General features: G+C 41.6%; 4 protein-coding genes and 2 long non-coding RNA genes across 7 annotated transcripts in view; 2 read left to right on the top strand and 4 right to left on the bottom strand.

Annotated features, from left to right (window-relative positions):
• Window positions 1-6,933: 6,933 nt before the first annotated feature.
• Window positions 6,934-12,266, top strand: LOC147253117 (uncharacterized). The gene is made up of 3 exons (XR_015118406.1): window positions 6,934-7,738; window positions 7,952-8,102; window positions 11,039-12,266. It is a non-coding gene; the product is annotated as an uncharacterized LOC147253117 (long non-coding RNA).
• Window positions 12,267-12,303: 37 nt separating this feature from the next.
• On the top strand, window positions 12,304-100,810 carry grik5 (glutamate receptor, ionotropic, kainate 5). Of its 2 annotated transcripts, none has more exons than XM_086218140.1 (20): window positions 12,304-12,883; window positions 63,561-63,722; window positions 65,127-65,291; window positions 69,189-69,286; window positions 69,699-69,864; window positions 75,003-75,181; window positions 75,897-75,950; window positions 76,578-76,736; window positions 77,106-77,258; window positions 79,633-79,737; window positions 82,950-83,057; window positions 83,930-84,133; window positions 85,797-85,910; window positions 86,460-86,569; window positions 86,795-86,968; window positions 88,631-88,796; window positions 89,834-90,059; window positions 93,879-94,007; window positions 95,258-95,379; window positions 96,611-100,810. In XM_086218140.1, exons 2-20 carry the CDS (start codon window positions 63,611-63,613, stop codon window positions 97,247-97,249), a joined length of 3,183 nt encoding a protein of 1,060 aa, XP_086074266.1. In that variant the 5' UTR covers window positions 12,304-12,883; window positions 63,561-63,610; the 3' UTR covers window positions 97,250-100,810. The 2 variants fall into 2 exon arrangements, with proteins under 2 accessions (XP_086074266.1, XP_086074265.1); XM_086218139.1 differs by having other exon boundaries at window positions 95,258-95,424.
• On the bottom strand, window positions 31,314-34,520 carry LOC147253116 (uncharacterized). Its single transcript, XR_015118405.1, has 3 exons — window positions 34,381-34,520; window positions 33,363-33,405; window positions 31,314-32,699 (listed from the first exon to the last, which is right to left on the bottom strand). It is a non-coding gene; the product is annotated as an uncharacterized LOC147253116 (long non-coding RNA).
• A 5,676-nt stretch (window positions 100,811-106,486) lies between the features above and the next one.
• On the bottom strand, window positions 106,487-111,522 carry LOC147253114 (nectin-3-like protein). The gene is made up of 7 exons (XM_086217142.1): window positions 111,089-111,522; window positions 110,850-110,919; window positions 109,891-110,247; window positions 108,723-108,825; window positions 107,462-107,487; window positions 107,314-107,357; window positions 106,487-107,173 (listed from the first exon to the last, which is right to left on the bottom strand). Exons 2-7 carry the CDS (start codon window positions 110,908-110,910, stop codon window positions 107,015-107,017), a joined length of 750 nt encoding a protein of 249 aa, XP_086073268.1. The 5' UTR covers window positions 110,911-110,919; window positions 111,089-111,522; the 3' UTR covers window positions 106,487-107,014.
• Window positions 111,523-112,513: 991 nt separating this feature from the next.
• Window positions 112,514-119,893, bottom strand: LOC147253113 (cell adhesion molecule CEACAM2-like). The gene is made up of 5 exons (XM_086218743.1): window positions 119,884-119,893; window positions 114,216-114,536; window positions 113,218-113,493; window positions 112,828-113,076; window positions 112,514-112,548 (listed from the first exon to the last, which is right to left on the bottom strand). The coding sequence occupies exons 1-5, from the start codon at window positions 119,891-119,893 to the stop codon at window positions 112,514-112,516; spliced, it is 891 nt and encodes a 296-aa protein (XP_086074869.1).
• A 424-nt stretch (window positions 119,894-120,317) lies between these two features.
• LOC147253112 (cell adhesion molecule CEACAM5-like) overlaps window positions 120,318-124,291 on the bottom strand; it is a 7,162-nt gene continuing 3,188 nt past the window's right edge. Inside the window, exons 5-11 of the mRNA XM_086218728.1 lie at window positions 124,252-124,291; window positions 123,871-124,140; window positions 122,651-122,929; window positions 122,227-122,493; window positions 121,827-122,105; window positions 120,995-121,249; window positions 120,318-120,397 (exon numbers count right to left, since the gene is read on the bottom strand). The exon at window positions 124,252-124,291 is cut by the window's right edge and continues 239 nt beyond it. Coding sequence (XP_086074854.1) covers window positions 120,318-120,397; window positions 120,995-121,249; window positions 121,827-122,105; window positions 122,227-122,493; window positions 122,651-122,929; window positions 123,871-124,140; window positions 124,252-124,291 — 1,470 coding nt within the window. The remainder of the gene's footprint in view (window positions 120,398-120,994; window positions 121,250-121,826; window positions 122,106-122,226; window positions 122,494-122,650; window positions 122,930-123,870; window positions 124,141-124,251) is intronic.

The raw sequence follows: 124,291 nt of genomic DNA, 5'->3' as shown, positions 1-124,291 counted from the left end.
GCATGGACAGCAGATGCTTGATGTATAATAAATTCAAAGAGAATAAATGCAGACTGATGAAACTGTCTGGTCATTTTTCATCAACTCAATTGAAGTGTGAAAGCATGACCTCTATTTTATGTCTGTGTAATTTTACCCTCAAAAAAACGGAGAAATAGCGGACGTTTTACTATTACGCTAATGTACTATGAACCCATTTAAATTGAAAATGCTGTCCAGGACCTTTTGATTTTATACAACAAGCCTCTTGTTCCCATGAATCGTCCCCCCATTATTTCACTGAGCGAAACACTTTGATTAAACCAGTATGGGCAGTTTATAATTGCACCCCCTTGATGAAATGACACACACTGACACACTGTTGAGTAAATGATTTATAAAGATGCAGGTACACAGCTGAGATGAATATAAACTACATGCTAGCAGAATTTTGCCATTAAAATATTCATGGAGACATACAGGAAGATGGCAGTCAAAAATGTTTTCACATCAAAATGAACCAAATAAAATGGACAGTTGTCCAGAGACAAGGCCCAAAATAACTACACCACAGGACTGTCCTTCATCACTGAGAAGAAATGAGAAACACACACACACACACACACACACACACGCAGGCGCGTGCGCTCACACACGCAGTGGCTGCTCTCACCCTGGGCATTCCTCTTTTTTTTTTTTTTATCATAAACACTAAAAATACCTAAGTGACCCTGAGGAGAGATTGTGCACATTCTGCTCTCACAGCAGAAAACTTGCTGACATCACATCGTCCCGTGCAGGTGGAGGACACCAGGAGCTGTTTTAGGCACTCTTACCTCCAGCCTGGAGGTCAGCTGGAGGCTACCAAGTGAATGCATGTGTCATAGGAAAGTTTAACCCTAAACTGCATCTTAGCACCCCTAAAGAAATCATTTTTCAGGCACGACTGTGAGAAGTCCAACAGAGTTTTCTAATCCCAATAAATTCAGCATATGTGAAGGATAGAGACGTGTTGGAAATTCACCTGACTGAAGCTCTCATGTCCGAGTGCAAGTGAATGCAACAAAAGCTGACGCTCGCCGTAACTGTCTAGGTTCTATTCTTCACCAGTTAGCCACAACTGTTTAAGGTTTTTTTTTGTCTGCACTGATTTACATCTTTATATTAGACACGCACAATCATTTCCAGTAAACGTTTTAATCACTTCTCATTTTTTGTTGCAATTGCAGCCATTTAGACACATTTTTGACTGACCCTATCAACTCTATAGCCAATGTCTCATTCCACAATAAACAGGAAAAAGCTATTTCAAATGGGTGATTAAATATCATCATGCATTATGCCTATATTTTAAAACCTTTCTCTTTTAATGTTCAACTAGTTTGAAAATGGCTCCTAATCTTGTTTTGTAGAAAATTTTCAATTGCTATTTTAATCTGTGAAATATTTTTGGTATGCGTCTCCACTGAAATACTCCAGTAAGGTTTATGGTCGGCACCAATCAAATAACATGCAGCTGGATGCTGAGAAAAATCACATTAAGTACTGTATTATGTGGTGTGTGGTTCTAATAAAAGGACCGCAGTGATGCTGTAATAATCTGTCTGATACACTACAAATGCATCCTGGAGGTACATTTTAGTACATAATTGGAAAAGAAATACAGGCCTGCAATAAACTTTTACACAGTGACTATAAAGCCGCTAACCACTGAGTCTTCAGAGGAATATTAAAGTCTTGATTTGCTGATGGCATTTTATTGACATCTTCGGAAGTTTGAGATGTTGGGTGAAGCTTTGTTTCCAAGGTAACATGAATGTACAAAATGGGCTTGCTGACATAGATTAGCATAATAATTAAAAAAAAAAAATGGACGTAAAATTAAACCATGGCACCATTTTCTTCAGATATAATTTCAATATTACTCTGTTATCTTCAAAGTGGCACATGCAACGTGTCTACAAGCGCTGAGTGAGCAGTTTGAATGTCTGAGATGTAGCTGAGAGGAAGCTGATCTGATGATATCATAATTGTAGGCCATAGCTGTCAAAGAAATAAAGGACATTGCAACACATGAAGGAGTCACTGTAAATATCAAGCTTTATCATAACGTGGCAATTTACGTTTCATTACATAGAGTTGTAATGCCGCAGGAGAAGGAATAAATCATGTAAATGTCAAAGTGCTGCGTTTGCAACAGTTAGCAATATGTCTGTGTGTTTCATTAACTCTTATGCATCCAAGGATGTCCTGCACGATCACAAAAAAACATGCATCACCATAACCTCCACCGAGGAAGTGAAGTTTGCTGTGGCTTTTGTTCGTCTTTCAGCAGGAATACACAAAAACTATGTTGCAGATTCTCACCAAACTTGGAGGAGCGCTAGAGAACCAGCTGAGGAAGAATCCATTACAACTTGAGGCAGATTAGTCATAGCGCCACCTGGTGGCAGAGGGACATTTTATTTTTAACATTGATGTCATCCTCCCAGCCAGATCTATCTCAAATATGACCAAAAACACCCAAAGAATTTGGTAATGTGTTCACTGCAATGATGGTGAGTCTCTGTTTTTAATTAAATAAATTACCCGGCGCCACGGTAACTGGACTCCTTGTTGTCAGGCGTTTGCTGAGAGTTCTGTGTGGAGGACATCTAAATTCAGGTCACAGTCTGTTCAAAAGTTGAATAAATATGCATATAAAACCGTTTGTATTAAAAGGCAAATATATTGCACCGTCTAATTACTATCTAAAATCTAATGCCACCTAGCAGACACGGGAAGAGATACAGTATTTACATCTCTTTGCACACAGTGGTCTGCTCCTCCATTTAAAAAAAAATAAAAATAAAAATTCAAGTATCATCAGGTTTCACTTCCTTCTCACTCTAAAGAGCAGCCACCCAACCTGATGTACGCAGGGGTGCAGATTTAATTCAGGCTTGAACCATGCAAGCGTCAGGGGCCAAAAGTTTGCTGTGGTCTTTTCTCACTGTGCCTTCTCGCTTCACAATTCTAAGCATAAAGCCGTGAGATTGAAGATTAAGACTGGGAAGTCATTCCTGCATTATTTTGAAGTTGTAGTAGTATTTCATGGACTTCGAGTGCTAAATATAAGCAACATTTATTGAGTTCTCAGGGACATCATAGTACAGTATTTTGAACAAACATCCAGAGTCTCTCATGGAAAACATCCGAATGTGTGTCTCTGATTAAGTGAGCACATGCATGCAAACGTCATCAATCTGCCACAGCTGAATTCCTAACTCTATTATCATAGAGCGGTTATTAATGTGTGATTGACCTATTTAACTAATGGTAAACATTTATCATTTCTATGCTTTGTTGTCCCATTACATACATTTATGACTACTCCTCCACCTTCTGTCCTCTTATTTCCCTCATCACTCCCTTTTCTGTCTCCCCCTCTCTTCCCCCTGCGACATAGTCGCTGTCTCTCTCTGCTGAGGTGGCTGTACCTGCTGTGACTTTGACAAAGTAGTCTCCATGTGTGTGTGTGTGTGTGTGTGTGTGTGTGTGTGTGTGTGTGTGTGTGTGTGTGGACTCAAGGGTGTATGTATGGCTGGTGCTGCTTTGATTTTAGTTAGTAGATGTGTTTGTTTAATGTGTGCATTGAACACATGGGTCAGTGTGCGTGCGTGTGCGTGTGCGTGTGCGTGTGTGTGTGTGTGTGTGTGTGTGTGTGTGTGTGCATACTGCAGCATACTAGCAGCTTATGTCATACTACCCTCCACTGTTTTGTCCTCACTTTTTTCATCCCCTGCTCTCGTGTTCACCTTGTTTCTCCCAATGTGTTCCTCTTGTACCGCTCCCCCCCACCCTGCTCCTCCCCCCTGCTCCTCCCCCCTGCTCCTCCCCCCTGCCTCGCCTTGGCTTGTCTCCTCCCTCATGTTTCCTCCTTCCTCTCTCTCTCCCTCTCTCTCTCATTGATAGTGAAGCATATGTGACTAGAATACTGAGGAGCTAATCATTATTCCACGAGTAGAGCAGAGCGCTCTGGCTGAATGTCAATCCCCCCCACCACCACTCTGTCTTTCTTACCCCCCCCCCCCCCCCCCCACATCCCTTCCAACCAACAGTTAACATGGAAGCCACATTTTTACTTTGAAAAGTAAAGAACCACAAATTCTCACTGATAAATAACAAATACTGTTTTTTAACAAGGAGTGCATAATGAGGTGTGTGTGTGTGTGCGTGCGTGTGTGTGCGTGCGCGTGCATGTGTGTGAGTGTATGTGATGCGTAGTTGTTATGTAAAAGTGCTCCACATCAATTTGTCAAGAGCAAAGAGGTGTGGGATGGAGATGAGAGATAGATAGACAGCTGTTGAATGCATATTTAGGGAGAGGAGGGAGACAGCAGACTTTCAACGGACACAATTAGGCCTGATATTATATTCAAGTGCCTTGTTATATTCTCCAATAATGAACATAAAACGCCCAAGTTACTAGTATCATGACACGAGATTAGAAGGATTTAGAGCAGATTTAGTGTTGTACGTTTGAGATGAAAACCAAGTGAGGGGTAAATTAAACCAGTGGTAAATACACACGCACACACACAGACACCCACCCACACACACACACACAGACAAACACATGCACAGACACACACACAAACAGACACACGGCACTGCAGGGTGTATGTCAGTGTGTGTGATGGAATGGGAGAGACAGCACATGGAGACTCCTCCTGACTTCCTGAAAACTGCAGCTGTGGGTCACAGCCAGGGGTAACGCTGTATACATACCCGGCCCTGACACACACACACACACACACACACACACACACACACACACACACACACACACACACACACACTGAGGGAGAGGTTACCATCTTTGTGGGGACATGTCATTGTCATTCATTCATTCATCATGCATTCCATTGTCCCTAACCCCAAGCTTTACCATCACAGATAAATCCCTAACTTCAACTGAAACCTAATTCCAACCCTAAAAACAATGCTTGGATTTTAAAGTCACGCTGAAAAGAAGGTGCCTTTTTAACCCTTTTCGCTGAGGTGTGTGGACGCATCGTTCACCTCTTCAACAACAAAAACTGCAACAAAATCAAATTCTCCTTTTTATGTTTACATAAGATCGTATCATCTTCATAAACACTGCCATCCCATCAGTGTACACCATCAGGACCTTATCTATGTTACTGACAGGAGGGCGTATCTTACTTGGCTCCAATTAAATCCCCCCAGTGTTATTTCCTGCCTTTCCAGTATGTCAAGCTACAGCAGTTGTAGTATGGATGTAGAAAGAGAATTGAAGGATTTATTCAGCCCTACAAAATCTGCAAACGCAGCTGGCTGAATCCTTGTTAACTTGAATGGTGATAAAAGGATTTAATTCTTTTGGCTCACCAATTTTAATGCACCAAATGGATCGTATGATGATACTTAAATGAGTCATTTCAAGATAAAAAGATAAAAGACTTACCATTTTAGAGCCTCTTCTTTTACAATGTAAATCTATAGGAATATGACTGATATTCGCCATACTCGTGATGGACGCCATACTTGTAAATATAGTCTTTGGCCACTATGGATATCGTACTTCGATGGGGGGCGGGCGCTCTTCTGGTATGAAATTCCCTTTATACATCCATGACGTGGAGCTTAGATCATGAAACAGCCCTTTAGAGTTAAGTTGTGGGGGTCCACCATTTGGCCTTGCAGCAGGTTGACACTCACAACTGTTGTCTCCCAGTTTCCCAGCCTCACAAACATAGTTAAACAAGCCCTTACATGTGCACACACACACACACACACACACACACACACACACACACACACACACACACACACACACACACACACACACACACACATCACCTAATTAAATAATTTTGCCTTTGCAAGTTGCAGAAACAGTCATATCCAAACGTCCTCACGGACACAGAAGAAATGCCATGGCCGCAGGGAACCTGTGGTGTGACACGGCTGCACTCTAATGGGCTCAAGCATGAGTGAGTAATAGGTGCCCCAGCATTGTCTGCCCACTGGACTAAAACATCTTGAGATGCGCATTATTTTGAGATGCAAAGTGAATAGGTGAAAATATGATGAAACAGTGTGTGAGTACACGTGTGTGTTTGGGGGCAACTCACCATTGTCACATTCCATATTTGCTTCCCTGTTTGATGTGAGGACAGTTTAGTGGACGTCTGAGAGTTGATTCATCCAAATGTTTAAATTTGAAACTGGCGTCTTGTAAACTAACAGCTCTTTTAAAACTCCTTTAAGCGTGATTTACAAACATCACTGTGAGGCAACTCGGCGATGTCACAAGCAATTAAAGAGCCACCTCATGAACAGAGTGACAAAATCAATAATTCAACACACTGTGGTGGGTGTAACAGCCTTGGAGGACATGAAAGAAAAAAAAAAAAGATCCATAATGAAAAGACATGCTTGGTCCAACTGGTGCATCAGAGAGCATTATAAGACCAACATCCTCGTCTTGTTAGGCGGCTGAGACAGCATATAGCGTGATAGAAGTTGGGTTTGTGACATCATAGAGTGTAAGCTGCCTCTCTGGGGGACTGCTGTCTGCTTGCAGCGGGCTCATGCTGTTGTGGAGTTGTTGCTTTATATGAGTGAACATTATAAATAGTGAGGAGGATGTCAGCTCCATTCAAGGAAGTCCCACACAAAGTGTCATAGAGCTCTGGTGAGAGGAGCAATGATTTTCAGTAATAAGTGGAGCACGTGTGTGTGTGTGTGTGTGTGTGTGTGTGTGTGTGTGTGTGTGCCTGAGAACATGTTTGATCTCAGGACATGCTCTGATAGGATTTATATTTGTGTGCGTTCACTACTTCCCCCGCTTGTGTTTGTGCATATCGGTGACATTTTGTCAATACGTGCCTTTGAATGATCCAAATTTTGTGTCCATCTGATTCTGTCTTGATATGTGTGTGTTGGTGTGTGCTGTGTGTCACTGAGTGTGTGAGGCAAGTGGCATGGTGATGATAGCGTTTATCACCCTGAGCATGTAGCCATGTCAAACTCTGTCAGGCTAGTTTACCCTGGCTGAGGATGAAACATCCCTGTATTTCTCTCTCTCTCTATCTCTGTGTGTGTGTCTTTTTTTCAGATGGTGTGTGTTTTTTTTTCATGACCAGTTTTTTTTTTTTTTGCTTTTCCTCTTATTTCAAATGCTTATCACACAGACTGACAGAAGAGAGAGAGGGTGGGGGGTGAGTTGATATTCATCTTTGAGAAAAATACCTTAGAGGGAGGGAGAGAGAGAGAGAGAGTGGGTGTTGGGAAGAAGGAGGGGAGAGAGTGGGAGGGTGCAGAGAGAGAGAGAGAGAGAGAGAGAGAGAGAGAGAGCTGATTAGATTGGAGAAAGCCAAGGAGGTATACTATTGAGCAAGGGGAGAGACGGAGAGGAGTGAGGCAGAGAGAGAGAGGGGAGGGTGACTAAGTGAATGCAGTTTGCCATTGCATGTCGCTGAATCACAGCGAAGTCCACTGGCAGGCGGATGGACTGGACCTGAATCAACAAATGGATAAACTGAATGTACTCTGCATATGAGGAGAGAACAAGGGAGGACGAGGAGTCTGCCTTCATAGCCTTTTATCTCTGCATCAGATGCTGCTGAGAGGAATCCACAGGGAGGGAAAGGAAAATAACGGACAACTCATTTCTCTCTAACACCCTTGGAGGAGCTGTGAGCCAAAAAAGAGTCGGCTGTGGGACTCAGCGGGATTGAATATATGCTCAGTAAGTATTTGTACAGGCTGCAAATGCCAGTGTTTGTGTAGATTAATGCCTCTGGCTTGTGCTGATGCCTTCATCATGAAGACAGAGAAAAGAGAGGGAATTAGAGAGGAATGCAAATACAGTTGTGCTGCAATGTCTCTTCTATTGTTTGCAGCTTGAACTAAAAATTAAACAACTACCCCAGACTTCACATTTGTGTCTTTTCCTCCTCAGTGCTGGTGTGTGTATGTGAGTGTGTCTCAGCTGATAATAGCAGCCCCATTGGTATTCAGCGGAGGGAGCTCCAGGATCTCGCTGCGCCTTTCCCCAGGATGGGATCACAGAGCAGGGATTGTGCTAGCCTGTGGAGAACCCGCTAAAATGGGTGAGTGTCCGTCCATCTCTCCCTCCTTCTTCCCTCTCTCCCTCTTCTCTCATTTTCTTTCCCCCCTCCTGCCTCCTTTACTTCAGTCTGCAGTTATGTTCTGAGCATTTTCTCCTCTGATGGGTTTTCCCTCGGTGTCCTCGTGTCTCTGCTCGTACCTCACTCGCTCAGCCTGTCCAACCTTCATCTTCATCACCCTCCTCCTCATCCAGGTTTAAACAGACCTTTCTGGTTCAGTAGAACTGGATGAAATTTGAATGGCTCATTTCAATTGTTGCTTCCCCCCCACTGCCCCTATCTCCCCCGCCTCCTTGGCACTGTCACCCCTCCTGCCTCCTCCTCTCCTCCATCCTTCTCCATCTCTCACTCTTTCCTTTTCTCTTGCCCTCTTCTTGCTCTTCTCTTCATTCTGTTTGAATTCAGACACATTGGAGATGTCAGAGTCTCTTTCCTGACACAGGCAGTGAGTGTGTGTGTGTGTGTGTGCGTGCGTGCGTGCGCATGTGTGTGCCTGTGCACACTTGTGTGTGTGTGAGAAAGGATTTCTTTGTCAATCATTGTATTTCATGCACTTGTGAGACAATGCAGAGAGGGCAGAGGTGTGTGTTCAGCCTCAGAGTGTGTGACTGGTTGAACAGAGGGTTATGAGGTATAGATCAATGTGTGTATTTGCTGCAGGCATGACAGTTGTGACACAAGTACATACAGACACAGACAGACAGACACACACACACACACACACCTCATTATGCACTCCTTGCTGCTATACCTTCTGTGCACCACTTCACACCCACACACATGTATTCACACCTGTGACACAGTAACATGCTAATGGCGATACACTGAACACCAGCTAAGCAGTGAACCAATACACACCGATGCTCTCCTTCTAAATGCTCCTATGAGGATATGGGTGTCACTGGCGGGTCACATCTGTCCACATGCACAGCAGTATTGATCGGCGCTGATACACTGAACATCCGCTAATGTTTCATTTTAAATGGACCATTGCTTCGCTCGACTCTGGGAAAAGGCAAGAGTCACTGAACCTACTTGAGGATTTCATTTAGCTCTGTATAAGAGACAATATTATCACTGTGAGGCAACTTGAAAAGGAATTAATATTTTTCTGACTTCACTCTGAATGAAAACAGCATTCATCAGTTGGATCTGAGCTTTTATTGGAATCTATTACTTTTATACATTCAACAGGTGCAAACTGTTGCGTAGTAACAGAGAGAAAGCAACCTGTGGGGAAGCTAAGATTTGACTTCCTGATGCTGTTTTTAGATTAAAGTGTTCTAGCTGACGAAAGGCTAATTGAATAAAAACAACACTTTCTAGGCAACCAAATCCGTCTGTGCACCGGCCAGCGTTAGTTTCACCATCTGTCATCTGCAAGCAGGTTCAATGTCTTATGGTTTATTTTTAAATTTCAGAACAAATCTGCTTAACGAATCACTTCAGAGGTTGTATTATTTGAGTTGTATTTTTTTACTAAAACTTCAGCTTTATTACAGCAACTTTTAATGCTAAAATATCAAACTGAATCAAGCCATGACCCTTGTGAAGTGTCCTGTAGTGAAGAGCAAGCTGGTGAGTACAAGACAGTACTGCAGTATAGACGTGTATATCACATGAAATCATTTAGTTGGTATAATATTAACAAAACAAAATAAAAATGCTCATCACAGTATCTCAGAGCCACAAGTGATTTGTTGGTTTATTTCTTTTGTCCACCCAACAGATCAAAACTTACTAAAAGAAAAAAGAAAAAAAGCAACAATAAATTCTTGATTTGTTATTCTTGAAACAACAAATGACATTTTTGCTTGAAGAAATATTGACAATTTCTTTTATATTGATTGACAAATTGATCATCTGTTGCATATCTAGTATATGTGGTATATTGCAGTGCTTTTGACCAGAAAGGACAGAAGTAAAGACTAGTTTAGTATAGTAGTATAGAAGAGTACAACGAGTGACTAGTAGCCCCTCCTGTTAATTTGAGCCAAAGGGAAGCCTGTCTATACTAGAGCCGGTATTAATTTGAACTGGCGTGTAATAAGCTTATATTAATTAATTTATTCAGTTTAATCCTAAAACAAATTAGAATTAACTTTGGAAACTTAATTGATTGTGCATCACTTGAGTGACAATAACGTTACTGTAAGACAGTTCCATTTTACAAAGTTAGAAAACTGGCTTACCATTTATCCATGTTTCAACTAGGGTGCCAAATCCAAAATGCCTCCTGCCATTATTTCCCAGATGGTTCAGTGTACATGGCTCAAAATTTTTCTCCTTTTTTTTTCATTAGCAAAGAGGAAAACATTAATTTGAAGGCATCAGGGAATAGAGTGTTGCAGTCACACCCCGGTGCTGGAGTTCTGTCTAGAAATTCTGTCTAGAGAATCTTGACTTTCAAATCCTCATGAATCAAGTTTGAGTCTATATAGTCTAGTGAAGTGTAAGCTATGTGTCTGCAGTCCTTCACCTGCCTCAGGCTCATTCACCCCTCAGAGGTCTTCGTTATTCTTCTTTTTGGATGCGAGGGCCTCGAGATGGACAGCTAACTTGAAATTGAAGAAAAATATAGGAGGAATGATCGGATGAAACCGTAGAGGTGTAAATATAAAAGTGGATAGAGGGAACTGAGGAGAGATGTGACAGGGTGGAGTGTTTGAAGATGAGCTTGTTGTAAGAGAGTGAAAGGATCAAATCATTGAGAGAGTGGACAGGAGGATGGAGCAAACAAGCAGCAAAGTCAGAGAGGAAGAGTGACAAGGACAGAATAGACAGCAGTCCGACAGACTTGGGGGGGGGGGGGTGCGACAGGGAGGAGAATGACGTACGTGATAAGGCAGAGTGACACAAATGTCACCATGCTAACCTTTCATGCACTCTCTCTCTTCTTTACTTTGCCTCTCATCAAGATCTGAAGTCCTGGTAACTCAATGGACAGCAACATACACCCGCCAGCGACGATCTCTCTGCACCTAACCACCCTCTCCAGCCATCACCTGGAAGCATCCCAGTGAGGCCTGAACCTGCAGAGCTGAAGGTGGACTGGGAGACCAGACGTCGTGAAGAGAAGCTGTGGCTGACGAAGCTTAGAGGAGTGCATTTACAATAAACCAATCAGCCTGTTGATCATACCATTTAGCCTGTCAAGCTATATCAGAACTGAAATAGGCTGCAGTGATGCTTGAGCAATGGCATGAAGCTTTTGGACATGTCCGGATTTATCAACCGGATATCCTATCGAGATTACGACATTTTTGTGCACACCTCAAGGCAGCTCCACTCTTCCAGATTGGCTTGTGGGCAAAAGCGAATAATTGAAAATCCCCCCTTGAGACGCTCTCTGTACTGATTCGTTGCGGTGGGAGGAGGGCTTATTTTTACAAGGAACAATTTTGAAAAATCTCTCTCCCACATTTTTTCTATCCCTTTTTCTTTTTGCACCATATTCTCACACATTGCGGAGAAATACATTATGAAGCAGCACCATTCTCCTTCATCCTCCCTCAGTGACGGAGAGAGAGGAGGGACAGACTGTCCAGAATAGATAACGAGCAAGGAGACTGGCACTGAGGTGGAGAGAGAGAGGGTGAAAAAAAAACAGCAGAAAAGAGGGGAACAGGTAGAGAAGGAAGAGGGCAAAGAATAAGAAAAGGAAGAAGGGTAGACAAGAAAAGAGATTTAACAAGGCTTGTTCAAATCCTCTGGGAGACTTCAAGTCTCTTTCTAATTTGTCTGTGCTGTGTTGGAGGCTAGTTAGCGCAATGGGCCAGGGAGGGGGTCAGGATTTATGCCAGAGGGGGTACTAGAACAGGAGAGTAGGGTTATGTCCCCTCCTGAACCTGCCTGGTCTGGATCTTAGCGTTTGGGAGGACGACAGATTGGAAGATGGCTTGGTAGACAGGGACCTATAGTGAATGACAGACTGGTTCTGAGGCTGGGAAGACAGACAGATAGAAAGACAGACTGTCACCAAGACAAGTGCATAGCCCGTTCCAAGCGTCAGGCACAGAGCCAAGCACACAGTAGACTGTGTGTGATTCATTGTCATTCTATGCAGTGTGAGGAGGAAAAGTGAAAGAAAGCATAGACGGAAAGAAAGGAAGAGGAGCTTCTGGAGAAGCATCCAATTCAGTCAGTACTGTGACCAGTCTATGCACTAATAGAACAGGTGGGGAGGGAGGGAGCTGCTACTAGAGGGGGAATACAGGTTGAGGAGAGAGAGGGGGAAGATAGAGAAACAGAGGGAGAGAGCAGGTGTCTGGAATCCTCCCTGTCATCTGCTTGTCATTTACTCTTTTATGTTCTTTCATCATCTGGCGAGGTGATTGGTTTTAGGATGCCGGTGTTCCTCTACTAGAGGTGGACAGGCAAGAAGCAGGAAAAAAAAAGGAAAACGTGGCGCCCTATTTTGACTGACTTCTTTTCACTCCCTCCGTCAAGACGGGATCAACCCCTCATCCTCTTTGAACACAGAATTGAACCTCTCATCTCATTTTTCATGCCTTGTTCTAAAAGGATTATACGCTCCATCAGAATATAAACAGTGGAATCCTCTAGATTTCATCTATATATCCTCCTCCCCCGATGACACAGTGTGAACCCCTCTGACTCCCCCTGAGGCAGACCCCCACTCTCTGCCCCCCTGCTCCCCTCCTTGACTGAAGAGCTCAAACCCTGGGATGTCAATGCTTGCGTCGATTCAATACCACTACTACGAGATGTCACAGAGCTTCTGATACAGTCTGATTCATTCTGTAAGTACCACTCTCTCTCTCTCTCTCTCTCATGCTCTGTCTTTTTTTCACTGTATTCACATGTTCAAAGCATGTCATTATGTTCAGCTCATGTATGCTGAAATATAAAACGTGCCTGTCTTTCTGCAGTGTTGGTTTTATGGTATCTTCACAGTGGATTTGCTTTCCTGTGCTTCCTCTGCTCCAGGCAATTTTTGTGTGTGTGTGTGTGTGTGTGTTCATGTGTGTGTGTGTGCGCGCGTGCGCGCGTGCGTGCGCGCAGACATGTGTGCGAGCATGCGTGTGTGTGCGTGTGTGCCTGCCAAAGAAGGAGATTTTGATCTTACAGCCAAGCTTACAACAGCATCAGGATAGTGTCAGAGAGAGGCGAAGGAGGGGCCTTTCTGTCTGTGTGTGTGTGTGTGTTTGTGCACGCCTACATATTGGTCCTGAGGTTAATTTGAACTAATTAGTGGTGAGTATTTTTGCTTCTCAGAGCAGTTTTTTGGTTCTTTGTCAGTGTACTTGCATTCATTAGGGCGAGATGGAAAGGGGATGGGGGGCTGAAACTGAAAAGGGTGAACCAGCTAATGAGAATGACTGATTCCCTGACTGGTTCTTTGTTGCCTCCATTTCAACTCTAATGCCCTGAGCATTACACCCTGGCTGCATATTATTTCAGCCTCCTTTCATCTCCGTATGTGTTGCTTCGAATGAAATCCTATACTAAGACCCAGCCTCTGCAATGTCCTGCATATTACTTAGCTCATCCATCTCCACAGACACATCCACATCTTTATACACTGGCACAGACGCCAGGCCCTGCACCGGGAGATGCTCAATCAAGATAGTCCCTTCAAACAGACCAATGAACTGTGAATAACGCCATTACACAAACTCCCGGCTCAGAGCATTACACAGACCACAAGATCAGGAGGGTGGGAAAAAAAGGGATGGCTAAAAAGCGCGAGAGAGAGCGAGAGAGAGAGAGAGAGAGAGAGAGAGGGAGAGAGAGAGGGAGAATGAGAAACATTCTGTAGAAAGAAGAACAAGAGCAGAGGGGAATATACGAGGAGGCACAGGAAATGTGTGACAGAAAGCAACAATGAGGAGGACACATGGAGGAGGGAGGGTGAGAATCAGAGAGGGGAAAGGGAGCAAGTGAGTCCAGAGGGGCCACAAAGCAAGAAAAGACCTTTGCTCCATGGAAGTAGTCTGATAGGCTTAGCAAGGCCCTGCTTTGTTCACGCTGTTGGTCAGCCCCTCCGAATTAAGATTACTAAATAATACGATTACTGCAGCTGCACACTGATAACACACTGCTGCTATCCCCTTTGTCAGTGTCAGAGACCCCTGAGAAGAGAGGAGGAGTGGCGTATGATGGCATCAAAGGCATGACTGTGCTGATTACATTAGACTGTCACCACAGCTTCTGTTTCTTCTGCTTCTTCCGCTCAACATGGCTTCTCTGTTTGGAGATGAATGGAAAGAGCTGGTGTCACTTCCCTTTAGACAAGTAGCCAAAGAGTAACTTTGTGTGTGTTTTGCTCCTCCATTGATGGCCGTTCAATAATGACTCATAATCCTGAGATCCTGGGATCTCTTTAAAAAAAAACAACCCTGTTTGATGAAAACACAATCTGCACTGTGTGAATGTGCGTGCTGCTGTAATTTCAGCCTGTTTTGAAAGGGTGGAGGTCAGAAATCTCAACAGGGGTTGCGAGATCATATCGGGGGTCACCAAATAGATGAAAAAAGGTGAAAACAAAATAAACAGGAACTCTGTTTTTACTTTCTACCGCCTGTAACTGACATAATTTGTCTTGGCACGGATTTAAGTGAGTCAAACTGTGCTGGCACTTGAAAACTATGAAAACTAGTATGATAAAAACTTTCCTAAACTAAGGCTTATTAAAGACTATATGACTATACTCTAAAAAAAATTAACAGGCCCAGATACCTTTTTAGTGACAGAACGTATTTCTATGTTCTGTTGGACATCAACAGCGATAGTGCAGCGATTTAAACAAATTAAAAAATTAAAGCCATCTATTTATCTTTTTTGTGTGCACAAAAAAGATAAGAAAAAAAAGGATATGCAGGGAGTGCCAAGCTGATTGGAGGTCATGGCTAAAAAATATTAATGTCACTCCTTAAAAAATAACATCAAGCTAAAAAAAGTTTGTTTTTAAAAAAAAAAACTCAAAACCAAATAGTGAATCTTGGCGAAAACCTCTCACTGATACAGTAATCAAAGTATCAAATGAGTGCTTCGGCACTTACTGAAGAATGGCCCAAGGAGGTTCATGTTTGTGTGACTGCAGGTTTGTATACATAAAACTGGGCCCCTATGGTGAGAAGTCTCCCCCTTATCTCAGTGGTTTACACCGCATCTACTGCGTGGGCTATTTGTTTCATGTTTCCACGCTTGACAGCTTTGACACAGATTCCTGCCAAGTTGACCTTGCAGTTTAAAGTGTAATAAAAGCTGAATTCCCAAGCCATGTTGCACATTGATGCATGTTCTTCTTGCAGCTGATAAATGGTCTTCCACGCCTCTGGAGTGGAGAAAAACAAGCAAGCAACAGAAACTGCTGTCTAGTCGTGTTCAGCGGAAGTAAAGCACAACCATCTGAAACCCACTGCTCCCAGAGTGGTCAGATAATATCAGAGTTGGGCAGCACTACTTTGAGATATGAAGTGTCTCTACTCCCCCGTCAGCATGAACCACCATTTGCCCACAGAGCTAAATATGAACTTGAAGCAGGAAACGGAAAATGCACATTAAGCATGTGATGGCATAGTATGAAATAAGTCACAACAACGCAGAAGAGAATTATGAAACACGGGCTTAAAACAGCCCTAAACCACTGGGAGCCAGCAACCCTTCATTTCAGTTCTTGTTTCTGAGCAAGTAGTCATCTAGTGGAGTGTATTTCCTTCACTGACATCAAATGAACTTTGACCCTCAGGCAAACCCAGCTGGAACCCAGTCGCAGAATAACTGCATGACTCATCCTGTAGAACCTGTACAGCTTCAGTCAGAAAGCATCAATGTTTGGAAAACACACACTCGGCACAACCAGTGCAGACATGCAGAAACAGAAAGACAATATGGAGATGATGTCCTAAATGATCAGTTAAATTTCTGTGTCATTCAGTTTTTTAAAATCTTTTTAAGTGCTCTTCACCGCACCACTATTGGAACAGCAAACTTTTCATTGGCCTCTAAATTGAAGCAGAAATCCGTGTGATTCATAATCTTTCGTGTTGAGTTTGCAGAGCTGCAATTGCTTCTATTCACACCAGTCAGGTCCTTTTAGATCCCATCATCCCTCAGGGTTAGATTTTCTAATCAATAGCTCAGATTTTCATTTCCGCCTTTGATTGTGCTATACAGCATCAGATAAGTCTATCTACTTGCATTATTGTTTAGACACATTTTCATTGTGTTTTCTGCATGAATCATTTTACACTTGTGTGGTAGGAACAGCTGTTCTTTCTTCAAAGGTGGTTGGCAGATGTTTTCTTAAACTCTGCTGTCATGAAAGCAAGAGATGCAGTCCGGACAGACTGTTCAACAGCAAATCAATCATTTTCTTACCCCCATGATACTTCTTGTACGGTGGCAAACCTCTGGAGTGTCTCAAAAGCAAGCTGGGCTAAATTGGGATATGAGTTCTCATCTACTACTGAGGAGCTCTTCAGTCCCCCCCCCCCCCCCCTTTGCCGCCGCCGTTGCCACCACCACCCCCCTTCAATCCTTTGCAGCTTGACCACCAGCGCGAGGCACTGCAGCCTGCACTAAAGCTTTGCTCCTCATTGCCTAATGGAGCACAAAAAACGACCCTGTTTGCTTAGTTGTTTGTCCACTCCTGCTTGCTTCAGGCTAGCAGGCCTCGGGGAAAAAGACTGAGTGAGTGTATGAGTGTGTGAGAGCAGGGTGACAAGAAGTGGACATTAGGACACACACGCCCTTTCCATAATGTGCTCCCGGCTGAGCTGTTTGGCTGGCCATAAAGTGAATGCTGCTAATGGCCTCTCAGTTAATGGAGTCATTAAGATTGAATTGTAAGGAGATAAAAGCAATGTGCATAATGTGTGTGAACCAGATGGAAGTGTGATCGTTTGTGTTTGGATACTGTTACTGTAACCACTTTATGTATTTCTACTTATTTAGTGATACTCCCTGGACATCAGTAAAGGGCATTAGCATTAGTAGAAAAGGTCAGTTTCTATCTGTGTGACCGTAGCAGGGTCTGAGGCTCAGGTGATCAGTCCTGACCCGGCTGGCCCCGATCAGCCAGCTGGTGCAACCCCACAGCTTTAATGCTTCACCACTCACTTGCCGCTGCCTCGTGTGAGTGACAGAGGCTGATAAACTTCATTTGAGGTCATTTAAGGACCAGTTCCAGAGAGAATATGTCAAGGCAGGCAAAAGGCATTCTGGGTAGCATTGCGTGTTGTTTTCATGGTGGCATGACTACTCAAGTCTGTGTCAATTTCTTGATTCTTACCAGAGGGTTTGCTTATGTCACTGTGCTCATCGTGTTTTAGGCTTCAGCTGCAGTTGGTGCAGCTCGCTTCATTCACTTGTTTTAATGCCTTTATTGTACCACAGGGAACGTTCGTTTGCAGGCAGGGTTAACATCGAATCAGCGCTAACATTAAAACAGAATATACAACTCTTCCTAATTAGGGGTCAATAGCTAGATTAGCTGCTCGCTGCAAATCCTCCAACTGATTTACAGACTTTGGCAAATACTAACTTTATTGCAAATTGCAGAAGTGTTTTACTTCACCATTTCCAAAAAAAACGTACTGACAAATCTCAGCCGTGTCATGGGTAATAACTATATTTATCTGTCAAACATGTCAGACCAGGTATCAGGAGATCAGAAAATACATTTCAGAGTGAGCGAGTGCACCTTTTAATCTAATCACTTATTAAGAAGGCAAAGCCTGTAGCTGGAAAATTGAGTCTCAGCAGGGGATGTCACCCCGCAATCACTTATCAAACCTGTCTGCAGACCCCTGGGGAGGTCATGCTGCAAAGTAAGAAAAAGCTGTTTGATTTCACTGTTAGAGACAGGATAGAGGGGGCACATTACAGGAGTGACTGTTGAGGTTCTGTTATCTTTGTTGACATTACAGTATAAACAGTCGGAAATGTGTTTAGCGCTGCCTACTGGACTTATCTTTGTATCTGTTTAGGGAGCCTCTCTGTAAAGATGTTTGGAACAAGTATATTTACTCATTTTGATAGTGATTTATTGGGGTTTTTTTTTGTATTCTTTTCATTTTCTGCCCAGGGACTCTGCTGCTCACCCACTATGAAGTTATTACACTTCCACATGTTAAAAGAAAAATCTGGTCAAAGGTCACTCGGGTGCGATGCTGCTTTGATACTGTGAATCTGTTTTACAGTGACAAGTCTCACTGCAGCTCCTGATGAATGGCATTTCACCTGTAACAAGAGCACGGGCTTGTGATTCCTTCTATGAGAAGTTCCACACAATCCGTTCTCAAAGCAGTTCCTAGCAAACAGTATCAACCATCTCTGTTTACATACATAGAGAAAGATTTTCTAGTTTGTAAATAGCAAAGAATGAAAAGATTCCTTCTCAATTTTTCAGTGAGACACAAAATGTATTAATAGTCTCTATTCACAAGTATAAATGCATGTAAACACATTAGGACGCATTCAACTGAGAGAAAACATATTACAAGGTTGGTGCTTGTGGACCACAGGGAATAGCAGACAGAGAGAGGTTGATCCAAGCACTTAAATAAAGTCAAAGAAAGGAAGAACATGTTTAAAAGCCTGTATCAAGACAAGGCAAAAAAACAACCAAACAAACAACAACTGTAATAATATGGTCATATCCAAGGGAACTCAAATTTCCAGTAACAAGGAATTATTTATACAATTCCTGATCAAAAGTCATAGTTTGACTTGTGGACGCTTTGCAATCTGTACAAGTGCCACACCTTCTACTGTCAGATGCTTGGTTAGAATGAGGAACAACAACAAAAAGTTTTAGAGAAGAAAAAAATAGAAGAAACCTTCGGAAGAGTCCTAGAGGAGGAATCTTCTCCACCGGAATGGACAGACGCGCTGCAAGAAAAGAGCAAATCAACGATGCCACTATATGCACAACATGTGATGGGCAAAGACTCTGCCACATATAAAATATATGACATTGAGCATCTTCAATATGCAGCAAAATGAATTCCTCTCCACCAAGGAGACCAAATATATGCAAAACCCCTCAGGTTCCTCATCTGTGATCCAAGTGGCCCAATAAAAACCATGTAAATTCATATATAAATATTAGAAAACACTCTAAGAAGACAAAACATCCAGTACATACAGAAGAAATGGTGAACAGTGTACGAATGATGCACACTAGAATAAAAAGCTGAATTGGATAGAATTCTTTAAACTGGAGTCATTCATTAGTTTTGGAGTCTTGGAAGGTAGAGAAAACTGTGAAATATCCCCCCAAAACAACTTTATCTCCTAAGCATATCTTTAATCAAATCACATACGTTTATGCTGCTCAACATGATGTCCTTTGATAGCTAATATTCTTTCACAACCGTTCACTGATCCTCCCCTGCAACTGTCTGGAGGCTCGCCTTTAAAACCTCTGATTTAAAGCATCTAGTCAGTAGATCCAGAATCTCTCCCTTTGATCCAGTTTATGGACATGACCACCACCTCCTTATCAAACATTTCATATCATCTCTATACAAGAAAGCATCCCTGATCATCTGGCCATTGAGTAACTTTTATTATCAATCCAATGGCATTAAGTTCCAGAATGCTCTCAAGTAATTAGAGTTTGTTCTGATGGAAAAGACCCGCACAGATACAGGTTAAATGGTGAATTACATAGTAATTCAATGACATTTTAATGTGGAATTCATTGTCGTGATGAGAGGTACATGTCTTGGCTGGTGTCTCCTTCTTTTCAGGAGGAACACATCGAAGGACACCTTTGTCCCTGAGCATCTGTAACATCTCCGTTACTAATATCCCCAAATTTGCTTTGATAAAGATGTGTCCAGGTTCACAAGTGTGTCCCAAAAGTGGATCATCTCACCTGTATTTATGTATGGCTGGAGGCTCCCACCTTATATCACGACTGACAGGTTTTTATTGCAGTAGTGATATTGACAATAAAAAATACAAGACACCTGCATCAATGTTTATGTCGTTGTAGATTGGTGATAAAAATCTCCCACCTAGAGAATTCAATCCCATATATAAATATCAACATTGGCATTAAGTCAAGTTTATTTGGGAAATTATAATCTGTTTAGATGTTAGGACACACATGCCTTTCATTTAAAATCCTTAAATATTGAATTCACTTGAAGAGACACTTCTTTATTGTCTTTTCAGTGAGTCCCCTCGACAGCCCACTTATTTTTACATTAAATGGAAGTGATGCCAGAACGTATTCTGAGGCCAGATGTCATTGCTGCTCGCCTGTTTTGCCCCGTCTCTCTTGTTTTTTCCACAATAGTGGTATTTTGGGACCGTGAGTCAAAAGCCTGTAATCATCCACCAATCACAAGTATTAACATGCAAGTCAGTTCCAGCTCAGCTGCCTGAGTCCAAATGGTGACGCAGCAGTTGATTATGGGCTTGTGCCTGATTTAAACAGAACATTTAGTTGACTGAATGCAACATAATGGTCTAAACAGACTCATGCCATGGCAGCTAATTTGAAAACATGAACCAGTTTTGATTAATCAACTAATATGTGTTTTAAATTTCTGATGCTGGTCTGCTCAAGAAAAAAAATGGCAGCATATTTTCAGCTCAATTGTTGGCAGTCATTAAAGCCCCCTGCTTCTGCCCCCTGCTGCAACCCCATATGCAGACATGCTATGACAGAGAATCCTACCAGCATCATTGCATTTTTAGGTATAACTTTCAGATCAAAGGCAAAAATGTCAAGACTGGATAGGTTACAAACAGAAGCAGGCGAAAACAACCTTTGTTTAAGTTGAAGTCAGAGGTTCACGATAGCAGCTGTGAGCAAAGAAGGAAATCGAGATAACGTTGTTAAGTGAGAAAGTCTGCGCTGGGAGGAAGTCGGGGTGGTGGATGAGTCAACAGAAAAACAGACCCCCGCTGCAGGAGACTGCTACTTGTTTCCTGTACTGTGAGCCAAGACTGTGTTTTCATAAACATGATTTTCCCATAAATTTAACAAAAGTGCTTATTTCAACTCACACCACAATCTTTCCTCAACCTAATGTTTTGTGGTGAAACCCAAACTGACCTTTATCATCGGTATTAACTCATCATAAAAACAGCAGTGATTTGAAACACAGCTACTTCAGAAGCAGCAGTTTCTCTCAGCAAGGAAGAGCGCAAGGCAAACATGCTGAAAATGTCAGAACAAAGACGGGCTGGAGGACTAGTTGAGTTGAGTACAATAGAACGTGCAAGATGTGCACTTAAGGAAGTTGTTGCCCTTTTTCTGTGTCTTCAAAAATGCAATTTCCAAGAAATGGTAAATGTAGCCAAGGTTGTCATGGACATTAAACATCATCAGGCTGACGGATGAATTGCAGGTTGTGGTGAAGTCTGCAATGATCATCCCAAACTAATGTAAAAATCACATCAGCTTTTGGTCCCGGAAGCCCAAGCCAACTCTAACTTCTGGGTTGGCCTACAAAGTTACGTCACCGCTGCTATCCTCTATGAAACCGAATCAGTTTTTTTGTACGAGGGTGCAAACATGTTTATTTCTGCTGCATAGTTGACCATTCTAACATGGGAACTGTAGTATATGGGCATTGACTCACATTTGGAGCATTCATCAAGTAGCCACTTGAAGAACTGCAGTTTTATTTAACTTTAGTGTTGCTTTTGCTTTTTAGCTGCAGAGGTTGCTGATTGTTTAATGCCTCTTGAGATCCATTCTGTTGCTCAGGAATCAGACTGAACCTAATTGTATCTGAAACTGTGACTTTTTAGTTTCGCCATGTCAAAAACATATTTGCCAAGTTAAGATTACCTGCTCTGTGGGTGTATCAACTGCATTTGGGGAAAAAAGACAAGTGTTGAATGCATTACGTCGCCTGAGTGTGTAGTGATAATAAATATGCTTGCATATACATTATGAATGCTGTGTAAGTGTTCTTGCGTCTGTGTCAAGGGGAGTGATCTGTCAACGCTTTACTGTACTGTCTGAGTGTGCGTTTGATTCCTTTGAATTCCATGTAATTTCCACTATAACTCATCATAGGGGAGGCTTTTTCATCTGTGCATTCTGCCGATGTCATGGTTTATGCTGGTGTATGGTAGATCCCTGTATATGTGTATTTCACACAGGTTGAACTATGTATTGCTACCTCTCAGCAGACTGCTCATGAGGCAGCCTTTGATCCAAAGTAAAGCAGACTGAGAGCGCACACACTCCACTGATCCTCACTACCGATCCCAGCCTATTAGCACCTGCAGTCAGGCTCCGCTCTGTTGTTTGCAGGTCAGTGGTAGGAAATAATTTAAGGAAGTCAGCAGGAGAACTGGGAGCACAGCATATTGCTTGTCTTACCTAAAAGCTGCAGCATTCATGCTGTTAAGCATGGGGTATTAGTAGGCAAATTGGGGATTAGGACTAGATTGTAGGTATTAAAAACCAGGTGCTATATTGACTTTTACTCCACTTTATTGTGTTTAAACCAACAGTAACTGATTTACTGGCCAGTTACAACCAGTAGAAATGAACTATAAACACTGTCATTTATTTACTATTAAGGTGGAATGACACACAGTTACATGTTTAAACACAGAGCGTATACAAAGCAACATTAAGATGAATTTGGGTTATTGAGCCACCCGTTGAAGTCCAATACGTCCTCTCAATCCTGCTCTGGTTTGGTCTCCAGGGGGTAATATTTGTCTCTGAAGCAGCTAAGTGCTCCATTGTGGTTGCAAATGTAAAATGAGATTAATTTTTGTGAAGATCTGATTTGAAGATTATTATTTGGGCAATTGGTCGGATGTTTAACTGATCTGATTAATGATTCATCATTCATAATGGCTGTTTTTTTTCACAGAGCTGCTGGTATGCAGGTGTATTTTTGTACTTTGTCAGGGAAGAAGCTGTCTGCTGCATCAGTTTAAAAAGGGAACTGCAGAATCGGGTAAAGATCATGAAGTTTTACGCGGCCCTTTTTTACATTTGTCATTTCATCCATTGCTAATATGACAATTTGATGATAGCACAAACCTGAATGTACCCCTCTTGGGTATCAGCTGATGCATGTAAACAATAATGAATCAAAGAAAATAACCAGCACATCAAGGTACTGTGGTGGCCGGAGGTGGCCGTCCTGTAATTGGAGGGCAACTGGTTCCATCCCATCTCCTCCAGAAATAGATAGTAAACTTGTAATTGCTCTTGATGAGCTGATGGGCACCTTGCATGACAGCCCCCACCATCAGCGTGTGAGAGTGCGTGTCTGCACATTGGCTTGAGGTAACAAAGTGCCTTAGTCCTGTTATGGTATTAATAAAGAGAACACATTCACAAATTTAGAATATGACAGAGTTACATTAAATTCAAAAGGAGTGAATAAAACATTTCAGTCATAGTTTCCTGGTATTCAACATTCGCCCACAGAGCTAGTCTGAGGAAGTCGTGTGTGTCCATCCATCAACCCTGGAGTTTGCTGGAAGGTTTTTATTGATCACAGCTTTAGTTGCAAGGTTAAGACTGATCTGAATAATACATCAGAAAATAATGCAGCCATTTTAAAATGAAACCCAAAAATGTACTGATAAAGTGTATTTTGCCATTAAGTTCTCACAATAGACAACTTGAGCTCACAAAGATGTTTTTGCATGACTTTGTGGGCAGTTACGCCTTTTTATCCCCCCCTGCAGCTGTTGTTAGCCATCAGTCACTGTTAGCATCAAGCTAAATATATGTTGCTGGCTCCCTCTGCATTCTTGAGTCATGAAGAAGTTATACAGGAGGGGAGAACATCTTGGTGGGCTCAAGACACCTTGGTGTGTGTACATAAATGGCAAAATTCACTTTTTAGATGTAGTATTGCTTCAAGACTGACAACACCATCAGACTTTAGCCCACGCTGAAAACCATCACTTGAAGCTCACACAATCTCACCTCCTGATGTCACACTTTTCTGCTTTCACCATCTCATCCCAGTGGAACCTATTGATTGGCTTGCAGTTGGCCAGTGGCTCTGGCTGGTGATGTCCTGGCTAGGATAATAACAACAACCTCTCATAAAGGGGTAACCTGCCTTATCGCTCGGTGGATTTACATACGGGGGCAGTCATCGTGCCCAGGCTATCTGTGACTGATGGTGTGTGTCTGCGCCGTACTTGTAGCCTTTGTTTTCATTTGGCAATCAGGCCTGTCAGGCCCCGCTGCTGCAGCGATCAATGCGCCGTTTGGAAGATTGCAATGTGTTTGATTGTCTTCGTGTTTGTGCAGTTCAACTAGATGTATTTCTGTGGGCCATCGTCCTCACACCCACTGAATCCATCTCACTGGGTGTTGCTGTGAAGAAAATCCAGGGCTCCTCTCTCAGGAGCCCCCACTATTACAATTACACCCTGATATACTCTCCCACAGAGGCTTAGATATTAAAATAATGTTGTACAATATTGTATTTTAAAAGAAAACATAAATTCAGAAATATGGTAATAAAGTACTTGTGTACAACTGCATTCTCCAAGGCTCTTCCAGTGAGGGGATGTGAGAGGGAGAGCGGGTGGATGTGGGGGAGAGGAGATAGGAAGCGATAGCTCAGCAGAAAGTTGTAAAGTCCTTTGGTGACTAGCTAATCTGCCAGGCTTAGGGCAGCTAGTTTTCTCTGTGCTCCCATGGAGGAAGAGGGAAGCTTTGGCGGGGCTCACCATTCAAGCCGCCAGGGCAACAGCCACATGGGGAAACCCAAACACATCGATTAGCCGTCAGGGGGTGGCATACGGATAGCGAAAGATGGACTAACTCTCTTCCAATCCTCTCCTCTGACCACCTCCGCCAGCTAGACCAGTGTTTTCTCACTGGAATCTATGAGTATGGTGGAGAGGAGATTGGGGATGAAAGCAAAACAGTCAGGAATGAGGAGGAGGACAAATGAGGAAAGTGTGGTGCGCGAGAACAATCGACAAACAGAAAGACAGGAATCAAACAAGCAGGCGAGCCCAGAACAGTCATGTTTTGTTTCACTCAGATCACAAGCCAAAAACTGGAAGTGTGCAACTGTGTGTGTCTGCTTGTGTGTGTGTCATGAGTGTGTGAGCGCGGCAGCTGCTGTGTTGCCGTGTTTATGTGTGTGTGACTACAGCTTTACGGTAAATAAAGCTCTAGTCCTGGCAGGGAGACAGGTGCGGCAGGCTGGGCCAAAGGAAAGCTACAGTAAGTCAGGACGAGATAGAAAGAGAGAGAGGAAGAAGGAGCGACTCTCTTGAAAGAGCCAAGCGGACAGTCTTTTGAAGTGGCCCACATTGGCATATCATGAATAAACATGAGGCTGAAGGTGTTTGCCTCATTAGAGATCAAGAGGCCATGTTGATTTACTGCACCAAAAATCCCTGCAAGTTCATCCAGTAGTATTTATTATCTTAGCCCTCATGTTCATCTAATCATGCATGTACTGATGTGAAAGAATGGAAGCACTAATTAAACTGAAGTGCGCCACGTAGACATTAAAATATCTAAGAACATCCACTTTGCTGTATGATCTATTCATGGCTGAGTTCCTCCAAAATATCTCCCAATCATGTTGTCATGCATACTAATTTTTCACATTTATCAAAACAAAAAAAAAAACCCTACCTGATTTCAGGTATTCACTGTAATTTCATTTTTTCCAGTTTCCCAATTTTCATCTGCTATAAACAAAGTTATGTTAATGTCTGTTACTGCTGATAATGATGCCACAAATTGCACAATTTTCTCGGCACCTCAATGACAAATCATAACTCATTTTCATCTCATGACACCTCCAGGCACTTGGAATATTAACCCAGTCTTCCCCGCCTCAAGGCTGAGAATATGAACCAACACCTTATAAGCTCATGCAACCATTCCTATATGTGGCAGTGGTGTGATTAGAAACGCTGCCTGGTGAAGTGCTAATACACTCGCTTGTGTTTGATAGCCTCCAGCGCGGCAAGCTGCTGGTTGTGAATAACCCTCTGCATAACTAACAGTAGTTTTCAGGGTCGTTCCATCAGTGTTTTAGGGCTGTGCACTTTACTAACTGACAGCACAGGGTTCATCTGAAAGCATTAGAGGAATCAGTAAGAGCCCTTAAGTCGTTTCGAGGCGGATTGGGGTGGAGATTAAGCAACGTTGGTTAAAGGAAGACGGGAGGGGAAATGCTTTTTTGGGTCTTACAGGCATCTGACACCTCCTTCATAATAGTCAGCTAATCCTTTTTTATACGGCGTGTGTCTGTCTGTCTTCCTTTCCAAACACATTGGCAACATCTAAACCTACAGACATGCAAGCAAGCACAAATTTACACACACACACACACACACACACACACACACACACACACACACACACACACACACACATACATGCATACACATCTCAAAGGCATTCATAAACACTCATCTTAGTTGGGTAAACTGATGAATGGAGAGAACTGTTAGTAATTCATTGAAATATCTCATCATGTGACTTGATATCAAATATTGTGCATCCATGAAGAAGAACCTGGCCCTGAATTATGAGTTGCAGCTTGCTAAGGTGCTAAAGGAATCAGTGCTGCTATTTCTGGCAGAAGCTTCTTATACCCCAAATTGACTCATTATAATTAATAATGACAGATGTCCCTTCATGTTTGTTTTGCACGATTGAAACAGTTTCCAATTTCTGTCTATGCAAACACTAAGTACTCCTTGAACTCATTAAAAATAAATTGATATGTGACATTTGATATCCATTGCTGAATCTCTTTAATGACACTGATGTGGCAGACTCAGTTTAGGAAGTTAGGCTACAGGAGAGGAAGAAGTCATTTTGTCCCTCTCATCATTATCTTCCTCATCACACACTCTGATTGCACAGACCAATTAAAATGGATCAATCTTCCATTCGGTTTGTGCCACCGGATTGTTGTGTCATTTACAGAGCATTATGGCTGCCCGTGCTCACTCCTTGTTTTTTGTTCCATTCTCTCAGGGGCTGTCGAAAGTAATAAGTGTGTTTCTTGATGTGCGATAATGCGGTCCTCTCTGTTCCTTTTGGGTCTGTATTGAAATCTCGATCCTGTCCCTCCGCAGTGGCTATCTCCCTCTGTATCTGAAGGACTGATGATATCTCCCTCCCCTGTGAATTTTCTCCTCTCCAGCTGAATTAACAATTCTTCCACTAATGCTCTTTTTCTCAACTTCTAATATTTCCTCTCTGGTTTCCCGATCTTTCTCTCTTATCTCTCGTTCACCGCTACATTTTCATTTCGCTGTCCTCTCCCTCTTCCTTTTGCCTCTCTGTGACGTTCTTATTTGTTCACCTCAAACACTCTAGTCTGTCTCCCTGTGGTCTGTATTCTAAAGTCATTTGCATGTCTCTGGCCAGGGAGCATCAGAGTGTAACCTGTTAAATTGGAATGTTATGGCGAGGCAACACACATGCACGAGGAACTGTTGAGTTAATGGACAATTTACCTCACCTCATTGTTATGGCCTTTACATTCATTAAGCCCCCTCTCCTCCACATCGCCTTCTCTATCTCCCTCTCCTTCTCTACAATCTTTCTATCCCTGCTTGTCATCATCATGAAAGCCTAGCGGCATTGTTGTTCCTCTTCTTCTTCATTGTGTCCTGCCTACTCTATGTTTTCTGTGGCCTTTGGTTTTACTCTTTACCCCCCTCCTGGCTTCAGCAGTCCAGCCTGATTCCTCCAGCGGGGCCAGAGTAAATGGTAAAATAATGGTAACAGCCAGCCATAAATCAACCCAATTGAAAAACATCACCATTAGACTCTCTTTCCCTCCCTCATCTGCTCTTTTCTGTGCCCTTCACCTTTGTTCCAGGAGGGAAATGCAGGGAGGGAGAGCTAACTATTAGTAGGTGTTGTGAGGGAAAACAGAGGCTTCCAGAGAAGGTGAAGGATAATGAAAAATATATACGAGTGTGTGTGTGTGTATTCATTTCTTCCTTCACGAGTGTTCGGTTTCGCTGTGTGAAATCTTGTCTTTAAGCTGGTGTATGGCGATGCCATGTGCAGTGTCCTGACCCGAAGCTTAGAGGAGGAGGCTCATGAGGAGGAAGAATGTCCTTGTGTCAGCACATCCGCAATCTGTTTGTATGTGTGTGCGTGTGTGTGTGTGTGTGTCTCACAGGCTTAAGGGAGGGGAAAGAAAAATGCATTTCAGTGAGACAGCTCGAAAATGGCAAAAAGAAAGGAGTGATGGTGAGAGATAGGCACAGGCGGAGTGGATGATGGTATGAGGAAATTTGCAACAATGGGTGGTGAGTGAAGCGAGGCGTTAAATGTGAGATGACACAGACATACATACTGTAGACACACAATCTAATTCAGACAAATGTGTAGATACACACACACACATCTGTGTACGCACACATTTAGTTACAGCAGCTGATTGCAGGCAGCAATGTGTTGTTCAGGCTTTATTGGACAAATAAAGGCAGACGCCAAGCAGGGGCCTGTCTGGGTTTGGTTGCTGTGGTGATGCTTGCAGTGGTTGCAGTACTCAGTATTCAATAAACGTAGCTCTACTACAATGCAAAAATACTCAACAAAGTCCTGCAATTTCAGTTTTGGTTCACCCAAATTACATATTTTCCTCCCTGATGGTATCACTTTGTCGCAAAGATTGCTGCCTCGACCCCAATACAATAGAGGAGAGTGGATTTTTGCTTGTGGTGCAAACACCAATAGAATATTACTTTTGAGAAATTCAGCATCATAATGTTCTTCCAGAAATGTCCACAGACTTCAATAGAGGATTTCAGACCAGACAGTTCTATTAAAGGAGGAAGTATCCACCCTGGATGCTCCCTGAAAACGAAGAACTTGCAAGGGCTTTTTTCTGTTCGCTCTCACACCAACGCTGAAGAGTCATCGGTTAGCATACTGTTGTCATTTCATTGTTTGATAAAACGATGTGTGACATTTTCAAAGGACAATGCAGACAACAGTTGTGTACACAGTTTGTCAGTCCATGGGCTAAATTATCATTCTTTCAATCTCAGCTTCGCCTGAACTTTTCTAAAACTATAATATGGTAAAAAACAAACAGACAAAAAAAAACCCACGTAAATCTCCCAATCGGGATACTTTGTTTTCCCTCTATTGGCCAACATGCACGCTGCCATCGACAGTGTGGAGCATTCTTGGAAGACATGTTTGATGTGTTCCTGTTGATGATGCAGCTCAAGGATGCAGGAGGTGATGACCACACCCTACCATGTCTTTGGCTCTGTGGGTCGACGCCACTCAGCCCCAAACCCATATGAAGCTGCTTAGCCTCACGACTACAGATGTACATCTATGCAGTAGCTTCAATAACGACTCAGAGATCTCTATATATATGCAGCTGTTCATATATTTTCTGTGATTAACTTTTTTCATCTATGCACCACTATGCAGCCCTTCAGGCATATAAATAAAACAAACCACAAAGAACTGTGTTAAAAAACAAGCAGAAAGTGTGTAAATATGATAAAGATGAATACCTGTGTACCAGAGTCAATACAAGGCAGCTGCATAAAGTTATGAGTGTTTTTTCCCCTTTGATGGAAGCCATTAAAATAGATAAATCAAAACAATGCATATCCATGATCATGTAGTAAGAAATGATCAATATACAGGCAATGAAGCGAGTAATGTCTGTGGAAAAATAGAGTCAATGTAAACAGCAGGAAATCTGGTATCCTGTTTAAAGTGGAAAACTTCATGCAACACCAACAGTGCCGGTGTAGCAGGTAAAAAGATCCGCTCCACTGAAGTGATGCGGATGCGCTGTGTATGTATTTGAGAAACAAAATGTGCCAGCATGGACCTGAATGTGTCCTTAATTATTTCATGTGTGCAGGATAAATGGAGATATGAAAATAAATGCAAGGATATTATCGCTAAAGTTCCACCTACCTTAGACCTCATTATATTTGTAGATTATACAGCACAAATTTCATGTGACTAAGTAGATGTCAGGTTGGCTGCTGCTCTCAGCACAGGAGAACTGGAGGAATGAACCAAAAATAATAACCTCTTTATTTATTTTTAAAGCTGGCTATCAAAAGCATAGTGAAGAGTACAGGTGTAGCCTAAATGTTAATAAAGGTGCATATATGTGCACTTTAAATATAATAAAACTAACAGTCCATTTGTTCTTTTACCTAATTTGACTAATTTGTTCATTTAGTCGAACTGCTCAATTTTAATACATCAATAAATGTCCATTTGCATAATTTTACAATTTTATTTTGGCAGTTTGGGGAAGCAGGAAGTAGCTGCTTCAAGATGGAAGCACTGAGCCCTGAACGACTCACCTTTGGTAGTTCATGCATACTTTGGAGTGACACAACAATCATTATTATGTGTTTGAACTTGGTGGTTGGTTCATATATAAGACCAGTCACATAATTCATGATTCCTATTCTGCTCAGAAACACTGACCCCAAAACTGTTCTTAAAAAAGTACTTCCAAGAACTATGATCATTTTTTGTCCTGGCACTGTGTGCACCAACAAGACGGTTAGTTCTATTAGTCTGGCATTTCTTAGAATGATGAGTAAGTGCCTCTTTTCAGAACTGCTTTTATGAACTGCTCTCATTAAAATGTATATTTCTACAAAGATTTAAACACAGTCTATCTGTATGGATAAATTTAGAGTTTTTGAGAACAAGAACAAAAGCTTTTTTTTCAGAATTTCAGTAAGGAATCTTTAACTGTATATGCATAATTGTCATCAGCAAATACAAAAAGGAGAAGTAGGGCACAATCTTCTATTAAGTCATCAAGTATTTATGCATTGCGCCAAAAACTCCAGCTTTTGGGTGAAACACACATAATATGACACATCTTGACAGACACACCCACAAATTCATGCAGACTCACAGCTCAAAGGCCACGCTGCATGAGGTGCTGCTGACGGGCGTCGTGTTAATATGCCAGTTGTGCTGGAGGAGTGGGTTGTTACCAGCTGGATGACTTAGAGAAGGATAGGCCAGAGAGGAGAGGGAGGGTGCTGTGTGTGTGTGTGTGTGTGTGTGTGTGTGTCTGTGTGTGTGCGCAACCTATAGTTATTTATTTGTATACAATGATGTCTGTTCCTGCAGATTGACAGAACACAAAAATCATTTTCCTTCTGAAGTATTTTATGTAATTACAGAATTATTTTTTCCCCACTTTTCTATTGTGGGGATATGAACATCTCTTAAAGAATGAAACCAGTATTGAAATATGTGATATCTAAAGAATTTGGAGAGTAATTAATCATTGTCTAACAGATCAAAGTGTGTGTTCATCTTCTTCTTCTTCTTTAATGTTAGAACCAAACAACCACACAAGTAGGTAAACCCATCTAACCTGCACTATTTGTACTTTGATCCGATACTAAGTAATACCAAGGCTACAAAACAAACATGCTCAAAGCCTCTCCATCAGTACTTACTGAACTCTGAATGATACGCTTGTAAAACACAACAGCAATCAATCAGTGTACATTTAATTATGCTCCTTTTCAGGGGTCGGTTTTAATATTTGTGGGACAAAATCATTCCCTGTAACATTAACAGCTACATTAATTTTTTTCTCTTCTTCAGCCTCAAATAAACATTTAATTCGTACAAATAAAATGACTGGTTGAAGAAAAGGCTTGAAATTGATAATTTTATGTGCAGATCGATTCTCAAAGAAAAGTATGTATCAGTTTTATAGATATTTTGGGATCGATCCGCTCATCCTGGCTCAAAACAGATAAGGTGTTGTTGTGAAGTAACAAGTTAGTTATAATTAGTTTATGATCTGGCACCAGTGCTTTTCTCAGGATATTGTAGATAATGTTAAATATTTTGTGACAGAAACCCTCTATTTTAGTGCACAAACTGTGTATGAAATGTTTTTCCCGGAACTGGCAGAGTTTCCAGAAACACACCAGGCAACTTTTTATTTCCTTGAGAATAAATTCTGATACAAACATTCCATCATGATATCTTGTGAAGGGCTTTTTACAGAGAGTAAAACTTAAGTAAAGGCCAAGGCCAAATTAACTTTATCACAGAAATCCTCATCATTTGTACTGCCTGTACCAAAGATAATAGGACTTTTCCACTTCACCCAAATTGCACATTTGATATCATCTGTGAATCTTTCATATGTGTGAAGAGTTTTGTCAGCTGTGATGCATCAAACAGTGTCTTGCTGAGAAAATCTTCGTCATTCTGGGTGTGATTTCTAAGCATCCATAACACAGTATTGTATGATTGTTATCTGGAGAACTTTTGATATTGATCGGAGTCATTTCCCACTTGCCACTCCCATCTTTGCTCTGATTTATTTCTCTTGAAATAAATAAACAGAGGTATGGAGGAAAGGCCTTGCTATGTAAATGGAACGATAGTGGTTGATGACAGGAAGATGAAGGAACGAGGGAGTTAAGGCGGAGAGATACTCCTGATGAGGGAGAGGAGAGAAGGAGGCTGATGATAGAATGGAGATTGCGGGGGGTGTGTGTTGTGAAGGAGGAGGGAAAAGGATGGAGCGATTACGGGATGTATTTTTTTCCTCCATCTTGAAGGAGTGTGGTCTTCACTGGCCCCCTGCGGCACTGTCCTCCCAATCTCCATCCCTTAATCAAGAAGAAGAACAAAGATATGCATGTTATTAAAAATCAGGCCTGTCAAAGGGAGCAAGGGAGAGAAATAAATAAATAATGGGATAGTAGAGTACAAATATAGTGATATCCTCCAGGCATGTTCTATCTATCGCTCCTTTTCCCTCAAACATGAAAGAATTCTTCTTTCACCTCTTTCTTTGCTGTTGATTTTCATTGTCTGCCTTCCCCACGTCTCCACGTCCTACCTCATTTTGTAGCGCCGGCTGTCCATCTCTTTCATTCTCTCTCACTCATTGCTATGCTTCTCTTCTGTGACTGGCTCTGTCTAACCGTCTTATTAGCTTTGTTCTCGTTCCCTGTCGCTCACCTGTTTTTTTTTTCTTATGCTCTGCTAACGCTCCATCCTCTATCACACTCTTATTTAGAGTGATGTCAAGCTAATCACTCTTCCACTGTTTCTCTCTGCCTCTTCCTCCCTCGGTCACTCTGTGGTGTGAATGATGGATAGTGTATTAGGTGATGTGTGTGTGTGTGTGTGTGTGTGTGTGTGTGTGTGTGTGTGTGTGTGTGTGTGTGTGTGATTATGATGTTGAGTGACGGGTGAAAGGTGAAGCATGGGGCGCGGCTGCAGACGGAGGCATCAGTGTGTCATCTTTTATCACCAGGATGTGTTACCTCGGTGTATGTCCAGTGTTTACAGGTCAGGAGAATTCCAGGGCTGCAGTCAGAAATCACACACTCACTGAGGACTCTTTAATCCACAAGTCACATGTTAAGATTGAGTTTGACTTTTGAAGATTCTCACAGTGGGAAAAAAATGACAGAAATTAAAATTCCCTAAAAACACTGTGCAGGCTCAATATCAGCATGCAGACTGAGAAACACTCAATTTTTAAGTCTGCACTCTATGTAGCCAATTCACAATGGAAATGAGGGAGTTGCTCCCATATTGCATCATATCCTGTTAGCACAAAATGATAAAGTACATTGATTTTTCTATCTTAACTGCAAACAGAATATACTATGACGAGTGTCTAGTACTGTATACAAATGATATCCAGGGCTGTCGCATTTTCCAAAAAATGTTGTAAAACGTTAGTTTGAATTTGAAATTAAAAGTGATCGCCCGAATAAAACTGAAGTAAATGAGGCTGCGGTGCAGTTTATTATCCCCACATGTCCAGCAGATTCAAATCATTATCAGTTCATTAAATGGCTTTTATTAGTAGTAGAGCCCAGCTGATAGTGGCTGTGCCGATATTGGTATTTGAGGGTAAAAATATCTTTTTATATCACGTGTATTCGGTGACATAATGTGAGCTGCATTTTCATATCATTTCATCTAATTTCAGTATATAATATTCAGGTCTAGCCTTGTTTTGTATGTCGAAACCTACCCAGACCGCAACCGTAGGGTTTGATTCTACAAATAAAGTACTTCCAGTGTGCATGATTGTCTGGTGAAACAAGTCTGGCAAACCTTCTCCAAGAGGTTCCAAGTCTTGCCTAAAGATCTTGTGATATATATTCCTTTCTAGTAAGGTTTCAAACAGATGAAGATGATGGTAAAACTAAACATACTGCGTGTTTTATGCTGGAACGATACGTTCCAAATATACGTGGATTTAATTCACCTAATAGTTCCACCCACATTTGTACAATGACCATGTTGAGTTCAAAAGCTTTGCATTACCTTGATGAAGTTAATGATGATCTGAAGAAACTATGTCATGTCCCCTCACAGGGGGCTGTTGCCTCAGGGCTGCATTATTCTTTCTGTTCATGTTCAGGTAATCGTGTTGACCCCTGGATATTCTATAATGTTCAGCCCTCAGCGTCTGTCACTTTCTCTTTATAACTTTCACTTTCTTTCTCTCTCGCTCTCTCTCTCTCTCTGACACACACACACACACACACACACAAATCATTTATTCCCATATATAAATCTACCAATGCTGCTTTTGTCAGGTTTTCTAGCAGCATTCTTGATTTTCTTTCTATGAAAAATTGTGTAGGATAAGAAATAAGAAGGATTCAGGAAAAACAAGTCGGATTTCTTGGGTCCCTCCAAATTTCAACCACCTACAGACCCAGGTGCAGAACATGATTGGTTTTCTAATAAGTAAGCTGGCGTGAGATACATGGAGGATGTGGGACCACCTGGGCGGGTGTGTGCACAAACGTGCTTCATGGAATGTTTAACAGCTGTGTGTGAGTGTGTGTGTGTGCGTGTGTGTGTGTGTGTGTGTGTGTGTGTGTGTGTTTGTGTGGGTGTAGCACATTCGCCCTTGGTGGTGCTCATTAGGCCATTATGAGGATGATGTGGGCTCATTACCCATTGAAGATTCACAAAAGCCACCATCCGATAATGATGAGGAAGGCAACAAAGAATGTTTATGATCTGCCCTCTTGTACCGTCAGTTGTACTATATTGAGATCAAACAACCTTAACTAACTAACACTGAACCGTGAGGATTAGGGGGGGTTTTGTTCCTCTGTCAGAAAGCCTCATCCGCACTCACATATATTTTTATCTCTTGGGCTATTTACAACAACCTTCCCCCTTATTTCCAAGTGCATTGCAGGTGATCCAATGAGGTTCCAATTATGTTATTTTCCAGAACAGGGACTTATAGGCCAATTTAAGGCAGTCAGACCTTTGCGCATCTTCAGACTGCAGGAATTATCCGAGTAGGACCTCTATCAGGGCTGCTTTCAGGGGAGGAATAAGTACATACTCAGGGTTAGGAAACTCTGAGTGGATTTAATAAAGGGACTCAATTTCTATCACACTTTTCTACCTTCATGTCTCTTGGGCAGCTTTCCAATGATGCCTCTCACTGATGGTGAAGGCTGACAAAATTCTCATCCGGAGCAATTAGGAGTTCAGTAACTTGCATAAAGACACCTCAAAACACTCTCCAAAAGAAGGAAGTGAAGCGACACCGCTTTGAGAACAACTCTTTTATTGGACATTTTTGACAAATAAACAAGTAAGTAAATAATAATTCAACAAGAACAGATATCCTGTATCTAACCCCCCCCCCCCCCCCCCAGCCCTTCCCAGTGTCCCACGATTCTTCTATGGTGCATTCCCCACACCACCAGAGTGAAAAATTTCATGATATTGATCCTTGCACTGCAAATCATATAGATGTGTCAACTGTGTCCTGGTGCTAAGAATTTTGGGACAGCAGCCATCTTTGGACAAAGACCACTCAGCAGCAAATTGCAGTCTCTCCCATTCAAGCCCAACAATGAGTAATCACCAAAGACCCTAACCCATCATTTTCCAATGAAACTTTCGATTTTCATCCCCAGAAACCCCCCTTTGAAGAAAATGCCAGGCAGGGTCTTCGCTTCATCACAAGCGGATGCAATTATTTTGTGTGACAAACTAGCACATAAAAACCTGCATTTAGTCATCAGCAGAAGGAACAGATGGTTTGTTGTGTTCCATTTTGTTGTGTGCCATTTTGTTGTGTGCCATTTTGTTGTTCTTCTTCTTGTTCTTCCTCTTCTTTTGCTTGTTCTATGTTGTTGTTATGGTGAGCTCAGAATTTAGGTCATAATCAAAGCTGTTGCAGGATTATTACGTCGACCGGTGAGCCTGAAGTGCAATGAAAACAGAACGGACACTGGCTTTCTGTTCAAAGTTCTGCAGCAGATAATCATGTTATGTGCAAGTATGGATAGTAACAGTCAGGAACCGTGTGAAGTTTAAGCACGAAGATGAAAAACATAAATGAAAGATTGACAGAGGTTAGCGCACCAGCAGCTGGCCTTATCATAACTTTAGATTTTTTTTTTTTTAATTTAGTGGCAGAAAAAATAATCAACCATCCTTTCATTGATGGGTCGTATGAAGCAGTTGCTGAGAGATGATAAGAAAGACGGTGAAGGACAAGCAACTGTTGTTCCTGAAAGAAACTCAACCACACAATTTAGAGCCACTTGTAGAAGCACTAATTTAGAAGAGGAGGTGAAGTATTGCTCAATTCAAAAGAAGTGAGGATTTCAATTGATGTGAGTTTCTTAAACTACTGCACTCAGTTGTGGTTTTCAATTCCTCACAGACTCCAAGCTGTTGCAGAAATATGACATTTTGGACTTAAGTAGTGGCAGTAAAAAATTAGTACTAGTTGATGTGCATGTCAATGAGCCTACATCCAGCGTGTACAATTAAAAATACTGTAAGGGCTGTCCTAACAGTCAACCACTTTCTCCACATGTTCAACGACAGAGCAAAAGCACAGAGCTCTTTTCAGTTTCCTGTAGTCCTTCGATAACATGCAGAACCTTGCTGTAATCTCAGTACCAGATTACTTTACAAGACCTTGGGCCATCAGCTGGTTCCCAGCCGAGTACAATTACTACCATTACTAATTTCAAACTGGTGCAAGTGACATTTTCATGCCAGGTGCTCCCGTCCTTCAACTAGTAAATGAAGCTGCGGTCCACCTAAGTATGTCAAAGAGACTGAGTCTGGTGCTGATGTGTAAAATTTATAATTGACATCACAAACACAGATATAAAAACATATTGTAACTGTACAACTGATGTGCTACACACTAAATACACAGTTAAACATAACTACAAAAGGTACTAACATTACAAATACTATCCATCCATCCATTTTCCATCCTGTAAAGGGTCGCGGGGGGGCTGGAGCCTATCCCAGCAGCCTTCAGGCGTGAAGTGGGGTTCACCCTGGACAACCATTCACACTCACAGTCACACCTACGGTCAATCTAGAGTATCAATCAGCCTCGTCCCCTCTTGATGTCTTTGGACTGTGGGAGGAAGCTGGAATACCAGAGAGAATCCACACAGGAACAGGGAGAACATGGAGACTCACACAGAAAGACCCCGTGCTCGAGCTCAAATCCAGAACCTTCTTGCTATGAGGAGACAGTGCTAACCACTGCACCACTGTGCCACCCTACAAATACTATGTCCATGGCAGATCCAATACAAAAAGAAATAATTTCAGTGTCAATTCAAATGAAAATTTCATATTTGAGTGAGCTATCACTACTTAGTAGAGGGGTTGATTATTCTGTTTCGTTTTGTAAGTGTCTGAGCTGTGTTTATTTTGTATCAGGTTTGCCAGCCCTTTGGAAGTCCTCGGAATAGTGACCAATCACAGGGGACTGGGCGTGGCAGGGGACACGGAGGAGGGCCGATGGGAGTGGTAGATTGCACAGACCGTTTGTGCGGGATAAAGAAAATATTAGGAAGAGAGACAGCAAGAGGCACAGAAGCCCTGAAGATCTATAAAGCTCTCTCTCCAGTCAGTCATGTCTAACTGCTCTATATGAATCCAAAATCAATTACTAAGACCCGAATATGAGTATAATAGCTCCCCTTTAATTAAATAAAAGCTAAACAGACATGAGATGCTACACTGCACACTTCACATTTCCCATCTCTATGTTCACTCTACGTTGTTTGTGTCGAAGCTCTGAGATTCCTGTGGTTTGCTGATCTTCCATCATAGCGTTCCCCATCAGTGAGTTGGCATTTTGCCACAGGGCTGGTCATGCTAATAAAGATCCTTTGAACTGAACCGATTGACTTGAGACATGCAGAGGAAAAAGGGGAGGAGATGAAAGAAAAGAGAAAGTGAAATGGAATTATGAACAAGGAAGGAAAGAACGAAACAGACAATGGAAGGTTTTGTTATCATATTTCCTAAGACCTGTCCAGGTATGAATCCATGAATTTTGCAATTCTTTTCTGTCACCCATGCTAACATTCATAATTAAAGGCTAGGCAGGCTGGATCTGTCCACCAGATAAGGGCAGATGAGGAGCTCAGATAATGCTAGTTTCAACCTTCATTTGATTTTTAAGGTCGTACTCAAGGGGCATTTGACATTTTGACATCTGACATTTAAAAGAAGTGGGAAGAAGACTTGAGTTTGGCATTTTATGAGTTTTTCAGAGGGGGACAGTACTTTAAAGTTAAATGTGAGGAGAGAGAGGAGTGAAACACTCAGGGCTGATTTGAACTGATTTCTCGCTCCTCTGTCAGAACTAAAGCATCACCGGACATCATGTTATTCCCACCTCCAGTCATTCTACACCACTAACTGTACTTCAAATGTCAACCAAAGTCGTCACTTTTCCTGCCCTGATGTTATATATTGCTCAGTGTTATCTGAATGAAACATTTATTGTATTGATTCTGACAGATCAATGGCTCAAGTTCAAATGGAACCTAGTTTCATATTAGCAAAAAGACTGTCACAGAATCCACACTGAATGTCAATCAAACGGTCAATTATGGAACAACTAGAAATCCACAGGCAGGATAAAAAAACACACTATGTACTTAGTTACTGTACCACTGATGAAGCAATGTGACATCTTGTGCGTGGGCCTGCGGCAGCTTCAGGCTTGCAGAGGCTGTCTAGTCCCTCTAATGAAGATGGAGAGAGAGGTCAGAGATGATAGCCAATCTAAAAGAGGACCTTGATATGACTTTAACACTGTCATATTGTGTCACTGTGTGTGTGTGTGTGTGTGTGTGTGTGTGTGTGTGTAATATGTATGTGTGCTTGGAGGTGATGTCCTCCCACCTTCCTGCTGCTATGTTATGACTAGCGTACTCGCTGCGAGCTCGCTGTCAGCGGAAGGTGTCGTCCACACAGTTCCGCCATCAGCACACTGCTGGCTGCTTTTGGGACACTGACAGAAACAAAACACACCTTTACTAACACTCAAATGTTTAATTGTGCACACGCACACAAACACACACAGTTACATCTTGAAAATCATAATATAATTTCTTTTTTTTTTGTTTGCCTAAAGCAACTCCTTATGAGGTTTTGTCTCCATTTTTTTGTGTTTTCTGAAAAACTTGAAAAAAATGACTTAGGCTATTATTCTAAGAATGTGATAATATACTCTTTGGCATTCTTTAAGCGTCATCAAACATAAGGCACACACACACACGTACTTATATCTTTGTGAGAACTTTCATTGATGTAATACATTCCCGAGCCCCTCACCCTAAACCTAACCATCTCAACTGACTGCCGGACCCTTAACTTGACCCTAAACCTAACCAGAACCTCATTCTAACCTCGACCCCAAAAACCAAGTCTTGACCTTCAAACGGCCCTTTGAAGATGTGAGGAGCTGCTAAAATGTCCTCACTTTCCAAAAATGTCCTCACTCTTGGTTTAATACGTATTCTAGTCCTCAATATGTAGCAAGGACAAGAACACACACACACACACACGCACGCACGCACACACGCACGCACGCACGCACACACACACACACACACACGCACACCCACCTGTCAGTTCTCCTTTCAGCTCTCCCAGTGGCCACCTATAAATGTCCATGACGTGCAAACTCATAATAAAACACTGACAGAGACTGTAAGTACACGTCGACTCACCTGACATCTGCCTCCCTGCTTCAACATCAGACTCTTTAGTCTGGAAGCTACATTCAGCTGAAGGTGACAGGAGCTCACATACCCTCACACTGACTACACTTACACTGGCGGTAATAATCCCACTATTGAGCTTATTTGAAATATGATAAGGGCGGCGCAGTGGTTAGCGCTGTCGCCTCACAGCAAGAAGGTTCCGGGTTTGAGCGCCGGTTTGGGCACGGGATCTTTCTGTGTGGAGTCTGCATGTTCTCCCTGTTCCTGTGTGGGTTCTCTCTGGTACTCCAGCCTCCTCCCACAGTCCAAAGACATCAAGAGGGGACGAGGCTGATTGATACTCTAAATTGACCGTAGGTGTGACTGTGAGTGTGAATGGTTGTCTGTCTCTATGTGTTGGCCCTGTGATGGACTAGTGACCTGTCCAGGGTGAACTCCGCCTCTCGCCTGAAAGCTGCTGGGATAGGCTCCACCCCTCCGCTACCCTTAACAGGATGAACGGATTAAGATGGATGGATGGATGGATGGAAATAGGATAATTTTGTCATTAATGAGTTTCCATTCACATTCCATTCCTTTCATTCATGTTTGCATGCTACAGGGCAAAGCCAGAATAATGACCAGTGATACAAGTACGCGTTACACCTGCATGCTTTACACCAAGTTTCCGTCAGGACTTTAATCACAAATGATGTCTGTTGTATTGCTATTGTGGTTACTTTTGAGTTTTTCTTGCTAATAGTACAGCAAACTGTGCTAGAGCTAAGTTTGTAACACTCGTTGGAAGCTGGACCATGCGTCATAAAGCATATGGTGTTTCAAAACTGCTGCAAAATCCACAGACTCGTTGGAATAGATATTTAAGATGTGTACATGTCTAAAGGGGACTTCTGTAATGTCATTAGGATAAAAGTACTCAGCGTCTTGATTATTGCTTTCTCCAAACACCTTACTCTGGTAAAGGACATTAGAAATGCTGTTTACATGGCAGCGTCTTACTGTACTGTCTTCCATGTAAATGGTAGCCATAGACACTAGTCCGTCTACCCCTGATCTTGTTCATTTAATCCCCTCTATTTTAAACTGTTGACCTCTCACACATATAACACATTTTTATCATACATTGTGGGACAGTTACCAAGAGACTCTGGAAAGTTTTTTTTTTTGTTTTCAGGAAATCTGTATTTTTCCCTGCTCAGTGGGACTCAGAATGAAAGCTTGTCTAAAGTGGCATGCAGAGAACTATTTTGCCGCCCTGTCTATGCTTTAATACAGGGCTTACAGCAGCCACAGCGGAGTTGTTGAGCAGCATTGTAACTGAATATTAACAAATACTGTTAGTCAGGAAGAACCAGGATTCAGCCTCGCACTGGGGTTTGTTTCAAATGCACCAGATGATGAAGAAGATGGTGCCTTGCAGACAAGTGGAAGTGACATTTGAACAGTTCCCAGAGTTGTTGCTGAAAAAATTTTCTGAAAAATGTAGAGGTGCTGTGCTTTAAATGATAATGGGAACATTTGTGTGTAGGCTGTCACAGACATACTGTACACAGCATCCCTTGGGTGGGCCAGTGTTTACAGTATGCAGGTAGACAGAGTGTGGGCGTTAAGTTTCAGTTCCTAATGTTCACTCCTTGGAATCATAAAATCATAAGTGTCTGAGTCCATATGTTACCTTCCTCCTGGCTGCCCCAACAGCATCTATGGAGTTTGTCAGCTGTTGTGTGTGTAGCCTGCAGGCTCTTGTGATGGGATCATTTAAGGCTGATTCGCTTCGGTGACAGCAAAAGTGACACCTCCCTTTGTGTGTCATATATCGAGGAGTATATGGAGCTTCAGTTTGTCACATATAGACCCATCTCACCTTGCATCTGTTTTATCTGGAGGTATTTCTCGCCACATCGCTGACTTCATTGTACAGTGTAGGCAGTATCAGGAATGTGATTGTTTTTGCAGTTCAGGACACAGAGGAGATAATTAAAGAGACCCACATTTTTTTGAAGCGCTGTCTGTTATATAATGGTTTAATTTAGGACAGAATGGAATTTGCTATGTGTACGGATGTGAGACCCGCTGGTCAATCATAGCAACTCACATAGCAACAAGCGCTGCGTAGGACAACTGAAATAAATGAGATGAATCAGTAGCAGTGCTGTGCTGTTGGCACGCTTTCATCCTGGCCATGACAACAGCTTTGTGATCAGCGTTTGTCCCTGCATTGTGGGGTGGATGAGATCACCAAGAAAAACACAGAGGACGAAAAAAGTAAAAATAATCTTTTACAACATACGATAGTTGCTTTGATCTGACACGACTGCCTTGTCTTCTAAAGCTAAAGAAGAAACAGACAACAAGATTTGAGCCACTGACAGCAATGCCCTTGGTCAAGATGCATTTATATATTTCCGGTTTCCAGCGATGCGTACAGATGTTGTAGCTGAGGGTTGATGACCTAGCCACATGGTGTGTGTACGATGCAGGTCTGCAGTCTATCACACCACAGCCTGAAGTGAAACCTGAGGGTAGCCTTCATAAATTGATGAGGGCTCACACAGCTCACTGAAGCCGCGGGGTTGGGTGACAGACCACAAGCAACCAAGCGTGGTATATACAAGCCCGTGCACACACACAAACACACACACACGCACGCACATACACACACACACACACACACACACACACACAAGTAATACAATGTGTTCACAACCTGTTCATTGCCACTATTTTCTAGATGGGGTCGGCATGTCAACAAGCTCACAGTGAACGAGAGGGAATAACAGAAACGTGTGTGTGTGTGTGTGTGTGTGCGTGCGTGCGTGCGTGCGTGCGTACTGTAGGGCTTTGTTTGGATGTTAGGCTCAAGTCCTGCGTCACTTATTCCAGCACAACACATCAAACAGACACGAGACAACGCTGCTGACCATATACGGTTCTTCCTGCATGATCCAGGCTCTGGTTTAACCCAACACAGAAAGTAGGACAGAGCCTGGTCCTGATGACCATATTTGGCCGGGGGCTATGTCCCCTGCAGCCATCTTACTTGCCTTCATCACACGCTGCCAGGGCACTGCTGCTCTGCTCCGTTCCTCTTGCCATCTATCCCTGTTGCTTCGCCTCCTTCTCCTCCTCTCTGTCACTTTCTTCTCGTTCTGCCCCTTATCACTCCCTCACTTCCTCTCCTCCTCGCTCATCCTGTTACTGAGCTGGTTTGTCTTGTCTCCCCAAACCCGCTTCTTCCGCTCATCCTCCTTCTCCCCTCGTCACCCTTTTTTACTCTTTCCTTTGTTCTTTCTCTCCTCATTACTTCCTCTGTTGATCCCTTATCCTTCACCAGCAGGAAGCTACATATCTAGGTTTACTCTGCTGGCTGTGTACTGGGAGACGACTCTGCTGGCCTCTGGCCTATTCTGGCCTCATCCAGGCTCTGCTCCTAATCAGCCCAAGTTTGTGATAGTGTTTCATTGCACACCTACATGCATGTGATGCATTTGTTAATGCCCTTGCACTTCCACATATGCTTGATTTATTGCAGACACACATTCACACACCTGTTTTGTTAGTCTTGGGCTATTTACATTCATTTCCTTTAGACTAATCTTATTGAACCAGATATCAGCAGTTTGCCAATTGGGGACATGGCTTTTGTCCACAATTGCACATGTTGTTCCCGATTAACTTGTCTGGTTTGTGTCCCTGAAAGTTGCTTACCCAAACACACTCACCACTTTCTGGCAGGGGGGTTGATCACCTGGAAAATGAATCCTAAAGGCAGAAAAGGCTGGTAGGGATCACCTTGGCTGTGTGCAGCTCGCCGCCCGCTATGCAGAAATAAAACTGGAGCTCCTCCATTTCTCGCTCCCCACTCAGATATTCTTGGACTCCGCAGCTTGGTAAGGAGACACAAAGGGATAGTTGGCATTCGTTAGTAATTTTGAGTCTAAGTAGGGGAGAGGCTCCTCATGTGCCCTGGCTGTAGCATTCCCCGGGAGCCCTCTGTCTTTCCTCTCACTGCCTCCGACTGGAAGGAAACACAAAAAAGCTGTGTAGAGGTTTCTACACCCCCCCCCCCCACACACACAAACACACACTCACACACACACACACACACACACACACACACACACACAAACACACACTCACACACACACACACACACACACACACACACTCATTCATGTACAAAAATTGACAGTATAGGGTTGCATGCATATACACAGGCAAGCACACACACTCATGCAGAAACGATTTAATTTACCCATTGCTGGGAAGGGTAGCTAGCTGACACCCGGGCCAGCTGGGAGCAGGTCTTCCCGAGCTTGTAGGAAACTGTTTGGCTTATGTACACACACACACACACACACACACACACACACACACACACACACACACACACACACACACTGCTTATCTTTGAAAACTAATTGCTTCCCTAGGAATATCGCCCTCTTTTGATATGTTAGTGATTTAGATACAATTTTTTGCTAATTATATCATGGTATTCATTCTTATTTTTCTGTCATCTTTTCATATGTTTTAGTTAATGATTTAATAGGTTTAGTTGTGTCTAGCAGGGCTCTCTAAGTCTTCAGGTGGTGAAAGACAGGACACGATGCCTCTCTGTATGGGATGGTAAGAATCTGTGACCGCCTTTGAAGGGCTGACCTCAAGTTACTACTTTGAATAGTAACAAAGAAAGAAATCCATTGCATGTTGCTATTTTGTATGTTTTCTCTTTGGTTATATTAAGGGCAGAATTTAATTGAGATATGTAGTTATTGTTGGTCTTCTGCACTTTATTTGTTCAACACTATGGCTGTGATTCAGTAATGAGACCTGTGTGTCCGACTAAGCCACCTGTTGAACCCCTTTTGCACTCTGTTCCTCTTCTCCTTAATCTAAAATATATTCTGCCACATAGCTGAGCTGTAATCTGTCATTTTAGCATAAAAGGTAATTGTAGAGTGCGCATAAATCTAGTTATATTACCATAAAAACATGGTCTCAAGGTTGATATAGTAGGTAGATAAAGACAGTTACATGGTAGCGCTAATGAGGTGTGATGAAGATGTTTTTGTTCCAGTATATAGTTTTTTAATACGCACACATGCAGGCACGCACTCGCATGCGTGTGCACACACACAAACACTGGCTTTCCTGCAGGTATTTTATCCAGGAAATTGAGTAAATTGTGGCAATAAATCCAGAAAAACACCATTCTTGATACCCCTGCTATTGTGTTAAAATTTCATCTAGTAGAAAAGGGCAGGATTTCATGCAGATGAGAGAAATGAACCATTAAGGTCTCTACCATGACTGTGTGTGTATGTGTGCGTGTGTGTTTCATTGCCTTTCATGTGTTCGGCAGAAAAGTAGCGCAATTTGGGTGGAGTGTTTACAGCGAAGCCATGTCCGCATGTTTATATGCAATTATTATGAATCTTTTTATGTGCATGGGATGTGTTTATAGCATGGTGAAAGTGTGGTTGTGGCTTAGTGTTTGTGTTTGTGATTAGGTTGTGTTTGCTTTCCTCTTATCAATCCAGGCCAGATGACAGCAGCCCTTTCGTGGAGAGTTAGTTCAGTTTAGCATGAAGATGAGTTTAGCTGGCCGGCACGAGTATATTCCTGTGTGTATCAATGAGTTTATGTGTGCGTCTGTGGGGTATTCTTGTTTGTGTGTGTTTTGATGTCAGCTGGTGGCTGCTACTGTTTGCAGATGTGAATGTTAGGTAATCACAAAAAATCACTCTGATCTATTCCTGAACCTCTGCCATTATATATAGCCCTCTCCTCTTCCACCCACAACCCTTCTCCATTCTCTCACACATATTTTCTCTTGTTTTCCCTCTATTTTCCATCTCTCCACTGCCTCTGCCACTCCTCATCTCTGTCCTCCACCTCCTACTCCCACACTCACTCTATCTCTGTGTTTTGTTATATATTACTGGTCTCTGTTGTTTGTCTCTGGACATTTTTTTATGTCATATCACTTTTTTCCCCTGTTGCTTCACCCGCTGCCCCCAAGCCCTACACTCCCCATCACTAACACGTTCCTCTTCATCCCTTCTGTCCCTCTCCCCCCTCTTCTTCCTCCAACATCCCTTCTTTACCCTTGCTGTCCACCCCCTCCCTTCATTTTTGCCTTCCATCACATGTGTGCATACTGTCAGAGGGGGAGTATTGATTGCACGCTTGGCTGACAGGCACAGTAATGGATGACTTGGAGTGTGTGTATGTTTGTGTGTATGTGTCTGTGTGTATGGGGGGGGGGGGGGTTTGTTAAGGAGCAGTCCTGGCAATAACTCACCTGACCAAGCGGACGGCCGCCAGCCGGGCAGGCGGAGTGAGATGTGCTGCAGCACGCAGTGCAACTTGACAGGCTGCATTTTAAAGCAACTGAGCCAAATATAGGGCAACTTTCAAATCATACCCTGTTTCTTCCCCAGGGAACTCGTTTTTTGACCAGACGCACCACGTGAAAACACCGGCGATAAAATGGACTTGTAAATTCAGGAACAGCAGTCTCCCCTGCCATCATGTTACATTGTTTTACATTTATCTTGAACATGCAGCATATCCAAGGTGCTCTTTTCAAAAACACAGCTTGCTTTGTTGTTGCTAAATTCTGAGCCATGCTCCCCAGTAATCACCACTGCGGCATGGACAGTAACACACTGTAAGACATACACTGCTGTTAAAATGCTAATATGGTCAATTCAATTAAAACAATCTCTTTTCCATCGTCCATAACACCGTTTTGTGCCTCTCAGTGTCCACTCTTTTATGGATTATTATGGAAACAGAGCGTCAGTTCCTCTTCTCTCCGGCAGTTTGTGGACATTGTCATAATGATTGCAGAGCTTTATGCAGCAGCTCTTTTGACAGTGCAATAGCATTTGTTCTTTGGTGCTGATCTAATATAGAGAGACTATGACATTTTGGTTCAGGATACATGCCATTTGAAGTACTATACATTTATAAAAGTGCTTCTGATTCATCAGATATGTGTCGACAGCCTAAATATGTGATTATATTACACACTGATGATGCAGCATTTTTTTATTACTGTAATACAACATATTTCACATATTGTGAATGTTGCTATCAAGCCCTGTGGCATAATGTGCAGCCTTTACTTAAATACAAGCAAATACTTAATCACACCGTATGATTAGCCATTATGGAGCACATTATACCACACCATTTGAATTGAATTGAGTTCAGCCTTAAGTGGTAAACAAAGCTCATAGGCATGAAAAAGGTGTTTGTGTCCCTACAAATAGTAATGCAAATAAATAAGCAATTAAGCAAACTGACATTTCTCATAAATAATTAAGATAAACCTGACCTAGATCAAGCAACGTGAATGAGTGACTCTAATTTGAGATGTCGGTTGTAAGCCGTATAACAAATGAATGTGGATATTCATAATTCTGGATTAAGTTGTGGAACTTCTAAGGCTAATGTACCATGGGCTAACTAAATGCATTATGCATTTATTCACCAGTGCTTGGCAGGCTACTGATTGACTGAACAATAGAGCAAACAAATGCTAATCCTGCATTAAATATGGTGCTGCTGCATACATATTCCAAGAGACATTGCTTTTAGCATATGCTACCATCTATCAGCATAGAGCTGGCGGAGACATAACCAACTATTTAGCATGAGAAAGCTGAAATGCCTGTAGTGGAGTGAAGTTTGACCACTCAGTAGTAAAGTGAAGTGCTTAACTGACCTTGTGAAGGTTATATGCGTTCGTGTACACACACACACACACACACACACACACACACACACACACACACACACACACACACACACACACACAGTTTGGAGGTGACCTGCGTTTCCTCAACAAGAACATGAAACTTTATTTTCATTTCATATTTTAATGGCTCCTCTTCGGCAAGGCAGCCCTGTTGCCCAGATGAACATGAAGACGGTGGATGGGTGAACAGCCAATCTGTCCTTCTGGTAAAGGTACATTAAATATTGACTTGGAGATAGAATCAAGGCCCAAATGGCAAGAAATTATTCATGGTTGTCAGATATGATGTTTTTGATGATCTGAGTTGTTATTAAGCTTCAGACCTCTGGCCTGCAATGCTCCTCTGCTCACCTTGAAGGGTATTGATGTTTTGATAAATGACATATCAGAGTTAATGGCTTACTTCTTAAAAAGCTGATCTGAGCTGCAGGAAATAAGGTTTTACAGACACATAGACACTGTCCGTACAACCTAGTCTATGCTGAAGGTTTTATTGAAACATCTTTACAAAGATACTTAATCTTACTATTCTTTTATTTGATTGTTGAATATTAATTTAAAAATTGCATGCAATATATAGAAAAATGTGCTATGTGTTACAAAAGATTTATTTACATATTGGAACAAACTCATATTCTCAAAACCTTGGAACAAATCTTGTGTTTAGTAATCCTAACAAGTATCTGAGCAATCCAGAAGTCCTCTCCTCGGCCTTGTGCATCAAGTCGTTTTTTTTCCTCAACTGGGTTTGAAAGGCACAGTGAAGGAGAAAAAAAACCTGAAAACAATATGGGAATGCTTTTGTCAGCAATTCATTTCACACAGACAGATAAACAAATAAAAAGCATTTTATGCAAAAGTGTTGCACACATTTTGAAAATGTCCTTCCATATTTCTGAGTGTTGCTAATGCTGGAATATAAGCACACTATAACATGGACACAACTTCAATCTCACCACAAGCTTTGCAAGTTTAATATCCATAACATCCTCTGCAGGGTTGTTCAGCCACTTGTTAACAACCACCATTTTTAAGACTCATACGAAGTCCAAAATCCACAAGTGCTGACGTATTTTATGTCGTAGAGCAAAACATTAAATATCTTGAGCTTGTGTTAACCACAGACCTCATTTCAGGGATTTAACTGAAAACTCATGACCAACTTTCAGCAGTCAGTTGAATTATTCATCAAGGTTAACATCAATCAAGAACAATCTCCAGGGGATGTACTTAACATAAATACCAATAAATTCCCCTTTTAGTCCATGATAATACACAATCACAACCTATAACTTGCATCAATTATAGAAAATATGCACATAATAAATTATGGTAAGTTTAAAGCACTTTTTGTGATCAGTCTTTCGCATAGACAAGCTCGCTTAGTAATTTCGAAAAAATCAAGTAAAACTGTTGACTTCATTTGGGCTTTACTGAATCAGAAAAACACCCTTGAAGAGTACAGCATGTTTGCAGCAAATCTAACTCCACAATCAACAAACTACTGTACATGATTAAAAATGATTTTCACGCATTTCTGGGTGCAGAACAAAAGTCAACATGGAAGCGAATAAGAAACATCAGTCAAGGTCATAGATAAAAAAAATTTCATCTGGTATCCTTTGTTTTAACTTTCCAGGTCTTATCCTCGTAATTCATCTGTAAGGGTAAGAGCTGATCTGACACCCGGGCCTTGACCTGGGGCTGGGAGTGAACCTGTGGCGTCTTCCATAAGTTCTTTTATAATCGTAAATTTGTTGTTAGAATACTACTGATAGTAAAGCTGACACTTACGACACCAGCATTACCATGATGCATAGTTGTGTTTAGACTGTGTGAAGGTCACACTGTGCCGGATGTTCCAATAAGGTGTTGCTGGTAGTGTCCGCCATTACTAGTGAGACTGTTTACGAGGGGTGGAACTCAGATGCTCTGGGGGAGCTGACTCAACCTCGTCTCACAGCGAACCTCGTACATCCGTTGTGGACGTGCCCATTAGAGTGTCCAGTTTAAGCCTGTTTTTCATGTCTGAGGAATTTCTTCATCACACAAAATTCCTCCACAGTCATGAGCTTTAGTTGTGTTGTTTAGAGACCCACTGGGAAAAAAAGAACAAAACACACAACTCCCCAAGGGCCTCATTGCATATCCTTGCACATCTGTGACACGCTGCTGATTCTTTCTGTTCAAATGAAAATAATGTGATCAAATTTTTTAATCCAATAGATGCACGTGGTGGTCTTCTGCTCATCTCATCATTCATTTCTCTTTTTCCTTCTGGAGAGACATGAAGGCCAGTTTATCTGTTAAGATGCAGACTTCAGATTGTCAGAGAGTCAACACAGATTGGTGTTTTCTCAAATTGCATGGGATTATTAATGACTGCTATTCATCATCTGGCACTAATGGAAAGTTTTCTGATGTTTTAGCAGCTGCAAAGTAAAAATGTATGCGTTTGTCTCAGGGCACGTGTCAGACAAAAGCATGAGGCATACAAGATAATTGCTACATTTGTCTTTATTTCATCAAATCATTATTTAACCACTGCCTAGAGCCTACAGTACTCATCTTGCAATTTCTTTACACTAACAGGTTAACAAATGTGTAACAGAGTCATTACTTCAGCCAGGAGACCTAACTGGACAGCAGGTCTGGCAATTGCTAATAAAAGAGTGCTTTTAGATGAGTATCATGGACGTTCTTTAGAGAAATCATCTCCTGAATACTCAAAATAATCTTTTTTTATGGGAATATTGATTCTCTGAAAGCCTTTCATACTACCTGCACCAATCCAGAAAGATGATTCAAGCCTTGTTCATTTTTCCCACATGCATACTGTCCTTGAGTCAAGTGCCTGGTTTCTTTTTCAAACATTCTAAATAGAAATACTGGTAAACTTTCTTAAAACTCATGATGGAACAACAATGTTTTAATCCTGGAATTCTACATTCAACCCTACAGGAGTGCACAATCACTGCTCTGCTGAATGATAATAGTGTCTTGTCCTACATATGTTGGTTCTTACTCTGCATAGTTGCAGATGTTAAGTCTGAGAAGTGCAGTCAGAGTGAATTTGCCTCTTGCCCACGGCAGCTGAAAACAAACCAAATATGAGCATGCTGCTTTCTGCAGAGCAAATTAGTACAGATGAAAACACAAACCAGAAGCCCCACACTTTCACAGCACTCAGTTGTCCCTTTATGTTCATGTATTTATCCTTCTCCCCCTCTAAATTTAGTGTTGTCTTTTTTTTTACTCTCCGCCCAGTCACTCCAGACAAGTACTGAGAATACGTTGGGTCGTCCTGATCCCAAAAGACCAATTTTAGATGCAGTCGTGGATGACAGAATTACACAATGATCTGAGTGGACACGCAATGTGTCCTAGTCATACAGTACACAAACTGGAGCCAGCCGCAGCATGCACTCTTGTTTCAAGTCACGTAGAAAAAACACATTCTTTCTGTTTCTGCCTCTCGCTAGCAGTGGCTGGCCAATCACACAAACAAAAAACACTGCAGTAGCGACGAAGCTCCACTTCACATGACCAGCGAGCTCTGACTCCCCGATCTCTCGTTTACCTGTTCCATCACCAGCTCCCTCTCCTGTCTCCCTCACGCTCTTCCCCACTTCCTCCCCCTCGCATCCTTGACTCTGTTGCCACGGCAGCGAATACTGACAATGAGAGAGAGACAGAAAGACCAAATGCCATCTGAGTCATTTTGTCCACAACCTGTATGTGTGTGTCTGTGTGCAGGAAGGTGAATATGCCGGATATTTTTGTGTACCTCTATATATGTGTGTGTTTGTGTGTGTGTGTGTGTGTGTGTGTTCCTGTGTATGCGGCGCGTCGGTGTGAGTGGGAGAGGTGTGTGGAGTTGGTGCATCACTGTGGCAGTGGGAAGTCAAACACCTTTATCTGTCTCGCTGCATGTTGCATTTCAGTTTCCGTTTTCTATTTCTTACTCCATAAATGTCTAGAGGTTTCAGAGCAACATTTCCTCGACAGCTTTGAGTGATTCACAAATGCTCAAGAAGCCTTTGTGCTTTTTGCAAACAAACACAATTTCATGACGTAATTTCCTTAACGTGAATTATGAGGTCCTGATCAGTCAAATCAAGCCAGATTCATTTGTGTAGCCAAGTATAACAAATCTACAGATATCTTTAAGAGATTTACTGGCTCCCGCTCAGCTCTCTAGGAAAATACTACTCACACACAAAAAAATGCAGCTTGTAAGCAAAAAACAAAAAAAAATGGAAAGAAAGCTCAGGAGAGGGAATTCAAAAAGACAGTCCTCCTCCACGTATGGTTGGCTTTTGTTGTAGCTGAAGAAAAAGAAAACTACAAAGAAAAAGCAGAACACTGCAACAGTTTATAAAACTCATAACACGGAGACTGTATAATCCAGCAATCTTATTATAATAAATCAAATACTAAAGTATCTACCAATACTGCTGTATAATATCCAATAATGAAACTTACACATCCCTCCATGACGTAAGTGGAAACATTTCACATCCACCTGATAGTGATTTTAAATCCACAGCACTCTACCCTCAGTTGTTCTCTACAAACAGTGTGTGTAATGAAATCATTCTTATGTTTCCAAGCCTTTATTCCGAATGCAAATTTTTCCCTCTCCAAACAAGCCAAGGGGCGAGTGAGTTCAAGGAGAGCTTCCTAATTGTGATTAAACTGCTGTGCTTACATAAGCCACAGCTGCAACAAGTGGGACCTGCGTCGACAGCTAGTGACACTGAGTGGCTCATCTTTTTTAAACAGCTCCTGGGGAAAGCAGTGCACTGAGCGTCACCTCCGCCCCATCCCTGCCCCCTTATGCTGATGTGAACAGCGGGTGGTACATATGCATCCACGAAAGATGAAATGCAAACTCGCTGCGTGTATGTACAAACAAATAAGACACAGCAGTGCATCAGGACACAGATGTATTAAAAACAAAAAGAAAAGAGCTCATACTCACAGTGATGTACGTTCTCCTGTATGTTTTTGTGTGACACATTCAGATGTGACGTGTCACAGGCGTACGGCAGTGATTCCTCCAAGCAGACAGTCTCACTGACTTAGGGCCTTTTTGTCAAGGAGCACATTGGGAAGGATTTATCTGTGTCCAATGAACAGAAGCAGCGAGAGAGAGGTGAAGTGTAACTGAGAAAATGCAGTGCTTAGACGGTATAGAGACCTGTGAGAGGAGAGAGGTCATCAAAGCGACAGGGGTACAGAGTGTTTCTGAGCAAGAGATTTAAAATAGAGGCTGAGTGAGAAGAGATACAGAGGTGGAGAAGGATGGAGAGACAGGGAGAGGAGGGCAAATGAGAGATCAGAGGGCCTGCAGCCCTGCTGTGAGATGACAAAATGAACACATAAATAAAGCGGCTTGGAGAGACAGACACAGAAACTCAGGTTGGACACAGCCGCGTTCCGTCCACAGTAAAATAAATCTTATAAAAACAGTGAAGCTTATCATTTGGGATGATTATTTTCCTTTCTGATTAATGTATCAATCTATTAGTTTAGAAAATGGCAGTAGGTTGTAAAAAGGAAACCTTCCCACAGCCCAAGGTGATTGATATCTTTAAATGGCTCCCCCCCCCTTTTTTTTTCCATCAACAGTCCAATATGAAAAGAAATTAAATTCAGAGTCAAATAAGAAAGCAACTCTAAGGCAAATATTTGGCACATAAATGTGAGGTTTTCTGCAGCGACAACCACATTTTGATGGAATTATTCATTTTGAGGACGTGCTGCATTTTCACAAACTAATAAATCACTAATATAATAAATTCACAAATCTGCAAATGTAATTTTATGAAAATTTGATTTGATTAACATGTGCCATGTCCAGAGAATGTGCATGAAATTAATATCAATTAAAAAAATAAAACAAAATAAGTAATACCATGTAACTAGAATTTACAACATGCTGATCTTTGGGAAGATATTCCCACGATGAATATTAATATAATAAAACACAATCAAATGAACAAGTTTTCACGGTCAGTAATAAGAAGCAGATATTTAATGTCTGTAGGTTTGTGCAGTACTGAAATTGAAAAAGCGGATGAAATGGCTTCGCAGAAACAGAAAAGTCATTATTTTGATTCCGTACCGTCCTCTAGCAGTCTGGCGTTTTTATGTGTCTGACTCCACAATCAACAAACGACATTATTAAAAAATATTTTCCTGGGATTTCTGGGCTGCTTGATATCAGAGACTGCAAAAATAAAAAGACAACATGGAGGCGACATCAACCAAGGTCGTGAGGCATAGTCAGGCCCTTGTTGTTTGGAATGTGAGACACAATGAAAAAATAATTTATTGTGTTAACTTTTTATTTCTGGGACATGCAGCTGATTCTTTTGAAATGAAATTGCTCATAAATGATGTGATTAATGATGTAATACAATGTTAGGCATCCAGAGGACGAATCACATCTTGGTCCTTTCTCACATTTGAGAAGCTTGTGGTACTTTTGTGTTACATATGATTTAATTATGTATGTGTGTGTATATATACATATATACACATATATTTTTCAGACTATAAGGCGCACTTTAAATCCTTTAATTTTCTCAAAAATTAACAGTGCGCCTTATGATCCGGTGCGCCTTATGTATTAATTCTGGTTGTGCTTACTGACCTCAAACTGATTTTATGTGGTACACGGTGCTCAAAAATCCGTCAAAATGTTTTAGTACGGCTTTGGTAAGCTACGAAGCTGCACCGCTTGATGGATTTTCGGAGCATTTTGGCAACCGTAGTCAGGAGCCTCGCGGAGTAATACGTACTTTGCTTCAAAATAATAATAAGGTTTGTGTATAAGGACCCCAAAATGTCACCTGTTAATAGACATGCTTACGAAGCGGATTTCAAACTCAAGGCTATCAGTCACGCAGAAGAACATAGGAATAGTGCAGCTGCAAAGAATTCAACATTAATGAATCAATGGTATGGAAGTGGAGGAACCAAGAAGATGACCTGCGCCAGTCAAAGAGGACCAAACAGAGTTTCCGAGGGAACAAAGCAAAATGGCCACAGTCAGAGGACAAAACTGAAGCGTGGGTTATTGAACAGAGAACAGCAGGTAGAAGTGTCTCTGCAGTCTCTATTCGACTCAAGGCAACAGCGGTAGCATGTGACATGAAGATCAATGGCTTTTGAGGAGGTCCTTCTTGGTGCTTCCGTTTTTTGAAAAGGCGTAATCTCTCCATCCACACAAGAACTACCATCTTGCAGCAACTGCCAAAGGACTATGAAGAAAAGCTGGCCATTTTCCACACCAACTGCAAGAACAAGATCTCTGTAAAGAAGATCCGGCCAGAACACATCAACCAACATGGACGAGGTCCCCCTCAACCCCCGTGAACTGTAGGGTTGAGAAAACAGGGACCAGTACATCGCTTAATGCGCGTTGTAATCCGGTGCGCCTTATGTATGAAAATAGACCCGTTCATTGATATTTCACCTTATAATCCAGTGCGCCTTATTGTCCGAAGAACAGGGTATTTGATCTCCCTCTCATCCCTGTAGGGTGGTTCTGTGGTTTCTACCTCCTCCTTTGGCCAGTTTAGAATCCCAGCGGGGTTTCTGATGACTGTACATGTTGATGGCTCGGCCATTGCTCTTACAACCCAGCTGAATTCTTTGTACTTGTCTTACTCTCTGGAGGTTTTTGGTAGTGGTTTACTCTCTTGCTGTATACCGTTTATGATTTGATGTGTAATTACTTAAAGTTATTCAAAGCGTGTGAGAGTGTTGTGAAGTTTTGCAACTACTGCATATGTAAATCTGTTTTTCATTCCGGGGTGGCATGGCTCAGATGTACAGTGGCCATTTAGCAACCAAAGGGTCGCTGGTTTGATCCTCACTTCCCCTGGTAACCATGTCCAAGTAACCTCGAGCAAGATACTGAACCCCTATTGCTCTTGATGGCTGGATATGTTTATATATATATGTGTGTGTGTGTGTGTGTGTGTGTGTGTGTGTGTGTGTGTGTGTACACAAGTAAAACAGATAACAAGCTTCCACCGATAAAATTAATTTTTTCATCTCAATAACCCTTTTATATTCATATCATAGTTCTCTGCATGATCCATGTTAAGCTGCAAATGCTTTTGGAACTGAGGGGAGACTTAGGTACTTCATGTTCTTCAACAACAGCTACCTCTCATGACTTCTTATGATCCTAGATCTGCCTGGTAACAGGGTTGAACTCAAGCATTTTTTTTCCTCAAATCCATTTTTGAAGCTGCACTCTGTGATGTTGCTGTATAAAACCTCGCTCAGATATTGCTTTTTATTTTTCCCCAGTTTGAAAGGAACTTAACAGTGCAGCTTCACAAGATTGTGTTTATTGCTCTACTGTTGCAATGAATTGCATTATTTTCACTGCCCATGTTGTTGTGTCCACCATCTTTAACAGAATTTGTCTGCATGAAAGATTGACTGCCTCACTTTCTGATTCTATATTGCTAAACTTTTAAGATATTTTAAATACATTCAACCTGCACTCAAGCTTCAAAAATGCAATTGTAGATATATTGCAGCCTGTATGTAGCAGCTTCCAGGTAGAATGACATCAAATGAATAAATCACATTTGTTGGAAATGTCGGCTCATCGTAAACTCTGGAAAGAGTTCAAATCCAAACCCTCAAAAGCCTTTAACACTGAGAATGGACATATGAAGGAAAGATGAGGATAAAAATCGACAGAAACCGAAAACAGAAAATGCAGAGACAAAAGGGATAAAGGGAACACAGCAGTGATATGGGAGAGAGAAAGAGGGTGAAACAGAAACAGAAATGGTGAGATTAGAGAGGTTCATGTAAGAGTAGAAGGAGAATGGGTGCACACTGAGAATGCTGAGTCAATGCGGCCAACATGTGCTGCTGCATTGTTATTAGAGTCCAACACAAAGTAACACTTAATCCCACAAAAAGCTAAAAGGAGAAAGGTCCTTGGTATTTTTTCCACTGACACCACTTCTACACATCAAACTGACCTCAAATATTCTGGAACAGCAACAATATCTCAGTGTGGATATCTGACCTGAGCTGTTGATACCTCCGGGGTTCGGACAAATATTTAGAACTGATGTTCAGGTTCAGCTTGTGCTTTCAAGCTCTTTTAGTGAAAAAACAGAATCGAATAAAACTGACGGTTGACTGTGCTACATCCTGGTTATTTAGGCTACATGGAAACATAACATAGACACTGTGCATCTCAGTTACCATGTGGGTTCAAGTCTTTTCTTGAAAGTTTGTTTCATCTTTGTTGTCTTCCCTTCTCCAAATGTAGTATGTACATGTCTATTCTGTAGTTGTCATGGCAAAGCCAGCACTAGGAAAGACTCTTACTTTAAAAATATTCGGCGGACACCATTAAAATCAAGTTAATGTCACACAAGCTGATGCAGCTGAGCTAATATTAAACTTGTTTGGTAACATCGACCTTCACTTTGACATGACGGATTCAGTCGATCCTACATCCTTTATTTTGACATCAGAAAACGTTGCATACAGCAGTTTGGTAGTATGACATTCACCTCGCCCTTAATGTTAATGCACCACATATAGAGTCCCAAAGTCTGAGTCAGGTTTCAAGTGAAATGTGTGTGCATCTGAAGTCCAAGTCTCAGGCTGAAGTCCTCATCTCTGATGTGTTTGTGGCTCTTGATACTGCATGAAGCTTTTCTGATCCTCCATGTGTCTGATGTCTGCTTTTCTCTTTCGCTCACAGCTATTTTATCTAAGTAGCCTGAAGTTGCTTTTTTCTACCCAGCATGTCTGGAACACTTTTTATATGTTGCTGGTCTTTGTTAATTTAGTGGGGTGAGTGTTGTCCCCACCTTTGGTCAATCCAAGAAAGGTCAAACAGCGGTTGTTTGACAGGGGCATAAACTCAGTTCTTCAGGTTGTATTAGCTGCATCAGGCTCAGGTTGGGATCGCTGTTAAAAATAGAATGGCAGTCGGTTTGAGGTGGCGGGGTCACAAGCCCACTTTCTCAGACTTGGGTTCAAGAGAATGTGGCTTCCAGATCTGCACTCACAGCTCTCCAGCTGTCTCCAAAAGGCTCACTGTAGATAACAATGCACATGAATCGTGAAGAATGAACACAATAACACCTCAGTGCTGTAACGGCTGGCGGTACAGTCTTCCTGAATCCACAGTCACTGAAGCCGTTCCACTTGCAAATTCAATTATGGGAATGATTCATCCCTCCATTATGATAACTGTCAGATTTTGTTGTGTCATACAAAAAGGCAGAAGGAGAAAAACAAATGATTCGCCAGGCCCCCCCCCAAACGACACACATCTCCTCTCCTTCTCCTCATCCTCCCCTCAAGCTGCTTTCCTCCATCTGAGTTGTTTTGTCTTTCTTCACATCCCTCACTTCTCCTACCGCTTCCCCTGCTATCGCTCATCCACTTTTTTTTTTGCCTCAGTCTCCGTTCATCCTCTACTCATCCGCCTGGGGGTACGAGGCGAGAAAAGGTTCCCTTGCTTTCTGATTCTCTCCATCCCCCCCTGTCCTCCCTCCCTCTCTTTCTGGCCCTCCTTCGCTTCCCTTCCCTTCCCTGCCACACACCCACCTTCTCGCTCTCTAGATAATTAAGATCTCTGATTTTACGGTGCTGTCTTTCATAATAGGCACTGCAGACGCTATGAGCAAGCCGCCAAGTCACAGGCACGCATAAACAAAATAGCAAACACATATTCACACACACACACACACACACACACACACACACACACACACACACACACACACACAGAAAGATGAATGTCCCTCTCTCATTCTGTATTCTTGCTCACAAACGCACAAAGGCAAGTCAGGATATTTATGTATTTTTGCTTTTGTGTATTTGTCAGTGGTGCCAGCATGCAGGGTGACTTACGGCAGGATGCAGAATGAGCGCGAGCGAGTGAGGGGGGCTAGAAGCAGTATTTTTTGTTCAGCTCAGGCCAATCTGGCTCTCCTCGGCCTGCTTTCTACTTCAGCTCTCTGAGACTGACACCTGACTGCCACTGGGACTCAGTTCTACTACAGCAACAGAGTACACACAGTCACCTCTGACTTAACATGAAGATGGTCCGTCTTTCCCCACCATCGCCACATCATACTTGCTTTCTAGCTTTTATTCTCCTGCAGGTGTTGGAAGAAGTAATCAGATCCTTCACTTTGTTACAAAACCCTGCATTCCTGAATTCAAAAGTCAGAAGACACAATATGCACAAAGAGCCCTCTTGGAATTCTTTATTTTAGTCACTTTTCAGAGAGAATAACAAGATCAGAAGAACATTAATCGTCCGACAACCACAAAAGAACAACCAACAATCACAGAGCAAGCAGAAGTAATAAAAACAATGACAAGATTCATGAAAATCAAGCCTTAAATTCTGACAAGGTAATAAGGAAATCAAGCTCAGGGGGGGATTTGCGGTTCATTTCCTTCACAAGATGCATAAATTTCAGTCTATTCTGCCAGAAACATCACACGGTTAAGACGTTATTGGATTGTGAATCGTAGTTGTAAGATGTAAATGAGATAAGAGATGTGAATTAGTTTTGAGGCTTAAGCAGTGGAGCTTTAGAGATGAATATTATAGGATGATCATCCTCTCTTGTTGATAGAGAACCCTGCAGTGATGAGTCATTAGCGATGCCATATTGTGATAAATACAAATAAACTGTTGGAGTCATGGTGGGGCAGCATGACATTATATCTTGAGTCTATATCTAGTATGAATTCAAGAACAGTCCTTACTATTTTTCCCTCTTGTTACATGCAGTACAATGTCAGAGGGGGCAGAGCTTCCTGTGAGCCCAGTATCTGAGCTGTATGGGTCAGGTTGACCCCAGTGTGAGGGACCCTGGAGGTAAAACACAAGCTTCTGACCTTTTTTTTTTTTTTTTTACATAATGATCAAACTCTGGAATTACGAGGAAGGTGTCCATCGTGTTTTACACACTGGCCCCAAAAGACTTCTAGCCTCAAGGTTCCTCTGAAATAGTGGATTTTTTTTTTTATTTTAATGGCTCCAGCTCCAGCAAAATGAACTCACACATTTCTTATTTGTGACTTCAAAGCAGAAACAGCCAGCCACATGTATTTAGTGTGACACTAGTGGCACCTCATGGCTTCCACTACAAACAAGAGATGAAGAAAATGTCAGTTTACATGTGACATACAGTTGGTATATCCATGTCTTTTTTATCCATTTTTGGGTAGATGGTTAGTGAATCATAGTTTGATCTGTTTGGTCCAATAATGCTTTTAAATTCTTAGAAAGCTGCTAGATGAAATGGGGGCTAAAGCTATTATACACTGTAAATGCTATATAGATGTAGTCTACAGCATTCTGCATGTCTTCTGAACTTGTATTGCTGCTTTTGTCTTTGGATTGTTGACTCTCTCATCTTAACAGCAAATTTGCCCATTAGACAGAGGAACAACTTTGGACCTTGAACCTTGGAACTGGCTTCTTTGCTTTGCTCCTTACTTCAAAGTCGAACTCTTTTGGGTTTCATGCCCCTCTGGTCAACATGAATGAATGGGGCCATGCCTTTGTCTTTGTATCCTCTTCTCTATATTCATCTCTTGTGCATCATAGTTTGGATGCATGACAGATGCTGTTTGAATTTGGTTATTACTGCAGAATTACTGAGGAATAACATCATTTTACTGTTGAAGCTAAGTGGGGTGAAGCTAACTTTACTACTGTACTGTTGGGATCATAATCTATGACAATGGCTCTTACTTTGGAGGTTGATCATATCTTTTTATGTTAATTTTACACTCACTGCCCTCTTCATTAGGTACACCAGTAAAACGCAATGCAATCCAATATTGTGACATAAATTCTACTTTTATGGAGCTTATACTCTGCTTTTATTGACACTGTCAAAAAAAGATAATAATTCTATGTTTATTATTGAGGTTGTAGCTGGCGTTGTTGTACTGGAGTGCATTATTACCTCTGCCAAAGAGGTCTGTTTGCAGGATGATGAAAAAAATGCCTGGTTGATTTTCATGGAGTTCGGCGTAGTGGTGTAACACAGGCTAAGGAAGAACCCATTACTGTTTTGGGGAGATCTCTTTAACTTTGTGAAAAATAGCATTTTCTTTTTTTACATTTGACTTGGGGAAGATATACACTCCACTAAGTACCCTCCCTGTATTGAAATATATTTCAAATATCTGCAAAGTAACTTAGAATTGTCAAATCAAAGTACACAGCTTTTATTCTCTTCAAAATTATTGAGTCAAGGTAACAATTAACATGGAAAAGAAATACTTAGGTATATGTAAATATTGTGCAAACAGTACTTGGATAGATTTGTAGTTACTTTCCACTACTGCTCCTCTGTATTTCTATCTCTGCCTTGAAACACTTTCCAATTTTTTCTCTCTGTATTCAATTTTGTTCTTTTATTCCCTCATCGTCTGCAGCGCATTCCCTATGCTTCTTCTTGTTCACTCACTCTCCGTACTTCTATCACCGCTCACCCTCCACCCCCTCCTCCTTCTCCTCGGAGTATAGATGCTGTAATCTTCTCTGTCTAATGCTGTCAATAGTTCTCAATAACAATGAAATAGCACCGGTTCCATCCCATCATTGATGAAGGCGTAGCCTCAGTTGGGATCTTATTCGTCATCATGGCAATCTGCCTCTTGGTAATAGCCAATCAGATGGCCCCTGCGAAATGCTGTGCTCCCATGATAGGGTCCCCATTGTTTTGATTGACTGCACCTGAGGGCCCGCCACTTCAGCTGGGCTCGATCAATACACCATCACACTTGCACAAAGTAAGCGAATACCCATACACTCCCTGGAATAAACACAAACTGGCAAACCAAGGGCCTGAAAACACACACACACACACACACACACACACACACACACACACACACACACACACACACACACACACACACATGCAAACATGCACATACACTTTGTTGAAGAGTAGTCTGGGAAGCAAATAGAATACAGTAGTAATAGGTGGCAAAATGGTGTAGTGTGCGGTACAATGCACATCACTGTGACAACAGTGTGTTGTAGTGATTTTGCCGTTTGGTCAGAACGATTATCTGTTGTCTGACTCTCTCCATTGTAGGACACCATCATAGACATTGACATGAATATGATAACAGCAGGGAACGTCCAACTGCAGTAAATATGCATGTATGTTTTAACAACTTTGAACATGAACGTGCGTTTTTTTTTTTGCACAACAGTGACGGCAAAAAAACTCCCACTGTGAGCCTGTTATTTAAGTTTTGTCACACATACAGATGGCCTTACATAAAGTCCTGCCTTGGTTCTCTTTGAGCTACAGGAAGCATAATGAGAGCAACACTGCCTTTTTTCACAGTATGAGGCATGCTATTAGTAGTACAAATATGTTCTGCACACACTTGCTCACCCTTTGACATAACAAACCAGAAAGTGAGAGACACATGAAGTTAGAGGGGAGGAAGATGTCAGTATAGAGGGAGGAAGGGAAAAAAAGAGGAAGAAGGATTCAAATCACCAGGGTTGCAGATTTATTCATACATTTAAACATCAAAGCTAAGCTGGGGAACAAACCAAAGACCTCAAACTGAAAATGCTGGGGGAAAAAAAAGATGGAGATGTGAGGGACGTTTGCTGAACACAGACGTCAACAATCGACATCATCTGTATGCAAAAACATACAACGCCAACTCATTTCCACCCCCACGTGCAGTCATCAGGGTTAAAGGTCATCCGTCTACCACTCCAGCACTTTCCTCTGTAGAGCTGCAGAGGTCAATTGATGGTCATGAACTGACTCTTTCAGCTGTCTGTCAGACTTGTCTAAAGCTCAGACCGGTGAACCAGTTGTTTGAAGCATTTCCAGATCAACAGCCCCCACCTCCCCTTCAACCTGTCTGCCTGTCTGTCACACAACACTCCTCCTCCTCTCCTCTGTCTTCCCTTCATCTCTCCATCCCCTCACACCGCCTTGTCATGTTGTCAGTCAGAGCAAGGCTTTGTCACTCCCGGTGAAGGCTGCTTAGCACGAGTAGAGCTCAGCCCAGCCTTCTTTGTGTGCTTTTTTTTCTTTGTGATCGCGTGTCTGTTGGGTGACGGGGTTGAAGGGTCAACTTAGGTCATGGGACACATGTGCGGACACGTGTGGGTGAAAAGTACATGCTTGTTTCTATGAAGTGCTGTCGTTTGTGCATAGTAAGAGGTTCTAGTATGCCAACGTGTAGCTGTGTGTTTACATTTGTTTATGTGTGTGTGCTGCACGGATGAGTGAATGTCGGGTGACGTGCGTGCCAGTTGTTGTGATGTTGTCTTTGAACTGCCTCTGGAGATCTCTTCAAGGCTGAACCCTGTCATGTCTAAAAGGCTGGCTTTCCACTGAAGACCTGAACAGAGATGTGTGTACTGTATTTTATTATTGGACGGGCGGTATGCATGGAGCTCTGCTGCCTCTGTGATATGACAGTGAACATCTTCATAGTGCAGTATGAAAGTCTATAGTTTGTACTGTCAAATTACAGGTGCTCCCTCTACATGGGAATATGGCAGAGTAAACTGAAGATAAGCTGCAGGGTGACAATTTAAAGAGAGCTATCTTGTGCTACTAGAATGATAATGTGTCCAGTAACGTTCGGTGTATCCTCCACTCCTGCAGGTGGTGGTACAGGCAGCCAGCAGACCATTCTCCATGAGGAGCAGTAGAAGATGCCGGCTCTGCCAGCACTGCTGCTGTCAATACACTTCCTCTCCTTCCTGCTAGTCACCATGCCACCACACTCCCTGAGTCAGACCCCCCTACTCTCCTCTGTCCGCATGGGTGAGTGGCCTCCATCCCCACACACCTGGAGCATACTGATCATGGTTTAACTTCATTTGAAACCTTAAAGTCTTTTTGCTAAATTAGATGGCACAAGAAGAGATGACAGGAATGTATTTCAAAGCCAAATTAACATTAATAATTATAACTAATAACATTATAACTTATGGTGGACTGAGGGATGCACCAACTTTGACAAGGTGGTTACAAAATCAGCTGATACTAACTCACACAACTGGAGCGGATGTTGATGAAAATATGGCATTGGACTACATCATGCAAACTACAGTTTGCATCTGTAGTGTGCCAGTAGGCCTGTAGTCTTCATTTTGCTTGCTACATTTTAATACTAATATAATTCAATAAATGTGTGTATTTTCCCCTAGTTGTTACATTTTGGGTTTTTGATATTAATAAAGCATCCTTTTATTATATACAACTTATAAATTTAACATGGGTATCAGATCTTTCCTCAGTATTGGCTGATAAGCCAAGGCCAGGTATCTGTTTTGGTATCAGGACTGCACCAGGACTGAAAATGAAAATGAGTTACTTTAGCATCTTGTGATCATATTAAACTTTAAGTTTTAACTTCAATCTGGCATCAGAAAGAGGTACCTGATACCCATAACAGTGGCTCCGTCCCCTTTTTGTTGCAGCTCTATTCATATTTGTTTAAAAACCCCAGAAGAAAACGCTTAATCTCTTGGAAACAGGTGGCACTTGCTGCAGCAAAAGTCTGACCATCTCAGTTTACATACACAAAACTACACAAATATCGACCGAGGATATAACTTGAAGTCACTGAATCACAATCAGTGCTAGAATGCTGTGTAATACATTGCTGGAAGCCAATTAGCAGCATTTGTCAAGCATGAAAGAGGTCTGGCAATCAGCACGTTGAACTACGGGGTTCCACAGAGGCCAAAACATCTCTGAACCAAATGATTTAAAATGTCAAGGGGAGCCTTCTTTTGAAAATCTTAGACAACATCTGATAAATGCAGACAAAACACAAACAGGATGTAAATAATCGATCCGACAGTCAGTAACTGGTAATTAGCTGGAGGTGCTGGTAGGCTTCATATTCAGTGTTCAGGTATCAGAGTGGGATCTCATCACTTTATCATCTCAGCTATTAGATTGACAGCAAATTGGATCTTCCAATAATGTTTTTCAACCTACTTACTAATTTGAACAAGGTAATATCCCTTCAAGTCTTCCTCTGCCAGTGGTTGTGATACCTTTGTTAGCTCCTGTCGTCCTCACAAACACATCTCCACCTAAACATGAGCACAGATAAAAATCTCACCTCTTTTGCTTTGTCCTCACCTTCTTCTCTCATTCACTCTGTCTGTCTGTCTATCTGTCTGTCTCTTTCTCTCTCTCTCTCTGCCTCTTTAGCGGCAATCCTGGATGATCAGTCTGTGTGTGGGCGTGGGGAGCGGCTGGCGCTGGCCCTGGCCAGGGAGAATATCAACAGCGTGATGGAGGGTCCGGCCAGAGCTCGAGTGGAGGTGGACATATATGAGCTACAAAAAGACTCCCAGTATGATACTACTGACACTAGTAAGTGGAGTCCAAACACTAAGATTCCCGTCCATGACAGTCCAGAAGTGCATGGGGTCTATTATCACAGACAGAAAGTGACCAGTCGAGAGTAGAAGTTCTGTGCTTACTGAAAACAGCAGGTTTTACTCCAAAAACTACTTTATGATACAGCCTGTGTAGCTCCCTGACATTCCCACTTAATTTTCCAGAACTCAAAGTGTTACATTTTTGTATAAATCTATAAATGCAAAGTACTTTCCAGTTCCAGACTGGTATGTAAATGGAAGTACCAAGGGACAACGGAGTAACAGTTAAAAATTGTAAACAAACAAATGACTCTGTAATTATTTCATAAACGTTGGTTGCTTGCAGTGTATTTTCGAGACACAAATTATGGAGTAAGTATTTTCGAAAGTACTTGGTACCCACAAGGTATTTTGGAGGAAAGTAGAAATTGAACTGACTTAGTACATAGCTTGAAAATAGTCGTTACTTACTGGATATTGTGGAGGAAAGAAAAAAGTTACATTGTATCTTAGAAATACTGTACTTTAATGAGGTACCATGGGATTTCATTGTTTCCATCTGTTACCCTGTAGCTACTTTCTATTTTCAAAATTTGTACACTATATTTTGTCTCTATTTTCTTCAACAATACCCTGTAGATACACACTACTTTCAAATTACGTACACCATATTTTCTTTCTTATTCTCTCTTGAACATCCCAAAGATAGATACTCGCAAAATACTTAAATAAAACTAGTCTCAGTTTTCCTCTAGAATACCCCAACAGTTTCCATTACTTTCAAAATATGGACACAGTAATTCATTCATACTTTCCTGTATAAAAATTACATGTTAATGTTGTTACACTCTAAAACATGGGCTGTATTATAGAGTTTAACCCATGACACATAAGCAATGGGCTGATATTTCTAAAATGTTATGGGGACCAGAATCATTTAAAAAAAAAAGCATAACTCATGCATGAGCAGGAACCAGTAAAATCTTGTGCTGATTAATTTACATGTCACTGGTGACCAGTAATGCACCACTAAGCTGGTCTCATTAAAAACAGTGGACCAGTGCCCTCCAGTAACAGCTGACAGTGTGGAGTGTGTAGACCAGTGCAAAAATAAACCATCAAATAATAATACAGATCAGCAGTAGGGGCCAAGAGAAGGCAGCTCTATGAAATGTGTGTTGATACACAGAGTTAAAACAGAATGTTTGGAGTGTTTGATGACAGAAGAACTCAGCAGCTGAGGAGACAGAGACTCCCTGCTCCTTTTAGGTCCCCCCCAACCCAACTAGCCACCAGCAAACTGTGTCTGTGTGCTTGAGAAGTGTTGTGTACATATGTGCATGCTTCATTCCCAGACCAGTGTGTGTGTGTGTGTGTGTGTGTGTGTGTGTGTGTGTGTGTGTGAATGTGTTTGTGTGACCTTGACCAATGGGCAGGAGACTCTGACGGGCTTGTTTGCTCACAGTGCTTTTTGGTCTCTGGATCAGAGAGCTCATCATCTTACAGCTACAGCTGTCTGAAGCACGCTTGCACACACACACACACACACACACGCACGCACGCACGCACGCACGCACGCACGCACGCACGCACGCACAGATAAATGAGCACGCACACTCACACAATGACACAAACACATTCCTTTTTACAGTCACACATGGGAACAATGTGGGCATGAATGCTCACACATGTCCAGGCACGGATGAATGAAGGCAGACTCACGCACACAGACGGAGGCAGGCACTGAGAGGACTAATTGGGATGAATTAAAATATACCAGCAAGAATGTAGCATCATGACAGTACAGTTAAATCACCAGATTATATGCTTTTTCATGGAAGGGCATTTTTCTGAAAATAAACGACTTGCACATTCACACAGTCTTGTGAAAATTTTAATGTAAACCCATGAAGAATGGAAGAATATTTCTTCACAGCTCATAACATGAGGAGATTTTTTTTTACTCTACTTCCTCTTGTCTCGGCCTGATTATAGTTTCAGATCCTAAAATGCAGATTTTTCCCCTCATTGCACGGATCCTTGTTTGTCAAAAATAATCAACTTTTGAGATCCAATAAATAAATAAATAAATAGCCAAATTGGCTGGCTCTGAAATGAAGCCTGCGCAATATCACAAATTTCATCAAATTCAAGTAGCTGTATCTCAGAGAAGCGCTGAGACGAACCCAGCAAAAACAAGTCTTTCTTGTGTTTGAAATTCGACGAGATTATTTCTCTAAGATTGATTTATACTTTTGCTTCTTATTTCTCATTAAAGTAGAATTCAGTTGTCTCCAAATAAGAAGATTAACTTGTATTTCTGATGGAACAAAGAACAAAGAAAGAAGGACTGTAATGAGCATTAGGATTTTCCTCTGCAGGGTTATTTTTGCATTCAGTCTGTGAATGCCTGACACTGTCTGTTTCTTATGGATTCCAGCCAATAGCAGATGTACTTTAAGCATTTCCTTGTTTCTCTTAATTGTCTGTGTCAGGTGGACGTGCGAGTTGGTTACAGCTATTGATCAGAAACAGACTGCAGGATGGCCAAGCCACATTTCTCTCAGCAGATATTTGTTTCATCTTTGTCAGAAATTGAGGAAGCAGATGTAGCGTTTTGATTAAAAAGCCTTTATTGATTGATATTTTGTGACACACACACACAAAAAAAAACCTCATCCAAAGTCAAGTTTCGAACTGCAATGAGGACAAAACCAAACAGACGCCTGACCTTTTTCTATGTTCATTTAGCGATCTGTTCTGATCTGTTAGTAGATGTTTTTAGTTGGTCAACCTGGAAGTTGAAATCGACAATCGACCTTCGACCCAAAATAAATGAGATGTTTAAAATGAGATTTTTTTTTTTTATTGCTGAAAATACGCTTTAAGTCCTACAGAAGACGCTCAGTTTCATAAGATCGTTTTCACAAATGGAACAGCACTTTTCATGAGGTTTGAAATGTAAATTCAGTCATTAAAAGTACAAAGCTGTCGCTGTGCTGTGAATGAACTTCACCCTGGATGTATGACTTCCACATCCAGCTTCACTCTTCTTCTGTCTCTGGTACGATGATGTTTAATGTCCGCCCCAACCTCTGCAGTCGTGTTCATCTGTTGTGCAGTATTTACTTCTATTTTTCAGCTGTAGAATGTAAGGCTAGGGTGAACCACGGACCTTATTTCAGACCTTTAACCAACAACCCATTCAAAGACCCCACTGACTTTGAGATGCGGGAACCAGATAAATTATCTCCCACTCTTTCTCTCCCACAGAAAGATCAGAAACAGTGACTAAAGAGCACATTATAAAAAAAAAACAAAAAACATGCAAGCTTTGTAACTGCCTTGGATTAGAGAAACATTTCTGTGTTGGCATTAATGTCTAGATGGAATATGATCAGGGTCTCCATTTAGATGTGTGGAAACATTTGGGTGTCACTTTTCAAAATGTTTTCTTGTGCTAAGAAATAATTTAGTTACCGTCATCATTTCATGAAAAGTTAATACAATAGACACATAATATGGAATAATGTTCCTCCCACACCAATGTCTTGTGTAATCGTGCAAACTAACATTTAAAACTCTTGTTAATTGAATCTGTTGATATTGTTAGGAGGTATAATTATAGACAAATGTCTTGAAAATCATTAAAAACAACAGTCTAAACAAGTGAATAATAGCTGGAACTAATGGACTGTGCTGCTATTCTCCTTGGAGTATTCGTCTCAAAATAAATCAATTTATAATGAGACAGATTTTGCTGCGACGATGAAATCGATGGTTTCCTCGGAGTTTTACTGCGTTTTAACTTCCCTTGACAGCAGCCTCGACTCTATCCCAACCCTACACTGCATATTCAGTGATTACTTGCCTTTTTTTTTTATTTCAGTGTGTCAGATTCTACCCAAAGGCGTAGTGTCTGTGATAGGCCCCGCCTCCAGCCCCGCCTCTGGCTCTACTGTCAGTCATATATGCGGCGAGAAGGAGGTGAGTGTAAAATAAACAAACACTCACACTCATAAAACATTTGGAGGTTTTTTTTTTTCCCCAGACGTGCTACCCCTGTGGACGTCGTAATGCATGCAGAGATTCAGTTTTCGTTGAGTTTTTTGCAACCGTCATCCACTTCTATTCGTACTCGTTCATCCTCAGGTCCCTGCTTTCTGCCATCTCTTATCTTTCTTTCATTTAAATGGGTCTTCACAGGTTTGTTTGGTTTTTTTTTTGCTGTTGTGTGTGTTTATCTGTTTGTGTGTGAGGGGGAATTAATCATGACACGTTTGCTTTTCTTGTCTTATTTAATGCTCCTCTCCTTCTCCCTCTCCTCCTCCCTCTCCTTCTCCCTGTCCTCCCCTCTCCTTCTCTCCTCTCCTCACCTCTCTCCTCTCCTTCATTACAGATCCCTCATGTAAAGATTGGTCCGGAAGAAACACCACGTTTACCATACCTCCGCTTTGCCTCAGTCACTCTGTACCCTAGCAACGAGGACCTGAGCCTGGCTATAGGAGCCATCTTACGCTCCTTCAGTTACCCCTCAGCCAGCTTGGTCTGCGCCAAGGCTGAATGTGAGTCCACATGAATGATTACTGGAGCCTTGTTTGTATGTAGGTGAATGCATTGGTTGAAATTGACTGTGCATGTGTCACAGTGGGAGTGTTGGCACAATTTCTGTGGATGAGAACGTTTTGTACATTCGCACACTCATTTTTTTGGAACCTCTAGTCATAAAGTTCTGTCTGTTGTCAGAGTTCAGAAAATGACTCTTGTTGCAGCCCAGTCATTTATTACCCATTCTCCTGCACACTGTCCTTTATCCACCTCAGGGTTGTTAGGTCGAACCAATTTAATAAATATTCCTGTTTGAAATGCTTTCTACTATTGGAAGAACTTAGGGAAAATTTGATTTATCTTGCTAGCTGCTCAGAGCTTTGAAATTACAGAGGATTCGGGGCTTAGTCACAAGTTCTCTATATTTTCACTTCACAAGAAGAGTATGTTATTGATATATTATGCACTCTCCTATCTGGAGTCACAGGAATTAAAAGGCTTGGTCGGATGGTGGCTGTAGTGTTGGAACAGAACTGTGTGAATAGGATGCTGGAGGGGTTAAGGCAGGACTGGCTGAAGTCTTACCTGGCGAGGTTGCTGGATCACACCAGAAATCATCATGTCAGGCTTCAAGCTGTGCATTTGTATCCACATAACCAAAAAGTGTCCTTTTAGGTGATATGGGTGTGGTTCTAAAGAGGATAGCATTGATGCTGCTAGCATCATTTATATTAGAACTGGAAAGTATTTCTTCTTTTGACAGGAGAACAAAGAACAGCAATGAAAGCTTTTCTTGACAGAAAAGGTGGTCGATGTGATTGGTTGAAGATAGCCTCGATAGACATTTGGCTCAACCAATCACAGTGTTTTTTGATAGTGTCTGCCTTTTACCAACCACTTTCTACTCCTACTACTCGTCAACCTCTTAGGTGGTTTAAATTCCACCGAGGAAGACAAAAAATAAACACAACAAAAATCACAAGGACAAGGAAAACCTCACCGATGTGTGGCCACCAAACTATTTTCATCCTTAAATCATCTTGGATATTTGTGCCAAATTTGAAAGCATTTCATTAAGACGTTCCTGAGATAGTGCCTGAATAAGAAGGGCATATATGTGATGAAAACAGAATGTAATTTAATATAAATGCTGTTTTTCTGATGTGAAACTGAACTTAATACCTGTAGGATCCCAAATGATTTTTAAAAAAATTTGATCAGGCAGCAGAATGAAACTGGGAGCAAGACGCTGAGCTAATAATTGGTGACTGAAGCACTTGAAACATTTCACTGTCATTGAAACATGTAAATTGCCATTCAACAATTTAAAAGCTTAAATGACATGTAATCAAGTGGACTTGGGATATTAGCACCATATTGTATTTTAAACAACATAACATATATATTTGCTTTGGGCCCCCGCACACCATCATAAGATGGTTTTGGTCTTCCAAGGGGAAATATTTGGACACCACTTGGTTAGCATTTGTGAGAGATTAAAACAAAAAAAAATTGCATGTTTATAAAACTGACTTACTTTTAATTTTGTCCTGAGTGTAACCGAGCTCAGATGAGTTGTTGTGCAGCTGGTGCCTGCTCACACCAGCCAAATAGGAACGTACAAGAGCTGAAGGGCAATTACATCAAGAGTAAGTGGGACCGCTGAAGTCTGTGAACACTTCTCGTGGCAATGTGAAAAGGGTAGATTTTGACAAACAAAAGCTGTGACATTATGAAAAACTGGATTCGATCACTGAGATGCTTCTCATTTTCTACCCAGCATGTGCCCGCTTCCCTGTAGTTTTCTGAACGCGAGCTGAATTCCTTGTGGACTTGTCATTTCACTGAACTAAAAGAGCTTTGAAATGGCATCAGACATCTTTTGGCGTTTTGATCATCAGTTGAATGGTTAGATAAGAGCCTTGTCTTTCACCAGTCTTTTGCTCTCCTAAGAATTAGAGGCTACAGATAGCCTGATGGATGTCATTTGGGCCAAAGGATGCAGCTTTTACTGGTGGAGAAACGGAGGGCGTATGCAATATATTTGCCTTGAAGGTGATTTTTACAAGGTTATCATACCCACAGACTCTGACCCACTTGGCTCCGCTATCTATCGCCATGGAGCTGGTTGCCATGGCTGCAGAATAGGTGCTAACTGCCACTCAACAAGCTTGTTCCACACTGAACAACTGTGTGGGTGTATGTGTGGCACGGTATGTGTGTGTTTGAGGTTTTGTGTGTGTGTGTGTGTGTGCGTGTGTCTTTGTGTGTGTGTGTGTGTGTGTGTGTGTGTGTGTGTGTGTGTGCTTTGTTCATGCATTTGAGAGTCAGTTTAAAAATACAGGTGTGTGTGTGTGCATGTGTGTGTGTGATTGCGTGTCTGTCTGTCTTACTGATGTGTGTATTCTTCCTCCTTAGGGTGCTGTTTGCTGTACATGTGTGAGTGGGTTTCGGGGTATAAATGTATGAATGGTTTCTTTGTGATGTTGCGGAGGTTCAGCCTGAGACAATGTTTACCACCAGCCCACTTGTTTTATTCATCTTGTTTACCCCCGTGTAGAGTGATTCAAGTCAAGCAGACAGCCTCTTTTATCGTCTTGGTGTGTTAAGTCAGTCACACGTCTCATTAATATTTAGAGACTGGTCACTATTGCATCACCTCATTAATGGCCCGGCTCTAATTCATGCAGCTCTTTAGCCTGTAAGAGCCCACAGATATTCTGTTAAACGAGAGATTTGGGGTCATTTCCGATGTATCCTTCTCTCGCCATGCCTGGGTAACAACGTACTATCTGAGCCTAATTCCATTATGCAGTTGTCATGAGATGGATGAGGTTAAGGACAGCAAGAGCGAGAGAATGAGCATAAAGAGGTGGAGACAGTGGAGGCGTAAAAAGAGAGATGGATAAAGATGGAGAGTAACTAGAGCACAGGGCTAAGACGAGAGAGATAGAGAGGTTAGAGCTTATGTGTGAGAGAGAATATGTGAAAGAGTGAGAGTGGGGAGGAGAGGAAGCTGTAAAGTGCATTGATTTTTTCCCCTCCTTCCTCAAACTAATTAAAGTTTTGGCCTGGTTCAGTGATTACCCCACTGCTTACAGAGGCTTTCTCCTGCTGAAGGGCTCTTTTCGCTACCTCTCCTCCTCCTCCTCCTCCTCCTTTTCACCCTCTCCACTTCCCCGACATCCCCCAGATGCCTGCCCCAACACTTATTTACATAGCTAGGGGTGCTTTACTATGGAATTACAATTAGGAAACAGCAGGAATGGCTTTCTAGTAAAGGCTCATTCCACACACAGTGTCAAGTGATTTTTGGCTGCCATTGGTTATACTCAAGTTAGCTTGAAGTAGGTGAATTGGCTCAAGTATTGTATTTCAGCCTTTCTGCTCCTGCAGTTCGCCTCCTCTTTCTTCTTACTGTCAGTGTCCTGCAGAATCCTTGCACATTTTAAATGGGGCTCTGAGCTTTTCACTTTTTTATTCGTAGAACTTATCTCACAAAAAAGGGTGAGAAAACAGTTGTAGAATGAATTATACAATACTCAGACCATATTCCTCTGCCAAGGTCTCGCTATGTAAATGTATTATTCTATTCAGTGTTCTGAATGAGGGAATACCAACCAAAATCCTGTCTGACAATAGAGAGGCATGGAATCCGACTCAAAAGTATCAAGTGACATTTCGGCTTTTTAAATCTATGATTGCACCATTAAGAGTGGGTAAATTTAAAATGTGTTTTAAAGCTGTAGTGCAATGCTTTTTTACATTACAAATTGCCCTAAACAAGTTCCCACAATGATGTGTAGGCTCACTGCTGCAAGGTAACTACAGTATATGCACTTCAAAGTATATGGAGTTTAGTCTGCAGCAGTATTCCCACACTGCAGGGAGGATACTCAGTGCCCAGAGCATGTGCACCAGAGACCTGCAATAGCTGAGCTGGCTACTTCTACCAAACGGATCAAATCCTGATAGTGAAAGAAGCCATTTCACAAGGGTTATGTGATGCTCAGAACAATTCAGCTACTGTTTTACAGCCAAAAACAGTAACAGCAGAGTGTGATGCAAGTATGCCAACAGTTCATTGCCAGATGATGGAGACAAAAGTGCTGCACTATAGTTTCAAAAGCTTTAAACAATTACATTGTCCCACCAAATTCTTTAACATTGACTTACGTGAGTGTGTTAAAAGACGGAAAAAAAAGTCCCATTTGCAACCCAGCGGTAAGTGTCTGCAAGAGCGAACAAAGATATATTTTTTGTGTGAGACGTCGTGAATGTCATATTAGAAATAGAAAGAAGTAACAAATCCAGGCTGCCATGTTTTTCCCGATTATGTGTTGTTGTCGTCGTTGTTTTTTGCTTCAACCAAACATTTAACCATTCATTGGCACTTCATAAAACTTTTTGATTTGGGCACCACAGACAATATGCGATGCTATCTTATCTCCTGCCATGACTGTAAAAAAACGAAAGCGTCTTAAATTTGTAATAACAGACTCCTAAAACTACTAGACATAAACTGTTTATATAAATGGCCATAAAAGTCACATTGAAAATATACCAACATGTAATATTATCTTTACTTTCTGTGAGAGAGAAGTTGGAAAAATGTTGCCAAAACCTCAAGAGTAATGGAGAATATATTTGGCGGTAAATATTGTTGAGACAGCCTGAAAGATTCATGTAAAATTAAAGTATCCAGGGAATAGAAATGTATACTCAGTGCCTCGCAGTTCAGGTGTCAGTGAAATGATTTATAAACAATAATAAAATAAGAAATCCTCCATAAACCAAATCATTCATTCTTCAGCCAAAATCTAGTGTCTGCTAACTAATAGATGAACAAACAAACAGGACTGAAAACAAAAGTTGGCAGAGCTTATAAATAATACACAGAGATAAGTCTGAATGAGAAAACACAAGAGAAAGTGAACATACTGTACTATAGACTCCATTTTAAATATGGTTTTATTTCCTGGGGTTTTAGACAAACCATCAATCATGCTTTGCACAATGACATAAAAAGATGGCAATCCAAGGATAAATCAAGATTTTCACAGGTTCTGCGGAAGCTTATATTTTGGAAATATGAGTTGTGTCTACTGATACAGACGTTGATATGCAGCTTGACTCAGCTCTGGCTCTGCCCCAGGCCTACTGAGATTGGAGGAACTGGTCCGCCGCTTTCTCATCTCCCGGGAGACGCTGTCAATCAGGATGCTGGATGACAACTTGGACCCGACACCACTGCTGAAGGAGATCCGTGACGACAAAGTGGCCACTATCATCATAGATGCCAATGCTTCTGTCTCCTATCTCATCCTCAAGAAGGTCAGGCTGCAACCATCGACGCATTCTTCTGAGCTGCCTACACATAATCTTGTATACCGAACACACAAAAACACTCAGGGGGATTTGCAATGCTTCTTTTATATACCCATTTAGGAAATTCAGGTTAGTCTTCAAGCAGAGCTTATTATCTTTAAAACAGTAAAACTCTAAATTCTCAGAATTCCACGGGCTGTTGTTAACAGAATTAACATCTATTTTTACCGTCTGTACCCTGCGGAACAGCGTAGGGAACAATATTTGTGCATATCTGCCAGCAACAATCTTTTACAGGCTGAAGAAACTATTTGACAAAAAACATCTTTTGCTCGGATGATGCAGATGTTACAGAGGCTTGTTCTGATTCGTGGTACGGCCTGTAACGCCGATAGCCAGCACCATGACTCACAGTTTGAATGCTTCCACTGGGTACATTGGAGCGGCCGGCTGCCCTCAGCGAAACGCCGTAGTGTTAGCCTGATGATGTAAAGCTGTGATTATCATATGCTCCCCCTGCCTCCCATCTCCTCCCCCACATCTTCTCCTACTTTGTCCCCCAGCTGTCTCCTTTGCTCTCTGTCTCTCAATAACCCTCTTCTCTTGCCCCTCTGTTTTCCCGACATTAATCTTAAATCTTTCCCCCTCCCACTTCTGCTTCTTTCTCTCCTTCCTCTAATTATTATTTGCATCTAATCTTGTCTTACCCTTTGTCTTTCAGGCATCAGAGCTGGGCATGACATCAGCATTTTACAAGTACATCCTCACCACCATGGTAAGAACATACCATTTCCACCCTACATCTTGTCCTTCAGATCCTGTGTCCTGCTCCTCTTCTTGTGTTCCCTTTGTGAGTGAATTAAAGGTGCTCTGTGCTGTAAAAAAGGTAAGATAAAGTGTGAGGAGAGAGAAAAGACGGATGGGAAGAGATGAAAATGGTACAAGGATATGTTGGAGGAGGATGAAAGAAGAGGCAGAAGAAAAATGGGTCTGAGGTGAAAGTGATGATAGACGTGATGTACCCCACCTTTGCTACGCTTCCAGTGTTTTCTTCTGCCACTTTATATACTCTCCTCCCCTTCAACCATTTGAATTAATGTGTCACCTTACAGTGAGTGCCTGATTTTTCTTTTCCCCTCTCCGCCCTCTGCTCTTGTGCTCTAGATGCTGTATCTCTCATATATCTGTGAAAAGCGTTCCCATCAACCTCTCTTTCTCCCGTGTTGCTGTTTTCATGATTTCCTGGCTTTCTATAGCCTTTATTTTCTCTCAGAGATAAGATGTCAATCCTCGTAGCTTCAAACTTCTCTTTGCACAGTTTTTTTTCTTCTGTGCTAAGATTTGACGCATTGTCAACAATGTCATTCTCTTTAATTGTCTCTCCTCTTTTGCTCCTCTGTAGGACTTTCCCCTCCTGAGACTGGATGATATAGTGGATGAACAGTCCAACATCGTAGGTTTCTCCATGTTTAACACCACCCATCCCTTCTATTTGGAGTTCATCAGGAGCCTCAACTTGTCTTGGAGGGAGGGCTGCGATTTAACATACCCCGGCCCTGCGGTCAGTCTGATGGACACATGAATACTATTCACATTCAGGAATTATTTTCTTAAGTTTTTATGTTGTGTACTATGACATTAAAGGACTTCTATCCTCACACTGATTCATGGCGCCATGAGAGATCCGGCCAGTCTGTTTGCTTCTATTTAATGGGTATTGATATATCCATCTGTGCTTTCTCCCCTACGGTTTACTCATACCACATATCCCTTCACTTTCTTATTCCCTCTAACCGCTCAATCATGGACCTCCTCTCACCTCATTGCGTCTTTTCCCTTGATATCTTGTCTGTCTCTCCCATTGTTCCTCCCCCTTCCTCTTCCCCCCATTCTCCCCCCCTTGCGTGTGCTCCCTCTCTTGCCTCCACAGCTCTCGTCTGCGCTGATGTTTGATGCAGTGCATGTGGTGGTGGGGGCGGTGAGGGAATTGAACCGCAGTCAGGAAATAGGAGTGAAGCCACTCAGCTGCACCTCACCTCAGATCTGGCAACACGGGACCAGTCTTATGAACTATCTACGCATGGTAATCACTTGATGAATCTGTCTGCCATCTGTAGCATCCTGAACAATCACCTGCATGCTTGTAACCACGTACGTGCAATCACATACATCAAGACAATGAAATGAATTACGAGCTTCATGTATTCACATCCTCTGTAGCTGTTTGCATTTGTCTGTCCTCTCATCGTAGTCAAGTTGCTGTTTGCAGAAACAACATTTTTTGGATTGATTTTATTCATGCAGAAAATCTGAATACTGTGAGAGAGAATTCCTTAAGCCAAACACATGAACACATGAATTGAGATATTCAGAGCTCCTTTATCATCTGCCCCTTAATCAATTCAAATAAGATGAATTTGCAACCATATATATATATGATTATTGAAAAGACATGAGTCTGCTGGATTGATGTATCTGGCATTTGTAAATGTGGACAAAATCGTTTCAAATGTTGAGTAGGAACGACCACCTCGGACTCGAGTAGATGATGGATTTTTTTTCAATAATTCAGATGCAAAACAATTATCAGCATAAAAAAATTATCTGCAAATTAGTCCCTAGTGACAATGATCCTTGTGGTCCAACTTGAAACCGTCTGTCTTTATTGTCTGAAATTAAAATGTGTTTCACCTGGAACTAGGAAGCACTCAGACAGTGCATGCCTCCACCAAGGTCGACTTTTGGCCCCTAGCACTTTTGGTCTCTAGTCCTAATTAAACCTGCAAGAATTGATGAGCAGTGTGTTTTCTGCAGTGTGTTTTCTGTAAAATGAGAGGGAGGTGAAACCTGATGATATTTGTATTTTTCATGAAGCAGCAGACTACTCCTTGAACTGTGGTTGCAAATATCACTTCTTTTGTTCACTAGGTGGAGACTACACACCTATGATATGTTGTTTCACATTGCGACAGACATTGATTACGCAATCTAATTTTTATGTAAATTGATGTCAGTTGCGGCGGCATGGTGGTGCAGTGGTTAGCACTCACAGCAAGAAAGTTGCGGGTACCAGCCCCGGCTCAAGTACGAGGTCTTTCTGTGTGGAGTCTCCATGTTCTCCCTGTCCCTGTGTGGGTTCTCTCTGGTACTCCAGCTTCCTCCCACAGTCCAAAGACATCAAGAGGGGACGAGGTTGATTGATACTCTAGATTGACCGTAGGTGTGACTGTGAGAGCCAGCAGTTGTCTGTCTCTATGTGTTGGCCCTGCAATGGACTAGCGACCTATCCAAGGTGAACCCCGCCTCTCGCCCGAAAGCTGCTGGGATAGGCTCCAGCCCCCCCCCCCCCCCCAACCCTTAACAGGATAATCGGAAGACAATGGATGGATGGATGGATGGATGGCATTTACATCAGTTACACTTCCTGTAATCACTAAGTGGAGCATTTAGTAATGAACAATATATAAAAAGACCTGGATTCTTATTAAATGCGTGAAGTTCAGAAAAAATCTGCCCACGTGGAGTTCAGTTACAACAGTAAAAAACAAAATATCAGAATTTAATGCCGTGAAATCAAAACTCGCAGTCCTCACAGTGACACATCACCAAGTTCTTGATGTGTGTCTGACCTAAGTCGGGACAGATCTGACTGACCCACCAGCAGGAGTCGGTCAAAATACATAAAAACACATAATGCTCGTGGAGCTAATCATATGAAAATGAGGGAGAAAAAAGTCTCAATTGAGACACAATCAGTAAATGTTTGGCGTTTTTGCATGATAAATGAGTTTAATCAGTAGTGGCTGATTCATGTTTTCTAGATTGACTTCCTGATATATTAATGAAAGCTGCATTCAGTGCCACCCTCGTCTCATCTTGCATCTTGTTATTCTTTGTCATCTCCCATCCCTTGTTTCCTGTCTGTCTCCCTCATCGACGACCTGTTGTCAAGGCAGCCTGAGCCCCATCCCTCATTGCCTCCTCCCCACCGGCTGGACATCTGTCTTTGTTAGTCAACATCATGGTGTGCTCCATCTTCAGCACCGTGCCATTCGTCATAGATTTCTCTGCCAGCACCTGGGTTTTGGAGAGTCGGAGCTGAGCTGTGAGGTGGAGTTCCCAGTCTTATTAGGGAGCTGTTGACTCGCTCTGCTGCTCTATCTGAGCCTCTCGCTCAGTGAATATCTCCTGGTTGATCCGAAGACGCTCAACCCTGTCTGGTCCAGCCTCAAACACTGTCTCTGTTGCTCTTGCTCTTTGTCTCTCTCTGTCTTTCACCCTCAGTGTCTTCCTTATCAATGTAGATAGTATCTGTTTGCTATGTGACAGTGAGGAGAAAAATGTGTGGTTTTATGTAGACAACCATCCAACTCACTCTTTATTTCTTTAGCTAATTCCCTCAAACTCCTCCCTGTTCTCAAATTCTTCATCACTTACTCCATTTTTCTGTCTGCCAGGTGGAGTACGACGGTTTAACAGGTCGTGTTGAGTTCAACAGCAAAGGTCAGAGAACCAACTACACGCTGCGGATCCTGGAGAAACATCGGGGAGGACACAAAGAGGTGAGGAGTCACCTGTTATCACCTGTAGTTACAGCCAAGTCACCGATATAGTTTGATGATGTCAGGGGAGAGTCTGACCGAGTACAATGTCTTTATACCTTTTGAAGTTGCTGTGTGACACCTGATTCTCCTCGTGACCTACAGTCAGGTGTTGGTCATGTTTTAGCTACAAACACCCTATCAGTTATGTAAGTCAGTGGTTATGAAATGAGCCATTTGATAGGACACATTTTCAGCATGGCCTGGTTAAGTTTTGGCAGAAAAAAAACACAAGGTTAAAGTAAGGAAAATATCATGGCCCGGAAAATAAACACTGTTTTCATGGAAACAGGACGACAATACTTATCGTTAAATGAACAGACTACCACTACTATCCACTCACATATCCTGACAAAACAGCTTGAACCATAATAACAGCTTTGCCCACTTAGTAAAAGAGAAAAGTGTCCTGCAAGATGGAGTTGCAGAGTGCGTTCACTGCTCCCTCCATCTCTGTATACAGATTTTCCATCCCTTTTTCCTCCTTTGGCTATAATTGCTGTGGTCATTTGATGGAATCAGACACATGATTTTAAGTCTTTCTTCATGCTTGTATGTACAACCTCTGCTGGTTCTGGCATGGACAGGTGAGGAATACAGCTACTTTTATTGTCTATTCCATCTCCTGAACGTATTTGTGATGTCCCAGATGTTTTGGGGGCTTTTTTACTTCTTCTGATCCACAGCTAGATGTTGACTGGATATTTTCTGATTTAACAACATCAAATCCTTGCTTTGTTCATCTCATGGCCACAAACCATATTTAAAATGAATGTTTGTATGTTTGTTTTGTTTTGTACAGAACCTTTTACGGTCCTGATCAGAACACGCTCATCATTACTTGAGCTCAACTTGATCAGTTCTAACTGTTGATCTACAGGATTGTTGTTCAGTATTTCGTAGAACATTTCACATCATTTCTTTAACCCAAGCTTTGATAATGATGACAGGACTTGACCCCGCGTGCTTCCTTTTCCTTTGTAAAGATCCCTTGCATTTTCTTCATTTTGCTGTGTTACATAATAACCTTTGGGGTCTGAGGATCTTGTGGGTTTCAGTCACATTTAGGCCCGGGCTATTAATCAGTATTATCTTCCTTGTCATCCACCATTTTTCTTGTGATGTTAATGTTTTACAAATAATTTTTTTAATGAGTAATTGCAAATGCAATTTAAAATCCCCTACACATATTCCCCCTTTACCTATGCTAGATCTTCCCAGGGTGTCAGGGCTTTTAGATTATTCGATCTGGCATTTTTAAGCCGTGATTTGTTGGAGCAAAGCCTGTCATTATGTGCTGTTGCTTTTGTAGTGAGCATTAGATGAAAAGGTGAGGGAAAATCAAAATGCATTTCAAAGTCAAGCTTAAATGGAGCCTAAGCACACACAACGCTGCTCCTCCAGATGAAGGGCATTGTATTGCAGTTCATGACTGGTGGAAACACTTGCTCTCCACCTTCTGAATAGGTCTTGCTGGGATTTATGATAAGACATCTGCCTCCCATGTTAACACTTAATGCCGCCTAATCACTGTGGTTAAACCTAGACTTTAATTTGGTGGCAGAAGTTGTGATAATTAACATTTTAACTCTGCTCACTTCCGTAACACCCACACTATTGGCGGGATGTGGTGGTTCACAGAGAAAAGGCCACTCTTAAATGTCAGAGCATGATAAAGAGCATCATAGAAAACTGTGATTCTGTCTGAGGAGTCATTACCTCTCGTGTGGCCGGTTGAAAGATGTACATGATATCTCCTAAAGAATGCTTCTGCCAGGTGGTTCTACGCCTATACAATGGATAGGTCATAATCACACACTTATGTACTTAAGTGGCTTTACTATCTCATAAATTGGAAATATGTGAGTAGTTTCAGAAAGATGTTCATAAAGGAACACAAATATGGCAATGAAATTACTGATCGTTTTCACGATTGTCCCCGTCATCTTGTCACAGCTCATTGCTCGGCATGTAAACAGCTTGTCGTTATTGTTCGGGTTTTTTTTTTTTTTCAGCGGTGAATAGCATGTGTATGGCTCCATTACTTACTTACTTACTTATGCTCCTTCTCCTCAGTGGAGCATAAGGCTTTAATTATGTTCCTCCACCGATCACGGTTATGCCTCACCCCATGAGAGGCGCTTTAACTGCAGCCTCTGTCGTTCCTCTGGATTTCTCTTTGGGTGAAGAACCTGGTCTGGGGGCATGAGTAGCTTGTATCCTGGCTACACTTAGGCAGCCAGTCTTTGAGTAGAGTTGATTGTTTATATCATACTGGGTCAGATTTTTTACAATCTGAAATGAGCTGACTTTATCCAGGGTATGGCTCCACTGGGAACAACTATATCTGTGTATATACACATTATCTAACAGTATACTGAAGCAAAGAAGAGAAAACATGCAAAGGTGCTCTACAAACCTGCCCAATTAAATGATACGCACCTATTGGCCATGTTGTAAAAAACTTATAGGTTTTATATAAAGTATAAAAAGGAGCCAACCCATTCCAAAATAAATGCCCTGTGCACAGCACAGTACAGCGGATGAGGCAGGCAGGATGTTTTGCATAATTTCAAATATATGTAAATGTATGTATGTAAATAATGTGAATAAGTTCCCTCTTAACTCAACTTGTTAAAAAAAACTAAACTTACAAAAATAGAAACAAAAATTAACAAAAATTAACCTGATGCTACATCCTGTTCATTCTTCCTGCTTGTACAGTATTTTTTTTTTTAAATCAAGACGTATTAAAGAGCAACATATAAACAGCAGTTTTATAAAAGCTCATCTCTTTCAATTTAAAAAAAAAATCTGTTTAAGATGTTGATTTACTTCAAAGGCCATTTTGGAGACTTAAATTTATGTAGGCTGAGAAATGTTCCTAATATTTTGTCTGTCCCGTTCACATGAACGAGTTTTGATCAGATATTAGGAACAGCTCTAAGCATAATAGTTCAAGAAGCGTAATAAAAAAATGTGATTCACTGCAGGGCTGTTGTATTATACTTTATAGTAGCCTGACTGTTTAATGTGGCTAATCTGCCTACTTAATCTGCAGTAGATGGTCTGGAGCCTCCCACAGTAGTAAAACAGTTGCAGTGAGAGCTTAACAGTACATTATTTATCCCGCAATAGCCATTGATTTTCTATCGCTTTCTCTCCTCTGTTAGATTGGGATCTGGTACTCCAACAACACACTGGCAATGAACTCCACCAGTCTGGATATTAATGTCTCAGAGACGCTGGCAAACAAAACCCTTATTGTCACCACTATTCTGGTAAGGTCACACTTACCTTCTGGGCCGCCACGCTGGTGAGGTCAGAGTGGGTTGCGTGTGTCTGTGCAGGCTCATGCTGTGCTGTGGTCTCCTTCTTCTAATTCTGCTGTCACTTAAGCTGTCATAGAAACTGTCGGATCACAGCGAAAGATGTGTGACTCGATTTAGCCTGAAGCCTGTGGTCCTAAAATTACGCTGAAAAGAAATACGCTTTACATGAAAACAAATGACATATATAATCAACTCAACAGTTGGCTTTGTCCTTTTTAACACCTTTTTTTTTTTCACAAACTAGACACACAACCTGGTTCTTAATAAGACACACACCGGCATTTGTGAAGTGATTGATTTTATTTAAGTGGAACTGCACATTACCTAAACTTGTTCAAAACCCTGTTCCACATCTTTGCTATGTCTGCCAATTGGGGGCTGGTGGAGACTACATATCCTGGCATAAATGCAGGTTGCATGATGCATCTGTCGAGGAACTGTGGACAAATAGCGTGATCCTGACATTCCCAACGTCCACCTGATTAAATGCCTCATGGTCAGGTGAAAAGAAGTGGCAGACAACTCCACATACAGAAACAAGGGAGAAGGCTGTGGCCCTCCCTGTGCCGTGATCAGGACCGCTGATGAAATAAGGAAATAACATAAAGACATCTTTCACAAACTTTAAACACACAAAACCTGACCCAGCATCACTGATTGAACCATTAAAAATACAGATATCATGTTCATGTCAAAAAATGATTTTCACAATAAAATTCACATTTAACTTTTATATTTCAAATAACTTATTGTAAAATATGTAAATTGCATGGATGCATTGTGTTCTGAGTCCCTCATGTGGTCCGTGTGTGTGTTTTCAGGAGAACCCCTACGTGATGCGTAAAGACAACTACCAGGAGTTCCAGGGGAACGACCAGTATGAGGGCTTCTGTGTTGACATGCTGAGGGAGCTGGCTGACATCTTGAAGTTCTCCTTCAAAATCAAACTGGTGGATGATGGGCTGTACGGGGCCCCGGAGCCCAACGGTTCTTGGACTGGCATGGTTGGAGAGCTGATAAACAGAGTGAGAACACATACACACACACACACACACACACACACACACACACACACACACACACACACACACACACACACACACACACGCACACACACACACACACGCACACACACACACACGCATGCACGCACGCACGCACATACGCACGCACGCACATACGCACGCACGCATGCACACATGCACACACATACACATACACACATACACATACACAAACTTGTAATTGTGTGAGGACCCTCACTGTTATAATGTGTTGTGTTGTCCTGACCTTAAACATCACAAATAAATGCCTAACCCTGACCCTAATCTAATCGAACCTTCACCTTATCCAATCTAACCCTGAACCCAAAACCAAATCTTGACCTTCACTTGACATTCATTAGCATAATGCACTCCCTAGTCCATTACCCTTCACCCAACCACACCAAGTGGCTTAACCCCAACTCTTACCCTAAACTGAACCTCAACACAATATGAACATTAACCCACGAATCAATTCTGAACCCCAATATGACCTTAAAAGTTGTCCCTCAGAAAATGGGGACTGACCAAACTGACCTCACTAAGATGGTTGTGTGGTGCCTAGTATTTTGCCCTACAAGGCATATTGGACCCCGCTAGTAGAGAGGATTCAGTGATTTTCCAGGCCCCACACTGTATAATATTGATTATTATAATGGTCACACACACCCAGACCAGTATCCTTACACTGTGACATTTGTAATAAACACACATACTGTATACATATACACTGATAAACATACACACACACACACACACACACACACACACACACACACACACACACACACACACACACACACACACACACACACACACACGCGACGTATCCCCAAACCACAACTCTGCACTTACTTCCCATGTCTCAAATTGCCCTCAGAGGGGAGTGAGACTCTTATCTAGGACAAAAGCTGACTTAATAATTCCCCCACAGAGAAAGGTTGCATTGCTTCAAATTGTCTGTGCCGTCTTTCCTTGCAGTAGCCCCTCTATACCAGCTTGTTCCCTCCTCTTCCTCTCCAAGTCCAAGCCAAGTGTGTATTTGACAGACATTCTGGTTGAAGCAGGCTAATGAGAGCCCCTCTTTGCTTAATTACCATACGGTATACTTCAATTACCAGACTGCGGTCCCTGTGTGGGGCCTGCCACACTGGTGCTCCCCCAGCTCTCCATGCTTCCTTTGCCTCACTGCCCTCCCCACTGCCTGATCACTCAGCTCTAATTAGCGGCCCATGTTCATCAATTAGCTTTTAATGGAAGAGATGGAGGGGCGGCAGTGCAATCAGAGGCATACAAGGGGTTATCCAGGTGGAGAGACCAGCCACCCAATGCATACTTGCAATTAGCCTCGATGGCAGGTAATGCGTGTGTATGTTTTTTGTGTGTGTGTGTGTGTGTGTGTGTGTGTGTGTGTGTGTGTGTGCGCGCGCGCGTGTGTGCCTATTGCCAGAGATAATTGGAAATTGTGCTGGACTGTATGTTTTTTCCAAAAGTGTTTTCAAGTGAATTGTTAGAGAATGTACATTTTATCCTTGGTTGCTCGGCCACTTGAGCTTCCTCTCCCTGATACTCTGCCAAATATCATTTTCTTACCCGGCTACTATCTGTCCCTCCATTGACTTATCTATCTTTGTCAATCCTACAGAAAGCAGACCTGGCAGTGGCAGGCTTCACCATCACATCAGAGAGAGAGAAAGTCATCGACTTCTCTAAACCATTCATGACCCTGGGGATCAGCATCTTGTACAGAGTTCAGCTGGTAAGGATGTTATCTGGGGCTGGAGGGCACCCGCGGAGGATACTCGCTACACATCTTATACAGGATTTCATTTCTTTTGTTTGCAATGCCTTTTAAACAGAGGAGACTACAAGCTATGAAGCTTAAAAAACTCAGAGTGCATTTGCATGAGAGTTTATCTCATAAAGCTTGGATTGTATTTGTATGCGGTGCGCAGCCTCCACAGTGACCACACTGAAATTCATAGGTGTAAGAGGTGCTCTGTAACTCGCTAACAGTCACAGCTTTACATTGCTAATGAGGTTTTGGGTCCAAGCCGACTATGCTTCAGCAGCAGGCATTGTGAAACAGAGCGTATATGGATTGTAGCATTAGCGGATCAAAGCACTGCAGACTTCTCATCAGAGTGCAGTAAAGGACACAGTACTGCCCTCCTCTGGTGCAAAGGGGGCATTTTGTTGACTGCTGAGATGTGACCTCTTTTTTGAACTCACTCGCTGTCTGTCACTGTCTATCTCTGTTTCTCCATCTCTCTCCCAATCTTTGTCTCCCTCTGTTTCTCTGTACCAGGGGCGGAAGCCAGGTTACTTCTCCTTCCTCGATCCCTTCTCTCCAGCTGTCTGGCTCTTCATGCTTCTTGCCTACTTAGCTGTCAGCTGTGTGCTCTTCTTGGCTGCAAGGTCAATACATTACATCACACACTGTGCCGATAGTCTTAAGCTCACACCTGTGTCATTTATCTTGTTAAACACAGGTTGGCTGTTACATATTGGAATATTTTGCATCACACAACCTCCCGCTGACAGCTTGACACGTATCGCACAACGTTAGTTATTAACATGACAAAAGCATTGCAGTGCCATTTGACCTCAAGGTCACCCGCTGTGCTTGTGTTTCCCTTCCAGGCTGAGCCCCTATGAGTGGTACAACCCTCATCCATGCCTGCGAGAGCGCCGGGACATGCTGGAGAACCAGTACACTCTTGGAAACAGTTTGTGGTTTCCTGTTGGAGGCTTCATGCAGCAGGGGTCAGAGATCATGCCTCGAGCCCTGTCCACCAGATGTGTTAGTGGGGTGTGGTAAGTGACGCATTGTCTGTCTGTTTTTCTTTACATGTGCCATCCAGTTAAACCCCTACAAACCCTGTAAAATTTGGAGTACATGCAAGGTTTTAGATTCTCTTGAAAGATAAAACTCCCCAGCAGTCTACTCACCTTCATGCGTTTTGGGGGTTGGGTGAAGTTTCCTAATCAACAAAACACTACTGGACTTTCACAAGCAAAGATATTGCAGTTGTCCCACACACAACTGAAGCGAATGGAGACTGATTTTCAAATGAAAAAAACCCAACATAATAAAACCATAAAATGCCTTCATACTGCTTGTTTGAAGTAATCCATGTGTACTGAAACCTCCTCAAGTCAAGAAGCCTTTACTGTAGCTCCCAGCCATGATGTCAGTGAAATTTTTAAAAACAACTTGGCCGTTCAGTGCTTCAGAAACTTAGATATCTTTGGACAAGCAGCATGGGTGCATTTTATGGTCTTTCACATGGATTTTCTTATATTGTGAATTTGGTCATCTCTTCCTTTGAAACCCGAGCTGCGTTTCGAAAAAAAACCCTCAACTGACCTTCCCCCAGTATGAAGGTGAATAGATATTGACTGAATTGTTTCTTCTTTTTTCTTTTTTGGACAAGCTATCCTTTTAAATATACTCAGACACTTATACCAATGGAGACTTGTAAGCTAGGAGCATTGATATTGGTTTGTCTGGTTTATGCGATTGCCTCTTGTAATCATTTGAATCAACAGAATCTTAAGAGCCACAGCATTCCGACCATGCTTCGCATGTGTACCTACTTAGCCAATGGAGTATTAAGTGATTTAACTGTCAGAATGTCATGTGTGAGGTTTAAATTTAAATTCAAATAGGATGGAAATAAATGAAAACACTAAGAGATTGCATACTGCTGCCAAGGAGAAAAATACAGCAAATAGTTATATCCTGCCAATGGCCTGGAGCAGTTTTCAGGAGCCAGCAGCTACAGTTTGATACAAATCACCCCCAGAATTTAAACACTTGTTCTTTCAATTATTATCTATCTTTCCTTCAGATTTAATCAGTATTCATTCATAATGAATATCCTGCTAACAAACAGACACAGAAGGGTAAGCACATAAAAAAGGGCCTCTTTGCAGACAAGAAACATAAAATTGCGGGGGGGGGGGGTAATAAATGCAGATTACAACAAGAAGACATGATTATACAAACACGCTTTTTATTCATTTAAAGATGTGTCTATTAAAGCAAATTCACTGGCTTCCTCATTTCTTCATCAACGACTTGCATTTTTCCTCAAGGTTGCTTTTTAAGCACATTAAGATAATGATATTTACATTTTTAATTTTAGGCATATTGCTGACATATAGCTCTTTTCAGTCCCTCGGGACTAACATTTCATGCAAACAATACAAAAGTGCTAAATTCACAGAAACAGTAGCCTGATGACTTTCCTGTGGCAACAGGGTGACTGAAAAAAAAGTGTGAGAGGAATAATCATGGCTGAGAGCTAAAGAGATAAGGCGTAGAGGAAGACAGGAGGAGTAAATTACGCAGTTGAGCAAGATCTGAGATAGGGGGATATTATTAAGTATCGTGAATACAAGATGTTCTGAAACTTGAGCACCTTTTCCTGCCTCATTTTCCTCTTTCATCCCTCCTCTAACTGTATCTCACAGGTGGGCGTTCACACTTATAATTATCTCCTCCTACACCGCCAACCTGGCGGCCTTTCTGACAGTCCAGAGGATGGAGGTTCCTATCGAGTCTCCAGACGACTTGGCTGATCAGACCAACATTGAATACGGAACCATTCATGGAGGGAGCACTATGACCTTTTTCATGGTAGGACTGATTGCTCTGATTGGATTATTTGAGAGTAACTACATGCACAGATTACATTTGCTCGAACCATGTGTGGGATTTAGTCTAGCATTGGACAATAACCTAAATGGCCTTCAAAGCAACACAAGAAATATTTGTGCAATCAAGTGCGAGTTTTTTTTCTTAACGGCTGTGCTCAGAGTGACTGCTTGTCCTTGTGTTTGCCACAATATCTCTGAGGTCCTCTGTTGTTTTCTTTATGGCTGTTTGTTTTGAGCGGATGACTGCCTGTATTTGCTTATGAGAGAGCTTCCGGCATCTGTGTTGGCATCTGTGTTTGTCATAGAGCATGCGTGTGTGTTGTTGTCTTTCTGTGTAGGTGTGTTTGCATATGGGAGAGAGTGTAGGTGAGTGTCAAAAGAAATATGTATTTGTTTATTTGTGTGCACGCTCAGGGAATGGCTACATGCCAGTTTGTGAGCGTGTGTGGTTTGCTTTCTCTTGCTGTTTAGGATGTAAGCGAGTGGTCTGGCTGCCAGCATAAGCCCGTTTTAGTGCTACAGTACAGTACCCATCACTTTATTGGACAAAAATACTCATTTATTGTCACATGTAAAAACAGGGATAAAATATATAATTGTACACCTCAAACATGTAATCCTGTTTTATTTTAACCCGCTGTGCTGAGCCACCTTCTATGTGCTGATTTACCCCGTCTGTATGAAAGATGATGCATCAGCTACGCCATGAGCAAATAATCTGTTCCCTTGATTCACCTCGCCTTTTCTTCCCTCCCCTCTTCCTCTTCCCTCTGTTTGCCATCGATGTACCCGCCTTGTCATTATTCACACTGGATTTTCTCATCTCCACATACGTTGCTCCCCTGTTAATCTAGGATGCAACTCTCTTTCTTTCTTTCTTTCTTTCTCCCCTCCCTCTCTCTCTGTCTACCCTCTTTCATTTCTATCGATCTGCAGTTGATTTCTGCTTCGAGATAAATGTGAGAGACAAAGGTTTACATCTGGTCAGGGTTTCATTGTGCTCCCGTTGCTCCGCAGAACTCACGGTACCAGACCTACCAGCGGATGTGGAACTACATGAACTCCAAGCAGCCCAGTGTATTTGTGAAAAGCACAGAAGAAGGCATCGCCCGCGTGCTCAACTCCAAATATGCCTTCCTGATGGAGAGCACTATGAACGAGTACCATCGTGGCCTCAACTGCAATCTCACCCAGATAGGAGGTCTCCTGGATACCAAGGGATACGGCATTGGCATGCCGCTGGGTAATTTTTGTCCTTCTATTTTGTTATACAATACGATTCGATCAATATTGTAATACTTACTGACAAATTCAAAATAGAACTGAAAATCCTACTTGGTGTATACAGTAGCACTCCACTCATCTGTTAACTAGTACATGACATTATATTGATAACTAAAGAGGCAAATTGAGTCAAAACTATTTTGTTCAAAATTTCAATTCCACTTTACTAGAACGATGTTTGAAAAGTTGCAAAACTGAGCACAGTAAAAGAAGTTCTTGTAGTCGAACACCGAACTGATCACAATAGGATTTGGGATTTATATACTATATTGCAATACAATACAGTATCAATACCAGGGGCTGAGATAGTAATACAGGAAAAAAAAAAGTATTGTGATTTTTTTAATCAATTTTATTATACAGCCCTATTAAAAATTATGTAAATTAACTGTCCTCATATCCTTATTTTAATCTACTGACACAAATTTTAGAAATGGTTTAAACACGTCATTCAGACAGTGAAAAGTATTTCAGACGCCCACAAGAATGGAAGAAGATCAAATGGCATTTCAAAGCCTGCGAGCCCCCACACCAAACGTTCGGTCACGTTTTCTTGTTTCCCTCAATTGACATGTCAGAAGATCAAGGTGCATGACCTCATCGGGGTTTAAAGGTCATACACTTTCTCTTTTATGACATATCATTCATCAATAAATTGGCCTTAAATCAGTTTTTAACAGTGACAGCATGAAGGTCCCTCCAGAGGCTTCGACTGAAGGAACATTTCTTGGTCCTTTAACAATCACACCCACAGTATTTTATTGTTCCTGTGTTACGGCCTGTGGATAAAGGTGAGATGACAACCTTTTCACTGAAAGAAATTAAATTAGGTAGCATTTAGTTGGAGAGGACATTTAAAGATGTTGTTAATCTTTTGGCAAATAGTAATATGATATTTATTACTACTGTATATTTTAATTAGTGTACACAGTAGCCTTATCATCTAAAAATACAACCTCTTATACTGAGCAATACTCCATTCAGAAAACCACTATGGTCTTTCCACTGAACAATATCAGGACACCCATAAAACAGAGAGGTCTTACAGGAGCAAAACCATGCGCTGTACTGGTTTCGATTCCAATTTGAAAAATCGTTTCCGCATAATACATTTCTCTCTTCCTTTTTTCTCTTCTGCCACTAGATGAAGATGAACACAGAATGTAAAAAAAAAAAGAGAGAGTGAGAGAAAAAAAACCATTTCATAATAACACATAATCAACAATGTCTAAAGATGTGAATTTGCTGATTACTAATTGCTGTTTCATCTTAGTAGCTGAACTCTTTTCAGTCCTAAAATAGTCAAGGGCACCATCATTAGTCTGGAAGCTATTTACAGTTGAGAGGAAAGTAGGTCACCTATAGCCCGAGTGACCTCTTTGAGGAATATAGTGGGTATTAAGTCTTGCATTATAGATCCATTATCAGTCTGACAGAGTGTGGGTGTTTCAACGTGAGTCATCTGAAGTACAAAAATTGAGACCTTATCAACACAAAGAAAAAATACTCATTAACTGAGAGACGGAGATGTAGGAACACCTGCATGAGATCAATTATGTTAAATGGACACATGTAGTTGTGCTGATTTGAGAGATACGATGAATGTCTTCTGCGTGGTTAATTTTTTTTTTTAATCTAAGGGATTAGTAAGTATCTCAACTGAAAGTAATGAACATGCAGTTAATTGCTTTTCCACACACGTCCAGCTCCTCTGAAGCCTTTTAGCACTTAGAGGTGGTGTCACTGAATCACAGTGATCTGTTCTAATGAAGCGGATGAAGGAATGGCTAGAGAGGGAGGAAGAGTACAGAGAGTGAGATGTGACGGTGTGAGGGAACAGAGAGGCAAAGCAGAGTTACAGTAGAGCAGAGGTGGGGGGGGGGGGGGGGGGCTTATTGATGACCAGTTGAGGAAATGCTGACATATTTCGAAATAACTGAAGGGTCATTTCATCAAAAATGATATTAAAACATACTCACCTCAAGTCATGCAGACCCACTGTGATGTGCTCGCCTGTTTTCTTGGCAGAGAGGAGTCACTGCAGGGTTTAAACCAGGGGTGTCCAAACTGGTCCAGTAATGGCCGTGTGGCTGCAGGTTTTCATTCCAACCGAGCAAAAGCAACACCTGATTCTACTTAAATCAACTAAGCTGTGTCCACACAGCTCATTTGTTGGATCAGGTGTCGCTTTTGTTCGGTTGGAATGAAAACCTGCAGCCACACGGCCCTTTACTGGACCAGTTTGGACACCCCTGGCTTAACCCGTAGAAAAATTGTACGGCGGCCAGGTGGAGCTCATATGGATGTACAGCAAATAAAAACAAAAAACAAGAATAAGTCCAACCAAGAAGAAGTCTGTAAGATTGCTGTTAGTATTTTAATACCATTTAGCTTTTGTACGGTTTAGATAAATTAAATCACGTGTTTTCCCGTGCCTTTCAATGTGCTGGTAGGGGATTTTATTTACCTTTGGTGAGCTGAGAGAACTGTTCACTGTTCCCACCTTGTCAAACTAATCGTCTTCTGGTTGTAGCTGACAGATGTGAGATTGATATCAATCTTCTCATCCAACACAGGTTCCTAATAAACAGTTCAGGGAGCGAGTGAACTGCAGCAAATGGAAAATTGTCCCGATATACAACAGGCGATGTTGCAGCCCACTGAGGGCATGACAGTTTTTTTAATGTGCTTTTTGGATTTGTCTCTGTAAATGAATGGTGTCTTAAGTAATTTATTCATTGTTAACGCACATTGTGATGATTGGCTACATTCGTTATCAGTGGGACTCGGTAAATCATCCATTTTTTTTATGCAGTTTTACACTCTTCAATTTCCCTCTGAACCTCGTCCCCCAGGGGTGCATCCATGTGCATGTCCAGCCATACTCTGCCTCTGATTGGCTTGTATTTGGTACCTAGTCTAGGCAGGTGGAACGAGGGCCAATCAGAAGAAGAGTAGCAGCAGGTCTTCCTTAAATGCATGTGAGGAAAAATATAAGGCACTTCTCTATTTTTGATGGAGAATTTTGAAGCTAGTACAATATTTTTTGGTGTACCCCCTAACATGCAGAGACTGGGATCCACCTAAACAACGTATATTCCTGTTTAGGAATCATTAATTTAAAGGCCATGAGGAGGATTGCAACCCCTAACGTCACCCCTCCTTGAAGAGAACCTGTCATGATATGATGACAATTCATATACTGTATGATTCAGTATGAATCAGAATTTGAGCTCTCAAACGGTCTACCATGGATGAGCTCTCACTTATTCAGAAACAGAACATTGTCATTGATTTCTGCAGAGAAAATACTTAGTTAGCCTGAAAGTGCTGAAAATGCAGGAGAGAATCGGGGGCTCACCTCCATGAAGATATCTCTCTGCTATAGAACATTGTATCAGCAGTTAGAGGATTCTGTTTTTGGTGGAATTGTTCCAGTGAAACTGCAGCACCTTCAGATGTGTCGTTTATTTTTTTTTATGGTTCGATGCCTGGGAAATACCTGTCAGTTCTGGTGAACACTTCTCTTCCAATGTGTCTAACATACTTTGTCTGACCAACAGTCGAACCACAGGCTGTCTGGTTGTCTTCTTTGTCTACCACTGATCCTCTCTTCTGTCAATATCATCACTCGCAGCCATCTCAAGGCTGCAACGACAGCTTACGCCTTCATTTCACGTTTTTCTCGCCATTTTGAAAATGAAGCTTCCCTTGCCTGGGCTTTCTTGCCCCACACGCTCTATCACTTGCTCTTATCCTGCTTCTCCCTATTCACCAGGGTCTCCGTTCAGAGATGAGATCACATTGGCCATCCTCCAGCTGCAGGAGAATAACAGGCTGGAGATACTGAAAAGGAGGTGGTGGGAGGGAGGCCAGTGTCCCAAAGAGGAGGACCACCGTGCCAAGGGTCAGTCAACCGCAGCTGCCTGTCGCCTTTCCTTCCTTCACTCTAATTTCCCCCAGTAATAGTCTCCTCACTCTCCGCTACAGTCCAGCTAATGGCTCATGTCTAAACTAATGTCCTTGTGAAGGGTGCTTAGCACAAGCTACTTTCCCAAATGTCATCTGTTTGTCTCAGGTGGCCTGTAATGGGGATTTTATTAGAGTGAGTCTGTTGGTTTTCGCTTGCTTGTTAAATCTGCCTCAGTGTATGTGTGTGTGTTTGAGTGTTTGTGTGTGTGTGTGTGTTTGTGTGTGTGAGACAATGTTTTTAAATCTCTGTCTGTATTAATGTGTTAATGAGAAATACAATGCAAAGACCTTTTTTATGATACTGATGTCAGTTCAAAAATACCTTTTAGAAAGGCTTTTGATGACTGACAAAAAGTCTTTTTTATCAGTATAATGTATCTGGAGTGTTAGGGCTCCAGGCATGACATTCATTTAGTCACTTCATCATGGGCCATTTAGATTTTTAATTATATTGAAAGAGCACTCCAGTGATTTAATGTTGCAAATTACATAAAACATGGGCATTTGCAAAATTCAGATTTGCCAAAAGATTGTTCACATTCTTGTTACGGGGAAATCTAGAGTTTTAATGTCTGGTATGGAACAAGTTGATGGATCCTACTCCTCCCATAATGCAACACAACCACTTCTTTCCACCCTTGCCTGATAAACGCTCATATCTCTCACACAGAACTTTGCAGCACAGACTTTCTGAGGGGAAAAAAAATTGTAGACTAAGAGGCAAAATTTTCTTAGATTTAATGGAGTAGTTCAAAATTTACTGAGTGTGGTTATTGTTCTGTGCAACAAACATAGGACAGCAGTTGGAAGTCGTTTACTGTTGCACTAAAGACTTGAAACTGAGTGGAGCCTGGTTATCTCTATTTGTTCCATCACTTCAAAAACTGAGGTGAAAAAATGAATAAAAGTCAGAGATTTGTGTGCCAGGCTATTTCTTGGGAAGGTGTAATAAGCTAATTTACTGCTAGCTATATCTCCCAGGGTGATCTGCGTTGTGGTGGCACGTAATGTGTTAAAAGTTCTAACACCAGAGAAACAATACAGTTGTTAATCAGTTTGGATCCTTTAACATGGTGGGCAACATTACGTGACAGGTGACGGCTAACGTAAGAAAGACCGCTGCGCCCCAGGACTGCTCAGGGCTGTTAGAGTATTTGTGTGTGACCTCTTGTGTCCCTCCCTCAGGTCTGGGCATGGAGAACATTGGGGGCATCTTTGTGGTCCTAATCTGTGGTCTCATCATTGCCGTTTTTGTGGCCATTATGGAGTTTGTTTGGTCAACGCGCCGCTCGGCAGAGACTGATGAGGTATGCCCCCATACCTGCCCTCGCCGATCTCACAGACACTCCCCAGTAGGTTCCCATGGCATCCCGCCAACCCTTTTTGATTATGTTATTGTGAGTGTTTGCGTGCGAGTGTGTGTAGATTTATTTCAGCTTTTGCCTCCATTTGTATGTTTGTTTGCGTGAGCTATTAACATTTGGGGTTCAACTTGTGCATGAGACATTCGGAGTATGCTGCACTGAACTGCTGTAGTGTCAAAACCAACCAATAGAGTCTGATTGCACCTTGCATGTCCTGCCTGCTTTGACGTCATAGTGTTAAACAGTATGTCAGTAAATGTAGCTTGTGAGCTAAATTTGATGGTACCGATAAGCAATATTGTGAAATGCCAATATTTGCTTGCTTAAAAAAGTAGTGTGATCTTTTTCCCTGGCATTAAATGTCATGATGTATCTTCTTTTACATGCCTCACATGTACGCTGGTATTCTTCGTTTCCATTCTTGGATTACCTCTCGCCCATCTCACTGTGCGTCTCCTTCTATCTCTCAAAAACACACCTTCTGTCATTTGGCCATCAGTGTCTGTTCTCCAATAACGAGTACTGTTTCTGTTTATGTGAGCACTTCATCTTTTTTTATTTTAATTTTTAAAGAGAATGTTGTTTATGGACATGTTGATGCATTTTATTCACCATGTGTGCAAAATACACTACCGGTGCTTTTTGGTGAAATGATGAAAAAGAATTGTGAGGGTGGGTATGTGTGTATGCGTGTGTGTGAGGACTTGCATTGCTGCTGTATGCTGGAGTGTGTTTGTAGATGTGCACCAGTTTGCAGGCCTGCTTGTCTGTTCATAGTGTATGGTGCCATAACTAAACAACATTTCAGTGTTTTGTGTCTTCGGATTGTAATAACTCTCTCTGCTCCTTGGATATTCTCTCATCTCTATCCATCTCCACTTCCTTCCCCACAACTTCCTCATATCTGTTTCAAAACCATTCCACCATTTGTTGACCTCACCTCTCCTGCAACTTTTTGGTTGACCATGCCTTCATGTGTCTGGTCCTCCTGGCTTGTTCCCACCTTATTTTGTTTTCTTTTCTTGTTTTCCCTCTGCTCTCCTATTCATGTACTGCCTTACCACTGTCTTGTTCTGCTGTCTGCCTACTTTGTTTCTGTGGCAACCTCCTTCCTCCCCCTTTTCCCCCCTTCTGTCGTTACTTCTTTCCTCCCCCCCTGCCTTTTCTCCTCTAGGTGTCTGTCTGTCAGGAGATGATCACAGAGTTCCGAAACGCCGTCTCCTGTAAGAAGAGCTCCCGTTTGCGCCGTCGTCGGCCCCTCAGCAGCTCCGCAGCCCTGCGTCACCCTAACCGCATTGCTCTGGGGGCCCCTCGGCCCTTGCGCCTTGTTCGAGAGATGCGCCTGAGCAACGGCAAACTCTACAGTGGAGCTGGGCCCTTGACTGGTGGAGCTGGAGGAGGAGGTGGGGCAGGAGGGGCAGGGCCTCCCGATGTGGGACCTGGGCCCCAGAGGATCCTTGATGATCCACTGGGAGCCAACACCACCCCTCCTCCGCCAGCCCCCACCCCTGTAATGTTACCCAGCCGCAGTTGCACCCATGTGAGGATCTGCCAGGAGTGTCGAAGGATCCAGGGCCTGAGATCAGGCAGCAGTATAGGATCAACCACGACAAGAATACCACCTTCATCAGCACCCCTGCCCCGGCTACCGCCACCTCCACCCCCATCCTCGTCCAACACAGACAGTGAGGGTGGAGGGGGGCCCAGCCCAAGGAGGCTACATCACAGTCCACCACCTCATACTCCCAGACCCATCCCTCCTCCGCAGAACAGCAGCAGCAACACTACAGACCTACTGGGTGAGCAGGACTGAGACCAGAGGCAACGGGTGAGGTGAGGTGGCTGCAGGGCGCCAATGATGTAACTGCTGCTTACAGAAACAAGCTCTTGTTTCCACAAGTAAGAGAGTCATTGGAGGAAATAAAAGAGGGAGATAAGGGAGAAGCCGGGAGGAGAAAAACAGTTGATACTGAGGGCACCTTTAAAGGAGAACGAGCTGAGAGAACTGAAGGCTTCTCTCCAGAAACAGAGCTGAATATTTAGACTCCGGAGAACAACTCAGTTTGGAGGAACCTGAGGGGAAATGCACATGAGCAGATGATGGTTTTGATTGGCCTTCTTTTCCTCTCCTTACTCCCGTCTCGCTTCACCTTTCTATTGGAGGGCCCTGGTTTTCTTCCACAGAATCTTCCCTGGAAGCGAACCATTCCTCCAGTGAAATGAAGCCTTGGTGGAGGACATACTGTGTGATTGAAATCAGAACTGAAAGACTTACAGAGAATTATTTCCTGTTGTTTTTATTTTTTTCTGTCTTGTTTTGTTACCATTGTTCTAGGTGGGAATTAAATAAAGACGATGTGACAACATGGTGGATTATAACATACTAAGACTATGGCTAATTGTGTTCAAGAGTTTTGTGTCCCTCCCTGTGTCCCATAGCTGCTTTTTGGATGGCATCAGACGGGGGTGGATGAATCAACGTCAAGACAACACAATGCTATCAGTAGCAAAGTAAACTTTTGTCTACCTTTCTTTACACGGCGCACGAGTGTGTATGTAAAAATATGTGCTTCTTGTCAGTGTGTAAGTATTCAAAGTGAGCAGAACGATGTACGCAGCAACAGCACCTTTCTACCAATGTTAGATAATCAGACCACCACAAAAAAGAAAAAAAGTGGGGGAATAGAGAGAGCAAGAGGCTTTGAAATGTGAAATTAATGTCCCTCGTTATCCTGGGTAACGCTTGCCAAGCCTTTACTTTTTTCCACCTCTGTTCACACGGCGTAGAAGAGATAGGCTGGGTGAGGGAGAGCCAGAGAAGTATGTTAGAAGAGAACAGAGAGAGGCAAAGACTAAAAAGAATACTAGTGAATTTGAATGAGAAATCCCTAACTAAACGACTTCCATTATTAGATCTGTCCTGATCTGTTAATTCTGGGCATCTTTTAAGGGGTTTGTAAATGCGCCAGCAGGCTGTAACTGCAGCTTGTTTCTCCCTCTCTGTTTAACAGACAGACTTGGCTGTCCCCAGTCCAGGCTCCTGCCAGGGTGATAGACTCAACACAGCCTTGTCAATACTGTCTCAGGCTTTTGATTGCCTAATTACTCCCCTTGATGGCTGGGGATTTATTCAGAAGCGGGTTGAACACAGGACATCATGCTGAGAAACAGATTTAGAAGAGTTTTTCACATAAGGTAAGAAAGAGAATCCGGTCACTTCTGATAACTTTCTATACCTTGGAATCTTTCACACTTTGGCTGGTGTTTCAGATCTTCGTCACTGTTTTAAGCTCTTGAAATTAGCATTGAAGATGAATGAAGTCCACTCTGTTTTGTTTTTTTTTTTTTTTTTTTTTTTGCCTGATGATAGAAGCATATTTGGCATGGCCACCAGGCTCCTGTGTCACTTCTAGTCATTTATTCCTGCTGTCTGCTGGCAGATTTGTGAGCAGATCAATCATCTTAATATTCCAAATGGAGTCACAGGCCTGCTTCCATTTGAATCACAAGTCAAACAAATCAGAGCCGATGTTTAAATGCTTTTTATATCACCATTAAAAGAATGAGCTGCAATTCAATTTTGTTCTCTCATATCCAGTGGGTTTTGGGTTCAGAGGGATAATTCTCCTTTTCTTTTACCGAATGATATATTTTTAACCTTATGTCTGTGTTGATGCTGTGTTGCGGAAGATTCTCATGTTAACAGCCTGCAAGAGTTCAGGTCACAGCTGGCAGAAGGTTAGAAATAGCGTGCATTGACATTCTGCACCCAGACAGGGTCGCTTTAATTACTGTCATTGTCTGTTGTTTTGATTTCCAGGCGTGTCTGTTGTGCCAATTTTTGTGATTTTCTGGCTCATAATTACAACTCAGATGTTGACATTGATTTTAGATTTTTAAGTTTTGATATTTTTGATCTAGTTTGAAGGCAGGACAAGACATCTTTGTTTCCCCGTTGAGGAAACTAAACCTCAGTTAAATTGACTTTTCACGAAAAAAAAAATTCAATGACTTATGCAACAGCCGAAAGATATAATAGCTCATAGATTGCAAAATGACACTTTGGTGATTCTCCATCAGTATTTTACTGAACTGTGGCTGAATCAATTTCTAAAATAGTTCCATCATTACATTCTGACTTTAATTGGTACTTTGACAGTAAACATCTTTTTGACGTGCTCAAGCAAAAGCTGACAACCGAGATTTAAGAGCCAGCTGATGATGACGATATTGCTTAGTGTACACGTTTGCTAATTGCTCGTCTTTTATATTTTGATTTCCTGACATGATAGCTCATGAATGTACTGCTTCATGGCAGCTAATGTTCAATTCTTCAACATCCGCGCATCCCCGCTCTAGAGCGTCTAAGAAGGTGTATTTGCATTTTCCCATTTGGAGGGATAATTTCTCAATTTGTATCACAATCATTGTTTCTGAAAACTCCTCGACAGCCTTGAGTCTCCTCCATTCCGCCGGGGTTTTCACCTGTAAATGAGCATCATCATGATATCATTTCAGATTTCACAAAATAGCTGGAGTGTACTAATAAAAGACATGATCCCTCGCCGGCTTCCCACTCATGCATATTCAGCAGTTGAACAAAGTATGTGAGGTAACAAGCAAAACCTCCACAACCCTTTACAAATCCCCTGAAAAATACAGGCATTGTTGTGTGGGCTTGCCATTTAAAATTATGCATTTTGCAGTGAAAAAGATTAGCTGACACCGTTGTGCTCCAGATAATAATGATAACATTGTTGCATACATTTTGTTGTGTCTCTGAATGATTGCTGTCTGCTGAGCCAGATGTAGTTTGTGTGTCTGATGTGTTCTTTTCTTCTGTTTTTCTTCTATTGCTTTCAGAATGCTGACAACGGCATTTGCAGTAAATACACAGATGCACGCACACGCACACACGCTCATGAGTAAAAATACATTCACAACATCCCAGTTACTCATTCCCTTGTTGTCTATTTGGTAGTTGGTTCTATTTTTTATTGTTTTTAAATTTCACAGGACTTGATATGTAACAGCGCCACAAAGCCAATAAGTGGCTATCAACAGCTTTAAACCATCAGCTGGCAGCATTTACCAGCTGCAGAGTTTTACTGTGGAGAGGCAGGATGAGGGTATAAACCCTAAAAAAGCCAAAATACTACTATGAAATTTAAAGGGAAGGGAGGGTCACAAAACAAATTAAACGGGGTGTCTGAACAGTCACTTCAGAAGACTTTTTGTTTCCTTTTATGTTCTTTTCTTTGGTATATTTTCTATACTAGTGCTAAATGGATTATTAAACTTGATGATTAATATTATGATAAATTGTTGATATTATTCCTATCAAAGAGCAGGAGGATCTATAGTGCGCTCGGGGATGAAGGGTGAGTGGGTGGGAGGTGTTGGGATTGAGGTGCAATGATGTTCCTCAGAGAAATCGCCCTGTTGTTCAAACCTATAGACACAAAAACTTCTTTTGGAATAAAAATATTCAAACAGTCCCACAGTGACTCGCATCTTTACTTTTCAAGTTTGCAGTATTTTTCTTTCCCTTTCATGATGTTCGGATATGCACTCCCGTTAAACAGCACCTGTCATATCTTTCTGTCATGCGATGACAACACTGGGAAAATCCCAAAATTTGTTGAGGCACATACAAATACCGAAACTTTATTCTTTTTTAATACTGATGGAAAGACAACTCGGAAAATGCAAAAGGAAATATGCCTCTATGGTTGTGCTTTGTATCATGTTCTCATCTCAAAAAGCAGAGGAGGACATAATCTCACGCCCACACAGGGACGCTCGGTAATGCTCTGTGAAAGATTGCATCATTGCATCCACTTTGCAAAACATGTTTTGTCACCTTTTGACATAGAGCCTCCTTAGTCTACAATTCTGAGCAACATTTACCACAAAAGACAAAATACTGAGCAAATCAAGAGGCTACCTATAAATCTGATGAACCATTCCCAATTTTAAAAAAAAAAAGAGAACAAGTCAGAATTGCTACCTATCTTAGTCTCTGGGCCCAAGTGATCAAATTTAAGGTAAACAGGTTTAAGAGGGTGACACTGAATTATCAGGTTGTTTTTTTTGTTCCTCCTTTCACATGGGGAAATAAGAACTTGTGTTTTCTATTTTCCAACACTCAGCAGAAGAGAAAGAGTACATTCACTATTTTAGTACTTTCAGACAAACCTGTTTTGTTTTTTGAGCAGTCTCAGGAAGATGACAATTTTCGTCACTGTAAAGCCTCAGAGAACATCACCTGGCTGTGCATGAAGTCATGTGACACATTGTTTGATTTCTTTTTCCAGACATATCTCTTCCACAAGACAAATTATGATGCTTTTTTTTTTCTTTTTTTCCCAGAGGAACTTTATTCAGAAGCTGTTAGGGAGTAAGACATACACACTTCTCTGTACACAGCAACACTGTATCACAAATATTTCTATTTAGAGAACCAAATCACTGAATCAGTTTCACGCCTTTTAATCTCAGAGGTGGAATGTAACAAGTACATTTACTTACTCCCTCGTGATACTTACTTCTTCCATACCACTACATGTCAAAGGGATGAGTCACAGCACGACAGCTTCAGTTGCTTTTTAGATTTTTTTTTTTTGCACTCACTGGACACAGAGGATGTTTAAGATATGATGTTCTATGACACAGGATCTGCTAACATTTTATTCAAATGCAGCCAAAATGATTATTTGATCAATGGATTCGTCAGTTTACAGGAAATCTACAATTTTTCTGATCATCAGTCAGAGCGCTCTAATCCAATGCTACGTATGCTACAATATACCAGTCACATACTGTAGGGTGGTTCTATACTTTGAGTGATTTTACATGTTTAAGTATATTTTTTTGTAATAACACATCCTTTTATCTAAGTTTCATTTTCAATGAAACAGTTTTCTTCTATGTACTTAAGCACTCGTCTCTGACAGACAAAAAAATGAGCAGTAAAGGAAGTGAAACAAATTTAAAAAACTGATGCGTCTCAGAAAAAGATGGAACACGACACTTGTATGTTTGTTCTTACCAGTGCAGCCACAGCGGCCACTCCCAAGAAAAAGGAAGAAAAAAAATGATGTGAGTGTTAACTGGATTTCTGAAGACGATCTTTTTTTTTTTTTTAAGGCCCATTTTAAGTATTTGCTGTACTACACCCAAAAATTGGGTGAAATTCAACAGTTCTAGTCCAGAAAATAATGGGCTGCCGATTGAATCATCTCTATATTTATATTTTTTAATACTCTCAAATCCTCATTTGTAATAATTTCTTCATTTTTGGAATCATCCTGTTTGCTGCTGCTCTGTGTGTCACCAGGCATTCATGAAAAAAAATATCTATACATTTAACTGCAAACAGATATATGTACATATATCTTTTTACCCTCTAAAATGAAAGATGTACATTGTTTTCATGTGGAGAGATTTTGGATTCTATTTGTCAATTTCTCCTTATGCTTCTACTTTTTTAAGCTTCTGCAACATTTGAACTTCCTCACTGTTGGATTTATGAAATTAATCTTATTTTGTTGGAGAATTATTGCACATTTCTGACCAGTGAAGCAAATGCAACTTTTCACATCACTGCAACTGAAGTGTGCGGTCATGAAAAAAAATTCTAAAACGTGATACAAAAATATGTCTAGATTGGGTTTAGTTTCTAAGCCAGTTGCGTTGCCAACTGGGATCCCAAATTAGAACCTCGACACATTTACAGCTTAAATCAGCGTGGAGCAAAACTAACAAAGTTTAAACCACTTGTCTTACCTGGAAGTAATAAAATGTAAACCGTCCTCAGCATTGTAGGCTTTACGGTACAGCCGGATGGTGGCAGCTAATTAGGAAGTTACAACACAATACATGATGTTAAAAAAGTAGATGGCATTGAGCCCAACAAAACCACTGAGAAAGGTACCGAAGCCTTCAAGCTAATTGAAATACCTGAAAAACTTTCTGCGCAAAGGCCACTGGTCATAATGAACTTTCATCAAGATCCTCAAACAATCACAAATACTTAATTAAGAAAAGAGACAGAGTCCACGCTCCGACCCTCCACCAAGCTTCAGTTAAAAAAAGGAAGGTGAATTAAGTTTGGTAAACAGTCAAAGGGAAATACATAGATATTACAATATTGCTTCACATTTCAGATCCCAATTAGGCTAATAAGACAAACCAAATCATTATATTTAATGCTGCAGACTTCAAATAGCACTTGTATAACTTTTTTTTTTAATGTACTCCTTGATAAAATTGTATAAAAAGTTTTACTTACTTACCTTGAACGACAAGTTTGGTGGTTCCTTTGAAGTCTCCAGCAGGGAAGGTTGCTATGGTGCAGGCGTACAAACCTGCACCTGACATCGTCACATCTTTAGATCATCAAAGATTTATCTGCAGTCCTCAGTCTCTCCTCCAGGGAGGAGTTTACATTAACTCCAAGACAGACCTTAGTGGTAAGAATTATATATTTTCCTTGAGCGATTTTGGTAGCTTGTCCTTGGATGAACTGACATGGCAGGATGACACGTTCCAGAGCGTGGTCACTCAATTCCAACTGGACCTCCAATTCCTGGGCCTAAAGAGCTTCCAGTTTGGTGGCAGGAGGAAGCAGATGATGGTTAAAAAATGAAAATGAAATGTTCATTCCTAAAGTCTGATACACACACAGTAGGAGGAATAGTGTGCTGGAGACCACTCGAGAAAGTTGACTTAAATGTTTAATGATCCAAGCCAAAATTGACTTCTTCGATCAAGATCACATTTGTCCTGATGTTCGTGATTTCTCTTGTTTTGGACACAAACAAGAAGCCCTTTATTTTCTACCAACACGCTACCAATGAGACAAATTCAGTCTATGTGTTGTCGGTATTTCCTCAGAGCAAACATTTAAAATCTTTCTTGAGAAGAAAATGTACACGTTTTCACTGTGCACCATGAATAAAACTGTACAAATTACATTAAATAAATATAATCAGCTAATGCACACAGACAGCGATGGCTTAAGTTGCTTCACTTTTTTTAAACCATTGTAATATTTTAGAGCTACTTACAGAAGTATTGCAATCAAATTCTTCATTCTTAACAGATTAAAAAATATGCTTGAGTTCGGAACTCGACCACTCACACTAAAGTGGATCACTGCGTTTCAATTTAGATGTTTGAAAGATTTATGTGTAGTCTAATGATATGGAAAGATGCGTTGCAACATGTAGTACCCCACTTTACCATAAGAGGGGAGCATGTCCCAGTCATTTCCTCATTATGGCTGTGCGATAACGTCCATACACTAAACGTGTCAAAAAAAAGTGTCAGTCTTTCATGAATTTAAAACTACAGAGCTCCATGTGTTAAACTAATAGTTCTAGCTTTAGCTTTAGCTCAAAATAGTCCCATAACATTACAGAAAGTAAAAGTCCACACTCCATCACAGTGGGTTGCATAAATGCACCCACATCTGCCGACAACCCAAAAAGAAAATAAAAAACAAAGGGCAAGTTGATTCTTTCACTGCATGGCCACCCATTGCAGACATTAAACGTAGGAAAAAAGAGACTTTCAGTGGAAATCATGTGTTTAACAGGAGTAGTGCAGTGACATCTAAGCTGGTGGTAAATGTCACGCTAACTATCCAGGCTAACCAGTTGCCCATCGTAGGTCAGTGAATCATGATGTTTACTGATGTTGAGGATGTCTCTGTAGTTAAACAAGATGTGACGGTTGTGTTAGTACCCCACACTAACACACACACACACACGCATACACACAACGCTAACCCTGCGCTGGCCACGTGCTCACAGGAAGCTGCAGATGTCCCTGCTATGGTTAAACTTGGGATCGGCCTTAACTCCCCTATGTGCTAACAACAACAACAGTAACAGTCTCACCCTCATGAAGCGTTAACAATAACTGTGTTGTGGCTGTCAACTCACTTGTTCTTACCATCTTCAGTATTTCATTTCATGAAAGCACTATAAATAAATGATCGTGCATAGGGAGATGTGTGGCCGGTACACAACCACAAAATAACGAGTCAGGAAATGCAAGTGGAAAACCAACGTGTGATAGTGACTGTTGCAAATGTCATAAAATGGTAAGTATCATTTCTGCAACAGTGTCACCTTTTTTATGCAAGTCCCGCTTCATACATCTGTTGCGTGAGCTCTGAGCAGTTTGCTTTGCACTACCGACCTGCAGAAAGAATACTCGCTCTGATCAAAGACTACAATTGTAATCATCATTTTGTAGAAAAAAAAAGCAATTCATCCTCCAGAGTTAACGCTTAAAACCAAGAGGGACTAAATTTGCAGAAATAGGTAGAATTAAGGAAAGAACAAGAACTTTTATAAATACAAGCAAAGTAATTACAGCCCTCTTCCTCTTTGACTCTTAAAAAAGCTCATGTTCGCTTGCGGTTGGGCTTGAGAATTCTCTGCTGCTTGAAAAAAAAAACATGCTGTCAAATTAGCTTGTTCACAGTAAAATGGGAATAAAGGCAGTTCTCGTAGAAATGTAGCAGCAGCTCTTCCTGGTGTTTGCATGACTGAGTTTAGATCCTACTTGATTGTGTCATTTTCACACATTTTCTTCATTGCTTTTCTCTGTGACCTGGTGCAACGGTCACAGTGAAGACATGGGACACCCTGGGAGCCAGAGTTTGTAGCTGTAACCCTTTTTGCTTTAACTACAGGGTTAGATTCAGGTGCAGAAATATTCATAGACATTTTTGGGAGCAGGGAAGGTCCAGTTGAGTTGAGATGCACAAATTAAAAGAGATGGTATGATGGAGGGATTGTAGGGCCTTTTGTTTGCAGATCGAACATATTCATGTTTATTCTTCCCTGAACTCCCATGACTGACCTGCTGTCTCCACTTCCAGGATACTCCCAGACTTTATTTTTGTCCCAGGACAGCATGCAACATGGATAGGGCTAACCATCATTTCTCATTGCATTGTCTAGTTTATCAACTCCAAGCTAGTTGATAGAAAAACTCACATTTACATTTCTATTCAAGTTCCTTTATTGGTGGCTGAAAAATTCCATCCATCCCATCCACCCATTGTCTTTGGCTTATTCCTGTTAAGGGTTGCAGGGGGCTGGAGCCTATCCCAGCGGCAACGGGCGAGAGGCAGGGTTCACCCTGGACAGGTCGCCAGTCCATCACAGGGCCAACACATGCAGACAGACAACCATTCACACTCACAGTCACACCTACGGTCAATTTAGAGTATCAATCAGCCTCGTCCTCTCTTGATGTCTTTGGACTGTGGGAGGAAGCCGGAGTACCAGAGAGAACCCACACAGGAACAGGGAGAACATGCAGACTCCACATAGTAAGATCTCGTGCCCGAGCCGGGACTTGAACCCAGAACCTTCTTGCTGTGAGGTGACAGTGCTGACCACTGCACCACCGTGCAGTCTGGCTGAAAAATTAGAGTTTGCAAATTAAATTACAACAATCATAAGTTCAACTTGCACACAGCAGTTTTCAAAGTTGTGTATTTTTGTTTTTGTTTTTTGCTCTCATCATGTGCAAAAATGTGGAACTTCTTCATTATTTAAATCCACATCTCTTCATCACTCTTGGGCTGCTGACGCAAAACTGAGACTTCTGCGTATGTGACATCATCAGCATGTTTGGCATCAGTCTGCTTGTCACTGGATGAAGGATTTACTCCTCTGGATGGCTTGTGCTTGACATCAGCATAGACTATATCCTACAAGCAGATAAGGAGTTGGAGAGATGAAAACTGTCAAGATTTTGTTGTTCCTTTTTTTTAATCTTCATAATCGTTCCGTCACTTTGTTGGTAAAATGTTATCATTTTCAATCGTATCCCATTGTAATAAAAACTCACCAAATCTCCTCCAGAAGATTTACTCACAGACACGTGCACGCCACCTGTATCCGAAAGACAAATGACATTTAGCCAAGGTAACTGAAACCTGAAACCATTTAAAAAAAGATATAAATAAATTGTGTGTGTGTGTGTGTATGTACTGTACCTGGGGGCCTGGTTGAAGAGTTAGATCTGAGTGTAAAGGAATTACACGATTAGTTTTTGTGCTGATGAAATCATTGAGGCTGTAAGTACAACCAAATACACACTAAATAACGTCAATAGTGTGCCATGATGAACTCGCAGTAAGAGTTCACATTTGGGCAACATTTTGGGTACCAATAAAAGCATTTGTATAAGGCCATGAGATCACACCGGAAACCACTGTTTGTTCAAAACAACAACGGCAGCTTCTGATGAAGTTGGTTTACCTGAGGTGCCGCTCTAGAATCAGCTACATAACGACTGAGGAGTGTCTCTCCTTAGTGGAAGAAGAGTGAATAACATCACTTAAGACTTTTCTTGATTGGAAAGATGTTTTTGCTCCTCTACCTCAGAACTTATGATCTGATCTGATTGATAGATGATGAGGGACTGAAATCATATATGGTACATAACACTGAATTCATAAGTGATAAAAGGTCCTCTCTTTCCTAAACAGTTTCTGGTGGTGGTTTGGTGTGCCGATGTACACAATCCACAAGTTTCATCACTGCACCTTTTGAACAACATACTTGCATGTGTGCTGTTTGACAACGGAAGTCATGTAGGTGTTTATTTCCATACAGAGCAGGAGAGTAAGATCCAATCGTGTGGTGTCTGAACACACTCAGCACAGCTGTCAACTTGTGAGCATATCACATCAGGATGTCTCATAGTACCGGCTGTGCACAAGGTCTATTACCTATTTATGCCTAGCAAAACCTTACTTTCGTAAAAAAAACCTCTTCAAACCAGAGGACGTTCTGAAAAACATCCACTAAAACCTTAACGTTTCTCCCTTTGTAGCATAAAGATACGTGACACAAATCTCCTCAAAAAGCTTTGACCTTTGGCTTCCATGTAAAATCTATCCCCTTTGCACTAATGTTCATTCATTTATATAAAAAAAACCACTATAGATGCAATAGACACCCAATACCACATTAATGCTGCATCAATCATTAAAGGTAGAACAACTCCTATGTTATATCAGACATATAGGGTTAAATGTGTCAAAACTGTATGTGAATGATAAAAATCCTCATCCTCATTATCCACCCACCATCAATTCCAGTTTAGTGCAATGCGTTCACTATGCACAACTTAATTATCATGTGAAATTTGCATTAAATGGATGACTGATAGTGGCACAACAGAAATAATTCTGGACATGGGAGTTAATCAGGAGATTTGCACCTCCTGCGCAAGTAACATATCATACGCACCTTCGGAAGAAAAGGAGGTAAGTTATGACTGCCATGATGACTAAGAACAGTAGGACAGCAATCACTATTGCAGCAACCACCCCTGATGACAGCGGCAACTGTTCTAGAAGAAGAGACGCGAGTGTGATTAACGGTGTTCCCCGAGATGTGCAACTGGTTGATGCTGTTTGTAGGATCCCAGTTATCTAATATCAAAACTAGAGTTGCTGTATTTAATAAAGGTGCATGTGTGATTAAATAAAGGCAGCATGGCTTGGAGGTAGAGTGGTCGTTTAGCAAGCGAAGCCTCGGTGGTTCGATCCTCCCTTCCCTTCCCCCAGTGTCCATGTCGACCTGTCCAGGGTGTGCCCTGCCTCTCACCCAATGTCAGCTGGGATAGGCTCCGACCGCCCCCCCCCCCCCATAACCTTTAGCAGCGGTAAGCGGTATAGAAAATAGATGGATGTAATTAAATATTTGTTAGATGTGAGAAACTTGTAAAGTGATATAGCACAGTACTTGTTTTACAGTATTTATTTCTCACTTTCATGAAAAAGCTGAGAAATAAATTCTTAAATGCATTGTGTGTGTTTGCATAGGCGTATTAATGTGTGTGTGCCAGGAATGAATATGCTTCAATGATCCATCCATCCATCCATCTATCCCAGCAGCCTTCAGGCAAGAGGCGGGGTTCACCCTGGACGGGTCACCAGGGCCAACACATATAGACAAACAACCATTCACTCTCACAGCCACACCTATGGTCAATTTAGAGTATCAATCAGCCTCGTCCCCTCTTGATGTCTTTGGACTGTGGGAGGAAGCTGGAGTACCAGAGAGAACCCACACAGGAACAGGGAGAACATGCAGACTCCACACAGAAAGATCCCGTGCCCAAACCGGGACTCAAAACCTTCTTTTTGTGAGGTGGCAGTTCAAACCACTGCACCACCGTGCCGCCTGCTTCAATGATGTTTGGAGAAAAATGGGGTTCACCGACAACTTTATTTCGGGGACTCCAGTATTCAGTACTAATAAATAATGAAAGATAGATTTTACAAAATAACAAAAGCAAGGAATACAAAATCACATTGTAACTTTACCACTAAAAGTCAACAGGATATACTTGGTAACAATCACTGTTATTTTAAATACTGTGAATCTACTGTCAATGTGTGAAAATACTCACTGTGAACAACAAGTTGGGTGGTTGCTTTAAAGCTTCCAGCGGGGAAGGTAGTTACACTGCAGATGTAAAAACCTGCATCCGACAGTTCCACACCTTTAATCGTCAAAGACTTATCTACAATATCCAATCTGTTCCCAAATTTAGGTGACTCAATACTAACTCCAAAAACGTTATTAGAAACAATAATTGGAGCTGGTTCTCCCTCCTTGGTTTCATTGAAAGCCCACTGAGTTTGACTGATGTTGGTTAATTTTTGTCCTTGAATTAACTGACATGGAAGGGTAACGTCATTGCCGAGGACTCCGGTTACTTCTGGTCTGACTTTTACGTGCTGTGCCCGGACTTCCCTGTAAAATGCTGATAATGAGAAAGAGGAAGAAAGACAGGCAGAAGATAAACTTAAACAAGCAGTCATATTAAGCTGATTCTGATATGTTGGTCTCTATAATCTACATTTATATTTTTTAATACTCTAAAATCCTCATTTGTAATAATTTCTTCATTTTTGCAATCATCCTGTTTGTTGCTGCTCTGTGCGTAACAAGGCAATAATACTAAAATATATCTATTGATACATTTCACTGTACATATATTTTTTTCTATATATTTTTACCTCTAAAATGAAAGATGTACATTGTTTTCATGTGGAGAGATTTTGGATTCTATTTGTCAATTTCTCCTTATGCTTCTACTTTTTTAAGCTTCTGCAATGTTTGAATTTCCTCACTGTTGGATTTACGAAATTAATCTTATTTTTTGGAGAATTATTTTTTACATTTCTGACCAGTGAAGCAAATGCAGTTTTTCCACATCACTGCAACTGAAGTGTGGAAAGAAAAAAAAATTCTAAAACGTGACACAAAAATATATCAAAACGGTGTTAAGTTTCTCACCTTGACACATTTGCAGCTTAAATCAGCTTTTAGTAGATCTAACAAAGTTGAAAGTACTTGTCTTACCTGGAAGTAATAAAATGTAAACCGTCCTCAGCATTGCAGGTGATTTGCTGCCACTCGTCATGATGCATTGCTGTAGAAGGAGGACAGAATAAAGGAACATCAAACGCTGTACAGCCGAATGGTGGCAGCTAATTAGGAAGTTGCAACACAATACGTGATTTTCAAAAAAGTAGATGACAACGAGATTCGTATCAAAGAACTTTAAGATCAGGCTTCAAGTCGAAATTGAGGAAACTTACATGTTTAGAACGAGGTACAGTCGTCCACTGGATGCAAGTTCGTCACATGAGAAAAATGCAACATGCAGTGAAGCATCAAGCAAAGAGGAAGAAGCCAACTGTGACCACACGAACGACGATGTTGCTGCACAGCCTGGCTAAAAAACATTTGAGAAAGGTTCTGAAGCCTTCAAGCTAAATGAAACACTGGAGTTTCTCTGCGCAAAGGCCAGTGGTCATAATGAACTTTTGTCTTGACTTTCAAAACAATGTTGTACAGTAGCGATATGAAGAAAAACATCAAGGTCAGTATGATTTCATGATTAACATTGTTATGAAGATATATTAATATTGATTTTTAACCAAAAGACGACTTAAAAAAATCCATTCTCCTCCGCGTTTTGCGGTGACTCCACGAGCAGATCCAATCACGTGAAGTTTCGGAGGAGTTTCCAATAAAAACCTTTCCGTCCCACAAACGGAAACAAAATCGGAACATAAAATTAATTTTAGGTCCTCTGTTTATTCCGTCCTCCTCTCGGTGCGCGTACAGTTTGCACCGGTGCAACAGTGACATCTTATGTTCGAAAGGTGGAAACGTTTGTCCAAAGAAATGCGTTTAAATGCGTTTACTTCTCTGTGTTTGTGTGGGAAGAAAAAAAATCAAAGAAGAGGCCATGAGAAAAATGCTTCAAACTACCGCTCATCTTGTTTGATGGTTAAGCTGTAATCAGACTGAAAGGAGCAGAAAGCAGCACTGACTGAAAACCTTAAACCAGCGAGAGCGTCAAACCTCCTGATGGACGCTTCTTGTCAGAGGTGTGTGATTACGTCCACCAATCAGAATTGTTGGCAAAATCAGCCTCAGGTGCTCCACGGACTAATCAGGTCAAGGATGCAGAGCTTCCCGGTCTAACTCAGCTTGTTCCCTGCATGTAAATGACTGTTCTACAGGCTGGGACAGGAATAGCAACTGAAACAGACATCGCTCTGCATCCTGAATGCCTCCAAGTTCAAACACATCTAATTGATGCAAACCACGTCAGGATGAGTTGAGAGGAAAGAGCAGTTTCCTGTGAAAAGCTCCCACATTTGTGACCATATTTATTTCTCTCATCAGAGACTTATGGGCCTCTGAAAACTAGGTTGGGAAGCACAAGTATTCAACATGTCCATTATGTTTTAAAAGGTAAATCTTCCAAAACAAACACGTTTGATTGAAATCTTTGGGAACCCGTTTCCTACACCTTTGAAAACAGGTGAATATTTAGAGTTATAATCTCAACAATGCAGTGATAAATGTGTACCGTAAACTAATTATGTCAGTGGATTCTTTTACTTCTACAGATTAATTTCCAAAAAATGATTCCCAAGTGTTTTTAATTAACAAGATCTTCACAGTTTCCATGCTGTGGCAGCAAAGTCACATTGAAGCACATTCATACATCAGTCAGGTCCTCGGTCAAGATCTGTTGTTGAATCTGTAAAGAAAAGCACAAAACCATCATCATCAAAAATACGTAAGCAGAGAATATAAATGTGAATGACTGAGCACATTTAGCATAAAAGATTCACTTCACCTCCTATCATTACCCTCAGCTACATTAACCCCCTCAGGCCAGTCACGCTGATCACCACCACTAAAAACGACCAGCAGGGAGCAGCGCACGATGCTTCAGGGTAGAAAGACATGGTGCGTATTAGGTGCTCCATGATTGACAGACTAATGCAGCGATCAGTCCGACATTGTGCAACCTTACCTCTCAGATAAAGAACTGTGGATTTTTCCAGCAGGGTGATGTTGTTTCTGGCAGTGCAGGTGTAGTTCCCTATGCTTTCTTCCTCCAACCTTTCAACGATGTACTGGGAGGTGTTAATGTGGGTCTGGTTGCCATTGAACATCCACCTGAAGGTGGCTGTTGGGACAGAGTCTGCGGTGCACCGCAGCATCACCCTGTGTCCTGGTGGAGCCGCTGCTGGTCCACTGATGGTGACGTTATGTGGTCCATCTGTACAGTGAGGATTAAAGATTAGAGGTAAAGCTCCCCACACTCTCCAAAGAGGGTCACATACATATAATTCACTGCGAGGTGACTCGATGTGAGCTTAATACTGGACCTTCAAAAGGCCCCAACCTAAAGGGGACTCACAGTTGACAGTGAGGGGATGGCTCGCAGTCATGGTGCTGACAGGGTTGCTGACTCGACACTGGTAGGTGCCGTGGTTGGAGCTATGAACAGGTCGAATGAACACCGTTCTGTTGTCCATGGAGAGGCTGACTCTTTCATTAGGATGGAGAGGATGGCCGTCCTTCATCCACACTCTGGTGCTGACGGAGCCAGAGGCATCACATGTGAGGTTGGTGGAGTCTCTGCCTTCAATCAGGACGGCTGCGGGGGTCCGGATGGTCGCTCCTGTTACCAGTGCTGACAACCAGGCAGAAAACATCAAGTGGAAATGTTAAGAAAAGATTGATGATTGGCATCAAAATGTGTGAAAAAAAAACCAATAAATGTGTCTGTCTTCACCTGACTTGGATTAATCTAACCTGACAAACTTCTCCTTCACAAGATTTGAAAAATTAAAAGATACACCACCTTTGACACAGCTGGACAACCAACACCATGTTTATTGAGTAAATAACATTTCTTGCACTCATTTTAATGACATTTTTATTCACACTGCAAAAACTGAAGTCTTGCCAAGTATAGAGTATTCGTCTAATTTCTGTTTAGAAAACATCTCTACACTTTGAGATCAAGTCACTCGCTTGCATGACTTTTTAAGTAAGATTTATGTGTTTGTTTTGTTTTTAAGGCGATATTTTCTCATTTTAAGAAATCTATGGAAAGTTTTACTCGCAAAATTGGCCGATTATTTTTCATTTTTTCAAGAAAAATTGCACACTTCATCTAAAATATCTGCCAATGCTACTGCAAATTCTAACCTCAAAAGTCAAAATGAATGCAAAAACAAAACAAATCCGAGAAAACCTGGCCAAGGTATTTGGAGTAGGTTGACTCAAATATGTCCACCAGGAGTGACTGGCAATTGTTTTAGATATATTTTTTAAAAAGCTTTCTCCTCATCAAATGACAGAGAAGTTTTATAAAATACTTTTAAAAGCTCACTAGGACGCTGAACCCACCATAAACATTAAGTGAGGTGCGTCCCTGTTTCTGCAGCCCTGCGTCTGGTATGATGGTGACAGTGTACTCCCCACTGTCCTCCAGCACTAGGTTCCTGAGCTCCAGCGCCCCAGTCGCTCGGTCCAAGGAGATCCTGTTGGCGTGTCCAGGCTCAGTGACATTGACACTGGTGGAGGTGATAATGTTCACACCTTTAAAGCTCCAGTTGATGGAGAGGAAGGGCCTCTCAGGAGGTCTGACTGTGGTGGTGAATTTGACAGCACCTGCCACAGCTCCACTCAGAGGTCCTTGAGGTAAGATGCCCTCGCCAACACACGTACCTAAGTACCATGGAAGAAGAATGTGGCTCCAGTATATGGTTTCAATGTTCCGCAACCAACAAAATCAACGTATAAAATGCAGCTGGTCACTCAGGTGAGAGTGATGTTCTTTCTAGAGTATCAATACCTGATAGAACAAGTAGCAGCACAGCAGTCTGGAGCATCTCCCCGTCCCTGGATATCAACAGCATTTCCCCTCCAAAGTAGAAAACACAGAGTCACAAGTACTCCTGCACTTTTATCATCCCACACAGACCTGACTCCAGCCCCCCCAAGGACCCCACCCAACCCCTGCAGTAATGAAAACCACTAACAGTGTTTACGATGCCACTGTGTATACAGCAGAAAGCCTTTGGGTATCGATGTTCAGTCAGGAGTTTCACAGGTTCAGCTTGATGGAGTCTGTGTGCTTCATTTTGTCAAAGCGTCCTTTGATCATGTAGATGGTGGTCTGTTGAGTTCGGGGAATCGTCTGTTTTTAATGCTAATTTTGCTTTAAATCTTAGCAATAAATGTTGGATAATTAACAGTCTAAGATTGTGATCTTGGTCATAAAGATTTTTTTTTAAAGATATTCCTACAGAATTATTTCACGTGAGACAATATTCCACCGCTTACTTCATTTATAAAACATCTTTTATGCTTTGCGTTCATCATAAACACAAATCCCTGTTTAATTAAAACAGAAAATGTTCAAGAGGGCAGCAGTTACACAGTCAAAAATCATGCATAAGTCATGATGGCCAATGGCCAGCATGACGTTATACATGGTCATTTACCTTGTCATAAATAAATCATACATTTGTCAACATTCTCTCAGTTCATACTTATATTTAGATCAAATCAATCAATCAATCAATCAATCAATCAATCAGTCAAGCTTGTATTCTTCTGTTTGTGCATCTTTTTTTTTTTTTTTAAATCTATTCTCTTATTTAACCTTTACTGTACTGAGGAATAGGTTAGAAGAGTTTCAACAGCCTGGCAAGAGAAAAAAATGAAACTTTTTTGCACACTGACATACTTTTCCATTCCATCCAACCTCAGCGGTTCCTTAAACATTCATATTTTTCCGTGTGCAAAGCAATATTTTCACACACATCTTTAGTGTCTGTTTAATTTCATCCCCCGTAGGCAAATCTGAGACAGTTTTGTCCACCTGTGCAGCAATGAGCTCTTAATTTTGAGCTGCATGTTGTAAAAAGATGTTTATTTGTGGTGGATTAGGTCAAACTCACGCAAAGAAAACAAGCGGCTTCCTTTCACGATGTCACTGGTCTCTTTGATAAACCCTTTCATGCAGTGGATTCATTTTAAAGAATTGTATTGCTTTAATGAAGCCACATTTGCTCATTGCTCACATGAAGGCCTTTAGGATATCACCTTGAAGGTGACCTCTGTTCCCGGTTCTGTTTATTGACAGGCTTGTGTTGATTTGAACGTATATATACATGTAGGCTCTGTATACGTGGAGCAGTCACGGCGGCGGAGGGGTTGGGCAGGGTTTTACGAGCTCTTAGGTGAGTGCTTTTGGGAAGTCGTGTTTGACAAGCAGCAGTCAGCTGTCGCATTCCTTGAATAGGAGGAAGATCAAAGCAATGCGGGCGACGCATCAACATCCACAGGTAGACTTCCCTATAAATAAACACATAATTCATACAGCATCATTCGCATTGTGAGCGTCAGATCAAGTCAAATTTAGTTCCCTAGCACATCTAACACCCAAACTGACTGAGGTTCTTCACAGATATACGTAGAGATTATATGAATAGCACCCGGGATTATTCATCCTACAAAATACAACGAAACCAAGAAAATACCCAGGCAAGAAAAACAAAAATCCCTTAATAAAAAAGGATATATAACAACTGTTAAAAAAGATAATTCAATTAGCGTGGATATTTAGGAATGTTTGTAAGTAGAGCTAAAATCCATTTTACAAATATTAAATTAATTTCTCTCACGTCCCTCTGATTTAATTATTGTTCTTGTTTTTGTTTGTTTGTATTAATTGTTGCTTTTGATAGTTTTTTCTTCAACTGATTGTAGAAGCCTGTGACTTCTTCATCTCTCTTTAAGCATCCTATATTTTCATCAGCTAAACTTCTTATACCTTTAATGTGCGCGCAAATACAGAAAAAAGAATCGATGAACTCAGCAAAGCTAAGGTACAGTCAAACATATCTGTTGTGAATAAGCCATTTTGAATGAATAAACCCACAATCCGATAAGCCTTTCTTGAAGTCAAACGGCCGAGACAATGAGGTATTGACTCCACTGTATGTCACATGCGTCTATAATTCCTGAAATGTGAATGTACAGAACGGGAGGTGAAATCTCAGTCAGGGATGCGTCACCAGCAGACATCACCTGCTCCATACATGTAGTCACTCAGTAACGATGTTCTTTCGTAAATGTTCTCTCACAGTGTAAATACAGGGATGTTCAACCTCTGTCGTGTCGCTGGGAGTGATCGAGAGAACGCGTCCCTCAGTGACGGTGCAGGGGTCCTCGGTGTTTGTGACTTTTCCATTTGAAGTCATGTTGAGTCGCAGGTTTGCAGCTCAACATTTTGCACAGTCACAATATTTATATTTGACCTCGCCTACACCCATCGTCATCGATTTTTGCCTCTTTATGTGTAAGTGGAATCATTTCTATTAAAGTAAATCACTCCTTGAGTAAGACAAGTTTCAAATGTCCCCAGGTACCTTACAGAGAGGAATATTCTGACAGAGCTGTTGTTTGTTTTAGTTTTACCACACACATCGGTTTCAGTGGCCAAACCACTGTCAGCTTCCCTTTCGGTACAAAGCTAAAACAATAGGGTTCCACATTTCGTCTGTCTGTGAATTTAAATGTTGAAAGTTCAACGTGTGGGAGCGTCAGCAGATTACCACACAAAAGATGAGGAAGACCCACTCCGCCTCTGATTGGCTGGTGCTCAGTGCCTTGTTCAGGTACAGCATGTTGAGTGGGATCCAATCAGAAAACAGTATGAGAGGGGCTCGCGCAAAGTGTGGGTGAGGGAAAAAAACTCAAAACCTGGATGGGGGATACTGAAGAGGTCTTACTTTATTTCTGCGTCCCACCTGATGCGGGGACACGTGGATCCCAGCTGTCAGTTTTGCAAGGAGACTCAGGATGTTGTATGTTTGCCGCACAATGAATTCTTGAAAAATCTGTAGGTTCGATGAAAGATGAATGTTCTTTGTCCTCGACCTCATCTGCTCCGCTGTTGCTGATGATTTAATTGTGTGAGAATAATGGCACGATAATAACAATAAAGTTGATATGATCTCACCAAACAACAGGTCAGAGGAACGACTACAGCTGCAACAATCCACGGCACCTGTACCCGTCCGGCTTTAGAATTTGTTGCCGTCAGTCATAAATAACAGGCAAAGTCCTTTTATTTTTATATTGCAGGTGTCATGAGATATTCATCATGGACTTTAATTATGAACAAAGTAACATTTCTCAATAGGACTTACTAATAATAATTAACAGGAGCGTTGGCGTGATGATCTGGAGACTCTCTCTTGCTCTCTTTTTAAAATAAAAAAGAAATCTGTCACGATGAATCATTTAATAAGAAGTAGGTACAGTGTTAGAATGAACAATTTATATAAATCTATCTTTCCTTTCACTTGTTATTCAATCAAATAGCGTGCATGCTGCTTTGCTTCAGTAGGATTTGATGAAAGAGTGACAATTATCACTCCATTTTTGCACCATTTCTTGTGTGGTTTTCCCCAGAGAGATTGTTGATGAATTCAGTGTCCTATCCTCTGACACATACATATTCAAACATGCTTTATTTAAACTGAATCCTTCTCGCATGATTAACATTGTCAGATTGTTTGCCAGTTCTGTTTATGGGGATCATCAAGTGTGTTATATTGAATTATGAATGAGATTGATTTTTTTTTTTCTGTAGGTAGAGAGAGAAATGCATACAACGAAGGCTAACTTTGTAGTAAAAAAAATAGAAGTGGTAAATAAAGATGAATCATTCCTTCAATAACGGAGCACATCTATCTGTTCTCACTTGCGATTGTTTTATGCACTTTAAAGATAAGAGCAGTTGAATAACATCCAATGAAATAAATATTCTATGATGCACTTTGGTAATTTGGCATTGATATTTAGGACGCTAGTTATCTCGTGTCGTGTGAAACAGTCTCATTATTTGTCATCCGGCGGTCCATCCATGAATCAATTATAAATGATCCAGAACAATCTGACAACAAGCTATTTCACGATGCCATTCCCAGGAAGCGCTGCTCACCAAATGAGTTAAAGGTCAGGTTTTAATGGCTTGAACGGAAAAAAAAAAAAGTCGTCGTCAATTAAAAATGGTTAACCTAGTTAGCTTAGATGTTCCAGCAGAACCGTGTCATTTATTAATATTGGGAAAGCAGATCCATCAGTCGTCTCTGTTGTTTCCAGATCTTATGACCCAGTATCAGGCCTCCATAGTGGAATTTTCCCCCGGGATGGTGGTGTGCCTCCTTTTATGACTGACATCTACACAATTGTGATCGCCAGATGATGACAGGTCAACAAAACCTGCAAATACAATTTTACAGTATTTAAGTAGATATTTCAAGTAAATCTGTACTTTAAATCTCTCACATTCTACTTTGACTCCCTGTATTTCAACACAGTTATCAATGCCGTTTTGTTCTTACACTTTAAACTTGAGGGTTGTTTTTTTTTATGCACGTAACAAGAGAAACAGATGGGAGTTTTCTTGAAAGGGACAGTAAATAACTGTTAGTGTAAAAAAAATAACACACACACACACACACACACATTAAACTTTACAGTTTGGGGTCCATTTAGGAGCTTGCACTTTTATTTGAGTAAATAGGTTGAATAAGTACACAAGTGTGACACAAGTATTTGTATTTTAACATGAGTAATTAATTGTGTAATTGTACCGCCTCTGCTGTCCCACCGTAGTGTCTGTGATGACCCTCTGACTCTTGACCGTGATTGACCATAACCACAAGTTTTGCTTTTGCTGTGTTTCTTTGCATGATTTTTTTTCTGGATGGGGGTTTATTGTGCAAGTTACCAACCCTCTTGTTCATTTACTGAATGTTGAATCAAAGGTACAGCAGAAATAGGCGGTAATTGTGAAAAACAGTAATTTGATGCACGCTGTGTGAAAGAGGCTCTGAGTAACCAATGGTCACACTTGACAGGGTTATACTAATACATTAACCACAAATATCTTGTAAAATAACATCATACTCATTATATAAATATAGAGCAATCACTTTAAAAAAATATTGCACATCTTTTGAATTATACTTATATGAGTTTTTAACTCACGTACCGTCAGACATGATCACAACAAAGTACTGCGACAACAAACCTCCCACTGGGACCATAAAGACAGAATATTAATCAAAACTGGGTTACATAAAACCTGCAATGTTACAATGCATCTCAAATCAAACTCAGCACAGTAAACTGTAATCTGAATTAGGCAGAATACGGCTGGAGCGAGCAAGTAAACAATCACTCTGAGGCCTGTTTTCTAGGATGTTCAAGAGGACTTCTCCTGTGTGCGTCTTCATTTCACCTGTGGGCCGGTTTATCAGAAATTAATGTTGTTTGTCACAGAGCAACCATACATTTTGTAAATGCTGACCTATAAGGACGCTTTTTTTGATGACACCAGCACAGTCACTAAAATAAAAATGGTTCTTTTTCCTTTCGAAATAAAATGTTCCAGTTCTGGTACAGAGTAAAACATCCGCACTCACCTCAAAAGGATGTCACCTCGCTCTGAGGTTTTCCCGTGATCTTATACTGGTCAGCATATTTCTCCCTCCCACTTAATTTTTCTAAGGGGTCAAAGCAGATGATTGTTGAAATCTGATAGTGAAGTGAGGGATACACTCGTTTATTCTCGCACAATAAGACAAGAAAAAAAAAAAAGATTCGACACTACTAACCTCTTCGGTGGGCTGGGTATATGCTGTTGAATCTGTATAATAGAAAAGATGGTGGTGAAGTTTGGCCAGCAAGATGTTCCTCAAAAATCCAGGTAGTTGTTTGCATGTAAAGTTTTTGTGTGTTAACAATGTGTTGAGTTTGGCTGACAATTTAAATGCAGCTGTAATAACTCCACTCCTGTCTTGCTGAGTTAGATTTGTCTTCCCTAGCGTTTGCATAATACATCCATAAATGCGCTTTCATTTTCAACAGAGTGGCTGATTCTTTATTTACCTTTTCTTTCTTATGACTCCATACGCAATAATTATGCTCATGATTGCAACAATAAGACAAATTCCAGATGCTATAACAATCATCCGTGCAGCCGTTGCTGAGCAGTCGCAGCCTGACAAATCTGGGAAAAGAAAATCCACAGTTATCCGCATTTTCCTTTCATAATTAAACGTTGGTTTTTTTGTGTGTGTGTGTGTGTTTTTTTAACATACCTGAAACAGCTAATATATGGTGCACTGTGTGACTCTTCCCTGTAGCAATATTCTTAGCAGTGCAGGTGTACCTCCCACTGTGAGAGCTTTGGCTTGATGGTACGACGTACACAGCATCGTGAACATCGGTAGGCTCTTGATTCAAAAGCCAGGTGAACTTTGCTGATGGTACAGACACGGTGGAGCAGTAAAGCATCGTAAAATCTCCGACATGGACGAGATCTGGGCCTATAATGGTCACTCTATCTGGTCCATCTGTAATGTGACACAAGTGTCAGACATATTCCAAACAGGAAAACATAACAAAATTCAAGAGATACATCACTGTTGAGTAGGTTTTGAGCTTTAGGGTCATTGTTCGTTCATTAGAAGGTGTTCAACTGTTTCCAAACGTTTCTGTCTAAACTCTTACGACTAAAAATTTTGATGCTCCAAATGAATTTTTTTTGTTTCCCAGATTGAAGACAAATTAATTTTACTTTGTTCAATGTAACAATCGCAGCAAAAAGAGCAAAATATTTAATTTGCTTTTCCCTGCATTTCGGACACAAAAACCAATAATTTACATTCTTGTGTTCAGCAGAGTCTCACGCCTCTCATGATAGAACAACTGACACAAGAACAGTTACCGTCTTTGAACAATATATGCGAGAGTCTCGTCTCACTCAGCAAAACTAAGCAGTTAGCGTAACCATGTGACCTCTAAATGCAGTTGCAGCCTACCAGCTGATTCTGCGACTCAGGCCTGCTGACTTGGACCTCGATGGAGGTCTTTGTCTTAGGACAAAATGCCATCTTAAATTGTAGGAGAATCCATTTGTTATAAACTCACATTTAATGATTAGATTCACCGTCTGGCTGAAACTATCACTGACTCCATTCGACACGTGGCACCTGAATGGTCCCTGGTCATAGCGGGTCACGTTAACTATAGTGAGAGTGGAGCCTCCATCGGTGAGCTGAACTCTCCCACCAGCTGTGACCTCTGAGCTGCCGTTCAGCCAGAGGAAGGAGAGAGAAGATCCAGAGGAGGAGCAGGACAGACGGACGGAGCTGTTGGACTCCAACAAGTCTGTGGTGTTTGACATGACCGCCACATTGGAAACTGTTGCTGTTGGTGACAAAAAACAATCGTGTTTATTTTGCATGATGCAACTTGATGGAAAAAAAGGTGAGGCCAAATTATTATGGCACCTGAGCTCCAGTTTTGAAGCAAATTAATTCTGACTTACATATTACAGAGACAACTGATGGCTTGGATGTTTGATACTTCAGAGTTTTGTTGTTAAAGGCTCGACAGCTGTAGTTCCCACTCTGACTCTCCTGAACGTTCACCAGTCTGAGTTCCGGTCCAGTATCGGACAGCAGGTTTCCATTCAGAAACCACTGGAACAGGGCAGAGGGTCTGGAGTCAGCTGAGCAGGACAGGCTCAGGTTTGACCCTTTTTGGAAGTATTCTTGTGATGGTAACTGTGTCAAATGAACATTTTCTGGCCCAACTAAAGTGAGACAAACAAAAAGAAATCAAAAAGCGGCATTTTCCCAAATACCATCATTAATAGCTTGCTGCATATGCCTCAGTATTCCACCATAACACTCAATTCTAAATCTAGGAGCACATTTAACAGCAAATGTGACTACAGGATAGCAACTCACAGCTGACGGTGAGTTTCACCGGATCGCTGGTGTAATTGCTAAAGTTATTGAAGGCAACACACGTGAACGGTCCCTGGTCATAGCGCGTCACATTAGTAATGGTGAGAATGGTGCCGTCGTTGGTGATCTGAACTCGTTCACTGGCAGCCAACACAGAGCTGCTGTTCAACCACAGGAAAGAGGGGAAAGATCCATAGGCGGAGCAGGACAGACTGACGGAGCTGCTGAGCTCCAACAGTTCGGTGGTGTTGGGAGTTACCACCACGTTGGAGACTTGAGCTGTGAACAGAAACACATACAGACCATCTATGAATCGAATAAATTCAATCTCCTTGACTTTTACTTTGTGTCAATGAAGTCAGTTCCAGCTTGCGAAATTCTTACCAGACTCCATGTCGAACAACACAAACAACAACACCGTGAAAGCAAGAATTAAATTATTAGGTCCAAAATCAAGACATGCCTTGGTCTCAATTCTTGGAAAAGTAACTTGCTATTATTTCCTATATGACTCATGTAATCCTATATGACTCATGCAATTTGCCAGGATATATACAGCCATTATTATTTGTCAGTCAATTTTAACCCAAACCACCTAACAGTGTTGTCACTATTTAAAGTTATTGCAATTCCACTCAAAATAAATGTCCTAGATTTTATTTTTGGATTTTCATTGCAGGACTCAATCGTTTGGGTTGCTGGTCAGTCATAGAAGGATGCATACAAATTTTACACGACTTTTTGAAGGTCATCCAAATATCTTGTTAAAGCAGGTTAGAAAGGTACTCCTCTAACCTTACATTGCCTTCAAATTAACAGTCCTTTCATTCACTCTAGTAGAAAAAGCTACAACTTCAAAGTTAGGAGCATAATCATCTTAACCGACTGACATAAAGACGCTGAAGGGAAATGACTCAAATAAGGACAGTAAAGTTGTGAAAGAGGGAAATGATACCTCAGGATTGTGGTTCAGGGTGAGGTGACGGAGCTGTGGAAATCACCCGGCTGCTTTGCAACTGATTAGACAATCATGTAGAACATCTCTCACAAATATCCAAAAGCTCTCCCTCCCACTCTTGCCACTTTAAAGGTTCACAAAGCAAACCCGGTGAGTAACATACTTTCTTTCCCTGTCTGGAAATAGTAAATAAAACAGCAAGTAGCCTGCCACAACAGCAAAATGCCTGTGTTGGAAATATCGCTCATTGGGTCAAACTTACATTTCCATACAGAAATAGCTGCAGACCTTGATGTTTGGTATTTCATCGTTTTGTTGTTGAAGGCCTTGCAAGTGTAGTTTCCACTCTGATGCATCTGAATGTTCATCAGTCTGAGCTGTGGTTCACTAGCAGTCATCAGGTCTCCGTTCATGAACCACTTAAACTGTGCTGAGGGACTGGAGACAACAGAGCACTTGAGGAGGACGTCTGAGCCTTCGTCGTAGTGTTCTTGTGATGGAGATCTCGTCAGATTAATACTTTCTGGTCCATCTGTGAGAAATATAGGAGTTGAGATGAAAAAAATGCCAACTCATGTTAGTCTAGGCAAAAAAGTGGCTTGTTTCTTAATCAGGACTCGAGGAGAAGAAATGAGTAACTCACAGCTGATGTAGAGGTGCACTTGATCACTGGTGCCATAACT

The sequence above is a fragment of the Aulostomus chinensis genome, chromosome 11, assembly GCF_037954235.1.
Source record: "Aulostomus chinensis isolate RoL2024-O1b breed Wild chromosome 11, RoL_Achi_v1.0, whole genome shotgun sequence".
Taxonomy (NCBI): domain Eukaryota; kingdom Metazoa; phylum Chordata; class Actinopteri; order Syngnathiformes; family Aulostomidae; genus Aulostomus; species Aulostomus chinensis.
The sequence above is the reverse complement of the archived record's forward strand: the minus strand, read 5'-3'. Positions and strand labels throughout refer to the sequence as shown.

What these genes read in the sequence shown, in the direction of transcription:
- grik5 (XM_086218139.1), top strand. Translation starts at nt 63,611, where the DNA reads ATGCCGGCTCTGCCAGCACTGCTGCTGTCAATACACTTCCTCTCCTTC. An exon ending in GTATGATACTACTGACACTA is followed by an intron (nt 65,292 to 69,188) that starts GTAAGTGGAGTC and finishes TTTTTATTTCAG; the next exon opens with TGTGTCAGATTCTACCCAAA. An exon ending in AGTACATCCTCACCACCATG is followed by an intron (nt 75,951 to 76,577) that starts GTAAGAACATAC and finishes GCTCCTCTGTAG; the next exon opens with GACTTTCCCCTCCTGAGACT.
- LOC147253114 (XM_086217142.1), bottom strand. Translation starts at nt 110,910, where the DNA reads ATGACGAGTGGCAGCAAATCACCTGCAATGCTGAGGACGGTTTACATT. An exon ending in TACCTCCTTTTCTTCCGAAG is followed by an intron (nt 107,488 to 108,722) that starts GTGCGTATGATA and finishes CTTTACACTCAG; the next exon opens with ATCTAACTCTTCAACCAGGC. An exon ending in CTCTTCAACCAGGCCCCCAG is followed by an intron (nt 107,358 to 107,461) that starts GTACAGTACATA and finishes TTTCGGATACAG; the next exon opens with GTGGCGTGCACGTGTCTGTG.
- LOC147253113 (XM_086218743.1), bottom strand. An exon ending in CACCTCACTTAATGTTTATG is followed by an intron (nt 113,494 to 114,215) that starts GTGGGTTCAGCG and finishes CCTGGTTGTCAG; the next exon opens with CACTGGTAACAGGAGCGACC. An exon ending in CCATCCCCTCACTGTCAACT is followed by an intron (nt 113,077 to 113,217) that starts GTGAGTCCCCTT and finishes CTCACTGTACAG; the next exon opens with ATGGACCACATAACGTCACC.